Raw genomic sequence first — 138,082 nt, 5'->3', positions numbered from 1 at the left:
ATGCGGCCGGTGGTGGCTCCCAGCTTTGCCTCAGAGTGTTCCGCGCTCTTTCCCCTCCCTCAGCCGGGACAGGTGGTGCCGCCAGCAGACCCGCCTCGGGTTCACCGAAGGTCACCCACACGAGGCACAGGCAGGGCTGCAAATAGACACGCGCCCGCCCAGCCGGTCGGAAACACACCGGCGGTGGCTGCTGCTGCTGCTGCTTCCCGGCGCGCGCCAAATCTCTGGGGCGAAGGGAGGGGGCGGGGGAATGGAGCGCCCGGCACGTCACCCCCTCCCTCAGTTGCCGTTTCTTGGGGAAGGTGGAGGCAGGCGAACTACCTGAGGTGTGAGGAGCAGGCAGGACAGCGAGGAAAGCCCGCGCAGACTCCACATCTCGATAACTGGAGATATCCTGGAGCTAAGCTTACCTGGAAGCTGGCGCCTATCAGGCTGGGACAGTCCCTCTGGTGCGTTTGGCTGCGACAACCGACGGACTCCTCAGCTTTGCCCGTTAAATGCTGGCAGCTTTGTGACAATAAAAGCATGCAGATCTGTGACACTGAAAGAGAAACCCCTTGCCGACTTGATGCAAAGGACCCCTGGACAGTTAAGTCCAGTCAAAGGCGACTATGCGGTGTGGCGCTCATCTCGCTTTAGGCCAAGGGAGCCGGCGTTTGTCCACAGACAGCTTTCCGGGTCATGTGGCCAGCATGTGCTTCTGGCACAACGGAAAAGCATGACAGAAACCAGAGCGCATGGAAACACCGTTTACCTTCCCACCTTCTACTTGCGCTGGCATGCTTTCTTTTCTTTTTTCAATTTTCCAATTTTATAACAAGCATAAGCAACATAAAAGAAAAAACATTACAATATAAAAAACAAACATACAGACATTTATCCCACCTGTTATAATCATACTTATAATTCTAACCATTATTAAATGACTTCCTCAAATCACTCAACTTGTGTTTCCATGTAGCTCATTGTAGCAGTTTTCCAATACTAATTTCCAATAAAATTAACTTAATCAATTAACATCTTTCTTTCTTTGCACTGGCATGTTTTCAAACTGCTAGGTTGGCACTGGGACTGAGCAACGGCCTTCTGATCGGTAAGCCCAAGAGGCTCAGTGGTTTAGACCACAGTGCCACTCGCATCCTACCTGTCAACAATGTGATGCAGCAGCAAAAAAAGCTAATGTTACTCTAGGCTACATCAACAGAAGTTTAGTGTCCAGATTAAGGGAAGTCATAGCACCACTCTATTCTGCCTTGGTCAGACCCCACCTGGAATGCTGTGTCCAATTCTGGGCACCACAATTTAAGAAGGATGTTGACAAGCTGGGACATATGCAGAGGAAGGGCAACCAAGATGATCAAGGGTCTGGAAACCAGACCTTATGAGCAACAGTTGAAGGAGCTGGGTATGTTTAGCTTGGAAAAGTGGAGACTAAGAAGAGAGATGACAGCCATCTTCAAATATCTCAAGGGCCGTCACATGGAAGCTTGTTTTCTCCTGCTCCACAGGCTAGGACCCGAACCAGTGGCTTCAAGTTACAAGAAATGATTCTGACTGAACATTTGGAAGAACTTTCTGACAGCAAGAGCTGTTCAACAGTGGAACGGACTCCCTCAGGAGATTGCAAGCTCTGCTTCCATGGAGGTTTATAAGAGAGGTTGGATGGCATAAATGGTTTAGCTGACATTCCTGCATTGCAGGGGGTTGGAGTAGATGGCACTTGGGGTCCCTTCCAACACTATGATTCTATGAAGTGAGTGACAGCCCAGCAAAGCTTGTGCCACCGTTAATAACCGTGGCTATTCTTGCGGCAACGGAATAAGGCTAGCTCCTCTGTAGGCTGTGGAGAAGCTGCACTTTGCCAGATGTTGTTGGACTCTAGGTCCCATCAGCCCATCAGGGAGCGTGGTCAGTGGTCAGGGATGATGGGAGTTGTAGTCCAGCAACAGCTAGAAGGTCACATGTTCATAGGAATGTAGGAAGATACCTTGTAGAGCCAGAACATCGTCCATCCAACCCAGAATGGTAGCCAATGGCTGCCCAGGATTTCAGACAGGGACTCTTTCCCAGCCCTATACTTTGAGATGATGGAAATTGAACATGGGGTGCTTTGCATTGAAAATCATGGGCTTTACGACTGAGCTATGGATCTCACACTCAGCAGCATGCATGCACACACATATCTCAAGCTTAATATTTCAAAAGTCCTTGGAAAGGGCATGTCACTGACTCCCTTGAGAGCTTTGCACTTGTTTGCACTTATGATCATATTAGTGTTGATGTTTTGGATGCTGCCAACCCCGGGGTCCTGTGAATAAATAGAATTCTGCTTCCAATAATATCCATGACTAGGTCCCATAGTTTTGTGTCAGTGCAGAATTAGATACTAGGAGGCCAAGCTTCTCATGGCCTGGATAATTCAGGTTGGATTACTCTGATTAATTGGAAGCACTGGAATTGTGCTGTGGAATCAGGTCTTTTTCTATCATGGCACTCAGTTATTCAGGGCTTTTTATTTATTTTTTAGAAAAACTGATACGGAGTTGCCACTTATGGAAGAATATTAGGCTACCTAGTAAGCTTTGTACACAGACAGGCTATCATGTTGTTTCTGTGGCCAATTAACTCTTTGTGGCAAATAATATAATAAGAGCTGCTGAATGGGCTGTGAGACAAATAAGGAAACCCCAGGTTTTAACAGTGAATTTGCTGGGTGGTATTAAGGCAAGCTCTTATTCTAACACCCAGCTCCACATCTTTAAAATGGGTCCTGCCTTCAGAGTTGTTCTAAGAATTGTAACAAGATAATGTGTGATTTAGGGGACACAGGTGGCACTGTGGGTTAAACCACAGAGCCTAGGACTTGCCGATCAGAAGGTCGGCGGTTTGAATCCCCGCGACGGGATGAGCTCCCGTTGCTCAGTCCCTGCTCCTGCCAACCTAGCAGTTCGAAAGCACGTCAAAGTGCAAGTAGATAAATAGGTACCGCTCCGGCGGGAAGGTAAACAGCGTTTCCGTGCGCTGCTCTGGTTTGCCAAAAGCGGCTTAGTCATGCTGGCCACATGACCCGGAAGCTGTACGCCTGCTCCCTCGGCCAATAAAGTGAGATGAGGGCCGCAACCCCAGAGTCGGTCATGACTGGACCTAATGGTCAGGGGTCCCTTTACCTTTAATGTGTGATTTGAACACTCAAAAGTAGGAAACAACGAATTCCAATTAAAAAACAACTCATAATTAATGATTAAATGACTGTGTGTGACAGCACAACATTAATAAAGGCACATAAATAAATAACCTCTCCCTCTCCATTTGAAATAGTCACTTGCCTCGCCCTCCGTACCTGTTCTCATGACAGTTGTCTCATGACCATCAGCCCACAGCCCTTGTGAAGGCAAGCCTCCTAGGCATGTAGATTCTATGTGGATTCGAGGACTGTAGCAACATTGCACTGAATGAATAGAAAACCTCGCCCAAGAAGTGCGGGTGTGTTTGAAGTTCTGGCTATTGCCACAATGTATTTTCTTAGCCACAGAAATAACTAGGAATTCATCCTCCTTTCCCCCTTGGGGCACTAATGTGTTTTATTAATGGACTTTTTGGATGTTCCCCATTTGGAACACCAATGTGTGGTAAAAGGAGATCACAGATAATGTGACAATGTAGAGCCAAACTAGAGACAGCACAGACATCTCGACCACATTTAATAACCTTTTAGGCTCATACAGAACTACCTGCTTAATATTTTAAAATTATTTCAAAATGGAAAAGTTATTTCAAAATGGAAAAGCAAACGCCAAATTGCAGCACAACAATTGATTGGACTCTAAAATCAACATCAGACAATGTAGCATAAAAAAAGAATTGTTTTTATTTTCATTTGGTTTAAGAAACACGACTTCGGGTTTCTATATTATGATACACTACGTAAAGGATGCATTCAAAATCACGTTGGGGCACAACAGGGCATTTTTCAAATTTAACCATAATTTTCATAAATATTTAAAACCCACTTTGGAGATTTCTGAGACTGAAACTGCATTAGGGAAGCAGTTGTGTTTATCTTTCCCCCGTTTCATTTTAAACCAACAGCAGGCTCAGTAGGTTGCAATATTGAGTGGACAACTGTGGAAAGAAAGGAACTGCTTAATCCTTTCCTTTCTGCCTTTTTCCTGGTTCTGCCGTTTTCCTGATTGGCCTTACAATTGCCTTTCCCTCTGCAAAATGCAGGTACTGAGATATGTTCTACTATAGGCACAAAAGGCAGAGTGAGATGATTGACTTGGGCCACAGGTCCTGAGGAACAGTGGCAGCTTCACTGTGGCTGTGGTCATCTGAAGTATCCAACCATTCCTTTCTGTTGGAAGAATATGCCACACCAGCTTGCTCATAGCTCCCTAAACTAGCCTGATGTTCCAAGTAAGTGCAGCATGCGATCCTGTCACCAGTATTGGAGTACCAGTAAGATTCAGCTCTCCATGCAGTCAGCTTCTGTACATCTTGACCTCAGGCAGCAAAATGCCTTGAAGCAGCCATACATGCAACCAGTGTTACAAATAATTTGCTCCCCTTGGAAAGAGGCAAAGTATCAGCTGTAATGTAAACAATATTTACCATACTTAACACAAACCAGTTCAATCCTCTGCAAACATGTCAGTTTAAGGATTGTTGGCCACAATGTTTAATACACAGTAGTAAACTTCTTGCAGGCTTTTGTTACATGTACTACATATATTTGAGCTAGGCTGTAATCCAGTGCAGAATTAAACAAGAAAGAGAATTGCCCCCCAAGTGGCATGTACACTCAGCAGCTGCCCACAGATGGAACTGATGTGCCATTGTAGCAAGATGCATAGGCCATCTTACTTTGGTTAAACAATACTTACAAGGCAGCTAGGTGGTTACTGAATGTGGCACTGAAAAATCAAGGCTTGCTTGATTCCTAGCATGTCTACACAACACATTTAATCTAATTCAAAAGCACAGTTCGAAAGTGCAAGTAGATAAATAGGTACCACTCTGGCGGGAAGGTAAACGGTGTTTCCGTGCACTGCTCTGGTTCGCCAGAAGCAGCTTAGTCATGCTGGCCACATGACCCGGAAGCTGTACGCCGGCTCCCTCGGCCAATAAAGCGAGATGAGCACGCAACCCCAGAGTCAGTCACGACTGGACCTAATGGTCAGGGGTCCCTTTACCTTTACCTTTAAGGCCTGTTGAACTGCTACGGCTCCTTAGGAAGGAAGGAACCCTAAAAATGATACTTCTGTGGTGGTTCTTTGATATGCACCGAAAGGGCAAAGGGACCAGGAAGTATCAAGGTTCTGCAGTTGGGATTTGAAGCTGAGTCCCACAGGCTGCAGAGTGGGACCTTAACATGGGCGTAGCTAGGATTTGTATTAGAGGGGGCAGACTTTTGTTGAGGGGGGGCAGAACCTCAGATTTGTATTGGTTTTGATTGATTTAGGGGGGCAGCTTCCCCTCCCCGCTCCCCTTGGCTATGTCCATGGACCCTAACCATTGTAGCACACTGCCTCATTTGATTTCAAATCAAATGGTCTCTGTGAACAGCTTTTACTGAAGCAGGACAGATCTGTAACGGGGAACGTCACATTGTTGAATTTGTAGCAGCTGGAACAGATTCATTTTTCTGGGGAACATTGTATTTCCTGTGTTGAAACAATTCAATTGGTTAAACAAGAAATCTTGGACTGAGCATATCTCATTACACAATCTTATTTGTCTACGTCAAAGTCGTGGAGTCAATCTTGAGTAGGGTTCGCAGTACGATAGAATACATTGTTCATGGATATAACTGGAGGACAGAAGTGATCTTGGAGATTGCGCCACTCCATTCTGAGTCCTTTGTCTTTAGGAGCAAATGCACAGCTGATTATTCTGTGTGTTTGCTTCCTAGCAAGGGTGAGGCCTAAGCATATGCATTATTTATCCAATTGCCCTGAATTCTGCAAAAAAAAAAAAAAAAGTTCATAAAATGGACCAGAAAGCTGTGATTGCTTTCCAGAAATGACAACAGTCTTCAGTCCCTTAGTTCAATATTGCAAGTAGAATATTATTTTAAGTGGGGAAAGCAATATTGAAGGAAATCGTAGGACAATAGTTGTGTGTCGGGGAGAGAACAGTGTGATAAAATATGTAAAGACAACCTTACAACTTCAAATTACCATTTATTCCTCACATCCTTTTTTGAAGGATTGTTTTGGCGAAACCTTATCTTTCTGAGGAGGTACATCTATGTGAAAAACATGTCAAGGACATACTGTGATTGTGCAAAAGTAATGGCTATTTTTGAAACCTATTCAGCCCATGATTGGGTTGACCATAAAAGATACTTATTAAAAACATAAAATGATAAGCCTCTATAAATAAAAAAGCAAAACTGATTTATTGAAATATTTATTGATTTATTGAAATATTTATAGCCTGTGCTTTCATAAAAATACAGTAAGGCGGCATACAGCCGTAATTCTATACTTCTGCAGTTTCCCCACAGTCCAGTAGCCATTTATATGCTATGAAATGCATATTTTTCTATTTAACCCATTTATGTGAATAAGCAAGATCCCCAGAAGCTGGATGTCATAGGACTATGATGGGATGAGGCACAAATCTGTTTCCAAGTAGAAATAGCTTTGAATTTTGATGCCTACCACCAATTAAAGGATTTGCACTTTAATTGATCCAAAGTATGGCTAAGCTGCCCATTTGGAAGTGCATCAAGTTCTTTCAAGAGATATCTAGCATTATGTAATGTTACCACAAGCTTGATATGACTATTCATTTTATTGTCATGCATTTGGTAATAATAATAATAATAATATAAATGTTGGTGGTCTGGTCGAATGGGTATTCATTATTCTTCCCTTCCCTTCCTTATCATTGATCACAATACCTCTGCCTGATGAAATTTTGGTGAATCAGATATGTACCTTCCCACATTTATTTATTTTTAAATCCCTGCAAACCAGCCACGTTTGTGCTCAGAGAAGGGTGGATTTTCAGGTAGAGTCCTGGCAGTCAAGTCCACAAATGAAACACATGACATCTCATATTTTCTTCTGTGGGAACTTTGGAACTTCCTATTTTGTACTATAGATATAAACCAGGGACAAGGGACTCTTGCTGGAAGAATGATAAAGCTCCCTTTTAAGGCAATTGTGAGATCTATACTGTTGTTGTTGTTGTTTAGTTGTTTAGTCATGTCCGACTCTTCGTGACCCCATGAACCAGAGCACGCCAGGCACTCCTGTCTTCCACTGCCTCCCGCAGTTTGGTCAGACTCATGTTTGTAGCTTCGAGAACACTGCCCAATCATCTCGTCCTCTGTCGTCCCCTTCTCCTTGTGCCCTCCATCTTTCCCAACACCAGGGTCTTTTCCAGGGAGTCTTCTCTTCTCATGAGGTGGCCAAAGTATTGGAGTCTCAGCTTCACGATCTGTCCTTCCAGTGAGCACTCAGGGCTAATTTCCTTAAGAATGGATGCGTTTGATCTTCTTGCAGTCCATGGGACTCTCAAGAGTCTCCTCCAGCACCATAATTCAAAAGCATCAATTCTATACTGTATCATGAGTCAAAGGCAGCTAGGGCAAGGGGCAAACCACCTGGACTCCCATGCTTTGGGGAGGGGGCAAAAATATTGCACAAAATCTTGCCTTTATTTGGAAGTAAATACTTGTTTCTCTTTGTTCATGATTGTGTATTTTCAATGCAGTGTTCATATCATGTATTAAGTAAAATTCTCTACTCCAGTTGTAATGAAAATTGCTTCACAGGGAAATCAGTAAAGGTCTCACCTCTAAATTTACATGCTTTATCTTAATGAAACATACACTGCCCCATGCCCTGCAGTGTTATTCACTTCATTTCAGCCTTATTTTCCGAAATTGACTGATCTCTCAGTGATAAGGCAAAACACAGCCTGCTGAAAACAGATCACAAAATGCTCACGCAAAACAGCAAGCTTGAAATCACCCCAAGCAGGAAAGCCTTAGTGAAAGTTTCTGCCTCACATGCTCATTAATCCCAAGAGTTTGTAGTTTCGAAGTGACACACTGCCTATGCATTTAACTTTTCAGGTGAATCTCTTCAGCAATAGCTTTTAGAGAGCAAGGTGGTTTCAAAGACCAAAGCAGGCTTTGTGAGCACATTCAGCATAGCCCTCCGTAAGTAAGTATGCTCACTGCTGGCTTGCTGAGGCTGAATTCACTTTACCGTGCCCGGCTAGAAGGTGGCCTAAGCAGATATGGTCTGCACAGCTCATAATCTCTCCAAGCCGAGTGTGCCCTCCAGCAGACCTGCGGGCTGCTTGACAACTTTCCTCATGCTGCTTAGGCAATCCAAGACAAGCAGTAAAAACAGGTGGTTCATCATATTGCTGATGATGGCTGCAGGCTGCATGATCTCTTTCGTGCATCAGAGTTTAATGCAGGCCTAAGGCAGGAAAGCTCAGGTCTTCAAAAGCTCTGGGTCTTTCCACACTTGCCTTTTATAGTTCCTGTTTGATCTGACATTTGTAGGAGTGGATTTGGGGCGGATTGTGGGCACATTCAGTCATACGTTGCTGCTATTACAGAGCGAGAGAGGTTTTAATTCCCACACTAATGGTAGGTTGTGCCTGAATTGAAAAAAGTCCCGTGGTTATCGTCACACTCTCAACGTTCCTTCAGTCAGTAAATGTCAGAGTTAAGAGCATGTGTACGGGGAGAGTCATTTTTTAAAAAAAATAGTATTCCAGAACTCTCACGTTGTGGATTTATAGGAGGTTAGAACAGGTTAGCTGTAACTCTGTGTGTCTGAGCTACAGCTCATCCCAGAACACCCATTGCAATCAGGCATTTTCTTCTCAGACCCTGTCATGCAGGGATTAGTTGGGGGGGAGGGGGGAGAAAGAAAAAGGGGGAAGTTGCCTTTTGACCACAGAAATCCTCGCAGGATGTCATTGCTGAGATGATAAACTTATTGACTATAATGTACTGTATTTTTCACTCCATAAGACACACTTTTTTCCTCTTAAAATCTAAGGGGAAAATTCTGTGCATCTTATGGAGTGAATATGTGGTCCTTGGGGCTGGGGGGGAAACCCGGGCTTCCCTTGCCAGCCCCGACCTGCTCTTTGGGGCTGGCGGTGGCTTTCCCTAAAGAGCAGGTTGGGGAGCAGCGGAAAGGTTGCTCCCCAAGCTTGTGGGGCTGGCGGTGGGGAAAAACCACGCTTCCCCCACCGGCAGCCCTGGGGAGCAGCAGGAAGGCTGTGTGCAGCCTTTCTGCTGCTCCCCGACCTGCTCTTTGGGTCGAGCAGCTCTGGGGTAGCCCGTGAAGCCTCCGCAGGACAGCGGGGAGCCTTCATCCCGCGGGGAGGCTTCACGTGGCTATCCCTGGCTTTTGTGGGAGGTGGGAGAAGGGACAGAGCGAGACTCTCTCACTTCCCCCACCTCCCACAAAAGCCCCCAAGAGCCACATTTTTTTTCTTGAATTCCCCCCCCCCCCCAAAGTAGGTGCGCTATATGGTCAGGTGCACCTTTTGGAACGAAAAATACAGTAATTCAAGAATACTACATATTAATTTAAAGAATGACGCCACATGTTTAGGTAACTACTGACACCAACTTAACCTCTGGAATGTATCTCCTGAAATCTCCATGAAGCCTTATGGAGGTTTCATTTTGTCTGAATATCTTGCAGGTCAACAAGTCAGACGAAAGTGGCATGAAACAGAAATCTCCAAAACCACTCCCATCGACTCCCACTCCCTGCACACAGAAAGTGGGATGATACTTGGACTCATGCCGCTCCTCTGAAGCTACAGAGGATCCATTACAGAACTTGTCGGGTGCAAACTCAGCGCCTGTGTGACCAAGGGTGAGTCAGTTCCATCGCCAGGCCTGAACCCCAATTGGAATGGCTCTAAACTGTCCCACTAAGCTGTAAATTCCCACTAAACAGGGTTTTGCTATGCTTTCCCCACAGATCTGCATGCAAATATATAGTGTTTATAATTTCAACAAAATAGATGCAAAATAAACAGGTCGTTGCCTAAAACCTATCAAATTGGTTGGTCCTAAAGTACTGCCCACCTGTGGGTTTTGGAGTTCATTACAACCTGTTATCAACAGAGGTCACTGCTGCACTTTGAGACTATACTAAAAACATTCCATTACAAACAGGTGGAATGAGAATCATTGGAGAGAGAGAGAGAGAGAGAGAGAGAGAGAGAGAGTTGGGATTGTTTTGTTTGAAAGCTCAGGATTTGGGGGTATACAGGTGAGGGTGGTTACAGAGTACAAAAAGTGGCACATTATACCATCCCTGCCTTTAGCCTCCAGAGAGTGGAAACTGTGGGTGGAATCCATAGGAGTGGAATCTATAGGAAGGGATAGTGTAGGAGGAGAGAAAAAGTCCATCTTTTTATTTGGGTTGCTCCATGTATAGATATCCACCCGCAGTCTGTGTGATTTTTCCCAATGACACGTTCAATTTAATTTCAGTGATGCATGGTTCCTATTAGGAACTTTTAGCGCTCCTGCCTGCTATTTCTTCTGTGTATGCCAGGAGAAAGCATCTGAGAGCAAGGCAAACCCCTAGACGATCATCTGTCTTTCTGGCAAGGAATAAACATCACATTAGATTTTGCGAGAGGCAGACATATGAAACGCATCAGTCAGAGTGTTCTCTCATTTTGAAGCCAAGGATGAACGCGTGGATTACATTCATTACATTTTTAAAGAAGGAATGACTCAGGCTTGGATTTAAATATTTAAAAGTTGAGGGTGAACTATGAATTGGTACTGGTGTCGAGAAAATTGTCTTATTTGTGATGAATAGGAAGGAGATGAATTACACTTTATATTGATAAATAATAGAATAATCATACTGCAGGACAGTTATACATTTCAGCTCCCTGCCACAATTTAAGGTAGGGTCTTTACACACAAGACCAAATTGGTAGGTTTTTCTGATTGTTTTGTATAAGTTAGAGACAAGAGAGCAGGTGGGTGACCCATCACTATGATGCATGTGTTCACTCAACACAAGTCGGTTGTTAGCACCAGTCACAAAATTTACATTTTCATAAACCCCAAAGAACCATAACCTTGCTGTTCAGAGGCTAATAAATTGAATCATCGTTTAAAAAGAAATAGATGCTGGTACTCTTTAAAATAGCCTGATGTCCATCACCACCCCTGAAAGTGAATAGGCAGGCACTTCTAGAATACATGCCTAAATTTTCTCCATTGAAAATATGGCACTAAGGACAGGGCCTACTTAGTGGTGACACCACAACTATGGAACATGCTCCTGGGTCAGATCTCTCAGATTCCATTTCAGATGGTCTTTAAAGACATTGATGACAGGCATCAAATCAATAATTCGTTTTATGCTGCTTTTGACTGCTTTTGCACATTGCTACTGCTGTTATATATTTTTTTAAAAACATATTTTAAATATTTGTATTTCATAATTCTATTGTGTACTGTGCTTCTTTTTATTTCCCCTATATTAGAGTTTCTGCTGGGTGGTTGTTGTTTGCACAGCATATATGGTGATGCATGGTATCTCAGTTAATTACAGATAAGAGTAGATACCTTTCTTAAAATTCAAAGGAAATCCATTACCTCAAATATTGTTTACTTTGACTCATTTGATTACTTTGACTTACTAGCTCTCCAAATATGCAGCATGCAATATTATTTCAGCCAACTGATCATTTAAAAGTGCCACCTTCCTCTCTATATCTACAGTACAAATAATATGAGGACCCTGCTCTGCCACATTAGTAGGTTGGAAAGGGTTTTTTTTTTCTTACTCCAGGCTAACATTTCAATGTAAAATGTCCAAAAGCTGCAGTGCAGGTGACAATGTAGACTTCTGTTTAAATTCTGCAATGAAAAGTGAACCAGGGATATAATTTTACCCACTTGTTTTTGCATCAGAAGAAGAACATTTAGGTTTGTTTCCCTGTTTCTGGTTTTATTTCAAAAGTCCAGGGACCTTTTTATTTATTTATCCCAATACTTTAACATGAGTTAGAACAGGCTTCCTCAACCTCGGCCCTCCAGATGTTTTGAGACTACAATTCCCATCATCCCTGACTATTGGTTCTGCTAGCTAGGGATCATGGGAGTTGTAGGCCAAAAACATATGGAGGGCCAAGGTTGAGAAAGCCTTGGTTAGAACAAAGAGCGCCCAAGTGACAAAAATCAACAGATTTCGTTGTTGTTGTTGTTGTTGTTGTTGTTGTTGTTGTTGTTGTTTCATCCTAGGCTGTTTTTCGTTTTCTAAAAGAAAACTCTGGATATTTAAAACCTATATATCTTAGATCCATTTTTTGTTGGGATGAAATTACCAGAACAAAAAGATCGATCATTATTTCTAACAGTGGAACTCACCTAGCTGGACTGTAGTGGTATCAGAAAGCTTGAGGGAAACCCAAAGCTTGCAGAAGTACCAAAATATATACTTAGGAAACAAAAACCTAAGGGAGATGGTGGGAAAAACCTTCACAAACCAAAACAGCCAAAGAAGAACTGAATGGCCACAGAAGGCTGAGTTGGGTGGGAAACAGGAGGCATGGTATGTATTATCCTGAAAGCGTCCATGGCAGACTAGCTAGAACCCTGAACAGGACCACTCCACACTGCAACATTTTGTTGTAGTAGTACCCCCACTACTCAACACCTGATAGATATTAAAATATATATAAACTCCATAAAGCCAGTATATCTCTGAATTCTAAATACCGGAGTCATACAATAGAGAAATACCATTGCTTGTTTTGTGCCCTGATTTTGAATATCTATAGGTTTCTGGCTGACTGTTGTTGGAAGAAGAATGAAGGATTAAGAACGTAAGAAGAGACCTGCTGGTTAAGACCTCCTTGTCCAGCATCTTATTATCACAGTGGCCAGGACACAGGTGGTGCTGTGGTCTAAACCATTGAGCCTCTTGAGCTTGCCGGTTGGAAGGTTGGATGTTCGAATCCCCATGACGGGGTGAGCTCCCATTGCTCTGTCCCAGCTCCTGCCAACCTAGCAGTTTGAAAGCACACCAGTGCAAGTAGATAAATAGGTACAGCTGTGGCAGAAACGTAAATGGTGTTTCCATGCGCTCTGGCTTCCGTCACGGTGTTCCAAAGCGGTTTAGTCATGCTGGCCGGATGACCCGGAAAGCTGTCTGTGGACAAACACCGGCTCCCTTGGCCTGAAGCGAGATGAGCGCCGTACCCCATAGTCGCCTTTGACTGGACTTAACAGTCCAGGGGTCCTTTACCTTTACCTTTACCTTATCTATCACAGTGGCCAACTAAATGTTCATGAGAAGCTTGCAAACAGGATATATTAGATGGATCTTGCCCTGATCCAGGAAGGCAATTGTTACATTCCTTCTTTCTTTTTTAAATCAACCACATAACCTTTACCTTAATGCATAAGTTGTAAACAGATCTCAAAGGAGGCGAAGTCCTCATAAAAGCAGACCTGGAGGTGTGTATGCCTAACTCAGAATTAGTTTTCTATTCAAGTTCTTCCACTTTCACTGCCTCGAGAGTTCAAGTTTCAACCTTTTTTCTCTGCTTTACTTGAAAGGAAGTTTCAGGTACGTAACCAGTTTGCTCGGTTGGGAAAAGAAAGGATGATGTCAAATGGGTGGGTGGGTGTGAAAGTGCAGGCATCTCACTCCTGGTTTCACAAGAGAATTCGCTGGATTCAGCCTGGCCTGGTCCAGCACAAACCCTCAGCCTCAGAAACTCAAGTTAAAACCACAGTTCACCTGGAGACTCCCATGCTAGGCAACTGAGGCTGATTCCTAACCCTACAGTCAGCTTCCTAACTGACCTCAGCATGGTTACGAATGATCTGCTTCACAGTATTGAAGATATGAATGAGAACAAAATGGCAAAGCACTCTGCATATTTAAAATCATAAAATAATAATGGGAACAAAAAATCCAGATGAATTTAGGACACCCCTGCTGAAAGACGATATAAGTATTTAACTGTATGTCTAGCTTCTTCTGGGATGGCTCATGAAAGTTCATAATCATCATGTTCTCTGAATTCACATGCCTTATTCATACATAAAATACACAAATCCTTAATTCCCCAATGTTCTAAGGATTTTTAAAAAATATGTTAGTACATGGAAGTGCTAGCACTATAGTTCTTTGGGCAATGAACTGAGTAATCAAAAACAAACTTGGTCTGCAGACCACGTGGAGAATATTTTCTTTTTGATCAAGCAACTTACAAATGTTTACCTATTACTAAATAAGTAATAAATTAAATAATTAGATTTCTACACACCGTGTGCTGGGACTGAGCCACCAAAACATTTTAGATGCCGAGGGCATAAACCCAAAGTAAGCTCATGTAATAATAACAATGGCATCTGAACGCCCCCTGGCAAATTGTATCTAGAAAGTGTCACAAAGAGAATGGGATACATGCACACACACACACACACACACACACACACCCTAACAGACCTATTTGTTAATTGTGAGGTTTATACTTCACAAGTATCAGTACAAACAAAACAAAAAAGTCTGGGACACATTGTAAAACTCTACATATGATAACAATTCTGAAAAATAACTTTTACTTACTAAATTAATCCAAAGCAGCTTGGCCACTTGCAAAGCACTTAGCAATATTTAGTGAATCAGTTACAGTTGGTGCAAACTTATACAGGAACAAAAGAATTATATATTGCTACTGACCTTGACACACTGCTCCAAAATCATCTCTCCCCCCCCCCACCTGTTTCTATTTGAAAGAAACAAAGTGTTCTGTGTGAAGGATGGGCCACAATAAACAAGAGGCAGTGCTGACTCTTGAAACTTTACACGGGTGAAACTGACTGAAAAGTTTCATTTGCAATTAAGGATCAGGAAAAAATGTCTCAGCAGAAAGCAAGGTGTTAGGCCACCGGGTGCTCTCGATTTCCAGCGTTTCTAAGGCTGAGAGTCCAAATCTTCTGAATACAAAGCTGCTCAGTATACAGAATGTTTTGGAGCAGCGAGTATCAGCACCGGCTCCCCCTTCTCTTTCGTCACCGTTTCATTTAGAATGAGGTTAAGCCCCAACATTCTCTCCAAATGCCAGAATCCCTCCTCACTTTTGAGGTGGGATGTTGGAATATTTATCTGGTTGCTGGCGCCAATCTTGGAATCCATTTCTGAATTTGACCCAGTGGTTCTCAAAGGCTGTGTAGGGTATCTGCCTGAGGAAATCACCCTTGATTTTAAAACTTGCATACTGCTGCTGCTGTTGGCATAATGAACCAACCATAAGAAACCGCTCCACGTATCATGACTTCAATGATCCAATCGGATTAATTCCAGGCCTAGCCCAGGGGTCTGCAACCTTTAAGACAAAAAGAGCCACTTGGACCCGTTTCCGAAGAAAAAAAAACTGGGAGCCGCAAAACTCTTCATTATAAAAATAACTTTTTTGTCACTTTTTTATTATTTCTTTGTTTGACCCCTCAGAATTACTCCTCCTCATAGAAATAAACGTTAAATTAATAAGTTACCTTTTTGTGTGTGTGTGTTCTTCACTCCCCTTCAAAACAGTGACCAGCGTACATGCCCCCTTTCAATGCAGTGACCAGCGTACATGCCCCTTACAATGTAGCGGGCGGGCGGGAAGGTGACATCAGGATGGTGCGTGACTAACGCACACACTGCCCCCATGCGACGTCACAGCCAGTACAGCACCCGCCACAGTGGGGAGTGTCGGGGCGCACAATGCGCCTCCTCCCCTCACTAGTATCCACCCCGGAGCCGCGGCAAAGGTATAAAAGAGCCACATGCGGCTCCAGAGCCGCGTGTTGCAGACCCCTGGCCTAGCCTGAACAAGAAGTAATTTAACAGAACACCTGACTTGACCTGACTATGAATTATGCTTCATACTGTAGTCTGGCCAGAAAGTCTGGCTGGCATATGCCCCGAAATCAATCAAAATGTGTGGTTTGCCTCTGAGAGGCAGATCTGAAGTATGTGTACAACCACACTAAGCAGCAATGAATAGTTAATCCATTATTTGCATGATTCTAATATTTGATGCATGATTAACAATTACACTAACCGTTCTGCAAAGCAGGGGTAGGCAGATAGACTGCAAATTGACAGGTTCTACTTGAGGGTTTCTCCTTCTTTTTTTTGCAAAAAGCCCCAGTGAAAAATTGTGGCTTAAGGGCTACACAAATCATTAGGTACAACTGAAATAAGTTCAGCAAAAGTGGATAATTTCACAAGAGTGGCAGCACTGAACACGCAGGGCCCCAAACGTTGGCAAACACATACCCTCCAACATTCCTCAGATGAAAATACGGACATTTCTCACTCATTTCTTGACACACACACCCCCCATTTTTATTTGTTCCCACTCCCACAGAGCATTTCCTATCAGAAGAAGGGTGAGTGCCAACACCTCTACGGCAACAGGAGGCAGCACACACGCCCTCCACTTTCCTGAGAAAAACCCTGAATCTCAATGTTATTTTATTTTATTCTTTGGTCAAGTTACAAAAAGATAAACACGCCAATAAATACATTTTAGAAAGGAGCAAGAATAGATGCAGACCCACAGAGCTTAAAAAATAAAAATCAAGAATCCTTATGCTCCGCTCTTTCTTCCCACCCAGGACAGCTCTGCCCTCGGCCTACCTCTCAGAGCCTGAACATCACATGGGGCAGGGCCTTGGCGAGGCAGCCTCTCCTCCTCACCCACTCTCCAGCAGCCGCTACAAGCTGCCTGAGATAAAAGGCCAGCAGCAGTGGCCATGGAGAGACCATGCAGAGGCTACAGGGTGCTCCCTCACAGCTGCCACTGCTGCCATTGCTCAGGACAAGTATTGACTCATCCTCCTCCCCAAGCTCAGTGGTGGTGGCACCGGCGGAGGAAATAGGGACATTCCAGGATCAAATCAGAAGCGGGGATGGCTTTCGTAATTCCGGGACTGTTGTCTCTGGAAAACAGGGAGACTTGGAGGGTATGCAAACAGACCAATAAGTGGGCCTCCGTGATGGGAAAGAGATATACCAGAATCATCCATCTGCCTCATTGCAGGGCAGATTCGAGGGTAAACCATATGCAGAACGAGTCTGCCCCTGTGGCTTGATGGAGGTAGAAACTGTCTCTCATGCCTTGTTACGCTGCTGTTTCTACGAGGATATATGCTCAGTATTTATTACCCCTGCTATGCAAAAATCTCCAAACGAATTCGAACTTCAGTGTCTAAAATCCCTGGTAGAGGACAAGGCTCCTGAGATCACATTAAGGGTAGCCAAATTCTGTGTGATTGCCATAAAACTTAGGGAACAAGCTGTGCTATCATAATGATTAAGGACTCAAATGATAATTTTAGGTTATATGTTAGTGACTAAGTTTTAATTTATATATATATTTTTAACTGTTGCTATATCTGTATTGTCCCTGTTATACCTAATTGCAAATTCAAATGTATCCCTATTGTGTTTTATGACCTCCTTGATATTGTATGTGGGCTGGAACTGGTCTGCGACTGAAATAATAAATTCATTCATTCATATCAGAATCAGGTCGCAAAAGCTGAGGTGCCCCTCTATCCTTGTGACCTCCAAAGTAAGGCCTGTGCGTGCTGTATTCTTTACAGGGCAGCCAGTAGCATGCAATTGCTTGCATAAGCAAATCATTGTGCTTGAACCAACCTTGAGGTAGAATGAGACCATTTTTGCAGGTGCATGGGAGTGATGAATTGGCAGCCCACTCCAACCTGCCTGCCTCATTTTTCTGGCCATCCCCCTTGCCTTCTGGCCCTCCTGCTTCTTTGGGTACCACCCAGCTGTCAAGACACACCTCTTTCTTGCCCCCCTGCACCTCTTCCCTACCTTTCCCAGAGGAAAAGGCCCTGAGCATGTGACCAAGCCCATTTCATAGCACACCTAAAGCCAACTCCCAGTGATTATTTGCATTACTGAAACCCTTGCCAATACTTCAGTTAACACCGCCTATCCAGCTTTCTCTGTTCATTGTGGACATTTACAACGGCTAGGTTTTTCCACCTCCAAGAGTGGAAATGTAAATTAATTTTATAATGAGACTTCCGCATGAACAGCCAAAACTTCCTGCAGATTTCAGCGCTGGCAATGTATATCTTCAATCCGTTAAGCTGGAATTAGGATGAGTTCAGAGGGTGTGTTTTTTAATCAAATTCCAAAGCCAATCACACCATTGCCCAAACGGCACTTATGCTCCATGAAGAAGAAGAAGAATCACTCTTTTCTTCTAGTAAAGTGGCTTTTTCGCCCACAAAAATCACCTTTGGGTTCTGCTGTCCATTTGTTAGAAGACGCTGATGGTATCGATGCCCTGTTCCCTTCGTCCTCTGACTCAAGTTCCTGAATAATATCGGTTTCAAGCACTGCAGTAAGCTGAGGTTTCGACCCTAACAGTGGCCTTTGTATTCTGGCTCTTTCAACCCATTCATTTGTTCTTCTTCTCTGACCTTTAAAACCTGCTGGCTCGACTCTTGAATGCAGCTGCTTCATCTGAAGTGATTCCCGCTGTTGCCACTTTCTTCGCTGCGACCCTGGCCGAGGTTCTGAATTGAACCTGATGAACACAGACTCGGAGTCGCTGCTACACTCCCCTGGATTCAGAAACAAGTGAATAATATCAGCGGGGTTCAGCCCCTACATTTCCGCCTCCTTCTGCACCTCCTTCTCCTTCCAGACACAAAGAGATTGTTGATAAATGGACATAACACAGCGTAATATGGAAACTTGTTCTCTCTGAGGGCATTTGCTCAACGTGCTGTGCTTGCACCACAATCCTATACATGCTTAACTAGGACTCAGCTAGATTGGCAAAGAAAAAGCGATTTGTATACGTTGTATATGCGATATAACATTCTGCCACCAGAAGGCGCTGTGGTGTCCCGTTTTTCTCTACCTGTTTTCCCTGTTTATATTTACAATGCGTTTAACTGAAACACTTCTTTGATGTGTCTAGATCCAGCCCTAGAAGCAGTGCTGTTTTGTGGTGGTTCTCACCAGTACATAATCTCTTGTTCTTTTTTGCTGCTCCTGGCAGCAATTTTGTGCTGACACCCACAGCACTTCTATCATGATACAAGTACAGTGGTACCTCGGGTTACATACGCTTCAGGTTACATACGCTTCAGGTTACAGACTCCACTAACCCAGAGATAGTACCTCGGGTTAAGAACTTTGCTTCAGGATGAGAACAGAAATTGTGCTCCGACGGCGCAGCAGCAGCGGGAGGTCCCATTAACTAAAGTGGTGCTTCAGGTTAAGAACAATTTCAGGTTAAATATGGACCTCTGGAACAAATTAAGTACTTAACCCGAGGTACCACTGTACCTGCACCTCAATTTTTTTACTCCCCCTCAAAAGAGCACCGCCCAGGAGTACATTTCATTGAACCTAATGGGACTTAAGCCAACATGCAAAGGACTGAATTGTTAGAGATGTACATCTTCTGCGAATCTGGGTTGGTCAAGGTCAATATTTGGAGAATTAAGGCCATTTCATAGATTATGCAAAGGCAAGGCCTGGGTTTTAGACCTGCAAGGATTTAGCCCTCATGACTAGGGGAAAGCATATTCACTGTACAAAAATCAGAACTGTTTCTACACTACTTGATCTCTTCTTCACCTGATTTTTCTAATCCCATCCCCATTCCTATGAGCAGTGCTTTTTTTCTTAAAAAATGTTTAGGGGTACTCTCATTTTGACTCAACAAAATCACCATTTTATAGTTCAAATTGGAGAAAATAAATACAGTAAATGGGCAAAAGTACAAAGATTCACAAAATGTTCAGGGTATGTGTACCCTTGCATTCCCCCAGAAAAAAGCACTGCCTATGAGCATATACTTTATGAGAAATGTCAGCCCAACTTATCTGCCATGCTCCCCTTCCTGCCCTTGCCTTCACTTATCCTTCTCTCCTCCAAATTATCTCAAAGACACCCACCTCAGCATTTTTCTTTTAGTTCACCAGATCTTCAACCCCCTTTCCTGTGGCTACACAGCTCAGATGGCTCCACTGCCACCTATATTATTTTATATTGCAATTTCTGCTCACTATTTTTGGCACAGCTAAATGATGCAAGACCAGAAAATCCAAGTTAGGCAAGTCTCTAATTATCCTGTATTGAAAAACAGGATGGGTTTCGGGGCACCAGGGTTTAAAAGCCCCAAGACCAAAGAATTTTAGCTTCAGGGGCCTTTGATAAGCCTTAGGTTGCAGAGGGCAAGTCTTTCATCAGCATCATATGATCATAATGCAGTCCCATAAAGAAGCACAGACCCTTTGGCACACATTGGGTGCTCTAGGGCTTAAAAGCATTTGTGGCTACTTATACTTATACCTCTCTTTTTCCAAATCATGCTTTGAACTATTATAAAAAAATGAGTTCATTGGGGGAGCATATTAGATACAATCTTATAGATGGTGTCACAACCTACTCTAAAGTCGGTGACACCACCAGCACTGCAACCATACATACCGTATGTTACTAAAAAAAAAGTTGGTTCCTTAAGATGTGTCTGTGTGGGTTCTTGTCTGAAAAGGCTGAAGACTGTTTCAGACATAGCACAAGACCCAGGATGTGCATATAGCTTAAATAGTTTCTTAGATCCTACAGGAGCGTCTCTACCCCCATCGTTCAGCCCGGACACTGAGGTCCAGCTCTGAGGGCCTTCTGGCAGTTCCTTCACTGTGAGAAGTGAAGTTACAGGGAAGCAGGCAGAGGGTTTTCTCAGTAGTGGCACCTGCCCTGTGGAATGGCCTCCCATCAGATGTAAAGGAAATAAACAACAGTGTGACTTTTAGAAGACATCAGAAGGCAGCCCTGTTTAGGGAAGTTTATAATGACTGATTTTTAATATTTTGTTGGAAGCCACCCAGAATGACTGGGGAAACCCAGTCAGATGGGTGAGGTATAAATAAATTCATTATTATTATTATTATTATTATTATTATTATTATTATTATTATTATTACAAAATATTAATTGCAATACCCCACATACTCTCAACCACTAGCACACTTTTCTTTTGAGATGCATCGTTATTCTCGGGAATGAAAAGTCTTGTTTTTGCACAAGGCACATTAATGGATGATGATCCCAGGCCATAGTTATGAATTAGGGATCTGTAGCTGTGCACCACAAAATAAGCACTGAGCCACCACAAATGAAACATTCACACCACTGGGGGAATGTCCCCTAAGACATGCCTTAGCCTTGAGCCTGGCCCGCTGCTGTTTTGTTTTTGTTTGTTTGTTTTGCACTAGACACTGTCAAACGCACTGCCCAATGACAGTAATGGCCACAGTTGCCATAAATGAATAAGGAGTCTACAGTTGCTCACCCCAAAACAAGCACTGGACCACCCCAAATGACATCTACAACACCAGGGGAACACCTGCTACAAAATTGAGCCCAGCCCAGCCCAACTGCTTCCTTTTTGCACAAGGCGCTGTTGGTTTCTGCATTTTTCTCACCTCACCAGCAGCATTGCTATCTCCAATCTTGTTTGGTCAAAGGACTAAGTCAAAAAATAATCAGTCCTGTTTCCTATTCTTTGTGATATCTTTACAGTAATGTCATCGCAAAGGATGAGTGTGTCTCTCCAAGGGAAAACAAATATTCTGGTGGACACCATTTCATCCATCCTTTGTCCCAACTTCCACTTAGCGGGAATGTGTGTTTTATAGCTATTTGCCAATTCATAAATAGTGTGAATTGGCAGCAATTTGGCATTTTTCCTGTGTTATTTTGATCAAAGAAAATTACCTGTTAGATCATCATCATCTCTTCTGGTTGCTTGGGCGTTACCAAAGGGTAAAGATAAGTAGCGCATACTTCTGCTGGCAGCCTATGGACAAATAAGTGTGAGACAAGGTGATTCAAATGTGCAGTGTGTCGTGTGTTATACCTTCAACAGATTTGAATTCTGGTGACTCTGGAAAAAAAGTATGTCAGTGAGAATTGATGGTTACATTTGAAATGAGTGATTAATGTATTGCTCTATTGTAAATGAAAAAAATCTTCAAAAAGCAGCTTAAACAAACCTGAAACACCTAGAGCATCAGTTCAAAGCACACTTTACAAGGCAGCAGATAACAGAGGGAACTCATGCTAAACCTTGCAAGGTAGTTCTTTATGCTATCAAATTTATTTATGTCGTTTTTATCTATAGAAGTATTTATATACTGCCCACGCACATAAAATATCAAGGTGGTGCAAAACATAGAATCACATATTTTAGAATAATGCTTCCTGTGGGAAGTAGCTTTTCAGAGGTTGGAATATAGCTGTGGTGTTGATGAAATCAGGGCAAATAATTAGTGGGACCTCCGAGAAGAGAAGACAGGAATGAGAAGTAACTTGTCTGTAGAAGATGAAAGGATTGAGAAGTGGAAATTCTATAAATTGCATCTTCATGAAGAGAGGCTGGGGTACAGAAGAAGCTTCCTAAAGAATGGCAAATGATTGTACCTTGTTGCAGTTCACAACCAGTGAACACTGAATAACCTAAACATTTCCAAAAAGGCCTCTACAATATCTTACCTTGGTCATGCCAACTTTACAGGCAAGAATGGTTTTTCCTCTAAATAAATTCCAATTGACTACACAGATACAGCATTTATGTTTCAAAACTGGACTTTGTTTCAGAATCAGAGGCAGATTTCCCATAATATTTTCGATACTGCAAATTTGATGGTCCCAATATTGCCACTATTAAACTTGTGGGGGGTGGGGAGGTTTTAACTTTTCTGTCACTCCAATTCACCTTGTGCTGCTCAGTTAAATGAAGAAGAGCTGGGAGTGGTGAAATGGCTGGAGGGCAGAAAACCACTTTATCTGGAGGGCCCCCCTCCTTTTTCTGCTGCTTAGCTGATCAGTGAGAAGCCATACTGTGGGCCATATGAGAATAGGCTGTGGGAAGAAGCCCAGGGAGCAGAGATTACACTCTTATGAACAAAAAAGGGCTGTGTGTGTTTCTTAGAAACTATGCATAGTGTCCTGAGAACATGCCTACTGTATTGCCTGGAGTATGTACAGATTGCAGTCAAGATATGCACATTGCCCTAGGCCCTTTGGGGAATTATACATAATGGTCGGAGGATGTACAAGATAAAGTGGAGATACGCACATTCCCCAAGGCCTGTTTGGGATTATGCCTAATAACTGGAGGACGCATAAAATTCAATTGATACATGGACATTCCCCAAGGCCTGCTGGAGATTATGCATCTTGACCAAGAAATGAGCATAATTCCCTCTTTGTGGAAAGCTTATGTGCATGAGGCCAGGTGAATGTGCACAATGAGAAGGTCCCAGTGGCACAATGGATCAGTGCGTCTTGCTGTTAATCAGAAGGTTGGTAGTTTGAGCCAACCCAGGGCTTGTTTTAACAAACCAGCATCAGAATAAACCACAGTTTTCCTGGCTCAAACATAACAGGAAACTGCAGCTTTTATTTTAAAGTGAGAGTGGATGTTTCAATCCCTTACAGCATGCATTAGGAGGGAGGGAAGGAGGGGTCTACAAGCCTAAGGCTCACTCAGACTGATGCTCATTTTGTTTGTTATGCTTGAAAAATCTGGCCAGCATTACTGTGGGCAAAATAAGCACATATATATGTCACATGTAATTTATACCGCAGGTCTAGTCTACTAACCCCACTGTAAAACTGGGCTGAGTAAAGTACTCACATGCCAAAATATTTGGAACCTGTAATTAAAGCAGATACTTGCACCACAGGGCCTAGGGCTTGCCGATCAGAGGGTTGGTGGTTCGAATCCCCGTGATGGGGTGAGCTCCCGTTGCTCGGTTCCTGCTCCTGCCAACCTAGCAGTTCGAAAGCATGTCAAAGTGCAAGTAGATAAATAGGTACCACTCCGGCGGGAAGGTAAACGGCGTTTCCGTGCACTGCTCTGGTTTGCCAGAAGTGGCTTAGTCATGCTGGACACATGTACGCCGGCTCCCTCGGCCAATAAAGCAAGATGAGCGCTGCAACCCCAGAGTCGTCCGCGATTGGACCTAACAGTCAGGGGTCCCTATACTTTTTTACTTGCAAATAAAGGAAGCAAATTGGACCATCCTAAATCAGATACAGCAGATAGATTTTTGGCAATAACCAATGCCTCCAGCTTGGGGAAACAAATGTCAAGGAGGACTATCTACTGGGACCTGCTCACATCTCTATTTAAACAACAAAACTTGGCATCTACCTTTTTTACTGCTTTACTTTCCTGAGCAGCTGTGTTTCTAGCTTTCACACTCTTTTCTTATGGCTGTCTAACCCGCATGGAGACTGTGGCACACGGCCATTGCTGTTTGTTGTGTACACGCCTTTGTAAAACAATAGATACTCTTAGGGAGGAAGAGAGTGCCTGGGCTGCAGCTATTTGCAAACCTCAATTCCACACCAATACCACCTCTTGTGTAAGACGTACCTGCCCTCCCCAAGGAAGGCTGTATCCTTTCCTCACGGTTTGCTTCAGGCTCTGCTGGCGACGAATGAGGATTTCTTTGGCTTGTTCCTCATTTGCGTCTGCGGCAAGGCTGTATCTGTTGTATGACAGCGTCTGAAAACAAGCAAATCACAACTCGATATTCTTTCTGTGTGATTTTCTAGAGAGAGCAGGTGACTTTTGGGTTTTGACCCAAGTCAACGCACTTCGTCCTGCCCTCATTTCCACCAACATGGATCGAACAATGTACATTTTTTGAAGGAGCGTCTCCACCCCCGTCGTTCACCCCGGACGCTGAGGTCCAACACCGAGGGCCTTCTGGCGGTTCCCTCATTGTGAGAAGCAAAGCTACAGGGAACCAGGCAGAGGGCCTTCTCGGTAGTGGCGCCCAACCTGTGGAACGCCCTCCCATCAGAAGACATTCAGAAGACATCTTAAGGCAGCCCTGTTCAGGGAAGTTTTTAATGTGTGACATTTTAGTGTATTTTTGGTCTTTGTTGGAAGCCACCCAGAGTGACTGGGGAAACCCAGCCAGATGGGTGGGGTACAAATAATTTACTATTACTATTATTATTACAGTCTGTATGCCATGGGTAGGAACAATGTTTTAGCCTGAAGACCATTTTGCTTGTGGACAAATGTTTGGGGCCTACATGGCCGTGGTGGGTGAGGACAGAGAACAACAAGTGAACAGAATGACAAATGTGACTCTGACTTTTTTTTACAGTGCATTCCAGCTATGCAGAAGTGAGAGCTACATGCAATCTCTCCATACTCAAGGACACAAACCAGTCAAAAGTACTTGAGGGGGGAACAGAGGAGGGCCAGTGAAGGGTTGTGGTCTGGGGGAAGGCCATCATTGGAGAAGAGTCTTGCGGGCTGGGCAGAAAGGCCATAGTTTGGGTTCCATCCAACTCTATGATTCTATGATTCGGTCCCTAGGCCTGAGATTTCCCACTCCTGCCACAGGGGCTACAGTTATGTAACAACAGTATTAAGCAACGCTAGATTTAATAAAGCAACAATGGAATCTTGTGGTGCTATATTTACGGTGGCATATACTTTCGTGAATTATTGCCCACTAATCCGTGAAAGCTTATGACATTAAAATACAAAACTGTTTGTCTTCAAGGTGTCACAAGATTCCTTGCTGTTTTGCCGCAACAGACTACTGCAACTATCCCTCTGGAAATTGTTTTGCAAAGATAGTCTTTAGTCCATGGAAGCTTTTGCTATAATAAATTTGCTAGTCTACAGAGTGCCACAAGAGCCTTTGCTGGCTTGTGCTGCGACAGATTAAGACGATTACCCCCTTGTTTAGAAACAACCAGAGAGACACTTTTACTATTTGCGTTGTTAAAGCAAGGGATGTCTGCCCCCTGGTGCCAGTCTCGGGAGTCTCCTGCTATCTGGCAGCGTAGATGGCAATCAAAAGCGAATATTCGCAAAGGAAAAGATGGGGGTTTCTTTTCTTTTGTGTTTTGGGGAAACAGCCCAGTGAGAGCAGATATCGAGTTTGCAGGAAACACCATCACCTTAGCGAAACACAAACACACAAAACAAGTACATAGGAACCTAAGAAGATGGGTGCAGGATCAGGCCAAAGGCCCAAATAGCATTCCTGTTCTCATAGCGGCCAACCAGATGCCTATGGAAAGCCAAAAATTAAAACCTGAGTGCAACCGTTTCCCCTCCACTTGTGATTTCCAGCAACGTGGCTATCATAGATACTAAGCCACTGTATCTAACCTTCTGTGAATTTGTCTAATCCCCTTTTAAAGCCATCCACATTGGAGACCATCACTGCATCCTGAAGTAGAGAATTCCACTGTTTAACTATGTATTAACTGCGGGTTTGAATCTATATTTTCCATAATGTTGTCCCGTGGCTCAGCTGCAACCAGTAATGCTAACATTTCTGCTCTCGCTGACCGTTGCTAAGGCTTCAGAGACTGTGCAAACATGATCTTTTGTTCTATAGATATGAAGCACGCTACCAGAAAGGGAAACGGACCCTTTGCCTCACTTGATACAGATTGTGAGCCAGTATATTCTGTATGGAATCCACCTCGGCAGGCGAAAGTCTCTGCATCCTTCGATTTCTAAACCTCCTGCAGAGAAGGAAAGCAAACATTAGAATGACTAAGTCAAAGGGCCAACGGTTACTCCTGCATAGTGGTTGTATGTACACACTAATATTGGCATGTATTAGTTAAGCTCGGGCTGTTTTGCCAAGAAGGGATAGCAGCGGATCACTCATAAATCAAAGAAGCAAGCCATCTCTTTGTAGTGTGAATGTGTGCATGAATGAGTAAGCTTACATTCACGTTATTTTATTGCCGTTGGCGTTTCAATCCGCAAGTCCAAAAGGAAAGCAAATTAAAACAATTGTAAAAAAAAAGAAGTTAAGAAATCCACATAAAATCTCTAGTCTTTGACCTACATAGAAAGTGTCGCTTTGTTGAAAACTGACGGAAGTTGAGTAATGAAGGACTAAAGTTAGTTGAACTTATTCAATTGAAAAAAATCTTCAAAACTATAAAACAGAATACAGTGGTACCTTGGGTTACAAACACTTCAGGTTACAAACTCTGCTAACCCGGAAGTAGTACCTCGGGTTGCAAACTTTGCCCCAGGATGAGAATGGAAATCACGTGGCGTCAGCAGGAGGCCCCATTACGAAAGTGCGCCTCAGGTTAAGAATGGTTTCGGGTTAAGAACGGATCTCCAGAACGAATTAAGTTCGTAACCCGAGGTACCACTGTACTAGAATTCCAACTACCCCATAGCTGTGTGGCCCTGCCTGTTAGGAGCTGATCCAAATAAAAGCACCTTCCAGTTCTTTTAGGAATTCAGATTCAGATCCTAGGGTGTCTCCAGGAAAAGGGTGCTTCTCCCATTCTGGGAGCTACCAAGGATCTTATCACAAGGACATTTACAGTTTGTCTGTAAGCCACTGGGCGGTAGCTGAGGAGTAAAACATAAACTTTGCAAGCAGAAAGTCCCCGGTTTAACCCCTGACACCACTAGCTAAGTATAGAATCAAAGAACTGTAGACTTGGAAGGGACCCAACGGTCATCTAGTCCAACCCCCCGCAATGCAGGAATCTCAGCTAAAGCATCCATGACAGGTGGCCATCCCTGGCCTGAAACCCTGGTGATCTGCTGCCGGTCCAGGTAGGTCATGTTTAGCTTGATGGACCAGCAGGTCTGACTCAGTATTAAGCAACCTCCTGTATATTCCTTTCTTTAAAATCATGATGGGGGTAGTCTCTACAGATCTCTTCTCATGTCGCTTCAACTGTCTGGAAGCTGCAGTAACCGTCTGCATACTGGAGATCACATGTCATTGCAGCAACCATCTCTGCATGCCAACCCCATTTTTCTGTTTGTTTTTTTCTGGCTCATGCCATTGCTACATGCACACATTCCAACCAGCATTCCAAGGCTGGGGGCAAGGAAGGAAAGGAGGTTGTTGCTGCTGCTGCTGCTGCTGCTCTTGGAAATTGCTTCACCCTGAACCTAGTACAGTGGTACCTTGGTTCTCAAACGCCTTGGTACTCAAACAACTTGGAACCCAAACACTGCAAACCCGGAAGTAAGTGTTCCGGTTTGCAAACTTTTTTCAGAAGCCGAATGTTTGAATGCTACGCTTCTGATTTGAGTGCCACACTTCCGTTTTGAGTGTCTATTTTGTGCTTCTGTTTTTGCAGCTCTCTCTTTTTGTTTTGGTGACTGTGTGGAACCCAGTTCAGCAACTGATTGATTGATTGTGTGACTGCAGTACAGTGGAACCTCAGGTTGCGGACGTAATCCATGATGGAGGCACATCCGCAACCCGCAGCATTCGTAACCCGCAGCATTCGTAACCTGCAGCGCCGCGTCTGCACATGCGCGTGATGCAATTTGGTGCTTCTGCGCATGCACGAGCAGCGAAACCAGGAAGTAACCCTTTCTGGTACTTCGAAGTTTCCCACTGTCCGCAACCTGAAAACGCATAACCCAAAGCGTTTGTAACTCGAGGTACCACGGCACATTATTTATTGCTTTCATTTTATGGATCAATGGTCTCGTTAGATAGTAAAATTCATGTTAAATTGCTGTTTTAGGGGTTGTTTTTAAAAGTCTGGAACGGATTAATCCATTTTGTATTACTTTCTATGGGAAAGCGTGCCTTGGTTTTGGAACACTTTGGTTTTGGAACGGACTTCCAGAACGGATTAAGTTTGAGAACCAAGGTACCACTGTAATGGCTTATTCCTTAATGCTGGTTTAAGTTCCCTTGCCATTCCGACCACCCTATCCCATTTTTTCTCCAAAATGAGGTAACAACGCCTTTGAGTCATGTGGCCAGTGTCTTATGTGAGAGCAGTTGGATGAAAGCAAATCACTGCAAGTCTCAAAACACATTGCGATATTGACTTTATGTTAATATCTTTTGTCTCTTTCCTTTATAGCCCACCTTTCTCCCCCGTTGGCTTAGTTTGAGTCTTGTGCACTTTCAAGTCTTATGATACTTGCACAGATGTGCCAAGTTCACCAAGTCAACAAATCTTGGAAAACTCTCCAAATGTAACTGGAGCTGAATCACGACAGCTATCACTTGCAGAGACAGGTACCCAGTTCCTACAGATGCACCAACATGCAAAAACAGCTCTACTCTAGGGGACAGTTCACATATCATGACATCTCTGTACAGCAAGAGCAGTTCTAACTGTCCTTGAGCTCAAATTCCTTCATAATGTACACTGTAAAATCAGAGATCACAGATACATTCAGTGTTTTTGTGTTGTGATCACTGCTGCACAGCACAATAGCCTCTTCTTTTCTTTTTTGTGCTGGCACCCACATCACTATTATCAAGATATGAGTTTCGACGCTTCATTTTTACAACAACCACAAAGTACTGGATACACCCAATAGCAATTATTGTCACTGACACTTTTTCTAACTGCCACAATCTTGGGAAATGCTGTAGGATACGGTCAGGATTGTCTAGTTAACTATATCGCTGCAGATCTTCTTCCAGGCTTAGTCCAGAGTTAGGACTACTTGTGCATAGAAGAAATAATTGTGTGTAAATGGTTAGCTAATCTAGTTCTCTAGATGTTTCAATTATAATAACCTTAGTTTCAGGTGAACAATGAGCAACTCCACAAACATTATGAAAGCAATTGGTCATCCATCTAGAACTCAAATATAAAAATGGAAAACTCTTTTCATGAAGTTAGCTATTAACCAAACAACTTGATAATGGTAAGCATATCTGCTTCAGGGAGAAGCAGGAAACTTTCTGCTTAATAAACCCACTTCCTTTTACATTTGCGCTTCAGTGCTGTACAACTTATGATACAAATCTGTTTTTAGGTAAAGCAAAGGAGACCTGTTAACCACTCAATAAAATGTTTATTTTATTGAGAGCCTTTGCTTGTTTATTACATTTTGTATTTAAATAGTAAGGTTAGTGCAGGTATTATAGTTGCACGGAGAAAAATGGCTTCAGAGGTAACATCCTTGATTTCTTTAAAAGCAGACTGTAACTTTCTCCTAATGTTCTACTCTTACTGTGATTGTACTCCAGCATCTGGTAAGTCAGGCTTCATCCACCTGGTTCCTTCCAGGTGTTTTGGACTACAACTCCCATCAGCTCCAGTCGAAATGGGGCTCATGGGAATTGTAGTCCAAAACATCAGGTTTCATTATTTGTATTTATTCCTTAACACAGGATAGTAATATAAACAGGAAGCCACCATACATCAAGGGGTGACTGGACAAAATCAAATCTGGCTCCTACATAATCTCAGTTGCGTTTTATATGTATCACAGAATCACAAAGTAATGAGTTTGGATCCAAAGAAAATAAGTTGCCCTCAGGTCTCATTGAAATCAGCAGTGCTTAAGTTAGTCGTCTCAGGCTTTTCACATTAATTTTAGTGGGGCTTTAGTGTGACTAACTTACTCTCAATCCTTATTTTCAAGTACTTGTCCATATCCCACTGATCAGTGGCAGAGCTTCATGCTCCAGCCCCGGGGGGGGGGGTGGAGAGCAGGCAGGGGTGGGGCTGGTGCGCGTCCCAGGGGTGTGTTGCATTGCCTGCAGGGGCGTGGTGTGCATCCTGGGGGCGTGGTGTGGCGTGCCACCCACAGGGGCGTGGTACACTGCCTGCAGGGGCATGGTGCCAGGCATGGGGGGCAGCCGTGATGGCACCCCACCAGGATCGCGCTGCCGGGGGCGGTGTGCTCCCCCCACACTCCTCTTCCTCTGCCAGTGCCACTTATCTGAGCTGAAAGAAGATACTCACAAAGATGATGATTTGGAAGAAGGTGGCTTCACCTCTCCACGCTCTACCATCTCAATGACTTGTTTTATTTCCAGTTTCTTGTACAGGGAGACAATGCTGGATTTAGGTTGGTGCTTGTGTAACAAAATCTTCTTGAGGACTCTGTTGTCAAATTTCTTAAATCTGGTAAGAGCAACAACAACAACAACAGCAAAACATTATTTCGATCATCACTCAAGAATTAAATAATGGACAAGCCTAAGGCATCTTCTTGAGCTTCTTAAGGACCAGACATCAAACAGCAAAGAGGTGTAGTTCAACAAAGACACTGTGTTGAACTGATAAGACAAGGACAAGTTACAGTAATGGGGGAGAGAGGGTGAAAGCATTCATGGCTGCAAAGGGAAAGGGATTTGCTTTGTAGAGAGTGTTCTAATAAGGCATAAGAGGAATAGCTCTGCTTAAAGTCATAATGTGCCACAGCAAAATTCTAAATGATCTGTTCATTTGAGTCTGTTGTGTCCATCAGCATTTCAAAAGGTACCAATAAAAAGTTTATGTAAATAATGGACAATTTGGAGAAAGAACAACCCAATAGTGGTAAATACAGGCTGCCTTAGCTCCAATCAGCATTGCTTACCCTTTTCTTTTAGCAGGGAACAGAGAGACTGAGGTTGCAATGCTATGCACACTTAATCTGTTAGCGCCACTGCTACCATTTGCTATCTTGGCAAATACACCACTAAACCATAAGCAAATGGTCAAGATGTGATGTACTGAAGGTGCTCTGGAAAAAGCCTATAAATGATGGATGGGATTTGCAAGGGACACACTCACATACATTGTGCGCCTGTGCCACACACACTTTTCTTAACATTTCCGAATTCACCATGCTACCACTGATGTATGTGGTATTTTTATCCCCAGTCCCCATTTCCTCTTTTAAACAAAAAACGCTCAGATGAACACATGCAAGCCAGAAGCAGGGGACCCAGTTGTGCACTAGTTGTGTGAATAGGGATATACACAGCACCTCAGTACAGTGGTATCTCTGGTTCCAAATGAGGCCCATTCGCAACATGAAAAGAGCGCAACCCGCAGCGGTGCATCTGCACACGTTGCGATTCGCTGCTTCTGCGCATGCACACAATGTCATTTTGTGCTTCTGTGCATGCGCGAGCGGCGAAACCCAGAAGTAACGCTTTCCGGTACTTCCAGGTCGCTGCGGGACGTAACCTGAAAGAACGTAATATGAAGCAGACGTAATGTGAGGTATGACTGTAATAAATTCAATGAGAAGTAAGTAAAACACCTGGCTCTCAGACTTATAGTGCGAAGCCAAAGAGAACACAAAGAAGTGGAAGTCAACAACCGTAGAGTATTTTCAGTCTGGTCCATTTTACTATATTAGAGTAACACTTTCAGTTATTTTCTTTTACCTGACCGTGGCAGACACAATCTTACTTGTCTCTCAGTTGATAATGACTCCATTGTCCGCATATATCTTCAATTCCCGCCTTTAAATGGTCCATCAGCTGCAGACATACAGGAAGTTGGAGAAAGGTGTGAATAACGTTTTAAAGCCATTGCTGCTGTAACAATGTTCACATGCAAAGAAGATGACAACACAATTTTGAACAGTCATAATCTAGAATACAAAAAAACTGAGCTAGACCATTGCCTCATCTAAGCTCCGTACTGTCCACACTGACTGGAAGTGGCTCTCCTGGGTTTCAGTCAGGGAACATCTTGGCCCTTCCTTGAGAGGTCAAGGATTTAACCTAGGGCATTGTGCATTCAAAACAGGTGCTTACCACTGAGCTATGGCACAGAACTAACACAGCACCACCACCATTAAGAACTACCAGAAAGTTCTTCTGCCCAAAGGCAGGATTCTTCAAGCATCAAGTTATGCCATCCTGACAGAAGATGTCAGAAGACTGATTCTAATTGTCCCAGGTGGAGATAAAAATAATTCCACTTCCTATATCTGACCAATGTCATAGCTAGGTATATGTATTGGCATAGGAGTAGGGATGGGTGAATGTGTCAATTTCAGTTTCTCTCAGTTTCCTAGTTTTCCAGTCTTAACTCCAGCTCTCCACATTTCGACATCTGTTTACAAGTGTTTTCTTTAAGAAGTCATTGTGAAAATTCACCACCATTTGAGTGCTAATTTCTCCTACCATATGTATTTTGTTTGAGAATTTGATTACTATACACATTTTTACAAAGCAATTTGCCCAGCTATAAAGCATCTTTGCTTTTTTAATTTATTTTCACCACTACGTGCATTTTAGTGCATGTTGACCCTAAAATATTCATTCTTGTTCACATTGCTTGGCTGGAGAACTGCATTCCAAAATTGGGAGAAGTGGAAATTTCAGAAGGTGGCTATGTTTCGGTTCATAGCTGGTTTCAAAAACTGAAAAATAGGTAGATTTGCCTATTAATGTGAACTGAATAGAATTGAAGCCCCATCCCTAACATGGGGCTCAATGGAGCTTAATCCCATGCATAGGACTGCAGCTTTAACACAAACCACAGCCCTACTTGAAAATTGGGGTTGAACCCATGACCTTCTGCATGCTTCACACCTGAGCTATGACTCTTCCCCAGTTTATTAAGGTCCAACACATTTTAAGGTGGAAGGCTTATAACAGTAGCAGAGCACATGCTTAGACAGCATGCAGGCTCCCAGGTTTGAATCCTGAGGTGATAGTCAACTAAGTTTCAATCAGAGTAGACCCATTGGAATCAAGCAACACGACTAAGTAAGGTCAATTAAATTCAGCGGGTTTACTCTGAGTAATACCACCCCAGAATCTCCCATTTTAAAAGGATCAATTGGAAGGAGGCAATGTGAAATATCTCTGCCTAGGACTCTGGAAACATACTCCCAGACAGAATAGACCATGGACAAATAGTTCTCCGACATTCAATTAAAATTATAAATTTTAAGATAAATTTAAAACTTCATCTTACTCGTATGTGAATTTCCTCATTGACAGACTCTTTTTTATTGGTCTTCTTAACGTCCAGGTACTTGACAAGTGGTCTAATGGTGATTCCCTTCATTTGGAACAAAGAAAGCGAGTTAACTTTTGATACAATATTCATTTCCCCATGAAATTGTGAAGCATGCTTAATCCTCATTGAACTGAGACTGCCACATTGGACAGCACCTCTCTTCCCATCTGGACTATCATGTGAAGGAAGAGTGAAATCGTCTCTTCTCTCACCAGAGGCAGGGGGATGAGGAAGTGAGGGTCTCAACACCTCCTTAGAGACAGCCCTGTCAGCACTAATACCATGATATGGCAGATATCTTCTTACCTGGATGAAGACAGTAAAATATGTAACCACAATAGTAGATGTTATAAACATCTTCTTTCTAGGAAAGAGAGATGCAGAGAGCAAGAATGCCAGGGAGAAACTGCTGGCCCCTCGCAAGCCACTGTAGATGATAATGAGTTGATCTTTAAGAGTGAATCTGTGAGTCCGGAACTTGTTGATGATGCAGAACAAGAAAAGCACACCTAAGGAACGAAGAAAAAAATCAAAACTAACTAAGAGAAGTAACAGAATGGAAACTTCCACCAAACCAGGATGCAAACTTGTGCTTTCATACAGGCCACCCCCAAATCAAGTGTGTTCTACTGCATTGTAGCAGCTGAAATGTAGGAAGTCCATGTTCAAAACATCTCTATAATATTGTCAATAACAGCCTCCACCAATGTAGAGTGCTCCAGATGTTGATGGACTACAACTCCCACCAGCCCTTGCTAGCACAGCCCAGGGTCTTGAATGATGTAATCCAACAACATCTGGGAGCCACCACACTGGGGAAGACTGATACATAAACTTGCGCCCGATTAAATCCACACACATCGCATACTCTGAGAATTGTAGTCCTGTGAGATAGCTAGGGATCTTGAAGAACACTGGGCACCATGATTGGAGGTTGAGGATACATCAGTATTCAATGCATACACAACCAGCCCCTGCAATCTACATTACACAAAATGGGGCAATCCTTGTACAGGCATTTACATGTGTAGACTGGCATGTAGTTCTCCTCCTATATTAAGAGATTGGCCATTTCATTTATAAACAGTGGAAAATAAATCTCTAAAAGTATTAACAAGAGATCGTCACTTCAACAACCCTGATATTGAGATAATATAAAATTGTATTAAGCATGGAGAAGAAAGAAATGGGGGGGGGGGAGTTATGAAAAAGTAGTTACCAAAAATGGAAAAATATGACAGTCTTCCTGCACATTTTTAGAACAATGGGGAGATGTTGACGCACACTGTCCTCCTTGGGAAATGAGGCCATATGGTCTTCTATCCTGACCTCTATGTGTTTGTTTGGAGATCAGAAGAGAGGAGGGGTGTCTTGCTGTACAATTGCAAATCCTTCTGCTTCAGGGTTCCCTAGATATCCTTCCAACTGTATACTCACAGGCTCTGTTCCGAATTTCCAAATAAATGTGTGGAGGGGAGGAGCAGGGATGGCACATGCAATCTCACTCCTTCCATCCTTAACACGTTCAAATAAAAGATGAAAAGGCCTGTTATGATCAACAGATGATCACCATGATCACCATTTAATCTTGTGAGGGAGAAACACTGCTAGAATTTGACATGTTTTAATGCTAATTAAGGTTGGATATAAAGGTAGGATATAAACAAGCAAATATGATCCTACCCAGCCTCCCTGGAAGTGCTTTTAAAAAATGTCAAAATTGCTAATATTTTTTAAAATTTATCAGTAAGTGGCTTATATGCAAATGGTTGTCTGAATGACGATGAAAAGTAATTATACTTGTGGTATAATTTCCTTCAACAATATATCCAGGGTTGCTGTTCTATAGGTAATTCTTTCTCTCAGCAAAGTTCAGTTTTGTATGAAGTGACCTGACCCGTCAAACACAACACACCTGCGGAACAGTCTTTGCTAAACTGGTTATACCAGTCAGCTCTGAACTTCCTAGCCTTTCTCTGCACTGAACGATGCTTTCAGTGACGCAAGGCCTTTCATCCACCTGGTTTAGTTCGATTATTAAAGCATTTGTTTCTTACTTAGTGCCCGCCAAACCACACAGAAGACCAGCGTGAAGCAAACAAAAGCCCAGTTCCACTCGTGGTTCCGCCTGACCGTAGACACTCCCATGAACACAAAGATCAGGGTCTCGCTAACGCTGCTCAGCATTTTCATGAAGTATTTTATCGTCGTGTAGGAATTCTGGGAAACGTTGGCCTCCACGTATTTCTTCATGGTCACTGCGCATGCCGTTATCCTGTTGGCTCACAAAGGGAAGGAAGCATGAGCCGTTGGAAACAGCAAAGGAAAGAAGGAAGGAAGGAAGGAAGGAAGGAAGGAAGGAAGGAAGGAAGGAAAGAAAGAAAGAAAGAAAGAAAGAAAGAAAGAAAGAAAGAAAGAAAGAAAGACATCTTTCCCACTGAAGGGATGATTAATCCCACAATCACCTCGAGACGTCTTTTGTGGTCATTTGGCTCAGTATTGCTTATCCGTCATGGATGAGGAGCTCATTTCCTCCCAGATACAGGGGGACTTCGACTCTCATCAGCCCTGACCATTGGCCATGCTGGCTGAGGCTGGTGAGGGCAGGGATCCAGCAACATCTGGAGGGAACCCCCAGGCTCTACACTACCTGGAAGTGGCTTTTACAGCCCTGCTTCAGCTATTTACAGCTTATAGCACCTGAAAGGAAGGCATGGCACATCAAGATGGACAGACCTGTCAGTTCCAGTTCTCAAACATTTTCCTATTTCCGACCTTAAAGTCACTTCTCGAAACTTCTGCAACAATTTCTCACAAGAATTTGTCAGCATTTTAGTATGACACCCTCTTCCATCACTTTCTTCATGAAGTCCCAAGAAATATTGTCAAATGCTTTCTCTGCATCTATAAACATCAGCACTACTTTCTTCTCATTTCTCACTTCTAGGTATTCTATAATATTTAATACATTTCTAATGTTATTTTTAATTTGTCTACCAGGAAGGAATCCAGATTGATCATGATGGATAAAATCTTTTTTTTTAATTTCAATTTGTTTGCCAAAACAAATGATATAGACCTATAATTCTTCACCAATGATACATCTGCATCTTGTTTTGGTATCAAAGTTATGTAGGCCTCTTTCCATGTTTCTTGGACTTTACCTGTTTTTAAAACTTCATCCATCATTTCCCTCAAAGGGTTCACAAGCTGGTCACTCAGTTTTTTATAGTATTTGGCTGTTATTCCATCTGGCCCTGGAGACTTCCCTGCCTTTGCTTTTTTTATTGCTTCTATAATTTCTTGGGACAATATTTCTACATTTAAAATCCTCCTTTGTTCCTCTGTTATCTTTGGGAGATTGCTATGTTAAACATAGTGTTCTATTAGCATCTTCTTCTAGATATGGAATGATATACACTGAATTGAAAAAAAATGCTGAAAATAACATTTTTTAAAGAACCAGAAGCCTTCCTGTTAGGTATTTTAGGTCAAGATCTGCCGAAAGAGAAGAGGACATTATTTATGTATGCTACTACGGCGGCAAGAATTTTGGTAGCACAAAACTGGAAGACTGGAGAAATTCCAACAAAAGAACAATGGCAAGAGAAATTGATGAACTACGCAGAAATGGCAAAATTGTCAGATAGACTACGAGAAAAGGACAAGAGTGACTTTGAAAAAGAGTGGGAACCTTTTATATTCTATTTGCAGAAACAAAAAAAAGAACATTGACTTGATGGCAGGATTTAAATAAACATACACACTTTTTTATACATAGGACATTTAGAATAAAGAAGAAACGATATGGTGGATTGGTTGAAAAAGCAGTATATGATAAGGGGGTAACAAACCAGAAATGGGAGCTGGGGGAAGCCCGGGAGGAAAGGGGATGAAGATTTGTAACATGTATGTTATTGATATGAGATGTTTGTTAAAATACAAAAGGAAGTTAATAAAAATATATTTTTTTAAAAAAACAATAAAATGCAAATCAGGCATTTGCACATTAAAATGTGAACAAAATTGAAGAGTTTTCTGCAACCCTAATGGCAGGTTGGTTAAAAACCTGAACTATTCGTTGCAGGTCCATCTTTGAATGTGCAATTCTATCCTCTCTTTAGTGTTCCACGGCATTTCAAAAAATTGTTTACAGTAACTTGGGTTCATGGAGTGCCAAATTAAATCCACATTGGCAATAAAAATCAACCCATTTTGAAAATATGCCCCAGAAGTGTACTAGCCTTAACATCTACAGCACTTAGCAAACATATAAAGCAGTATGATGTGCTGAGCTCATTGCTCTTAAATACAAGCAAAAAATTATAGCAGAACTGCTGTTTATATTGCTTATTGCATACTTCCTTAAGCACCCCAGTTATTTGAACACGGTTTCTTATCACTTGAGTCAATTAAAGGTAATGTACCCCTGCCCGTACGGGCCAGTCTTGACAGACTCTAGGGTTGTGCACCCATCTCACTCAAGAGGCCAGGGGCCAGCGCTGTCCGGAGACACTCCCGGGTCACGTGGCCAGCGTGACATCGCTGCTCTGGCGAGCCAGAGCCACACACGGAAACGCCGTTTACCTTCCCGCCAGTAAGCGGTCCCTATTTATCTACTTGCACCCGGGAGTGCTTTCAAACTGCTAGGTTGGCAGGCGCTGGGATCGAGCAACGGGAGCGCAGCCCGCCGCGGGGATTCGAACCGCCGACCTTTCGATCGGCAAGCCCTAGGCGCTGAGGCTTTTACCCACAGCGCCACCCGCGTCCAATTAGCCAAGGGTATAAAAGATGGGAGATGGGAATCATTTTGAGCCAATGGTGGCTGGTGTGAAAATAAACAGAACTTGCTACCGTACTTACGCCAAGATGCCTGAGATGTACAGTGTTTCTGCAGCTAAGTATGACAGATAGCTGAACATGAAGACCAGGAGAGGTTCGATGGCAGAAATGTTCTGCGTGAAGCGAGTCATGAAGGCTGCCACAAACCCAAAGGCAACGCCGAAGAGCAGCCCGCCGAGACTCACGACAAAAAAGCGAGCAAATCCAGCCAGGATGTCCACAGGTTCGATCTCTTCATATTTATGCATGCGGGTAAAGTCAATGAGGATGTTGTATAAGACCTGAGTGGGGAAACAAAGCAAAACAAAACAGGTTCATATGGTTATTCAAAGATGAATATTACCACCATCACCTGTACACACCACACATTCAAACCCACTTAAAGCAAACTCCTCCTCACCCCCCAAGAATCCTGGAACTGTTGTTTACACCCACACGGAACCCCAATTCCCAGCACCTTAAACAAGCTACAGTTCCCAGGATTCTTGGGGTGTGTGTGCATTAAGTGCATGGTGTGGACAGGCCTAGGCAGCCTCATTCACAGTGACTTTGGGACAAACCACACAGGCACTGGCCATCACACAATGTGGCCAGGCAAACTCATACCCTCAAGGACTGCCTCTTTGCATATGAACCTACCCAGGCCCTGAGATCATCTTCTGAGGCCCTCCTTCATGTGCCCCCTCCTTGAGAGGTTCAGAGGGTGACAACACAAGAACGGGCCTTCTCTGCAGTGGCCCCCATCTATGGAATGCTCTCCCCAAGGAAGTTCCCCTGGCACCTTCATTATACAGTGGTACCTCGGGTTACATACACTTCAAGTTACATATGCTTCAGGTTACAGACTCCGCTAACCCAGAAATAGTGCTTCAGGTTAAGAACTTTGCTTCAGGATGAGAACAGAAATCGTGTTGCGGTGGCGCAGCGGCAGCAGGAGGCCCCATTAGCTAAAGCGGTGCTTCAGGTTAAGAACAGTTTCAAGTTAAGAACGGACCTCCAGAACGAATTAAGTACTTAACCCGAGGTACCACTGTACACCTTTAGGCACCAGGCAAAAACATTCCTTTTTAACCAGGCCTTTGGTTGACCTGATGGACCTCCTATACCTTTTTAAAATGTGGCTCTTTGGGGGGGGGGTTATTGGGTTATTGTTCTTATTTTGATTTTATGTGTTGTGATCTTTTCTGTGAAACGCCCTGAGACCTCTGGGTATAGGGCGGTATATAAATTAAATAAATGAATGAATGAATAAAATACCCTCCAAGTGTCCCGATTTTCCAGGGACAGTCCCGGAATTATGAAAGCTATCTCAGCTTCTGATTTGATCCCCGAATGTCCCTATTTCCCCTGCCAGTGCCACCACCACCAACCTCAGGGCGGAGGGTGAGCCGACACTTGTCCTGAGAGGCTGCAGCTTAGGCCAGGAGGAAGCATCTTGTTGTCTCTCCAGGACCGCCACTGCCAGCCTCCTCCCTTGGGCAGCTTGTAGCAGCTGCTAGAGAGTGGGTGAAGAGCTCGGCCCCCATGATTTGGCACCCTGTCAGGGAACTGCCATCGGCGCAGAGGCGAGAGATAGAGGGGGAATTGTGTTACAGGGAGCCTCTGAAAATCTTGCCAAGCAGTTCCTCTTCTGCCGAAGAGGAAAGCCTCCAGTGAAGAAGAGGTGCAAGGAGCAGAGGATGCTAGAAAGATCCTTAACACTGCGCTTGAGCAAGCCGGAGAGGAGGGAGGCACGCCCTTGCTGTCGCCCATCATGCGCAGTAGTTTGAGGTGCAGGGAGGGGCAGAAAAGGCTGGGGTGACGAAACTTTTATGTTGGGGGAGGTACAAGAACAGACCACTCCCGGATTCTGCTAGCAATTGAGCCAAACATGAACTTATGACACTCTTCACTTGTACCAAAATAAAATCTGTAAAAAACAGGTCGGAGTCCTGCCTGGTTACTCTCGAGCAACCACAACAGCATCTGACACACCCCTTCTTCCCTGACCGCCTTAGAGGAACAGCAGGATAAAATCATTAAAATAAAATTACGTAGCCCCCCGCCCCCAAAATTTCCCATTTCTACAAGTGTTGCAATGTACTTACCACAGTGATCCCATCGTTCAGCAAAGACTCTCCGAAGATCATCATGTAAAGCTGCTCGTTTACAGACATCTCCTCAAACACGGCCAAGACAGCCGTAGGATCCACAGCCGAGATTATGCTGCCAAACAGCAGACTGTCAAGTAGGTTGACATCCTCGAGGCCGAAGGCTGCGATCCGGCAGATCCCATAAAGCGAGACTCCAATGCCGAAGGCGTTGATGAGAGACCCCATGGAAGACCACCAGAGAATGGACCCAAAGTTTTCGAAAAAGGGACGAGTCGGCATAAAATAGCCTCCCTCCAGGATAATGGGCGGGAGCAGATACAGGAAGTAAATGCTTGTGGTCATGACTGGGGGGGATTTATGATCAGTGGCAAAAATAATCCCACCAACCAAGACGCCCATGGCAATGTGCAGGCAGCTTTCTGGCATAAAGTGCGGCAGTTTATGGTAGAGATGGAATCCTTGAATAAGAATAAAACAACAACAACAGGGAAATAATTACAGCAGTGTTGTTGTTTTTTAAAAAATCATTTTTTATAAAAAAATTATTAATTTTCCAAATACCAAAAAATTCAGAAAATAGAAGAGTAAAAAAATAAAAATACAGAAATATCAAAAAAAATCACAGATCAAACCAAACATTTCCCCCTTTCCCACCCACCACCTTGACTTACACTTATAACAAATTTTAAACTAAAATATGACTTCCTTCCATCAGTGCTTAAATAAAATAAAAAATATTTACAAAACAAAGCACAACAATAAAGATAAGAGTGTGAAAAAGAAATCCTACAGTGCTAGCTGTCCCTCATCTCATATATTGGCTAAGTGCAAAGCCTTCACCACTTCTGAGCAACCAAAATGTGTTACAATGCTGAGAGTTGTTTCAACGGAGTCAAGTCAAATTTAAGCACTCGCTGAACTCGCTCATTGGTATCTGTGGAATTTAGAAGTGCTTTTTTTATTTGTTCAAAATATTTCTAAAGCCTGCTTCGTTGAAACTGATCCCAGGCTGGGGTATAAGCACAACAGATTCATCCACTTAAAACAACAAATGTATCAGTTCCTACCACCATCACACATCACCAGGAATAAACACACTGTGGGTGTCAGTGACAAAAACCATCTCACTGAGGATGCTACCGAATCTCTGTTTATGGTAGCAACAGTGCTCCTCATGCATGAAGCCTTTCCACAGCATCCACACAAGGTTGTTCACATCAAAATGCAAGCCTGCATCCTGCTCCCACTTAACTCATGCTTTCTGAAGAGAAATCCAATGAGTTTAAATCAAAAAAACCTGTTGCCATCAACTCATTTGTTCCATCTAAATGTTGCATTTGCAATGATAAGCTCCTGTCTGGAAGCACCTCAGTTGTTGGCTTGATGACGAATTTCATGTGTGATTATGATGGTAATTTTATTGGTGGATTGCTTTTCTATTTGTAGAAAATATAGTAAAGGAGCTCCCCAGAGGCTTATATTGTGAGTTGGATGCTCTGCATTAACACACCTTTTTTTTTTTTGCAGTGCCCACATGACAAGTTTAAAAACAAAAGCAAAACCTGTTGCCAGAGACTCATTTGCTATAAACGAATCACCACTTACAAAATTAATCTCCCATCTGGAATTCCCAATGGAATTTTCACTCACCTATTTTTGCAAGGGAAGCCAAGAGTATCCAAAGGGTGACCTCATAGGGTATTTGGACGTATTCATAATCCACAGTGAAAACATGCAACCTCTCGTCTCGCCCCGATTCTGTAGCATCAAATGGGTCATGCAACGAGCTCGTATTCCTGTGAGGCAATTTCAAATACAACGTGGCAACAGAACTCTCCGGGGCTGAGAGAAATACCAGCCAGCTCAGGCACACAAATCTCTGAATCCCCATGGCGAGGAGCAAGCCTCTGTCTCCTGTTTGGAAAACTGTGTGGCAACTATATTGCACATTTATTAAATGCCCATTTTAGTCCTGGGTGCTTCAGTCGGCTCCAGCAATATGCCTATGTCGTGTCTGGATGCTTTAGTAGTCCAGAATTAACAATCTTCTTCAGAGGTTGATTGGAAAGTAAGGTTCACCTGTAAAGCCCAGGACTTTTCAAACTTCTGCAACCCGCTGCTGGCAACTGTAGTCTCTCACTCCATTTGCGAGGAAAGTCAGCTGAGAAGGTGTGATGGACTCACTCAGACCCTGGGAACCAGAAGACACAAGACTGCTCCACAGGTTGCCCTCCTCCTCCTCCTCTACTTACCTGAGCTGAAACATTTATGACCTTGTAGAAAACGGGTTCTCATATGTAACTGTGTCAACTACTATGCTAGAGACATCTAGTGGTTACTAGCCAGAACTGAAGCCAGCCTTTGATACCAGGTGCCCAACCCTGTAACACTTAGCAAGGTGAGATTATGACTGTCTGTGATGAGCAGGTTACCTGTAGCAACTAGCCAGGTACTGAAATCAATATTGCAGTGTCTCTACTGACGCACAGTTATCTGCTGTCATATTAGCTTTACTGCACACTGATGAGTCTCAAACCCAGAGCTTAGGTTATTGTATTTTAGTGTTTTGTTGGAAGCCACCCAGAGTAGCTGGGGAAACCCAGCCAGATGGGCGGGGTGTAAATAAATTATTATTATTATTATTATTATTATTATTATTATTATTATTATTATCTGAGGTTTAACCATGCAGCGACACAGTGGAAACAACAATCATGTGCACTGGCGTAGGAAGGGGGGGTGCAGTGGGTGTGCGCCGACCCAGGTGTCATCCCTGAGGGGGGTGACATGGCCGCCCAGCCCCCCTGGGATGCTTGCTCTGCCCCCGCAGGTGGCTAGCCCCGCCTCGCAGGTAGTATGACTCATGCAACACGTTGGCGACTAATATGCACACAATCTTTATCAATCTTCTGAGAAAAATTACAAAACCTTGTGCAAAGCCACAGAAACCTGTGAACTATCCAGCCTAAAATGAACTTTTAATGTCTGGTTTCAATAGATTTTTCAAATGCTTAACTCAGTATTTTGTTTTCTTTATCTTTTTAGGCAAGTTCATGAAGATAGCAACAAAAGGTAAGTTCAGTGTTGTTCACAATACCGAGAGATGCTAGTGGAGTTGTAGATGGATGTTAATGAAGTTGTAGACAGGGTGCTGGTGTTTTGCACCTGTTTCGCCCTGGCAGTCCAAGTCATCAAGAGGTCGCTGTTCACCCCCAATGGGGCCCTTTAACTGGGCCTTGCAGGTAGCACACTCCCAAAGTACAGTGGTACCTCGGGTTAAGTACCTAATTCGTTCTGCAGGTCCGTTCTTAACCTGAAACTGTTCTTAACCTGAAGCACCACTTTAGCTAATGGGGCCTCCTGCTGCCGCTGCGCTGCCAGAGCACGATTTCTGTTCTCATATTGAAGCAAAGTTCTTAACCCGAGATACTATTTCTGGGTTAGTGGAGTCTGTAACCGGAAGCGTATGTAACCTGAAGCGTATGTAACCCGAGGTACCACTGTAGTTCTCCGGGCTTCTTCAGTGGTCTAATCTCAAAGCCTTGATATGTATATTGATATTCACTAATAATAATTCAAACCAAATCTTATTAGAAAGAACTTAATGCCCTTCTAGATATTCAATCAAATAAAAAATACATATCCATTATACGTGAAATCAGAATTACTACAAAAATTTATGCGCACACACACACACACACACACACACACATATATATATATATATATATATATATATATATATATATATATATATATATTAGCCCCACCCCTGGGTGCACAGCATGTGTGCCACTCCGGGTGCCAGAGCAGTTAGAAATAACTCTAAAGATCCAGTGTCATGGTTAACATGTGGAACTGGGACCTGGGAGATTGATGTTCAAGTCCTGACTGAACTATGAATCCCACTAGCTGCCTTTAGACCAGTCACTATATCTCTCTGATTGACCTACTTCACAAGGTTTTTTTAAAAAATAAAATAAAAAATAAAACTGCAGGTGAGGGATAGCTGTGTTGTGCTTCCTGGAAGAAAGGTGGGATAATAATGAAATAAATCTGGACACAATTGACATATTTGAATTCAGAGTGCATATATTTGAATGTGCAGAGTGAATTCCTCTCATGTGCATTCATCAGTTCAACGGTCGTTTCGGAAAAGGACTAAGCAAAGTTTCTGTTACACTGTGTACCCCAGTTAGTGCCAGATTTCCTCAATATACGTACAACACCATGTGCTCAACGCTTCGCTATGTGACCATGCATACCAGGGTCAATGAAATTTCCTGCAAGAAAGCAACATTCACAACCTTATGTGAAAACACCCTGTAAATTTACATGGTCAACTTAATTTCAGGAAACCTTACAGCATATCCCATTTTCCAACTGCTCCTATTACATTTCCTTGCTTATAATCTTTTCTGTACTTCAGGACTGTTCATAAAATGTGCCACCACTTATCGAGAGAAGAGAAGGGGAAGCAAAAATTGTGAGAGACAGCATTGGTTAAAACAAAGATGTGTAACTTGCAGGACTAGGTATCGGACTTCCCAAACCCCATCCATATTTCTGTTTCATTTGTGACTTCTAGGCTTGGGGTGGAGAGGTTTTTTGGCTGGAAAAACTTGCTGCTTCCTGCTGAATCGGAGCAAAGCCAATTTATTTTATTTTTTTTTTTTTTTTGCAGTAAACAGAGGGTTTTCCTGGGGAAAGATGCGGGAGAAAAGAAAGACCTATTGGATGAACGCCTAGCAGTCACAGACCAAATGGAAGAAATTGTGGGACAAAGGAAAGTGTAGATGAGTCCTAGGGAAAGGAGGGCATCTTAAAAGGTCTTTACTCAAAATTCTAGTCCTTTCCATGATAACCAAATGCCAAGAATGCCAGGGCAAATGTGGTGTCAGATTTGCCAACAATGTAAAGGTGTCCACAATAAGGGGTTAAAGGTAAAGGGACCCCAGACCGTTAGATCCAGTCGTGGACAACTCTGGGGTTGCGGCACTCATCTCACTTTATTGGCCGAGGGAGCCAGCATACAGCTTCCGGGTCATGTGGCCAGCATGACTAAGCTGCTTCTGGCGAACCAGAGCAGCACACAGGAACGCTGTTTACCTTCCCGCCGGAGTGGTACCTATTTATCTACTTGCACTTTGATGTGCTTTCGAACTGCTAGGTTGGCAGGAGCAGGGACTGAGTAACAGGAGCTCACCCCGTTGCGGGGATTCGAACCACCAACCTTCTGATCGGCAAGTCCTAGGCTCTGTGGTTTAACCCACAGCGCCACCCGTGTCCCATATAATAAGAGGTTACACTGATCATATTTTGCCTCTGTCTAAGCATGCATATAACTGGAATGTTAGATTATACAAACTGCTCTCTTGAAACTGCTGAAGTCACATTTCTGCCATTGAGACTTACCAATGAATACACTTATTAGGGAGTAAAGTTGAACACAGCCTGTAACTTGGGAACCACAATCTCATTCCAGTTATCAGAGATGGTACGAAAACACTTATTTGTCCAAAGTTTATTCCAGCAGGTGGGCATTACCCCCGATGTATGTAATAATTATCAATAAATAGTCATGTTGTGAAAGCATGGCACAGCTCAACTGCACTCAGCACCTTTTACTATTACAAAATACTGACATCTATAAGGATATTTCCATGAGTGAAAGATAACCACACTTTAACATATGATGTTTGACCATTGGGCCATGAAGTCTGTTTAAACCACCAATGGCTCTCTGTGGTTTCAGCTCAAGGTTTCTCTCAGCTCCAAAGCCCAACATCCTTTTAAGGCTAGGGAAGGTTTTGTATTTGATACATGTTCTCTAAAACTGAGCTACAGCCCCTCTCCTGACAAGTCTTCAGTTTAGGGAAGTTCTTTCCCAAATCTTCCTCCATTTTTTGGTCCAGTTTGTCCTCCCTGCAGTGGCGTTTTTCTTATCTGTGCCCAATAGCTGAAGGTGGGGAAACCAACACCACTTGTCCTCAGCTTCGTTGGGATGTTTCGCTGGCATGTGACGCAGCAGTTTTCTCCAGAATTGCTTATTCACAGTGGGAGAGGCAGATGTTTTCCAGGTAACTCTGGGCAAAACCCTGAGAGCTATCTTCACATTGTGAGGTAATGACTGAGGCTCCTGGAAAGACTTGAACTGAATTAGGATGAGTTTTATTGCCTTGTCTTCCAGGACAGTGTTGACGGCTGTTTCGAGCTCAAAGAGGGCTGGACCATTGACATAGCTTGGACTTAACACCACAATTGCCCGTCTGCTCTTCTTGACAGCGTTTACAATGTCATCTGTGTATGCTGGGAAAAGAAAATATATATATATTATTACCAACTTATCATACAAAACATGCTGCCTCCCTGCAGATATTCTTATACCCTGGCACAGAGTGGTGAATGCAAGGATGATGAAAAACATCTGTGGTGAAGAATGGCAGAAACTGGAATGTGCTTATATGGCTCCTGGCTTGAATATGCTTTAAACCTGATGGACAAGGGAATGTTGAAGAGTCCTCTTCCTCATTCCAGTCCTACTTCTGACTGACATTCTAGCCACATATACCACACTCCAATCCATCACAAAGACTGTTTCTAAGGGCTGTGTAAGGGGCAGAGTAAGGGTTTATTTTTCAAACCCACCATGAACCAGCTGTAGTCTTTGAGCCTTGAGAAAGAGATAAAGGAACAGCCCTTCCAAGCTGAAAACCTGCCATTCATCTCTGTGAGTTAGATGTATTAGTTATCTTATTTCGTAAAAAAAATACCTCCTTATTGTTGTTGTTGTGTGTGTGTTTTAAAAAAACTCAGAGCTAATTACAAAAATTTAAAAAAATGTAAATCTCACTGAGTTTAATGAAGCTCACTTCCAGGTAAATAAAAGTAGAGGACTATAACCTAAGGCACAAATTTGGTGGCTGTTTCCTTGTCCTATTTTCTCATTGAAAATCACCCTCCCCCAAGCGGTACAGGAGCACTGGTGGATTTTAGGGCAGCGCAAGTGGTTCTGCCGCACTGGGCGCCAAGCCTAGGGGGCACTGCAGGGTGCCACAACTATGATCTAGCGAAGCGAGCAGAACAGAAAGTGAGAGGTGAAGGAATGCCAATTTTGCTGTATATGCAAATCTACACATGGACATTAGGGGCAGATAAAGTTTCCTAACACGAATACATGTGTTTGAAGAGTTGGTTTTATTATTATGCAATTATGTGAGATGTTACCTCCTCCTGGAAGGATGTCCCGTTCAGTAAGACATAGCTTATATTCATATTTGTTTTCTAAAACTTGAGGGAGAATCTCCAAGGCAAACGTTTCCTCATCGAGTAGCGTGTGATCTGCTTCAGGGAAATCTGGTTTTGCACAGGACACAAATGCATCAAATTCTTTGCCATCTAAAAAATTTTAAAGGACAAAGTTAAATGAAGCAGTGAACAAGCAAACATCCTTTAAAGAAAGATGAGAGGTGAGAAAAGACAGGAGGCAACAACATTTTTCTGAAATAGTGGGGCATGGCTATGGAAGACGAGTCTGCTGAATCCCCCTTATTTTTCCTCTTAAAGGAGACCAGCTGTAGAGATGGTAAAAAGTACTACTGAAAGCACAATGGAAAATACGAAAAAGTAAAAGGCAAATTAAAATCCCCCCTCGTTTCTTAGCAGTAAGCAGACACATCTCACTTTCAAATCTCACTTTCAGCCATAACCTCTCTGAGTCAAACCACCATCTCTGGTATTCTGGGTGAACTGTACCCTAGATGCAAATACGCCTTGCCCAAACAGCTTGTTATTCCATATTGAACAGAGCAGGGACTCCGCTACATTCGTCAAGACAAAGCGCTTTATTTGCGTTATAACACTCTGACACCAGATGGCATCGTGGAGTGCCATCTTTAGCCAACAGGATTTCCCTGTATGAAGTTTACAACACGTTTAACTGAATCAATTTTCTTGATGTGTCTAGACATTTTTCATTAGCAGTACAGGACTCCAAAGTGTAACAGTGAAGCTGATGTTATTAAACAGGATAAAGAACAGAGTAAAGCACCCGCTACCCCTGCTAGGCATAGTGTAAAGAGTCACACCGAGGGTAAAAAAAAAAATCACCCACTCCTCTCTTCATATGTATGCAATGAGACATGGCTGTCCATCTGCCGCACAAAAGTACAAACATTGACACTGCTGTTCTCAAAATTATGCGCTCACCCCTCACCTGGCTTGTGAAAGACCCCTGGGCAAAGTGCGCCTTTTGGCTCGCGCAAGAGTGCAGGGCCAAAAGACGGGACATTTCGAGATCCAATCAGAAGCCAGGATAGCTTCTGTGATTCCAGGATGTCCCAGTAAAATCAGGGGTACAGCATCTTCATCTTTCAGAAATGATTTCTTAAAAACGCCAAACAATAGTTGGTTCTTAATTTGACCAGCAGAGGCCACTACAAGACAAGAGAGTGTTAACTGTTGGTTTCTTACACTACGAAGGTACCTTTGCTGGGGTTCAAGAAACTGAGGTAAGTTTCACCTGTTAACAAATTTCTCACATGAAAGTCACTTCCTTGTAGACAACTGAGTGAACCCCCTGTGCAGACGTGTGTGTGTGTGTGTGTACATATGGTGCACACATTCTGGGAAACTGTGGTCAACCACAATATTTCAGAACATGTACATACCACACATGTAGTATCTTCATAGGTCATGACCTATTATATGGAATCTATGCTGTGCCCAAAACGGAAACGATTTCTATTTTAATAATGTGCCTTGCAACCTTAAGTAGAACATTTTGTTTCCTGAAACCCCTTTGAACCCACCCCTTTTGTACATAATCTGGGCCATTAGCAAGCGACCTTTCTAGTCTTCCAGAGAGTGTTTTAGATACTTTAAAGTATCTTCAATATCTTTCATAAATACAAGCTGCCTGTGCAAGAATTTTGGAGAAGTACTGTAAGTGAGCGAGGTAGTCATATGGTCCAACCCCCAATTAGGAATTGGTGAGAAAAATCAATTCAGTTAAGATAGATGAACTTATCAAGTTTGCACTTACCCAAAACAACATGAGGACTGAAACACAGCCTCCCTCTGAAATTCACACTTATTTGAATTTACTGATGCAGTTCTCCAACCAGAAAATACATATATTATGAGAAAGTATGCATTAAAATTAATACATCAGTGAAAATAGTATAGGTTAGGAGAAATTGCTAGCAGCAATGCATAAGTCAAAACTGCATGCAAAAATGTGTTTATTAGGAGAAATTGCAACCAAAATGCTAAATAATTTCCATGAGAATTGAAAAAAAAAAAATCGACAAATTGATGTCAAGATGTGGGGAACTGGATTTAAGATTGGGAAAGTGAGAAACTGAGAGAACTTAAACTGACAGATCCTTCTATCCATATTCCCTGTGAGGTATTTACAATGCAGGATGAAACTACAGCGTTCCTGACCACCCAGCTTCTGCTTAAATACCTACAGCAAAGGACAGCTCATCACTGTCTAATGCAATTGGAAGTTTCTCCTAACATTTAACCACAATCGGCTTCTTTTCAGCACCCACCCCTTCGTTCTGGTCCCACCTTTGGAGCAATGACAACAAATTTGTTCCATCTTCTGCAGGACAGCCTTCTCCACACACAGTATCTGAAGATGGCTATATCTCCTCTTAATCCTAGCTTCTCCGGACTAAACATAACCATGAAGGCAGAGCAAAATACAGTGGTACCTTGAAAGTCGAACGGAATCCGTTCCGGAAGACCGTTTGACTTCCAAAATGTTCGGATACCAAGGTGCAGCCTGTGATTGGCTGCAGGAAGGTCTTGCAGCCAATCAGAAGCCGCGGAAGCCATGTCAGACATTTGGGTTCCAAAACCGGAAGACTCACTTCCAGTTTTTGATCGTCTGGGAGCCAAAACGTTAGATTCCCAAGGCGTTTGAAAACCAAGGTACAACTGTATTCAAAATAAAACAGATTCCCAGCTGTTCTTTCTTCTTCAGAATTTCAGGGTTTTTTGTTTTACAAATCTTCTAGCTTCTTGACCTCATTTTATTTCATGAGGTTTTTTTTTTTCCACCTGCCTTGTCCTTGAGCTTAATTGTCTCTTCAGTCAGCTTTCTTTATGCTAGGCTAAACAGGCCTTTCTATACTAACAAGATCTTGCTCATCATTCTGGTATGTCTCCACCCACACCACACAAAATTAGGAGTCTGCCTTGAGCAGTATTCCTTGAGAGGTCATGCTGCCTGATTCATATTGAAACACAACTTTTCCCGAGGACTTTCCCCTTCTTTCCTCCCTGCCACTTCCAAATGATGAATCATGAGGTGACGGCAAAGGTATTATTATCAAGAGTCCCCAATTGTGTGACCTTAACATGTAGTATTTTTCAAATCCCCCCAGAGCATGCACTTCATAATTTATAATTGCCCAAACCTTCAACTGTGCACATAATGTCATTTATAATTATATATTCAGGAAATGTCATAAATAAATGCAGGGTGATTTCTAAGAAAATAAGCACAAAATCAGAAGCCAAAAGCTAAATCCATGGTAAAATCCAACTAATTGTGTCCCACCCACTCAACACTCTGCTGTACACATCCTCTCAAACCTTGCATTAGTGCACAGCTAATCAAACTTATCTAGTAATTTTGCATGACCTCTCAGGGTCTTACAATTAGGCAGAGTGAGGTCATTACCTCAGGCAGTTGATTTAGGGCATCATAGAAGAGCAGAAAATTAATAGTATTTAATTTATTGTTATTTTTACCGACCTGGGGGGGGGGGTCGGAGAAAGGCATTTGTGGAATTTTTTACCTCACCTGCCAGAATAAGTGACCTGGCCTTGGGTGCTGTGTACAAAAATGTAGCTTTTCTCAATCCGTAATTGTTTACCCCCAACATTCTGCTTTTAGTCTATTGATTCTAGATCCTGCTGTCCACAAAGTCTTGGCTTTATCCAGCTGAGTTCACCTTTTACCCAATGCTTTTAATGCCTCATCCCTCCCCAAATCTGCATTCATTTATTTATTTTTAAAACTCACAACATATGAGGTTTTATGTTAAAGGTAAGAAGGTAAAGGACCCCTGGACGGTTGAGTCCAGTCAAAGGCGACTGTGGGGTCACGGCACTCATCTGGCTTTCAGCCTGAGGTAGCAGGTGTTGTTCCACAGACAGCTTTCCGGGTGGCCAGCAGGACTAAACCACTTCTGGCACAACGGAACACCATTATGGAAACCAGAGAGCATGGAAACGCTGTTTACCTTCCTGGCCCAGTGGTACCTATTTATCTACTTGCACTCACTGGCATGCTTTCGAACTGCTAGGTTGGCAGAAGCTGGGACAGAGCAATAGGACCTCACCACCATTGTGGGGATTCAAACCGCCGACCTTCTGACTGGCAAGCCCAGGAGGCTCAGTGTTTTAGACCACAGCGCCACCAGTGTGCACCTTGTTTCCCAAAGCCGAGAACCAATGTTGGTTGCTTAGAGTGAGAGAAGTGAGGAATCAGGGAGCTCAGAGCAGTGCAGACAGCAGCAGAGCTCATCCAGCAGTCCTGTCACTACAGTGGTAAAGGTAAAGGTAAAGGGACCCCTGACCATTAGGTCCATTTGTGACCAACTCTGGGGTTGCGGCACTCATCTTTATTGGCCGAGGGAGCCGGCGTACAGCTTCCAGGTCATGTGGCCAGCATGACTAAGCCGCTTCTGGCGAACCAGAGCAGCACACGGAAACGCCATTTACCTTCCCGCTGGAGCGGTACCTATTTATCTACTTGCACTTTTTGACGTGCTTTCGAACTGCTAGATTGGCAGGAGCAGGGACTGAGCAATGGGAGCTCACCCCGTCGCGGGGATTCGAACCGCCAACCTTCTGATCGGCAAGTCCTAGGCTCTGTGGTTTAATCCACAGTCCCATACTTAATTCGTTCTGGAGGTCTGTTCTTAACCTGAAGCACCACTTTAGCTAATGGGGCCTCCTGCTGCCGCCATGCCGCCGGAGCATGATTTCTGTTCTCATCCTGAAGCAAAGTTCTTAACCCAAGGTACTATTTCTGGGTTAGCTGAGTCTGTAGCCTGAAGCGTCTGTAACATGAAGCATCTGTAACCCGAGGTACCACTGTATTCCCATAACACTTCCATCTCCCTGCTGCCTCAACCCTCTACCTTTTGGCTCTGGGAAGCCAGGTGAGCAGCACACCACAAAGTGCTACTGGCGATCTTGTCCTGGTCACTAACCTCTCCATCTTACCTACCTCACAGGGTTGCTGTGAGGAAATAAGGGAACCTCGTACGCCACCGTGCATTTTCTGGAGCAAACACGGGATACATGTGTCATAAATAAACAGAGAACAGACCGTTCGCTGAAAAGATAATTGCCAAGGTAAGAAAAGTAGAACACAAGCTCTTACCGCTGGCAGTTTCACCTTTGGCCACATAATTCCGATATAACAGCACTATTTCAATCCGGTGCCGGTAAATCACCACACTTCCCAAAAAGATTAGAAATACAGTTGTCATGGAACAGCACAAAGTGAGCAAGAAGAGAAGAGCTAAAAGGAAACAAAAATAAGAGAAGCATTTGTTTATTTTTGGTGGGGTTTGTTTTGTTCTCTTCTTAAATTTTGTTTGTAAGAAGATAAGGAGATGCTAGAGTAGGGCATGTGAAGACCGAGCTGCCAAATGTCTTTCCCAGGTGAAAAAAAAAATTAAAATGATACCATCATTTTCAGGTTTAGAATCTCAGAGCTTCTAATCTTGTTCCCCCTCCCTGCTGTCACAATTTAAAGAACCTCTCTGGCGATCAGAAAATGGAAAGGCAATTTTAATCAAGGAGCAGACCAGCGATATTATCCCAAATGTAACTTCTAAAATAAATAAAAATAAAAGAGCAATGCATGCTAGGTGCTTTGCCAGTTTACCTCTTTCTGTTCTCTTCTTAAATCTGAACACCCCCGTAGTGTTCCCAATGGAGTTTTGAGCCAGGCAGACAAATTGGCTGTTTAAATCCTCTTCAGTTAAATTGGTCAGGTTGAAAGCAAGATCAAAGCAGCTGCCTTCTAGTTCCTTTGGATTGACCCTAAATAGAATAATGCTTTCGTCAGCCACTTGTAGCATTCATTCTCACACAGTTACAGTAGTCCCTGGTGCCACCAACCCCATATTTGTGCAGGTGATGGCTCTGGTTTCTATAAAGGCGATGATGACCCAAATTGCAAAAATCAGGGCAGTTGCATATTTACCAGCCTCATAGAAACACAGGATTACAACGTCTCCCCTGGAGTCTGGCTGACGAACCCATGTAGGAGCCACAGCCCTTGGACACACTCTTTAGAAAATATTCATTTGTTGCTTCCGTTTATTTACTCTTCCTATCTATAGTCCACTCAACAATAAGATAATCACAGCAACAATAGTGCCACCAAATACAAAAATGCAAGATAAAAAATAAAATCTAAAACCAGCAATGGAAAATAGGCCAGGACAGCAAATCTAAAAAGTACTTTGAAACATTGAAAATTATTCAGATTTATTTTTTTTAAAGCTCTTCATTTGGTACAAAAAAGAACCATAACTTCGGCTCCAGGAAAGCCTCTCTGGAGAGAGTGTTCCATAACCAGGGTGCCAACACTGAAAAGGCCACCTCTTCAGTAGCCACTCTATGGACCTCATTTGGTGAGGACACCCAGAGAAGGATCGATGGTGTTCCCCTTCAAGGAGTGGAACGGTCTCCCTCAGGAAGTTGTGGGCTTTCATTCCTTGAAAGTTTTTAAGCAGAGGTTAGACGGCCATCTGTCATGGATGCTGAAATATACTCGGAGCCCTGTAGTGATTTTATGCTCTATATTGCAGCTTGTAAAACAGTGATTTAATTGCCTCCCCCCAAACCTAAGGCTTTTATATGTATTATTTACACAATGAGTCCTGTCTGATTGGCTGATTCTGCTTCCCTCCTGGAGCCTGATTGGTCTTTTCCTGCAGGCCAATCAGTTGCTGCATTCTAGGATCCTACCAGCCTAATAGGCTGATTAACTTCCTCCTGGAACCTGATTGGTCTTCTCCTGCAAGCCAATCAGTTGCTGCATTCTAGGATCCTACTTGCCTATTGTTCTAGGATCTAAGCTTAGTACGTAAGAGATGAGTTAGCTGAGATTCCTGCACTGCAGAGGGTTGGACTGGATGACCCTTCGGGTCCCAATTCTATAATTCTATGATTCTATGATACTTTAAGCAATTATGGCTTACCCCCAAAGTATCCTGGGAACTGTAGAACTGTAATTTGTTAAGGACAATGGGAATTGTTAGGAGACAATCCTCTCACACAGCTACCATTCCTAGAGTGCTTTGACAACAACCCCTCTTCCCAGGGAATTCATTCCCTTAAACATTCTGCTGCCTTAAACATTACTGCTGATCTCCAGCCAAAGGTTGGACTGCATCATGTTTCCCATTCAGTTTACTGTATCCTCTTCCCTGTATCCTTTTCCCAAAAAGAGGACTTAAAGATTCACAGTTATGGAACTGCTACCAAGACCAAGGTTGGAGTCACATGGAAACAGAGAAATGCCATCTGTGTACGGCAGGAGAGGAAAACATGGAAGAGCCTTCACTAATCCTCTTCCAGTTACATTAGTATTTTGATCATGTGCTACAACAGATTTCCCCAACCTATCATTCTCTATCGTTGGCCATGCTGGCATAGGCTGAAGGGAACTGTAGTATGAAACTAAACAAGAATACTCTTTTGGCTCTCCTGTTCTTTTGCTAGCTGCTTACATTCTACAAATACATGTATTCAAGTTGGAGACTGTTCATACCATTTTTGCTTTAGCAGTTGCTTCCTTTCACCGGTTTCTCTGTACCACTGCATCAAAGAGGAAGCATTTAGTTCAAAACCAAACTGTGCTCGGCATTTGAGCTCAAGCGGTTGCCCTGAGGAAAAACCACACGTAAAAATCAGTATGTATGTACATTTTTTAGATCTGAAGTGGAAGCATGGGGATGTGGGCTATTGGTTTGTGTTGTCGTTGTCGACTGTGCATTTTGTGTTTTCTCTTGTATTTTCATGTTGTGAACCGCCCTGAGATCTACGGATGAAGGGCGATATTGTTGGCTGTTGTAAGCCGTCTGTCCAGCGAGACAATGGAGTAGGCCTCTGGGGTGAAGTTAAACCACTGCGCTGGCAGCACCAAAATGACCTTCCCTGGGCACAAGCCTAAACAGTGTGTATGGCAATCCTGGGCTGCTCAAATGACAAGACCCCCCTCTCTGCCTTGCTGATGTGGTCCAAAGGAAAGCAGAGCGATATGTTTGGCACCAGCTTGGCAGCAGGAGTTGCTGGAAGGAGGCATACAAGACACCATCCAACCGTCTTAGGGACTCTACTCTGGATTTGTGTAGGGTTTATACCTTAGCCTTTTCTCCTCCCAAAGATATTCTGCAAGGCAGCGGGGGTTTAAGATTAGAGTTTTCCATCTTCTAGATGGGCTACCTTCTCAGTTTGACAAGCCCCATTTGCCCCTCTATAGTGCATACAGAAACCGCCTTTTTGACCATTGGGCCCACTATTGGTTTCATCCACACAATCCACCAGAGCTTGTCGTTGCATGCAGGAGAAGTCCCGTAACTCACCAGAAGGTGTGTCTGCCACTTATCAGGAGGGAGAAGGGAGAGGCTGGAGAAACATTGCCATGGAGACTATCTGGTGTTCCCATTGGTGTGCCAATGTGCCTGTTATTGCATCCCACCCCCCAGTAAGTAGGAACAACACATCTGCTGAGAAGCTAGCATTGCAGCTCTGCCTCACCAGGAGAGCCGCTTCAACTTCATCATTTTTCACCATTTGGAAATGGAGCCCAGAGGCTTTATCTCACTCCTTACCCACCCACACAAAGCATCAGCTTTCTGAGGTAACTGCCATACCCAGCAAGTGTCCCAGAAAAACTGGGGCATTCTGTTTTTCCTCACAAGAGGGCGGTCAACCATTTTGGGTGCTGGGATCTCACATGGTTCTGTGCCACAATTCCCCCCCCCTCCCCCCAAAAAGTGTGTTTTGGGATATTGTTGCCTGGAAAAGGTGCTTTTTCAGGGGGGAACATGGCATGAAATTGCACACAATCACGGCACCCAAAATGGCCACCATCCTCGCATGAGGGAAAATGGGAAAATGGCATCATGGATTTTGCCTTCAATGTGCTGGAGGGATGGATGCCTCACTTTGTCCAATTGCTATGCCAGGCCTGATGCTATGCTTAGGATGAGCCCATAAGCAGGATATGAGCTCAATAGTGGTCATATATAATAATATTTGATATAATAATCATCAGGAGTTTGTTTTCATCCAGAACTCACCAAAACTCAGTTCCGGCACCTCTCAGGTGGGCGCCATTGACATTCTAAGACAACAAGAGAGGTGTTCATTGTGGGTTCCAGCACCTCTTTTTCTAGAAAAATAGCACTGATAATAGCACTGGATTATTGCCAACATTACAAAACAAATTAAGAACGTAGTCAGTTTACCAAGTTCTACTTCAAGGATTCTCACACCACGGGGATCCAGAACCTCTGGGCGATTGATAGTATCTTGTGCTACGACATTTAAAAAGGTGTCTATTAGGGAATTTCCAATGAACCTTTTGCATGTAGAATTAATAACCAGATTAAATATGTTGTGAGAAAATCAATGACTTAATCGCAGACAATACTTTTTTGTTGGTGGAGAAAGAGAAGGGCATCAAATAGCCATAAATGGATATACTGTGCAATTAGGCATGTCATGTTATTTCCATGGAGACTGAAAGAAGCTTTCTATGGCTCCTGGAAGCAACTTAAAATCACATACATAGGTCACAGGGTGATTCATTAGCATACACATCGTATTTTAAAAGCTCTATATATCCTAAGTTACACAAACAGCAAAGGCAGTTGTGTTAGCTTTTAAGGGGTGGGGATCTAAAACCTTTGTTAGGACTTGCAAACTATTTTGTGCCCTTTTAGTTGGCCAAATTAAAGGTATTGCATGAATAAGGATTTAGAATTTTTTTATGATGCAGTATATCGTAGAATAGATACAAAGCACGTTGTTACTTCCAAGTAAAGTTATTTAATGTAATCTTGAATTTACAGTAGTCTGACAGGTTCAGTCAACCTACACAATATTTATAGATATTTTTTTCTTTAAAGATATAAATGGAAAAGACTAAATGGGAATTGTTGGAGACAATGTAATATAATGCAAGTGCCAGAATATAAAGCATTACATCAGAACCATTTATTAAGCTGGATGTAAAGTGACTTACCAATGATAGTTACGTTTACTATTGTTCTCATGGTCCACTGGGTATTGTTGTCAGTCAGTGTATAATCACATACATAAGTACCATTATCTGCATCGTAGACATGATACAATACTATACTATCATCCTCAAATCTCAGAGATGGTCTTTTATCCTTTTGAAGTCTTATTCTTAATCCATTCTAAGGGGCGAGAGAAGCAAACAAACATTGCAATGCTCTGTAAAACAGGGATTGGCAGCTGACATAGGCTGAATCTATTGAGTTGATCTATACTTCTCCTTCCCCCAAATTACCAACCCCTTCCCTTTATCTTCCACAACTTTAAAAATGGCTAGGAGAATCAATGTGAGGGAAAGAGGCACCCCTCTTCCTCTTGTTGGTATAGCTCCAGTCCCTTTCTCCCCCATCTCAGGGGAGGATGGCTCAGGAAAATGAAAGAGCCGTGGCTAAATGAGTTTGGGGATGGAGAGCAGGAGTGCAGAACCTGCAGCCCTCCAGATGTTCCTGGACTGCAACTCATATCAGCTCTGGACCACTGGCTGTGTCTGATGGAAGTTGGAATTCAACAACGCCTGGAAAGCTAGATGTTCCCCATCCCGGATGCAGGGAGATTTTTCTTTTCCTGTTTCAGTGTTGCTCCCTCCCTTCACAAACCCATCTCCCTCCCTCTCCCACCATTTCTGAACCAGTCTAAACATCTGTCACAGGGGTGATGTTGCAAGAGTAACTTTACATTTCCTCCCCATGTCCAGTAATCTTCCACTTTGGATCTCCAGAAGCTGTTGAATTTAAGCTCCCATTACCCCTAGCAGCCTAGCCAATTGTCAAGGATGATGGGAACCACGACATGGTTGAACAACACAGCCCTAGTCCTATCATAAGGGCTACCATGCATTTTGCAAGTGTAAAACAACCCAGATGGAAAGGAAACTTGTTGGAAAGCCATTAAATCTACCCATCATTTCTCTGCTCCAAATCCCTTCCCATATTCTCTTCCGTGCCACAGGTGTTAAGTTGTGGGTGAACATATCAGACGACACAGCGATTCTTCAAAAAAGCTCTTGTTTATTCACAGGCCAGGACAGAACTGAACTGAAGGGTTCAGTCAGCCTGCTTATATAGAGCTCCAGTACAACGTAACTGTAACAATTTTCTAAAACTATCCAATCACTGAACGTCACTTTCGATCCCTTATTTGCATAACTATCTACAATATGCCCTGCTGGTCCAGGGTGAGAACTTCAGTACATAACAACAGGGTTTTAAATAGAGCATTTTGAGGGGTTGTGCATGGGTTCAAAAGTAACATAGAATGGGAACCATGAGGACACGGTAACCACCTCAAATATTGACTTGAAATACCCATACAGATCTATAGTTCCAAATTTTATTTGTAGCCTGTGAGTCAAAGGTCTTTTAAAAGAACATTAACTTTGGAGCAAGATCTATAATACAAACAATTACAAAATGGAAATAAAGAGGCTTTTAAAAATATTTACGAAAATGACTGGTGAATTTTGATATCCACACTTCACCAAACACCCTTGGGCATGTCTTTCCAAGTTTATTGTAACTGTGCTCTCAACATGCCATCATTTATCAAGATACCAGTCCAGGCAACAGAGTGATTCATTCATCAAATAACTGTATGTGGAAATAGTTTCAACCCATTACACTACCAGAGAGCAAGTTTCCCTCACCCACACGCACCACAAGTATATTTGTTGCATGTAAGTGTGACTCAGATTGATAAAACAAAGTGCTCTAAAGATAGTGGCACCCGTACCTTGTACCAGTTCACCTCTGACAGCTGAAAATCACTGTAACAGCTTTTTCCTGGACAAGGAATAACTCCTTTTCTGAGAACAAGTAGATTCAAGTAATTCACGCTACTATCTGAACAATTGGCCATCTTCCTTGTTTGAACATCTATGAAAATATTGGCACACTTGCTTTTCCTGTGTGACATGAAAAGAAAACACATGTAAAATCATACAGAGAAAGCTAGACTGTGAAAAGTGATATATACTGGACTAGATATATTGATACTGATATATCAATTTATTGATATATATTGGACTAGATATATTTGATCAGGCTTCCCCAGTCTGATGCCTTCCATATGGTTTGGACTTCAATTCCCATCAGCCATAGTCAGCATAGCCATGCTGGCTGGGACTGATGGGAGCAGTAGTTATTTATTTACATGCCACTAAACCTCTACAAAGCTTACCAAAAATATACATCAAAATGGCTGATAACATCCAACGTTAAAAAACAAGTTAGCCTAACAATTTTCAAAATAAAATCAGCAGTTTAAAAACACACATGAAAAGAATAAAAGTACATGTTAGAATATATAATAAATTTACATGTCTGGGTAGGCTTGCTCAAACAAAAAATCCTTCTTGGCAGGTGCTGAAAATGATTGCCTAACATCAAAGGGCAGTGAGTTCCAGAGGGTCGATTTATTTCAAGGGTAGAAGGAGCATTATATAAGAGTGCCAGGCTGGGGAAAGGCTGCTTTAGTCACAATGTGGCAATGCATTCTAAGATCCATAAGTGATTCCTGTCTCTTCTCCATGCTGCTGCTTCCAGCAACCCCCCCAAAATGCTAGCTCCTGAGAATAAGGGAAGCCTTGGGGATGGTGCAGAGAAGAGCAAATGGAGGTGAAGTCGGCAGGAATCACAAAACCTCCTTTTTAAGTGAGTGGAATTGCCTTTCCAATTGGGACAGGACATGTTTGGATCCTAGCCTATCAATTTAGCACTAACTATCATTTCAAAGAGGGATGCGGGTGGCGCTGTGGGTTAAACCACAGAGCCTAGGACTTGCCGATCAGAAGGTTGGCGGTTTGAATCCCCGCGATGGGGTGAGCTCCCGTTGCTTGGTCCCTGCTCCTGCCAACCTAGCAGTTCGAAAGCATGCCAAAGTGCAAGTAGATAAATAGGTACCGCTCTGGCGGGAAGGTAAACGGTGTTTCCGTGCACTGCTCTGGTTTGCCAGAAGCGGCTTAGTCATGCTGGCCACATGACCCGGAAGCTGTCTGCAGACAAATGCCGGCTCCCTCGGCCTATAGAGTGAGATGAGCGCCGGAACCCCAGAGTCAGCCACGACTGGACCTAATGGTCAGGGGTCCCTTTACCTTTACCTTTATCACTTCAAATATACTATTAACGTAGTTTGTCACGATCAGATAATAAGGTACTAAGGTAATATGTAACATTTAGGTAAAAAAAAGTCTGAATGATGAATATTTGTAAAATGTTGTTAAAATAACAGTGGGGTTTTTTAAAATAGAAATTGTCCAGAGAATGTAGCAAGATAAAAACAACAAAGTCAAGTGCTATTTGATTTGGAATGTGTTTAAGCAGACAGAGTTCATATTTTATGTATAGTACTTAATAGAATAACAGCCTGAGAGGCCCTGAAAGCACAAAGATGAAATATAAGCCTTTTAAAATGAATGATCTGGCTTTATTAAGCACAGTTAATTCTCTCGCTCTCTCTTTTTCCAAACATGAAGCTGATGCTTACATTTCTCTCCCTTTAACAAATGAGACTTAAAAGTATTTAACTGGGTGGACCACACTGAATGTAATTAAGAAATAAATAGTAATCATGATGAAGAATATAGGCTCTGTGTAGATTTCTCGAAATACTAGTGCACTCATCCACAAAAGGTCTGACTGAGATGTGTCATGGCAACCGACCTATTCTTGCAGACATATGTTCCAGAATGTTGAACTGTTATTGGATTAAACCAAAGGGCATTTCCCTGTAGTTTGGGGTTGATGGTTTCTTTTCTGAGAAGCACTGGGTCTCTCTTATCTCTTGATTGCCAGATCCACTGAAGCTGGCTTTCATGAAGACGAGAAAAGTTAAAAATTGAGGCAGGGTTCTCTGGTGGTACGTCACACGACACAACAAATGCCTGGCCGCTAATGGCCCGGTACTTCACATCAGGTTTGCGAAGACATTCTGAAAAGATAAAGAGATCTGTGCAATCAGGTAAAAGTTCCATTCTTGAGTCAGTTCCAGACAACCTGTTCCACAAGCATTTGACTGTGGGGAGATTAAATGATGTTGCAGCAAGTATTTGCCTTCATTTTCCCATCACTTATCACAAAAAAGAGAAAATATTCTGGGTTTGTTTCATAACAGCTCCAAATCAGCTTTAACTGTGCAGCCTAAATTGGACAAGAAGTGATTGAATCCCACCAGAAAATAGGGAGGGGTGTAAGCTCCCTGAGATTTTTATTCTTCTCGCCCCTTTAGAAAACTTTGCAGAAATTTATCTGAATATTCTCCACTGGTACCTGGGCAATGTGAAGGAAGCAAAATTGTGGAGGCAACCAACAGACTTCCTGCTCCTGCAGAAAGGGACTTTAGGGGGGGGGGAATATGGAAGCTGTGCTACTGCCGTTGCTAATTGTGGAATTCTATAGTTTAGTCAACGTCAAAGAAAATACATTGAGCTGTCATTTACTTGAAGGCCTCCCCATGCAGAAATCGGGTGCAATATAAAAAACCTGCCACTACGAAGGTGACAGTTTTCAAACTTTTCAATGCAGGCATAAAACATGCAATGGCCTGTGAGCATTGCAGGGGGTTGGACTAGACCAGGCTTCCTCAAACTCAGCCCTCCAGCTGTGTTAGGACTACAACTCCCATCATCCCTATCTAGCAGGACCAGTGGTCAGGGATGATGGGAATTGTAGTCTCAAAACATCTGGAGGGCCGAGGTTGAGGAAGCCTGGACAAGCAACCCTTGGGGACCCTCCCAGCTCTATGATTCTATGAAAATGTGGGCTGAGAGGACTGTACCACCTTTGAAAATGAGCATTTAAAGCATGTTAAGGAAGAGTATAACACGACGTCTTACCTCTAAAACCTCTGACTTCTGCTTTTTCCATTAATGTCAGAAAAAGATAACAGAGTATTAGCATTATTTTCTACCACTGTGTTTCTTCGTTTGGCAATGAACCTTCATGGCAGAGATGGCCTGATGTATTTCCCTGGGATTATTTTCTACAGCTGTAAAAACATAACAAAAGAAAACAAAACAATAAGTTAGTTTCTCTTTGAAACTAACTCATTCCAGATGGCTGCTAGGTGGAAAGATAGTCCAGGCAAAAAGGAGTATTTCATAGCCAATGGGAAAGGGGTTTGTGGTGGGGAAAGTCAGGGGGTAGGAACCCTGTTGTCTATCCGATATTATTGGATTTCAACTCCCATCAGATCTTTCTAGGGGTGATGGAGTTGCAGAGCAGAAACATTTGGAGGGCCATAGTTTCTGCGCCTCTTCTGTAAAGAAAGTATTATACCTGCTACAGCTTAGTTCTGTAACCTCCCCATCATATCAGCTTGGACCTGCTCAGCTAAGCAGAATCTCTGGCTCTTAGCCTTGGCTCCTGCACATGATTCCTCCTTGCCAGGAGCTGCTTTCCCTTTTGCAAAACCCCTAGAGAATTTTGTTTTAGAAGGGAAGGGAAGGAGCCACACCTCCCAGCAATTCACCAATTCTGCCCACCTTGAAAAATATCCAGAATGTCCCAAAGTATGCCAAAGAAGTTGAAAAATATCTTCATGTATGCGACAACGGCGGCAAGAGTCTTAATAGCACAAGCATGGAAGAATGAGGAAATCCCGACTAAAGAATTATGGCAAGAGAAATTGATGGACTATGCAGAACTGGCAAAACTGACACATAAATTACAGGACAAGGATAACTGTGACTTTAAAGATGAATGGGAACCTTTTACAAATTATCTAAAGATCCAACAAAGTGAATTGGACTCCTTGGCAGGCTTTGAATAAACACTCACAAACTTTTTATTGATAATAACCAGTTAGACAAATTAAGGATTTATACAATTTTGTAACATGCAGAGAATATCATTTATAGAGAAACCAGAGATAGGAACTGAGGGAAGTCAGGGTGGGGTGGGGTGGGGAGGGGAGGGGGGTTTTTTATGGGAGGGGGGAAAGGGGGGATATAGGATGATATTTTTTAAGATAATATGCTCTGTCTAAATTCCTAATAAAAAACAATTCTAAAAAAACAAAAAAACAGAATGTCCCAAAGTAGGGCTGCTATTTTGGCTGAGGCCCAGCAGTCACTGAACACACACACACACACACACACACACACACACACACACCGTAGCTGCACATTACAGGAGAAGGTGGCTGTTCAGCAGTCTGCCTTTCAAGGAAGCATCAGCCATCACCCAGAAGCTTCCAAGGAATCTCAGGGTTCTCCAGAGTAAACCTTGAAGAACATTGTTGTAGAACCACCTATAGAGATTAAGTGCCGGAGCTCAGGGACAGAGCAGCTGTTCTGCAGGTCCCAACAAAACAGCTGGCAAGGAAGTGTATTGCCACACACCTGACCTCCCCTTGGCTGCATCACACTGTGCTTTCTGGCAGAGATGGGAGGAAAGGTGTGGTGGTTGGAAGGTCAGTGCAAGGCAAGAGCAGCAGTGGCTCTCGCTTCACCCCTCTCCCTCCTGGTAAGCACAGCACTGCAGCTGATAGGAGGCTAGGTGCATGTTCCCAAGTTTGATCCCTGCCATCTCCCAGTTAGGACTGTGAAAAGCATTTTGTCAAAAAACCCAGAGACAGCTTTATGTAAAAGTAGGGGCTTATGCAAAGCATTCAGTCCAGGCAATTGTATTTGTATTTATTTAAAAACCAAATAAAATTTGTGTTTTTTAAAAAAATAAGAATACTGAGCTAGGTGAACCAATGTTCCCATAACAAGTACAAGTTTGGTGTGGTTATTAAGAGCACCCTCTATAAACCTGGAAGTTCCGGGTTCTGAGTTTGGTTTAGCCATTGGTTTTTCTGGGTTCTGCTATCAATTGGCATTCACCATCTATAATATGGGGAAAACCACAGATACTGTGTTGCCTATGGGATTGCTGAGAAAGACAATGTTTATTACTTTGGCGGGTTGCTACAAAATACTAAGGTAAATAATTGCTCTTTCTACATCGCAAGGAAATGTTTCACTGGCGAACCCAGTGGCATCTTTATCTGTCATTTAAGATTATATATCTAAATCTAATAAATAGACTGAGTAGCTTATTTACTTGTTTTTGTCCTGTATTTTATTCTGTGCACCTCCCTGAGAACTTATGTTGAAGGGCGGTATATAAATCTAATAAATAAAATGAAATAATAAATAATTGTCTTCTGAAATAGGATGGTATTGTAGCTTTCATTCAAAATACTAAAAATGGTATTGCAGAAATCTTAGGCTGCAACCCTATGTACACTTCCTGCCCCCTTGCAGGCAAGTAAGTCCCTCTGAACTTCAGACAGACATGCGTCAAATCGCTCTATTAGGGTATTATGGTGAAATGAACATATGTGACTGGTGTATTGGAATACAAAGCCAGTATTACAGTTTCAGAATATTTATTGCAAGACAGCGTTAGAGTAGAATTTTTAAAGGGGGAGGTAAATTTGATTATAATTTAAATTCTCCACTAAACAACTCAGGGAGGGGACTGTTCAGATAGCATTTACATCACCCATTTACAGAGAGCCTTACTTTTACTTCACATTTTGTAATAAAGGATGCTAGCACATAAATCAGCTATTATAAAGAGGCTTTTAACACTACTTGATATTCCCTCTGCAAAACCCCATAGATTTCTTTCAATTCACTTACGGAAAGCGGGGGATCACGATTATCCCTGAAATATAAATCTCAGTGGCAAAACGGGAAAGAGAAATAGACATTCAGAAAATAAACCTCTTCAGCTTAAGTAAATAGAAAGGTTTGCTGAAAAGTAATCAGAGATTAATAATATTAAAAGTTTTGCATTCTGAAAAGAGACTGTTATCTGAGAAGGCTATCTTACCTCTGCATCTACGCAGCTGTGTTAAGAGCTGTGGTTAGCTCTCAAATGGATATAGCGTGTGAGTTTCCTTTCAATCAGAATTTCCTTTGCCTCGTCACCTCTTCTTTCTTTCTTTTTTTTCATCAAGTACACATTTCCAGCAACTTTTCTTGTAAAAAGGGCAGGGGAAAACAGCGTAAGAAACATGGTTACAACACATTGCTACTGTTTGAAAAGTGTTCAGGCTTGCAACAACATTGCTTCCCCTTACACTTCCTAAATTTGCAATTGGTAATGAAGGCTGTAGACCAATATACGCTTCCTTTGCCGTGTTTTCTCTCTCCTGCCCCACTTTCCCCCTCCCTTCAGTTCATCCTCCCAGGTCACCAACTTGCATCTAGTTCTGGGCCTCTGAAATGACACACAATGTGAGTCTGTCATTTCTGACAATTGGGAAAGGCACTAAGTGAATCCTCTCTTGCCCTTTCACACTTGAGCAATAGATCCTGGCAAGTCTGCCCTGGAATGAAAAGCATATTACCCAGTTACTTTTATTTCAATGTACATTCGTACCTTGGAAGTCAAACGGAATCCGTTCCGGAAGTCCATTCGACTTCCAAAACGTTCGGAAACCAAAGCACGGCTTCCGATTGGCTGCAGGAAGCTTCTGCAGCCAATTGGAAGCCACAGAAGCCCTGTCGAACGTTCGGGTTCCAAAGAAAGTTCACAAACCAAACAGTCACTTCCGGGTTTCGGGAGCCAAACGTCCGAGTACCAAGGCGTTCAGGATCCAAGGTACAACTGTGTAAGGGTGGGAAAAGATGAAGGTATGGAGCATTCCTCTCCCTCTTGCCTTTTCATACTTGTACAATAAATTATCAAATTACAGACAGGCTTCTGGCCTCTGAGGGAGCCTCAATATTGATAAAAATAGTCTGTGGGCATGATCTCAACAGTGCCATCATTCTCACTTTGCAAGTGAAAGAGGGAGCCTGAAAAACTGAAGATCCACAGCCTACATTTGAACCACATGGTCCGTCCCCCCCAGCCTCAAGAATCATGGGAACAGGATGTTCTTAAAGGAACTGGGCACTGTAGCTCTTTGGGTAGAAACTACACTTCTCCTCTAGATACCTACCCAATATACTCTCTGGATGCGCAGCTCAATTGCCATCAAGTCAATGAAATTGGTGGTTACAACAGACAGGGTCTTCTCAGTGGTGGCACCCTGGTAATAGAACAGCTTTCCCACAGAGGCTAATCTGGCACCTTCTTTACAGCACCAGCTGAAGAACTTTTTATTTACACAGGCCTTTTAAATTTGTATTTTAAGCCAAACTAAAAAGTATTTATTCTGTCCTCCCTAGGGAAAGTTTTATGTTGTTATTTTTACTGTGCTGTTTTAAGAATTCTGTTCTGTATTTTTAGATATTTCATGATTGTTTTGTAAGCCGTACATAAAAATGCATTGAGGGCAGGTCATATGGATTAATAATGAAAATTAGGGATGGGGGAGACATCTGATTCAGTTTGCATTTAAAGGCAAACTGAAATTCACACTTGTCTGACTTCCGGAGGCGGCGCAAAACCGTGATGGCGGACCTCTTCGAGCTCTGAAGAGGGGCACCGCAGAAAAGGGTTGCTCGCGACGGCGCAGCGGCAACCCATCAAGATAAACCACGGGCAGAGTGAGTCCGTGGCCGTGGGACCCGGCGGGCACCTGGAGCGACCCCGAAATCACAAAAGGAACCCCGTAAGGGGCTCCGGAGTGAAGGAGGAGGAGCGGTGCTGTGGGTTCATCGCTCTTTCTGCGGAGGCGAAGCCGCGCGGCTGTCACGGATGAGCGCTGACCTTTCTTCCAAGAAACATCGGGCTGAAACATCAAACCCGTGAGTAAGGACCTAAGACTTTACAAACTAAATCGGAAAATTTGGCTAAAAACGGGAGACGAGAAAGAGGAAGTCCGTCTTCCGACACTGCTTTCAAGATCAAAGCAGACGGTCTAAAGAGCGGAAAGCGCTGTGAACAGGGAAGCTTTGAAGCTTTAAATCGGGACTTTCGTGCACATTTGAATTTTATTTTTAAAGAATAAATACAGCATAAAATTGACCTGGAGCGGACACCCCAAGGGCAAGGGAAGACTCTTACCCCAAATTCCCGGGTGGCCGGGTAAAGTTGTTTAAACTGCGGAACTGTTGCAAGCTTCCAGATACTTTTGTAACTTTTGAGCTCATCTAGCTGAAGTGGATACAATTGCAGGCACCTTGCTGGAACTTTGTTATATGTTGAAAAGGGCTCTGCAGGACTTTTTTTTTTTAGCGTGCTGGAACTAATTTGCTTTTAAAATTGTTTTTAAAGTTGGAACAAAGAGACTTTAATTGTGGAAAGTTACCTTCTTCTTACTAAAACTTTGGTGGCACTCCCCCTAGAGGACATTGGGAATACAGAGGCCTGGGAAAGTTTTTTTTTGTTTACCTTCTCTCAATAGACTGTTTTTAATTCTGGACTTGCCTTTCCCATGGGATTACAACACTTGACCTTGAACGTTGACTGATGAGTGGCACAGGAAAGACAAGAGCAGCCAAAGCTAAGGAAGCTAAGGAGAAAGAGAAAGCAAAAAAGCAAGCACAGCTTTTGCAAACAACTTTAACTCAGGGACGTAGATTATCAGTTCCAGCTGTGCTTGAGATACAAAAAGTAGAAACCGAAAAGCCTGAAAAATCTGAAGAGGAAGATATGGCAGCAGGAGGAGCTGAGGCAGTACTGAAACAAGTTTTGGAACAACTGTCAGCAATAAATCAAAAAATTGATAACCAATCAACAAAAATTGACCAAGCAACATCCTCGATTCAGAAATTGACAGATCAGGTTTCCCAACATACTCAAGCAATTGAAAAATTGCAAGGAGCAACAGAAGAGAATCGTAAACTGGCAGGGGAAGCCGTTCAAATTGCAACATCAGCTAAAAAAGAAGTCGAGGAAGTTAAAGCGGAAGTCAAGCCTCTTCATAAACAGATAGGGGACCAACAAACCTATCTCTCGTTGGTGGAATTGAAAAATCGCGAGACCAACCTTAGACTAAGGGCAGTCCCAGAAATTGAACAAGAAGATTTGAAAGGACTTTTGACAACAGAGTTTACAAAGTTCTGGGACTTAAAAGAAGAAATTGATTTTAAAATTGTATCGGCTTTTCGGTTGGGAAGATTAGTAAGAAAAGATAGATCCAGAGACTGCTTAATAGCTTTGAGATCAAGGGAGGAGAGAGACAAAATACTAGGCCTACACTTCAAAAACTCAATTGTGATACAAGAGAAAAGGGTGGAAATTTATCGAGATATTCCTAAACAGTTACTGGACTTGAGAGCCACCTACTCAGATTTGGCTAAGTTACTGAGACTCAACACAATTCCTTATAGGTGGGAGTTCCCACAAGGGCTATCATTCACTTACAAACAGAAGAAGGTTAAAATAAGATCACCAGAGGACTTACAAAAGTTCCAGCACGACCACGGAGAAGACCTCCAAAAAGAAGCAGCAGCTAATTGGCCTATACCCAACCCAGGTGGAGCAATACCTGCACCTTCGGAACCAGAGGAGAAAGAAGATACACCGCTCTAGGTGTAGCAGAATAGTTCAGGATGTCTCTGCGGCTACTCAGTTGGAATATAAATGGCGGAAATTCCCCGGAGAAAAGAAGGAGGTTATTTCACATATTGAAGAAAGAACAATTGGACATTATTTGCCTACAAGAAACCCATGTGACCAGGCTCCACAGGAAGGTTTTGGTAAATAAAAGATTAGGCCAAGAATTTATTTCGTCTGACAAAGTAAAGAAAAGAGGAGTGGTGATCTATGCTAAGGAGAGCCTGATACCCAAATTTCTATTTAAGGATGAACAAGGAAGAATTTTGGCAATTGAAATTCAAACCCAAGGAGAAAAAATATTGATATTAGGAATTTATGCCCCAAATGACGGGAAATCAGAATTTTTCAAGAAGCTGCATGAGACGTTGCTGGACTATCTGGACTATGCTAACATCATAATGATGGGAGATATGAATGGAGTGGTGTCTACACATATGGATAAGTCTTATAACCAAAACTTAACATCTGATGGCAGACTGCCCAAAACTTTTTTCGAACTGACTGACAATCTGGATTTGATCGACATATGGAGGACAAAGAACCCCCTAGGTAAAGAAGGAACTTTTTTCTCTGAGGCCCACCTGTCTTGGTCAAGGATCGACCAAATCTGGACCTCCAGGGGGCTGGCACCCAAGACTAAAAAGGTGGAAATCTGCCCAAAAACATGCTCCGACCACAACGCCTTGAAAATAGAACTTAGATTAACTCAACCCGGTTCCTTCAGATGGAGAATGAATGACACACTACTAAGAGATCAAGAGATTGTGAAAAAGGCCCAAAAAACATTAAAGGACTATTTTGAGATAAATCTGAATACTACAGTTGAAAAAAGAACGATCTGGGACGCAAGTAAAGCTGTTATGAGAGGGTTTCTGATACAACAGAATTCAATCAAGAAAAAACTCTGGAACGGAAAGAAGGACAAAATATTGGAGAAAATACACCAAGGAGAAAAAAAACTGAGAACCAAACCAAAGTCCAAGGAGGTGCTGAGAGAAATTAAATTCCACCAAGCAGAATACTCAAAACTGATCAATCAGGAGATTGAATGGAAAATAAAACAGATGAAGCAAAGATCTTTTGAATCAGCAAATAAATGTGGAAAGCTGCTAGCTTGGCAGCTGAAAAAAAGACAAAAGCTAAACACGATAACAAATCTAGAGATTGATGGAAGGACCGTACAGAAACCAGAAGAAATTAGGAGGTGCTTCCACAGATACTTCAAAGAACTGTATGCACAGGGGCCCCAGAAAGAATCAGAGATAGATCAATTTTTAAAGATAAATGGACTATCAAAAATAACTCAAGATAAAAGATCAATCTTGAACTCTATAATAACCACACAGGAAATTGAAGGTGCCATTCAGAATATGCAACTAGGCAAATCTCCAGGCCCAGATGGACTTACCTCCAAATATTACAAGGTTCTGAAGGACTATTTGATACAACCTTTGTTGGAGGTATGTAACCAGATTATGGATGGGAAGAGGGCACCAGAAACGTGGAAAGAAGCCTTCATCACATTGATACCTAAGTCAGAATCTGAAAAGACTCAGCTTAAAAACTACCGTCCCATCTCACTCCTAAATGTGGATTACAAAATATTTGCAGACATTTTGGCAAATAGACTTAAAAAAGTCTTAAATGAAGTAATTCATAAAGACCAAGCTGGCTTTCTCCCTGGTAGACATTTATATGAGAACACTAGAAACATCATTGACATTTTAGAACTTTTGCAGACTAACAGGAACACAAGGGCGGTGTTAATCTTTATTGATGCGGAGAAAGCATTTGACAATATATCTTGGATGTTTATGAAGAAGAACTTGGAGGGGATGGGAGTGGGACGGGGGTTTGAGAATGGATTATATGCAATCTATTCAGAACAAAAAGCTAAATTAATAGTGAACAATGTGGTGACGGAGGAATTTAAAATTGAAAAAGGGACACGACAAGGGTGCCCTCTATCCCCTCTGTTATTTATTTCAGTCCTGGAGGTGCTATTGAATATGATCAGAGAGGACCGGTTGGTACAAGGGATAGAGGTCGGAGTGAAACAATATAAACTGAAAGCTTTTGCAGATGACCTAGTTTTGACACTGCAGGAGCCAGAATCCAGTACAAAAAGAGTTCTCGAACTTATATCTGAATTTGGTCGGGTGGCGGGATTTAGGTTGAATAAACAAAAAACTAAGGTTCTGACCAAAAATTTAACAATTACAGAAACAGAGGGGTTTCAGAGAGAAACAGAACTGAATGTGGTTAAAAAAGTGAAATACCTTGGGATCTATTTGTCCTCCAAGAATTTGAATTTATTTAAGGATAATTATGAGAAATGTTGGTTGGAAGTTAAAAAGGATTTAGAAATTTGGTCAAGATTGAAACTTTCCTTGTTGGGAAGAATTGCAGCTATAAAAATGAATGTGTTGCCGAAAATGTTATTTTTGTTTCAAACCTTACAGATCGTGGACAGAGCGGATTGCTTTGGAAAATGGCAGAAGGATATATCTAGATTTATCTGGCAGGGCAAAAAGCCCCGAATAAAGTTTAAAATATTAACAGATTCGAAAGAAAGAGGGGGGTTTGCCCTGCCGGACTTGAGGTTGTATTATGAAGCTGCAGCCTTCTGCTGGTTGAAAGATTGGTTTTTGTTGGAAAACACCGATGTCCTAGATCTGGAAGGTTTTAATAATGCTTTTGGATGGCACGCATACCTATGGTACGACAAGGTTAAAGCACATAAATTGTTTAAAAGCCACATTGTCAGAAAAGCAATTTTTGCAGTCTGGATGAAATATAAAGACTTACTAGAGAGTAAAACTCCGAGGTGGCTATCACCAGTGGAGGCCAAGGCCCGAAAAAGACCCAATATGGAGGCCTATTGGCCGAAATATTGGGAATTGACTGAAAAAATTGGAGACAATTGGAAGTTGCAGAGCCAGGACAAACTAAAAAATAAGGTGCGAGACTGGCTACATTATGCTCAAATTCAAGAGGTTTTCAAAATGGACAAAAAAGTTGGTTTCCAGGTGGAAAAGTCGAAACTAGAGACAGAATTGTTAGAACCAAAGACAAAGCTGTTATCTAGAATGTATAACTTGCTGCTTATGTGGAATTTACAGGATGAGACAGTTAAATCTGCTATGATTAAATGGGCACAGGATGTTGGACACAACATTATGTTTGAAGACTGGGAAAGGTTATGGAACACCGGAATGAAATTTACGGCCAGTACGGCCTTGAAGGAAAACATTATGAAAATGATATACCGGTGGTACATGACCCCAGTCAAGTTAGCTAAGATACATCACCTGTCTGACAATAAATGTTGGAAGTGTAAGGAAGCAGAGGGGACTTTCTTTCACCTCTGGTGGACATGCCCAAAGGTTAAGGCTTTCTGGGAAATGATTTACAATGAGTTGAAAAAGGTATTTAGGTATACCTTTCCCAAGAAACCAGAGGCCTTCCTGTTGGGCATGGTAGACCAGAAAGTGTTAAAGAAGGACAGAACTTTGTTTATGTATGCTAGTACAGCAGCAAGAATACTCATCGCAAAGAACTGGAAGACACAAGATTTACCCACGCTGGAGGAATGGCAGACGCAGTTGATGGACTATATGGAGATAGCTGAACTGACCGGCAGAATCCGAGATTTGGATGTAGAAACAATTGAGGTGGACTGGAAAAAGTTTAAAGACTACTTGCAAAAGTATTACAAACTGTATGAATCTTAAGACGGTGCATGATTTGAAAATGATACGCTTTAGCAATTATGATTAAGTAAATAGTAAACTAAGTGATAAAAGAGAAAAGGAGATAATATGAAATTGAACATGTTACGTTTATTTTAAAGGTATAAAAATTCTGACATAATACATTGAATATAGATACATAACATGTAAAAGTTACAATAAGGTATGACATAAGGTAACAAATTGCTGACATTGTTAATATAAAGAACGCAGAATCGGAAGGGGTGGGGAAGTCCAATTTGGGATTTTTGTTAAAAAAAAAAAAAAATGGTTTCTTGTAAACTCCTTGTTTGTAATGTATAAAATTTGGAAAGAAACGTAATAAAAAATATTATAAAAAAAAAAAATGAAATTCACACTTGTCCAAATTTTGAAACCCGGTTCCTTCAGCCAAGCAATGTCTACAAAAATCTATATACTGGAGTGAAAATGCTACATATTGGTGAAAATAGCACACAAATATTCATTATTTTAGGGGAAACCGCTTTGCAAGAATATTGCATATTAGGCAAAATTGCTTACAAACATGTTTCACAGCAGAAATGTGGATAAACATGCTGATGAATTTTCACAAGGATTTCTTTTTATTAAAAAATGCAAACGGCTGTGGAAATGTGGAGAATTTAGGAATGGAAGAAAGGGAAACAGAATCCAAAATGACAGATTAGCTCAGGCTTCCTCAAACAAGGCCCTCCAGATGTTTTGAGACTACAATTCCCATCATCCCTGACCACTGGTCCTGCTAGCTAGGGATCATGGGAGTTGTAGGCCAAAAACATCTGGAGGGCCAAGGCTGAGGAAGCCTGGATTAGCTCATCCATTATAAACAACACCTATAGGCAGCTGCCACTTCCAGAATATAAAAAATGCACTACAAACAAAAACATTTTAGCCCCTTCAATATTATTTTGCATTCTTTTATTATTATTTATTAGGTTTGTATACCTCCCTATACCTACAGGTCTCAGGGCAGTTCCCAAGATAAAAATCACAAGATAAAACCAGAAAACACATAATCAAAACAAAAACAAAAACAACCCAATAACACCCCCACCCAAATGTGGTATATGGTTGATGCCAGTCTGGCACCGGAATATACAGATGGTTTACATCCATGGTTTATCTGTCATTGTAGTATCTAGTGAATATGAAAAGGATGAACTTCTGTCCAGTTGAAGCAACTCAACAGTTTAAACTACCAGATGACATGTAGTCACGATAAGCATTCCTCACCCTATGGAGGCTGTGGTTAATGAGTCAGAAGGCTACTTCCTGCACCAATCATAAACCCACAAGGCCCAGCATTTATATGATTGTGATCAGGTAATATGTTATGTGCTTGCCCCCTGTAGACTGCTGTTGAAGCTGGAAATGGGTGCAATGTAAATACAACAATCTCTCATCAATAGGAAAGTTGAACTATTTGCTATAGAGAGTAGGGAAACTAATCGACTTGTTTCATACCAAACAATGGATTATAATCCCATCCTTGAACCTTGCCCCAGCTATTCAGACTTCCGTTCCATGCACCAGCTTTCAATTTCTTTTCTCCAATGGCAGGGTTGCCATGTATCCTCTTTTTCCAGGACAGGTCCTCTTTCTCAGAGGTATGTAACATTAGAGATGTCATAGCAACCCATAGTTAAAAGTAGAAGTCAGAAAATGTGTCCTCTTTTTTTGCTCTTCAAAATATGGTGACCCTACCAATGGAGCTTGCACATTCACTTGTTGTGCACCAGAGTCCTGCAACTTTTCTGTTTTGGCATTTCAACCTTGCATCTTGTTCAACTTCTTTGCTCTTGTGCTTTTTTCAGGAGTGCTGTAGTACGTATATGTACAGAGAGCGAAAAATGGGCAGGCGAAAAAAGCTTGCGGCTTGAAATGGCAAAATGGAATACCTCCTAGTGAGTAAACCCAGTCAGCAGACACCTTGCTACTTGAAAATCAGACTGGAGAGTTGGTACAGTACTAGATAATTGTAGAAAGTTTAGCCATTCTCTGCATACTTGATACAGCACCAGGGTATTATTGCAACCAAATATAATACTATTGACATTTTATTTTCATTATTCAATAAATCTGAAGACAGACAGCTAATCCACTGTTATTTATTGTAGCTCCTTATCAGATTCAGCAACGTCTGGTTTTAAAAGTGAGATAACAAACCAAGGCAACATATATTAGATTTCTACAAATATCTTGTTCCGACCCAGCGTGTCTTTCGAAAGTAAAAATAGCACCACAGTTGGAGTGTGTGCACACAGATACAGACATTTATTTTTTGGAAATATCTATAGACTGCAGTTTCATTAAAAAATACAGCAAGGCAATATACAGCACATAAAATTACTATAAGATTTTTTTTAAAAAATCATTATAAACGCCATTGAAAAAAAATCAATAAATACAGTTTGGTAAAAATAATTTCACATTGCAAAGGCTTGTCTGAATATTACAATTTCAGGAGATGTATAAAAGAAGGCAGGAGCGTTTCCTGCTGATCCTCTCTTCGCAAGGAGTTCCACAGGACAGGGTCTGCAACACTGAAGGCAGCAAACCTATGAATGGCATCTGTCCATATAAGGAGACAAAACAATCTCTATTGAGTCCTATGTTGAGTTGGCTTCCAGAGAGTGCTGCATCTACTTAAAGATCACACGGTATATTTTCTGACACATTTTGTTTTGGGGATATGAGACACAAAACTTCCCAAATATAGGCACTCTAATCGCAAACAGTCAGCAGCCTGTAGCAACATCTTAGTAGCCTTACTAACATGAAACTTGAGTGAAGCCCTTCAGGGGTGGCTGAATTGGTCATGCTCTGTCCTGGAATGTACATCTCACAAAATAGACGGTTCCTTCATTGAGGAGGGCTTAGCAGGCATCGCATAGCGGAGCTTCTTCCAAAACCTGGAATTCAAAGCGAGTGACTTCTCTTCTTTCCATTTCACCACGTGGCTTGGTGAAAGAAGTTTCAAAGACTTGGGCAAGAAATCAAAGTCACGTATCGGCATATATTCTATTAGTATCACTTTAATGTTCTTCTCAACCAAGGCCTTGTGAAGCCCGGTTTCAAGTTCAAACATGACTTTGTCGGAGATGTAGTTCTTACTCAGTATAATGATTAATCTTCTACTTCTGTCAATATATGACTGGACATCATCGACAGCAGCTGCAGGCAGAAAAGGGAGCAGTTATAATGGAAACATCTGAAATAGCATTGGTCTATTAATACATTACATGAATTACAAACATGAGAGGCCTGTGGAAATGTGCTAATGCTGTCTCTTCTGCCACAAAGCAGCATGGAAAAGTTTGAAGTGAATTATTTCTAATTTTAGAATACAGATTATGTATATATTGTGTGTGTGTGTGTGTGTGTGTGTGTGTGTGTGTGTGCGTGTAACAATATAACTATATAACTATGGGTCGTATCACATTTTACAGCTGGAGAACACTGAGGCACAATAATAAGTGACTAGCCCACAATTAGTCAGCGAGTTCATGACAAAGAATTCTTAAGCAAAAATTCCAGTAAACAGCAATAGTGAGTGATTCTGGGCATGTGCAGAATGCCTTTCACTCACAACCAAGCAATTTCATCCTCCTCCCCCCCATCTCACACTTAGAATTAAGAATTTAAAGTCAGAAGTCCATTTTCAACTAAGAAGTCTATTTTCAGCATCAGGACAGAGTCCTGGAGTCAAAGAAGAAAAAGGCAGGTTGCAAATACTTTAAAGGACACCAGTTGTTTTCTCTTGCCCTTGAAGAACTCTGCACAACTCTAATGTGATGTTCTGAGGTCTCTGAGAAACTGTGAGGAAATGACTTCTACGAAGGCAGGAAGGCATGTGGGCATGTAAACGGCAGAACCTCATACCTGGTCTGCAATATTATCAGAAGCAACTCATTCTTCCTTTAAATCAATACCACTTGTTAACCAAACAATAAAACCGTCACCCACCAAGGTCACAGATTCTTGTTTGGCACAGAGCAATAAACCACCAGCACTGCTCTCCAGCAAAACAAACATCTGTGTCAGCTTTAAGGGTAACAAGGCCAAGGACTCGCCCCTTCTCTGGTAGGCTTCCCTCCCCCTTCCGTTACAGAAGGACAAGATATTACATTCCCCCCCCCCCCCGATAACAAACATTTCAGCTAGCAAGGCACTGCCCCCCACCTCCAAGAGGAGGCCACCCATTGGCCAATATGAATTGAAGCAGCGGGCGGGAGCTTGAGCCGGCTGCCCAGGCGGCCAAGGCCAGCCACCCAGTAAAAGGGCTAAGTGTCCATTTTTCCTCAATCTGAAAAGCGCCTTAGAATAATGCAGCAGAAAGAAAAGGCATTTGTCTCCTCCAAAATTTTAATATATCTGTCAGATCTAATGTAGCAGGGGACTCCTGTCTGTCAAAATTGATAATACTGGGTGGTCCAGCTCAGTATATGGCAGTTTCATATGTCCAACGTTCTCTCTGGACCTCAAGGACGATGGGGGAAGTAATGTGAATCAAAGCCCAATAGCAGATAGTTGAAAACATACAAGCTGATAAGGCTATTTCTTCCAGCAAGAAATAGTTCGGGTCCAGACTTCTAAAATGATTGGTTCCCTTGGCAAAACATGAGTAAAGGGGACAATATTAAGTCATCCCACACCCGTGCAAATGATATTGTTTTTATTCCTTTGTAGACGCAATCTGTTTATTTCCAAACAACTCAGCATGCACAAAGATGAGTTTGGCTGCTTAGTCATGCAGCCCATAAGGTAGAAAAAATATACATTAACTTGACCTTGGTTTGAATTGTGAAAATACTGAAGTCAGTTGGATCCAAGTCAGAGTTCATTACAAATCTGAAAATTATGAGCAACTAGATTTGACTTATAAATAGATTAACAGATTTCTTCTAACATAGCTCCTAACTGCTCAAGTACACCTTGCATGGCTAAATTCTGCTACAAAACATCCCTCATTTTAGTATGCATTTTAATTTTTCAAAAAAGAATCAGGGTTAACACCCATGAAAAGGGGTTATTGGTGCTGTCCTTTAAAGCCCTAAATGGCTTTGGCCCTGTATACCTGAAGGAGCATCTCCACCCCCATTGTTCAGCCTGGACACTGAGGTCCAGCACCGAGGGCCTTCTGATGGTTCCCTCATTGCAAGAAGCGAAGTTACAGGGAACCAGTGGCACCCGCTCTGTGGAATGCCCTCCCATCAGATGTCAAGGAAATAAACAATTATCTGAGTTAGAAGACATCTGAAGGCAGCCCTGTATCGGGAAGTTTTTTATGTTTGTTGTTTGCTGTGTTTGCTGTTTTAATTTGTTGGAAGCTGCCCAGAGTGGCTGGAGCAACGCAGTCAGTTGGGCGGCATGTAAATATATTATTATTATTATTATTATTGACAATTTTTGCATATTGTCAAAAACTACTCAGTAAGACAGTTACAACACATCCACCTACCTCCTCCAGGAGAGATATCCCGTTCAAAGATACACAGTTTGTATCCAAAATGTTTTTCTAATATTGTGGGCAATATGTTCAGTGCAAATTTTCTCTCTTCATCACATATGGGTACACAGTCTTTCAGGTAAGACACAAATGCATCATATATTTTTCCATCTGTAAAAAATTAATTCACCCGTGAAGTATTTATGTGTTCTGCCTGTTTTTAAAAAGACATTCCTTGTGCAATTACTGGAACTAATTGTGCACCTCCTGCATTTCTTGAAGGTAGCCACTTATCCTTCATTCCATGCAGCCTAATAAACTGAAAGGTCCTTCCTGTCGCAACCAGGGAATGCTGAAACAGAAAAGCTTAAAAAGCAAATCCAACCCTGTCTGCCTCCCCAACCAAGACCTACAAAATTCATTTTTGCTCAGGCAAAACAGCTCTCCACCCACCCCACCCTAAACCAAACCTTACTATGTTTTACCTCCAATCGTTTCATCCTTCCCTGTGACATCTCTGTACAATAAAACAAGGTCAACTTTGAATATCACAGACAGAATGACCGCAAGAACAGAAACAAGGGAAAGCAAGATCACTGCGATAATTCCAGGGGTAAAGACCTGCAAGGGTAAGTCTCGATTCGTTTCTGGAAAACAAAAGGAGGCAAACACGAGTGAGAAAGAGCCCTCCAAATAAGTAATCTTCTCAAGAAAAACTGCAATAAGTCTATCTCAAGGGTAGCCAACATACCCCTCCCGCCACAATGTTGCTTCACTACAGTTCCCATAATCCCCCTGGCTGAGGCTGATGGGAACTGGAGTTCAACAACATCTACAGGGCACCACATTGGGGGCCCCTGGTCTATACTGATGCCAGAACACTCTTCTATTAAGTGTTTGCCCAGTATGTTTTTAGGCAGAAAAAGGGATAACGCATGTTGTCGTGCTTCTTGCTTCTGCCCCAAGGTGTAAGCAGGATCCTATGATCTAAGCCCTGTTTAGGCAAGTTTTTTATGTTTGATCTTTTTCATGTTTTTAATGTTCTGTTGGGAGCCGGGGAAACCCAGCCAGATGGGCAGGGTATAAATAGTATATTATTATTATTATTATTATTATTATTATTATTATTATTATTATTATTATTATTATTAGATGATGATGATTATCCTCAATTTGTGAGCTCATGCTTCATTTGCTCTCAAACTCTAACAAACTGAGCCCCATGAAATCCATTTGTTCTTGTTCATTTACAGTCAACATCCAAGAGGCGACCAAAGCGCCCCCCCCCAAAAAAAAGCCATGTTTGTTGAGATAATGTGATTGTGAGGAGGAGCGTTTGAAAGAGAAAACTGGTGGGTGCTTAACACTTTCCCCCCTCCCCACCAATTCTTCCTGACAAGCTGTCTCCACAGCAAGACTGCAGGAGTCAAAATGTCCGGCTGGGGGGAAAGCATGTCTCTTACAATCTCAGACCAAGATCGGCAAGAAAAAGTAGCAGCCCTGTATGTCTTTGCCACTACAAATGTTGACCTGTGCTGAGACATCCGGCACTAGTCTTTTTCCTGGATCACACCAACACCAGGATGCTAGATCCAATTAGGGAACTATCACCAACTTTGTCAGCTAAGAGAGAAAGCCGCGGGCAGAAACATAGAATCATAGAATTGAACAGCTGGAAGGGACCACAAAGGTCATCCAGTCCAACCCACTGCAAGGCAGCGATTTTTGGCCCAGCATGGAGCTTGAACCCACGACCCTGATATTAAGGGTCTCATGCTCTACTGACTGAGCTACCCTTGCCGTTGCTATTTCCCACTTCCTTTCAAATAAGGTAAACTAATTCTAAAAGAAGGGAACACTCAATTGAGACAGAAATACTAAGTACTGTAGTATTGCACAAATTGTTGTCCTGTCAACAATTTGAGCCCCCCCCCCCCCATCCAGAGGACTACTTCTTAGGCTTCCACACAAAAGCTCTGATTTTCCTTGCATAAGTGCTTTGCACTTCCGTTGTATCTGGTCCACAGATGGGCCCTAGTTAATATTCTTTTTGGGTGCCAGGCATTAGATTAAAACCATACAGTACCTTTCTGCAGTGTAACTATTTGCCTTCCAGTGTAACCAGCTGCCACAAAATTGCAGGTGTATGAAAAATTGATGTCCGCCTCTTTAACGCTCTTGATCCACAACTGCTTCAAAGAATAGTTTTTCCCTTCTTCTTGACTGTTAGAAGAAAAGAAAAGAATGCGAGATATCTTTCATCGGTCAGCTTGATTCTTGTAATCTAATTTCAGGATACAAATCTTCAATGGCAGATCACTGAAGAAAGTCTTAGAATCATAGAATCATAGTCCAACCCCCTGGAATGCAGGAATCTCAGATCAAGAATCCATAACAGAAGAAGTGCCCTTTGTGACTGAAGAACACAAGGAATGCAGTGTGCTACAGTAATTATATGAGAAATAAGCCACCCTCTCCAAATAAATAAATCTTCTCATTGCAGCTTCATTGGGTACTTCCAAACTAGAGGCTGTGCCCAATATTAGTAATGATCAGAGTAGACAGGTTGAAACAAATGGACCTGATTAACTTGGGTCCATTAATTTCAAAGGGCCCACTCTCAATATGATTAATGTTGGCTACAACCCTAGATATTTAGTGTGGCATTTCCATGTTTCCTTCAGTCACTGTTTATGGGGGAAGTTCTGTCATTAACAGGGATGATCCTATCATAGTTCACACAATCTTTGCAAGGCACTACTTTATAAACCCGTTTTATGATCTTTCATTTAGCATGAACATGTATTTATGGATATATATTTTTAAAAAACAACCTATATACCACCTGTTTTGGACTGCTTACGCACTATACATTTAAAGCGAGAATCTGGGAATTGTTAATGGTACTGGGAATTGCAGCTCTGTAAGGGAGTAAAGTACAGTTTCCAGGATTCTTTGCAGGGTGAATATTTGATTTATATGTGCTTTAAATGTACGGCGTGTATGCCGTCGTATTGCCATTTCCAGGCAAAATGGAAATACAGAATATTACATACAAAGTCCAAAGTAAAACAAAAACACTTAAAACCCACAATTGTTAACATCACAAGCTGGAAAATGCCAAGCTGAAGTGAGAGAGGTCTAGTGAAGTAACACCATGCAGGGATAGCCAATACGGCATCCTCAAGTTGTGGTTTGACTACAACTCCCATCATTCCTTATCATTGGCCATGCTGGCCCAGGACTGATGGAGTTGTAGTCCAATAACATCGGACGGGAAACATGAGACACCACTGCCACAATGCTATAATATTGATTTTTAAAAAATCCTTTTCAGTATTGTTGCTGTTCATTTTTTTTAATCTTTTTGTAAACCACTTTGAGGTTTTTTTGTTTGTTTTCATAATCAAGCAGTGTACAAATTTATTGAAAGAAGAATAAGAAGAAAAAGGAAAAAGAAGAAGTGTACCTTATCCAATCCAAAGACAGAGGGGAATCTATAACATGCCAAACCAGTTCACAGATAATGCAGACAATATGAACATTAAAGAAAGGTGGAAGAGACAGTGAGAGGAATGCAATAAACATAAATAGGCAGATAATTGCAGAGAAGAGCGCAAAATTGAAAGCGATAATTTTGTTGTGTTATGCACCTTCCCAATCCTCTAGACACTTGGTTGAATCCAGGCTCAGGCTAAAGGTAAAGGTAAAGGGACCCCTGACCATTAGGTCCAGTCATGACCGACTCTGGGGTTGTGGCGTTCGTCTCACTTTGCTGGCCGAGGGAGCCGGCGTACAGCTTCTGGGTCATGTGGCCAGCATGAGTAAGCCGCTTCTGGCGAACCAGAGCAGCGCATGGAAACGCTGTTTACCTTCCTGCCAGAGCAGTACCTATTTATCTACTTGCACTTTGACGTGCTTTCTAACTGCTAGGTTGGCAGGAGCAGGGACCGAGCAACGGGAGCTCACCGCGTTGTGGGAATTCAAACTGCCGACCTTCTGATCGGCAAGTCCTAGGCTCTGTGGTTTAACCCACAGCGCCACCTGCGTCCCATAGGCTCAGGCTAGCTACACACTAACCCATTTGTAGCACCAAAAATGTAGTTTTTCGTCAATCTGGAACAATCCATGTAAACGTCCTGCTTTCAATCTAAACTGATTCTAGATCCTGCCATGGACAAGGCTGGCTATTAAACACCAGTTTGTGTCTGTCATACAAAGAAGCCCTATGGTTATATTTTATTTTAGCTGGTTAGGTAAGAATGCAAGGCAGAGAGCACAGGAAATCACAACATGCCCAAATGCCAAGGATTGCACTATATAAACATTGATACACAGTTTTTTTCTACCAACATTACTTACTAATGGTATTCCATTTCACATGGCAAGTCGTTGTCCTCACAGCGACGTATCATGTCATCTTGGTGTGACCAATAAAGCAGAAAGTCTCCAACTACATTGTTAGAGTAACCTAAAAAAGCTGTGCAGTTGAGGATTTCCTTTTTACCTAAGCAGAACATGTTTCAAAATTAATAATTTAGGGGGCCTTTAATAAATACACCCAATTGTTATTAAAGCGGAAATGATTGCCTAATTTGTTTTTATTTATTTGTGAAATTTCTGGCCCACCTTCCACTATGTAGGCCCAGGGCAGGAATACAAACATTCCTAAAACTATACAACTAAAACCCCACAGGGTGGTATCTAGCTAAGTCATACTCAGAGCAGTGTTTCCTCGATGACAGTGGTTTAAGTTCAACCACATTGTGCTCACAGCAGACCCATTGAAATTAGTGGACTTAAGTTTGTCATGTCCACTGAATTCAATGGGTCTACTCTGAATATAACTAACAACCCACACCTTAAAAGTAAAGAGTCCTCCGGCTGCATCAAAACAGACAATAAACAATACCAGCCGAATGGCTCCATTAAAATCCTCACCCTTTCCCAAAGGCCTGGGAGCAGTTGCTTTGCTTCCAACTCCCATTATTTTGTAGTCCTATATTAAGGTTTTAAGGGTGTTTGCTAAAGTTTTTTTCAAGATTTCAGAAGGATACTGCCTCATGAGGAAGCTGGTGTGGGTTGCCATCTACCACAGAGATGGAAGTGATATGCATTGTTCGGTTAAATATGTAGTTAAAAGTCTCCCATAAGCTTTTTGTGCAGATAACAGCTATGAATTCTTGCACTCTACAGGGCCAACCAAAGTGATGAATGAATTGTAAATAAATAATAATGGTTTGTTTATGTTATGGCAGTTTTGTGTTTCAAATCAACATAAGTCACTTTAAATTTATTTTGTAAAAAAATTCTACCTGTAATACATGCATGCATGCATAATATGCAATAGGCAGTCCACAAGGTTCATGAAATACATCTATTCTGTCGCCACAGTGTATCTCAGGATGTAATGTCTTACCCATCTACACATTTTGGGACAAATGTGGCAATGCCTGCTGTCTTCACTTGCACGCCACACAACCGTCCCATACAACCACACACACTTACACAACTAGCCTTAGAAAACGTTCTCTCATTTTAGAGAAAGGAAGAGGTACCTATTTCCGTTAGGATGGTATAACTTTCGGATCCAATTAGCCCAGGCTTTGTGATTTCCTCAAGACCTTGGGGGTGCAAAGCAGCACGTTACTTAAGCCACCCTTTCCCCTAACAGTTCAGTCTAATGTTGACATATTTGAAATTGGGTGAAATAATGTTGTTGTTATAATTGTTGTTATATGATTTGAAAGTAATATTATTATTATTATTATCATCATCATCATTATTCACATAAATCCAGGGTTGGTAAAAAGTGCCTGATAGGAACCTGTCAGCTTACAGAGTGTTGATGCAACAAAGCAAATCCCCTGTGTTGCAGAACAGACAAAACTAGACCAACCAGAAGCAAAACGCAGCTAATAAAGAATGAGCAATAATCAATAATAATGTAGTGTTTCATAATAACAAATAGTTCATACGTGATGTTTCAAAGTACAGTAGTACCTCGGGTTACAAACACCTCGGGTTACAAACACTTCGGGTTACAAATTCCGCTAAGCCGGAAGTAGTACCTCGGGTTAAGAAATTTACCTCAGGATGAGAACAGAAATCGCGCAGCGGCGCGACAGGCCCCATTAGCTAAAGTGGTACCTCAGGTTAAGAACGGTTTCAGGTTAAGAACGGACCTCCAGAACGAATTAAGTTTGTAACCAGAGGTACCACTGTATGTTAAATCAAAATAGTAAGCATAACCAGTCACTATAACAGAACATCGTGATTAAAGTCAGATGCTTTTAAACAAGCGCATAGCGATTAAGGCCAGATGCCTTTAAACAGTCAATCAATGCCCTGCAAAAAAAGTAGGTGCTCCAGCAGAAAACAGAAAAACAGTTTTTCCAGATACACGTACTGTTTTGAAGATGAATCTTCATCAGCGATTAAAATGTCTACCTACAGGTACATCAAATAACAAAGGATCAGCAGACACTGATATGTGATCCTTTGTTATTTGATGTACCTATGGGACCTTAAACGCTATGCGCTTGTTTAAAGGTATCTGACCTTAATTGTGATGTTCTGTTATAGTGAGTGGTTACGCTTACTATTTTGATTTAATGTACTTTGAAACATCATGTACGTACTATTTTTTATTGTGAAACAGTACATTATAATTGATTATTGCTCATTTTTTATTAGCCGTGTGTTGCTACAGAGTGTTGATGGCAGCTGAGCCTACAGAGAGGAGGCAGAGGGTCTCCAGAAACCAAACGTTAGGCAGACTGTAGGCCCCTGCCATGTATTATCCACACAAAATGGCCTCCACTATAGCTGCAAGCCCCAGCTCCCTTGCTGTTTTTACACATGGGAGACCCATTCATGTGGATAACACCTGAAGGTGCTTGTGTAAGGCCTGCATCCACATATCACGTCTTTAAAAAAAACACCCTAAAAATCAAATACTGAGTAAACAGCAGCATTGCTAAGCACTTAAAAGATTCAGAGCACAGCCACGTGCCACAAATGGGCATAAAATTGACACCTGCTAATATGTATAGGGGCTCCTGGGTAAGTTGAGATTTAAAGGGTTTAGGTAAAGGTAAAGGTACCCCTGCCCGTACGGGCCAGTCTTGCCAGACTCTAGGGTTGTGCGCCCATCTCACTCACTTCCGGGTCACGTGGCCAGCGTGACAAGCTGCATCTGGCGAGCCAGCGCAGCACACAGAACGCCGTTTACCTTCCCGCTATAAAGCGGTACCTATTTATCTACTTGCACTTTGACGTGCTTTTGAACTGCTAGGTTGGCAGGTGCTGGGACCGAACAATGGGAGCGCATCCCGCCGTGGGGATTCGAACCGCCGACCATGCGATCGGCAAGTCCTAGGCGCTGAGGTTTTAATGCAAAGCAAACTATTGTCCTATTTTTCGCTCCGCCTCTCACCTTCTTCCACTGTTAGTCCTATTGTTTTGGTAGCATTGTATCTCTTTCCTGCATGAAGAAATGTCTTCACGCATGTGAAGTTTCCAGAATCTCCCGCTGTTAGCTCATCGATAGACCACTCCTCCTTTATTTGAGGGAGCTTCTTGCAGTCCTGTTTAAAGTGGAGATGTTCCAAAAGATGTATTAGAAGCAACATAAAATTTCAAAATACAGTACATGAACAAGTACGCAAACAATGTGGTGAGCCATTCCCTCCCCTTCCATTCTGCCTTCATTATCTTGCTCTAAAGAAGCCATGGGTAGGCAAACTAAGGCCCGGGGGCCAAATCTGGCCAAATCGCCTTCTCAATCCGGCCCGCAGACGGTCCAGGAATCAGCATGTTTTTACGTGAGTAGAATGTCTCCTTTTATTTAAAATGCATCTCTGGGTTATTTGTGGGGCATAGGAATTTGTTCATTTCCCCCCCCCCAATATACTCCGGCCCCCCACAAGGTCTGAGGGACAGTGGACTGGCCCCCTGCAGAAAAAGTTTGCTGACCCCTGAGTCTAAACTGTTTGTCATGATAAATATACAACCTTGTAGTTAGTTGTGTGCAGTGCTTTTTTTCTGGAAAAGGAAGGGGAAACTCACCACCAAGTTTGTTTGTTTGTTTGTTGCAGATCCAGTAACAGTGCCACCCCTACCCCCACCCCACCCCAATTCCCAGGCAGTGACTAAATGTAAGATGTGATTAATAAACTGGATAAGAAATGGCCACAACTTTATTGATTACAGATATAGGTGGATTTTGGAGCGCATATCCGTTCCAGCCCTCCAGCCCCGCCCCTGACAAAAATTAATTATTATTTAATTTTTTAAAAGGTAAAGGAACTCAATTTCCAGAGAAAGCTGTGTTAATAAATACCTTGTACCATGTTATCATGGCAACATTTGCCCTGTGGTATGTATCATTGCATTTCAGGTGATAGGTTCTTCCAAGAATTCCATGTATAGCAGATGACACGTGGTTGGCATTGAAGCAACTTGTTCTACTTCTTTGGAGGACAATCAAAGACCATTTCTTTGGATTGTGTTTTCCATTGCTGAGAGGAAGGAAGAAGTGTGTGTGTGTGTTAAGGTGGCTTTCTATATTTTCTTACATTTATATCCTGCTTTCCTTCCATGAGTGAACCCATCAAGGCCAGCCCGAGGCATATTTTGACACCTGAGGCAAACCACAAAATGGCGGCCCTCCCCGGCTAGTGGAAAAGGGGTGAGTGAAGATCTACATCAGGAACAAGGGTGTGAGGAGACCAGCAGCACCTCCTATTTGCCAAGAACCTGCTGTAGAGGTGGCAGTTGGGGAGGTCACCAAGGAGGCGGCAGATCCGGGCTCCAAGGACCATGCCACAGGCAGCGCAAGTGAGAAATGTATTCCTTGAAGGCTGGGTCAGCTGCCCCTGCAGATCCTGCTCCCTAGGTCGTCCCATCATGCCTCATGGGGTGGGTGAGCCAGCCCTAGAACCGATGACACATTAAAAGCCATTTTCGCAGACCAGTTCTCTCACAAGGACAAAACCATATTTGCATATGTAGTGGTACATTTGTAAATGGTTTTTGGGGCAGAGTTCCTGAATAAATCAGGCATTTAGGCCATTGAAAGTAGGAAACCAAAAGCAATGAACCAAAACAAACAAAATAATTCATAAATTAGGTGTTGGGGTGGGTGGGAAATTTGTTATTTTATAATAAGAAGAAGAATAGTAGTAGTAGTAATAATTTTGAGTTATTAGGTTGTTAACAGTCCTGCAATTTCAGATGAAGGGTGGTATAAAAATGCAATGATTGTGATAGCTCATCATTATCACAATACAGTGGTACCTCGGAAGTCAAACGGTATCCGTTCCAGAAATCCGTTCAAAATGTTCGGAAACTAAGGCACAACTTCCAATTGGCTTCCGGAAGCTCCTGCAGCCAATTGGAAGCTGTGTAAACCACGTTGGACATTCAGGTTCCAAAGAACATTTGCAAACTGGAACACTCACTGGAACACTCAAGGCACAGAATCACATACTCGAGTGAGGTCTCTGTGACCTAATTTGCGACAGCCACAAGAGCCAAGGTGTCAGTAAAGGGGGCAGGAAGAAAACAACAAGCAGCAGCCCAACCCAAGATCTTTGGATAACAGTTACCTAACTTGACTTTCGCTCCTGGGTCATTTTTAGATTTAAAAAAGCCATCTGAAAACTGAATTGATAGATGCCACTGAGAAAATTACGTGGGACTCCAGACGGCCAAATAAAGCATTTTCTATAAGGCAAGGGTAGCCAAAGATGCCTCCCGTTTGAGCCCTTCAGTTGCTCAAAACAACCCAGGTCTCTGGCTCCTTAAACTCAGACCTAGGACTCAGCTATACAGCTGCAAACAAAATGTTTTAAGTGTGTTTTAAGTGCAATATGCAATGTGACACCAGATGGTGATGGTGAGCCTTATGGAAAATTCAGTGTATTTTTAAGAATGCTTTATTACAAAAAGCATTTTCAGAGCAGTTTTTTAAGTGTGTAGAGATTCCACCTTAGTCTTTCTGCAACTCACCTGGACTCCCTTCATTATTGACTCTGCATTTGGATTATGTTTGGACCTGGACTGATTCCCTAGACCGATTCAACCTCAGTATGTTCTGGTCACTGCTGCACCATCATCCCAGCTCTCATTGGCCAAGAATTTTGGAAAGGAAACTTATGCCTCTCTGGACTGGCACCCAAGCCCTTGAGAGCAACCCTAGACAATAGCATCTATTTGCTTTCAAGTCCTATCATTCACACAGGAGAGTGTTCTGTGTTGTTGCTAGGCAGCAACATTATCAGTGTGTGTATGTGGTACAAAATCAATATTGTTTGCTCTGCACATTCAGGACCAACGGGAGATAGCTGGACTTTCCACAGTATGGATTTGGGTGAGGGACCATCAGTCACAAAAACTCAGAGCAATAAAGAATAAGATCCAAAATTCATGCCACAATAAACTTGATGGGTCGCCATGCCATGTAAATTTGGGTTTGTGGGTTGCCATCACAAAAAGGTTGGGAACTAACTGGAGATGATTTTGGCATTAAGCGGTATATAAATGAATAAATAAAATACAGTGGTACCTCGGGTTAAGTACTTAATTCGTTCCGGAGGTCCGTTCTTAACCTGAAACTGTTCTTAACCTGAAGCACCACTTTAGCTAATGGGGCCTCCTGCTGCTGCCACGCCGCCGGAGCACGATTTCTGTTCTCATCCTGAAGCAAAGTTCTTAACCTGAACACTATTTCTGGGTTAGCGGAGTCTGTAACCTGAAGCGTATGTAACCGGAGGTACCACTGTAACTAGTTGCAGAATGGCATCCAAATGGACGCTTCTTGCATTGAGAGTAGCACTAAACCAGAAATCCCCATCTAGCTTCGTTTGGAAGCAGCCATGGGCCTCTTTGGCCCCTGCTGGAGCTAACTGTGCTGCATTAGTTCTGGTACTGGATCCAACCATTCCAGGCACTTCTTACCGCTAAAGTCCTCGTGTGGTTTGTGAGTGCCAGAAGCCAGCTCTTCTATTGGAAACCATGCAGCTGCTGTCGCACGTGGATCGCCAAAGAGGTGCTACATAAGCAATCTGCAACACTATCAGTCCTGTATTTTGCAGCACATGTCTCTGCCACGCTCACCTTAAGGGTCAAACGGGGTCATCCCCTGGATGATCCAGGAAACATATTGCTTCAAGGAGTTGCCCAATCCAGAATGCATAACAGGAAAAGGCCCGCTTTCGGAAGAGGGGAAGCTGCTAGTGCTTTACTAACTGAGAAGGAAGTGAAGGATCTCACTGTGAGGGCTTTCCTGACATTGTTGCCTTTCACTGACGTTCACAGTGTAGCAAGTCTCACTCCTGCTTTGAAACCACACCAAGATACAGCTAGTAGCAATGTTGCTGAACTGTCAGCACCAGTTTAAAAAAAACTGTTCCATTCCGGCTAAAGGGTGGGAAGGCAGTGTGCTTGGGCAACAGCCGAGGACCCCTAAAGCCTTGCCCTGTTGCAGGGCTGGGAAGGGCAAGGGGATAAAAGCATTGATGCCTGCCTTTCTACATAATCAGCCTTTCCTTAGGAACTGGGTGGGGAGGGTGGGAGAGGGAATAGTAGAACCGTAGATCTGGAAGGGACCACAAGGGTCATTGCAAGATTTGGAGGGGAGGAGGTGCCGGTACAGAGTACCACCAAAAAAAAGCACTGAGAAGGTTCAAACTCTGGTGTTTCCAGGTAGAGCAGGGAGAAAACCCAGCTAGAGGAAAGGCAGCTTCCTATGCAAATATGGACTGCTGTACATCTTCTTTGTGGGACGTGGGTGGCGCTGTGGGTTAAACCACAGAGCCTAGGACTTGCCGATCAGAAAGTCAGCAGTTCGAATCCCCGCAACGGGGTGAGCTCCCGTTGCTCAGTCCCTGCTCCTGCCAACCTAGCACTTCGAAAGCATGTCAAAGTGCAAGTAGATAAATAGGTACCGCTCTGGCGGGAAGGTAAACGGCGTTTCCACGCAATGCTCTGGTTCGCCAGAAGCGGCTTAGTCATGCTGGCCACATGACCCGGAAGCTGTACGCCGGCTCCCTCGGCCAATAAAGCGAGATGAGCGCTGCAACCCCAGAGTCGGCCATGACTGGACCTAATGGTCAGGCGTCCCTTTACCTTTTTACATCTTCTTTACGTGAAAGGAAGACCTGGCAAAACAGGCCAAGGCCTCCAAACATCTCTGTATATACTCCTCTTGGTACATATTCCACCTACCTGGAGTTACACATATAGTTTCCAGTGTCATTCAGCACAGCTGGCCAAAATTCCAAGTAAGTCCCGCTCAACTCAGTTCTGTTGTCTCCTTGAATCAATGTCCAATCTCCTCCTCTTTCCTTATACCAGTGCACGGCGTAGCCTCTATCTTGTTCCACCCCGGGACAGCAAATTGAAAAATATTCTCCTTCCGGAATGTTAATGATCGAGCGTATAGGGCAAAGCTGACCTGCAGGGTGTACACAAAGAAACAAATAAATGTGGCCTTTCTTAGAAAACAGGGGGGCAAAAGAGCACATCTCATTCTTGGAGCTATGCTAACGCTAGCCCTGATGTGACCTAGCTTCATGAAACACAAGACAGTCGTTCCACCTCTTTGGCCTGACTATTGAGACAGGAAACGGAGTATGCTGGCACTATTCAAACAAAACAAGAAGGCAATGGCAATGCAGCTCTGTCCATGCCCCTGTTTTTTTTTGTAGAGGATCCACAATATCTTGCATGTTTGTGCAACGGAGCATGAAGCTTCTAAGGAAGGGGGGGAAATGCACTAGTGTGCGGAAGATATGGTTAGCAGGGAGAGGTGAAGCTGTGTAGGTGCTTGACCAGTATTTGGAGGTTGCAATGGGCTGGATGAGGACCAATAAACAGAAACTAAATTCCAACAGGACAGAGGTGCTGTGAATCAGTGGCACCCACATCCAGGAATTACGGTAGAAGGTGACCTGTTCTAGATGCACTTCCCCTCAAAGAATAGCTTCATAGTGTGCAGGTAGGGACGCAGGTGGCACTGTGATCTAAACCACAGAAGAAGAAGAAGAAGAAGAAGAAGAAGAAGAAGAAGAAGAAGAAGAAGAAGAAGAAGAAGAGTAGTAGTAGTAGTAGTAGTAGTAGTAGTAGTAGTAGTTTGGATTTGATATCCCGCTTTATCACTACCCGAAGGAGTCTCAAAGCAGCTAACATTCTCCTTTCCCTTCCTCCCCAACAACAAACACTCTGTGAGGTGAGTGAGGCTGAGAGACTTCAAAGAAGTGTGACTGGCCCAAGGTCACCCAGCAGCTGCATGTGGAGGAGCGGAGACGCAAACCCGGTTCCCCAGATTATAAATCTACCAATCTTAACCACTACACCACACTGGCTCTCTTGAGCTTGCCAATCAGAAGGTCAGCGGTTCAAATCCCCGTGACGATGTGAGCTCCTGTTGCTCTGTTCCATCTCCTGCCAACCTAGCAGTTCGAAAGCATGCCAGTGCAAGTAGATAAATAGGTACTGCTGCGGTGGGAAGGTAAACAGCATTTCTGTGAGCTCTGGTTTCCATCACGGTGTTCTGTTGTGCCAGAAGCGGTTTAGTCATGCTACCCACACGACCAGGAAAGCTGTCTGTGGACAAACACCGGCTCCCTCGGCCTGAAAGTGAGATTGGTGCCATAACCCCAGAGTCGCCTTTGACTGGGCTACCTTTTACCTAAATTCCACCTTGTCCCTGGAGGTCTATGCAGTCTCTCTTGCCAGATAAGGCTGGTTCATCAATTACAAAGGACCACTAGGGACCGATCCACTGCTCCCTGGGCTTCCTTCCTGCATGAAGGATCAGGCCCTCGACAGCTGGGCCTGCTGATAAATAGTAGCTGGGAGATGAGTCAGATAAGGAACAGCTGGGGAAAGAGACAGCTCTTGAGTGAGGCCTTAGAGTGTTTTCTAACTTAGGAGCATGGGAAGATAGTCGTGGCTATTTATATGCAAGAAGAGAGAGACAGCAGGCATGGACAGCAGATCTGCTGATGTACACAAATTACAGGGGTAGCCTGGTTACTGTGATCCACACTCAGATAACCTCCGGTTTAGCTACTGCAATGCAATGCACTCTACGAGGGGCTGCCCTTGAAGAGGGTTCAGAATTTGCAGCTAGCGCAAAATGTAGCCACCAGAGTCACGTTGGGTCTGATGTTTCAAGACTTCATGGCACCAATCCTCAAAGATCTGTGCTAGCTGCCAGTTAACTACCAAACCCAGTTCAAGGTTTTGGCCCTGACATGTAACTCCCTAAACTGCTAATACCACTGCTAATAAACTCCCAAATACCAGAGGGACCCACTTCTCCATATATCAACCTGTCCATGGCTTGAGACCTGCTTGGGAGGGCCAGCTGGTAGGCCCAGGCCCAGGCGGTCTCTAACACACCAGAGGGACTTCTTGGTAACAACCTCACAGTTGTGGAATGCACTGCCCCAAGAGGGTTGGGTTTGTGCCAAAACTCTTTAGGCATCTTCTCATCGGTGTTTCCCAAAGTTGGGTCTCCAGCTGTTTTTGGACTACAACTCCCATCATCCCTAGCTAGCAAGACCAGTGGTCAGGGATGTTGGGAATTGTAGTCTGAAAACAGCTGGAGACCCAACTTTCGGAAACACTGTTCTAATCATTGCCTTTTTCATAGGGCATCTTTATGTAGAAGTAGATAGCTTATGGAAATTGGTTTTACTTTACTGCATCATTTATTTATTTATTGGTTTATATATTGTTGAACGCTGTCCAGAAGATCCTCGGACGAAGGGTGGGATATAAGGTTTTTTTAAAAATAAAGTTTGAACTACGCAGGGTGGTTGGAGGGACAAGCACACACAACTCAGTATCAAAGGTTAGTCATACCCAGAGAAACCCAGAGACTTTAAGTTATTTACCAAATCCACTTATATCAAGGATTCTGCTCTAAGTATCACACCCCACACTGTAATTCCTGAGAAATAAAAATGTGTGCTTTCAGTGAAAATGACATTTACCAATAGTAGAACCAATACACTGAAGGACAGTGAGATTACTGAGTAACCACTTTGCATTTACAGTTGGTTTTTTAATTAACGTCTGGAAATGTTTCTGGGGAGCTTTGTATGAGGATCCAGAAACAGTGACTTATCTTCTATACTTGGAAAAATTGAGTTATACTTACCTAGGCTGGCACAGATAAGAATCATCAGCAGGAGAACAGACAGATTTCCAACATACATTTCAAAATTAATTTGAGTTGCACCTTCTTTTCTGGGAAAAAAAGAAAAGTAAAAGCTAGAGGCTTTGATTTTAAAAGCAGAGTCTGGATTTGCAGGCTGTCTGATTCGTCATTAGAGGTTATTATCTAAGGATATGAGTAATATGAGAAACAACTAAAACTGAAGGGTTAAAAAAGGGGGAAAGTTATTACTACATAAAAAAAGGAAATATTTGCATATTTGGGTATGACTCATTTCGTATTGTTCATGGCTTAATGATTTTGCTGAATACTGTGAATTACTATCACATTCTAGATATGCCTTCTAGATTTAGAGATTAAGCACACTGACCTGGAAGCCAGCTGGGTCCTAAAGCTGCAATACTAAGTATCGTCTATCTACACTGAGGGTCTTTAACAATGGCCGCTCATTATTCTCCCGCTTTAAGCTAAATAATTTTCCATGCTGCACAAGCTACATCCTCCCATCTTCTGTCATATCAGTGGTTAGAGTGTTGGACTAGGGACCTGGGAGACCAGGGTTCAAAACCCCACTCAGCCGCGAAGCTCAATGGGTAACTTTGGACTAGTCACTGTCTCTGAGCCTAATCTACCTCACATGATTGCTTTGAGGATGAAATGGAGAGGTGGAGAATTGCACTCCGAGCTCCTTGATGGCAAGGTGGTGGGAAAATAAAAGAAGGAACTGTGCAGACATGTGCCTGGATCCCATGGACACAACAGCAACAGTCTAGAAGTACCGTTAGCCCCTCTACCTGCTAACTTGGGCTGCTTTCAGATGGTGTCTGCTGTTTTGTGAGTGAGCGTTGAGGAGAGAGCAGCAAAATCAGCAAAATCCCAGTTGACACAACGTCATATCATTTCCCCGCAAAAAAAAAGAAAGAAAGAAAAGAAACACTCAGGAAATTGCAGGAGCCTTGTAACCTACCTGGAAACTCTGTGCAAAAGCAAAATCAGGAGAAATGCTCAAATTAGCAAGTTGCCTGGAAGCAACAGCAATGCAAATCTTTCCTGTGTAAGCAGAAGAAAAGTCCTACTGAGCGCAATGGGTAAGCATGTTTAGGATTGGGGCCGCAGATTTCAATGGGTCTTAATCCCCACCTTCCCCCCCCCAAAAAACCCCAAACTGTACAGTATTGCGCAGCATTTTGATTGCAAAGCGCACGACCCGTCAGCTACTACCACTTGCGCGACCATCTAACCGAGATTGCAAGAGGGGGGGAATCGTCCCTGCGAGAACTACGTGCGCCTTACCTTGCGGGAACCAAGCGGACTGGAGAATGGGGAGTGAACGAGGGAGACGCGGCCAGCTCCTTCCTACCGAAAACTTAGCGCGTCGCTTGGAAGGCAGACATAGCAACAAAAAACAAAACCCCAGCAGCAAAGGGAGAAACGCTTGATTCTCCTCCAAACCGTTGATTTGCGTGTCTAGGCGATGCAAGCCGGCAGGGGGCTCCGTGATCAAGGCGGAAGAGGGAAAAGAAAGGATCGGGTCCTAAATCTTTGTGGGGGGGGGGGTTCTTCTTCTTTTTAAAAAAGAAAGAGGCGGCAGTGTTGAGGTTTAGGCTTGCTTGGAAGTCCCGCCCTGTGACCCAGATGCGCGCGTGTGTGCGCAGCAACCGCAGCTGGTTACACGCTAAGGAAAGTATTCGGGTTGCCCTGCGAAGCGAGGAAATTCCCAGGACGACAGGTTCAACTGCTGCTGCTGCAATGCAAAGAGAAGCGCGCGGCACCTTGGTCTCCTATGCTGGGGGGGGGGGGGCGGAGCCAATGCATTGCCTTCAGTTTCTAGTTAATGCAGGTGTTGCTTTAAACCACACGACGACGCTGTTCTATTGCAAGCTAGCCAGCAGTTGCTTGTAAGTCTCTTTGAAGAAGTTAACTCCCCCGCCAACTTTAATAAAATAAAACAAAATATTTGGGGGGGATAGTAAACCCTGCCTCACATAATCAATCACATGATGCGGCACACACAAACTATTTGAACGGCAATATCCTTCAATTTTGGGAGTGACCCCTTCAAATATTTTATTAAAGGTAAAGGGACCCCTGACCATTAGGTCCAATCGTGGCTGCGGCGCTCATCTCGCTTTATTGGCCGAGGAAGCCAGCGTACAGCTTCTGGGTCATGTGGCCAGCATGACTAAGCTGCTTCTGGCAAACCAGAGCAGCGCACGAAAATGCTGTTTACCTTCCCACCGGAGCGGTACCTATTTATCTACTTGCACTTTGATGTGATTTCGAACTGCTAGGTTGGCAGGAGCAGGGACTGAGCAACGGGAGCTCACCCTGTCACGGGGATTCGAACTGCCGACCTTCTGATTGGCAAGTCCTAGGCTCTGTGGTTTATCCCACAGCGCCACCCGTGGGGGAAGGCAAGCGGACCTCAGCTCCTAGGAGTTGGCTCCTATGCCCCCCTCCAGTAGGATTTAGGGGAGCACGGCTAGTTTGATCGCACAGAGTGTCACAGGGGAGCCACAACTATTATTTAGAATGGAGCGTGCATGCCCGCATTAGTGCCCTAACTGTTCCCCTACCGAAAATGTCACCGCACGCCACTGACCTCTGCCCCACAACGCTGTCTAAGGGGGCTGGTGGGAGTTGGAGACCAACAACTTCTAGAAAGCTCCAGGTAGAGAAAGCCTGGGTTAGAGACGAACGTTTTGAAAGATCCAGGACAATGTGCAGTAATTTGAAAAAGAGGGGACGGAAAATTCCTTCAGAAGTAGAACCATCCCCAACCTCTCTCACCAACAAAGAAATGCAAAAAGCAAATAGTAAAGAGAACCCACACAAGTGACGCTGACACAAAACCCCACACATACACTCAGTAGAAGAATAGAAGCATTGCCACCCGACGCCACTCCTCTCACTGCTCCCCCCCTCCACCTCTTTCCCCCTTTTCTTCCTAACCTGACATGGTATGTAACACTAATGCCTCCCAACAAATGAAACGGATCTGTAGAAAACGCCAGTTGAAAAAAGGGACAATGCACGTGTTTTTGTCGATTAAGAGATCTTTCATTTAAAATACATTTTGAAAAGAAGAAGTAAAGCGTGCAGATCATTTTGCTGTCTCGAAATTTAAGTGCTAGCCTGATAGCCACAAGCAACAGGGAACTGCAGGCCGCAAGCCAGACTGCTCCATCCTTCCCTTTACACCTAGCAAAGAAATGCAACAGGCTGCTGTAAGAGGCCCACAGCGAGCTAGCAAACATTCATGCAAGCTAGTCGCTTTTGCGGGCTTATTTACAGCAAACCGTATGCAGGATTTGCTGTGGTTGTCTTCTTTAAATGACGCCTCCATGGCATTTGGTATTCCACTTGCTTCCAAAAGGCAGTGTTGGGTGAGGATGGAGAGGCCATGTATTTTGCTCTCCATTTTATAGTTCCTTGCTGGTGAATGAGGTGCCTGAGAGACTCCTGCAGCCGTTCGTAGTCCCCAATTTCCTCCATTTCCAGCAGAATCACTTTCACGTTATTTTGGATGAGGACGTTGTAGAATGCGATCTGATGCTCGTATGCAAAATGTTCACTCTTGGCCAGCCATTCTGTTAGAAGGATGATCAGTCTTCTGCTCTTTTGTATTCTACTTTCAATTGCACTAATAGCATCTGCCAATGTATAAAGTATGTAGTTAAGAAATAGCACAAGACCTTTCCAACTCTATGGTGCATGTTTCAGAAGGCTATTAAAAATCTAAGGCTCAGAATATACCCACTATACCAACACTGGCCACTGCATCTAAAGTAAAGAGCAGCAGCGGTGCAGTCTGTCAGTGGTTTTTCAAGTGGTTTCTTGTGACTCTTAGAATCAGAGAGTTTGGAAGAGAAAGCTAGAGCATCCTCATCAGATGGCTAGCTAGGCCTCTGCTTGAAGACCTCCAGAGCCTACCATGCCAGAATTGGACTATTTCTGGCGCAGCTTGAATTGAGCCTTGTCTACTAAGGAAGAGCCCCCCCACAAGCAGGGCTTGCTTTCAGTGCTAAATATAAATTCAGTGCCAATTGCAAGCCCTGCTTGCAGAGGAACAATTGGAACATATTCTAATGCTCCTTTGATGCCAAAGATCACCAGTGTTGAAGCAATGATTCTTCAACATCAACTTCGTTGGACTGGTCATGTTGTGTGGGTGCCTGATTATCGACTTCTGAAGCAACTACTCTATTCCAAACTTAAAATCCGAAAGCGTAATGCTGGTGGCCAACGAAAGAGATTTAAAGACTCTCTCAAGGCAAATCTTTAAAAAAGTAGTATAAACACCAACAACTGGGAAAAACTGGCCTGCGAGCACTCCAGTTGGAGAACAGCCTTTACCAAAGGTGTCATGGGCTTTGAAGACACTCAAACTCAGGACGAAAAGGAGAACTGCGTTTGGCAAAGCCTCTTAATGATCAACTCCTGCCCGGAAATTAATGTTCCCACTGCGGAAGGATGTGTGGATCCAGAATTGGCCTCCACAGTCACTTACAGACTCACTGTTATAACTGTGTTTATGGAAGACAATCTTACCTGGCTACAAGTGATCGCCAAAGAAGAAGAAAGAAGAGTTCAACGGCTGTGGCTGGGGGCTGAGGAAGGAGGAATGCCAAACAAACAGGCCTTATTTGACCTGTGAGCTGGAGGTTCCCCAGACCGGTTCTAGATTATATTTTATTTCAGCTCCCATCATATCTGACCATGCATCAACAACACCTGTGTAGGGCCACAGGTTCCATATCCATGATCTACCATACTGGAGCTCTGTGTTGACTAGCCTTTATTCTCAGGCTAGTAGTGGTATGTAGCTGAGATCATGGCAGTACAATTTGTAATTCACAGCTTCTTCATTGCACAACAGCTTACCTTCTCCAGGCAACACGTCTCTCCCATAAATGCACAATCTATACCCGCATTGTTTTTCTAAAACCTCCGGTAGAATCTGATGAACAAAAGAGCCCATAAAATTATTTTCATAAGTGTCATTTGTGGGATAGATAACATATGCATCATGTACTTTCCCATCTGCGAAATAAAACAAGAAATAGGTGCAAAGCTGAAGTATGAATTTTAGAAAGCTGTTATTTTTCAAGTTAGAAATGCAGAATTCATTTGGTTGTACAGGTTAAACAGCCGGATTACAGATTATTAGCACGCCTGTTTGTAAATCATGTACCATATATGCAGCATGCTTAGCACAATTTTTAGAATTTACAAGCATGAAAAGAACACGGATAGACTTGAAATTAACCAGCCCATTGAATGTGAATAAAGTTGCATGCACCATAGCATTAATTGTGCATATTTGTTATACTACAGTGGTACCTCGTGTTACAGATGCTTCAGGTTACATACTCCACTAACCCAGAAATAGTTCCTAGGGTTATTACTTCAGGATGAGAACAGAAATCGTGCAGTGGCGGCAGCAGGAGGCCCCATTAGCTAAAGTGGTACCTCAGGTTAAGAACAGTTTCAGGTTAAGAACGGACCTCCAGGCATAGCTATCAACTTTTCCCTTTTCTTGCGAGGAGTCCTATTCGGAATAAGGGAATTTCCCTTTAAAAAAGGGAAACGTTGACAGCTATGCCTCCAGAACGAATTAAGTTCTTAACCCGAGGTACCACTGTATTTAGGATTATTATATCAAATTAGTAAAGCTAAAGAGGGGAAACGAATTCCAAGAACTTGAAAGCACAGTTCTTAGTAGGGGCAGATCTACTAGGAGACTAATGAAGCTTAAGCCTCAGGGCCCCTAATCCCAGAGGGGCCCCAGAAGCAAATTCAGTCCACATTGCTTAAAATTGTTAGGTCTAGTAGACCCAATTTGAGTTGCACAACTCGAATTGATTCATTTTTTGTTGTATATGTTTCAACAATCCCAGAGATTGAGAGTGAGTTGCACAGATGTTGTAAATGTGGAATTCTGGGTGGTGCACATGATTCTCCCCCCCCCCTTTGATCCTCACAAGAAACCTACGAGGCATGTTCTGCTGAGAGACAGTGACTGGCCCCAGGTGAGTTTCATGGCTGAGTGGGAATTGGAACTCTGGTCTTCCAGGTCATAGTCCATTGCACCACACACTTCCAAATTCAAGGGAAGCAACTGCCAAGTGATAAAATCAACATGTCGTGTGCCTTCTGAAGCAACTTGATCCAATTTAAGCCACTCCTGGTACTGCCATCAAAACAGAGTTAGTCCATCCTTTCCCACCCATTATAGCTATTCATTGCTCTGCTCCCTGAAAGCAAATTTGCATTCCTCTTGTATAATAATAACAATGTTTTTTTTAAATTTAAAACGTCAATCCTGAAAAGCTTCCCTAAACAGAGTTGCCTTCAAATGTCTTCTAAAAGTCAGATAGTTGTTTATTTCCTTGACATCTGAAGGGAGGGTGTTCCACAGGGTGCGTGCCACTACCGAGAAGGCCCTTGTAGTGTGACATCCACTCAGATCCATACAACCTTTTATCAAGTGGTAATTCACCATGGTGAACGTCCAACTACATGAGGAGCCAGTCATCTGTAGATCATGGATAAATTCTTGGCACTGGGACATAACAGTGCCATGCAACTGCTCATTACTGCTTTCACAAACTGCGCATTCATACTCACCATCCCTAGATTTATTGCAGTTAAATATCCTTCGGACGCATAAGACAATGTCAACATGAAAAACATGGTAAACCATCACCAAGATCATTGTAAGACCTGCTAAAATAGCAAACACCACAATCACGTAGGTGTTGCTATGACCTGATGAAAAGAAAATATAGAAGATTACCAAAAATATAAATCTATCCTGGGCTCTATTTTCAATCACACAAAGCAGCAGTGAAAGTAGAGATGCTAGAATAATAAGTCTGGAGTAGACTAACCAGGATGTCTTGTGTCATGAGAAGGGCTGGAGCTCAGAGCCAGCTCACATGCTTTGCTGGGAAAGCCCTTCTCTAAAACTTGGAGAGGTGTTGCTCTGCAGTGCAGACAATACTAGAAGGTCTAATGGGCTGACTTCCTGTGTAAAGGAACTTCCTGTGATGACCTCACTTCAATTAAACCCCAGGCCACCACTTCCCAGAATGAGTCCTCCCTCTGTTCCATTATTGCTAGTCTCAGTTCCTGTCACTGCGTATTGACCCTCAAAGCAGCCAAGGTGTCTTGATTTGTGTACGGAGTAACTGTTAGACATTATCAAATGGGGTCTGAGTTCTGTGGCAACTTCCTGGAAGACATTTGGCAATGTAGTTCTGGACTCTTTAACCGAAGCACTGCAGGTCTGGGCTTGTGTAATACATAACTATTAAAACTGGAGAGTATCCACTGGTCAAGATGGCGTTCTAAGTGTTTCTTATCAGTTAAAACAGCTGCTCCTCCAGTGCTTGTTCTCCAATTAAAATATATGACTTTTAAGCCCACATAGAAGAAAAACAGATAAAACAGATATGCTCCTTGCCTGTACATAGCAATTAACATTAAATGTTGAGCCAACTGACTTTAAAATCTTAAAACTGTTCAGGAAAAAAACAAATTAAAACTACAACAGACTATGCATATCCAGGACCAGCGGCCTTACTCATCACCATCTTCACTTAAAACTCCAGCCTATGGTGAAGATTTACCTCTTTGCCCTGAATTGTGACACTTGAGATACATATTTTCAGGTCACTTTGTTATTGTGACCATAATTTGTGTGAGACTGTTACAAAACGTGTTCTTAAATTGCTGTAACCCTGGGACCTTATGTTGAAAGGCAGGTAGGAAATCATATTTATAAAAACAACAAATAATCAGTGGATCCAAAAGCACAATTGTGGCAGGGAGACATCTTTGCCTGGTGCCTCAGAGCTGACACTGGCAGAGAAGGAGCAGGTTCAACCTCCTTAGGAAGGAAGTCCCACTGCCCAAAAGATGGTGGACAACTCAAAACAGAGCTTCTGAGAAAGATCTTCTAAGTACAGGCTGAGTAGGGTCATACTGGATTGTTGAATGGTTGTTTCATACGGTGATTGCTCCAGAAAACACACCATGCTAGTGCTTCTGTGTCCTGACTGATGGTTCTCTATTGTCTCTGAAGTGAAATTCAAGGATTTTATAATAAATCTCTGAATGGATCGAACCCTTCAAGTCTCAAAGGCCATTTCAGGACAAGGACAATCATTTAATTTTTGTGGTGACTGGGATTCTTACCATCTCTACAGCCAATAAAGGAACTCCTACTAATCTAGCCTATGCAAGAAGCCTAAAGGGTAGAGAGAAAAGATTGGCACCCTTAAATTGGCTGTACAGTGGTATCTCGGTTTTCGAACATAATCCGTTCCGGAAGTCCGTTCCAATACCGAAATGTTTGGAAAGCGGAAGCCTCAAAACGCAAGCCTCAATACAGAAAACTCAAAATGGAAGCCGCGTTTCCTGTTCAACTTCAGAGGCACGTTCGAAAACCAAGGCACTTAACTTCCAGGTTTTCGGCGTTCGAGTTCCGAAACATTTGACTACAGAGGCATTCAGAAACCAAAGTACCATGTGGCAAGGAGAACTTGGAGAGCATGATTTTGATCAGACAAACAGCAAGGAGGGAATGGGTGCCCCTTAGACTGCAACTCCCACCATTCCAGATTACTGGCCATGCTGACGTCCCACTCAATTAGCATTAAAGGATTTGAAGATATTGCAAAAGTGGTGGCTTACCCTGGCAAACTTATCATACATTTATAGGAATGTTTCAGCAACTTGTTGGAGGGGGTGTAGTGATAGGGGTAACACTATAAACATATGTGGAGGGGATGATGGGAATTGTAGTTTCAAAACATCTGGAGGGCCAAATTTGCGGAAGCCTGTGACCTAGCCTGTCCTCGCCAGTTGGGTGAGCTTAACTGCGGCAATGGCCTCCGCCTCCTGGCACTCTTTCTGGCTTCCCCACGGAAGCCGCCATGAGAAGGAAGAGGAGGCAGGGTGTGTGGTCCACAGCTGCCACCCTTCCTGCTGCCTTTGACCACCAGCTCGTCTGCACAGTGTCTACACAGTGTCTCACACACACCCCACCCAGAGCTGGCCAGGGGGCTTGCTCGCCACTGATGCTGCTCATTGCTGGTGGGGCTGCAGAGATGGCAGAAGGCAAAGGAGGGGAGCGACTCTTCCTTATATATTTAAAACACACCCTTCACAAACTAGAGTTCCCAGGCCAGAGATGGCAGCATATTCTGATTCGCTTCAGGTGTCAACATTTCCTGAGTTGCCCTGGTGACTTGCCACACATATACCCCTGTACCCTGGCAAACAAGTAACGTAGGCCTTGTTCCAGCCACTTAGAGGCACTTGAGGAAGGCCAAGAGCAGGCATGGTGGGAGAGTTCCGAGGGAAAGATAGCAACAATGTCCTTCTTACGCTTTGAGATTTGACAGTTGCTGAACAAAGAGGATTAAAATTCTTCTCACCTTCACCTGCCCCTTTGGGCACGAGTGTCACTTCTGTTGTTTCGTACTCCAGATCATTGGCCAGGACACATCTAAAGGTTAAGCTGAGGTCTTCTTCCCTCACTTCTGTGATTCTTAATTCAGCCTCTGCAAACTGTCCTTCGCCAGGTACCATATACCTAGTAGAAAGAATGTCATTAGAACCAGATTAGCTTTGGCAACCTAGAAGTGGAATTTGCTTCACTTGGTGCTCACAATGGGACAGTATCTTTTCAAAGCTAAACAAGAACTGTTGTTGTTGTCATTGTCATCATTCCAGGTTTTAAAAACTGATTCCAACATATTTTTTTTGGATTGCAACTGATTTTTTTGTGATATTAAGCTGTTATCGTTTAAAATGCATTTTTGTAAACTACTCTAGAAATTCTGGCAGCATCATAAAAATTAGCTAATTAAATTATTTCTCCCCTCCCCCACCTCCTAACAATGGACATCTTTTTACTTACGATTTATTGGATGTAACAAAGCGCTTGGAATCGTTTGCTTCATCGAATTCCCAAAAGCTTATGGCTATGCCTTGCTTTCCATGGCCTAGCCATGCCTTACATAAAAGTCGCGCAGGAGAACCTAGAAGGATGAATCCATACATCATCAGCATAAAATTAGACCCCCAGGTCATCCGATGAAACCGAATGGGTGGAGATTTAGGACAGACAAACAAAAATAAACAGCTGAAGAAATAGTATCATTACCAATCTCTACTTCTATAACGTCACCATCCTTTGGATATAAAACTTTAGGAGATGTCAGTAAAAAGGAATCTGTGGAATTTGAGGGCAAGAGACAGAGATAGAAAACATTAGATTAATGTTTAAGCTGTGATTTCACAATTTAGAATTATAGCTTATATCCATAATATTTTCCAAGTTATTTTAAATACGGCATCACTTAGATTACTTCAGTGTGATATCAGAAGAGTAATCCCTTTTGCTTATTGAAAAAAGCAAAGCAAACCAAAAACAACTCAACCCCACAAATATAAATTAGGATTATTGCTGAGTTCAACTCTAGTAGAATTCAGGCTGAACTTTGGACCAGAACATTCAGAGATTACAAGGAAGACTTTCCAAAGCCATTTTGGGACAAAATTGTAGCAAGGTAAAGAGTAAAGGACCCCTGGATGGTTAAGTCCCGTTGAATTCAACTATGGGGTGCGGTGCTCATCTCCGCTTTCAGGCCGAGGGGCCGGCATTTGTCCACAGACAGCTTTCCGGGTTATGTGGCCAGCATGACTGAACTGTTTCTGAAGCAATGGAACACAGTGACGGAAGCCAGAGTGCATGGAAATGTCGTTTACCTTCCTGCTGCAGCGGTAACTATTTATCTACTCCTGCTGGTTTGCTTTCAAACTGGTAGGTTGGCAGGAACTGGAACAGAGCAACGGGAGCTCACCCCGTCGCACAGATTCAAAATGCCGACCTTACGACTGGCAAGCCCAAGAGGCTCAGTGGGCTCAGGTGGCACTGTGGTCTAAACAAAATTGTAGCAGCTGGAAGCAGTGGCGTAGCATGGGGGGTGCAGGGGGGGGCGGCCGCACCGGGCACAACACCTGGGGGTTAGGGTTAGGGTGCGCAAATCCACGGGTTAGGGGGCGCAAATCCACGGGTTAGGGGGCGCAAATTACATGCCTTGCCCCAGGTGCTGACAACCCACGCTACGCCACTGGCTGGAAGGAAGAGTTAAACCTTCCTTCTCAAGCATTTCAGTCCCAGTCAGAAAACCCCTCTGCTTCTGGCTGCTTCTATGGCACTCCCATTTATGAGAGCGCTGACCACACAAATTAATCAATTTACACGGTAAACACAGTTACAACCTGGGGTTGTTGTTATTCAGTGGGAACTTGCCAGAACTCAGTTCTGGCACCTGTCAGGTGGGCACCATTGCTATTATAAGAGAACAAGGGAGGCATTCATGGTGAGTTCTGGCACCTTCCCCCCACCCCTAGAAAAATAGCACTGGTTACAACTTTTAGAATAATCACGTCAGACAGAAATATAGAACAGCATAGAGATTCCCCGCTATGTCTCACACAGAACGAGAACAGACCAAATGCTGGAAGGCTGGCATCCAACATCTCTTGTCCCAATACCAATTACAAGATCTTCAGGTAACCATGAAGATGGAGAAGAGGCACTTAAGAGACTGTCTCTTTAGGTCCGATGCAGAAAGAGATCTAACCATGATTGCTTCTACCAAGAGCTCACCATGGTTCCCACTTATCAAAATGGAGCATGCCCGAGCAAGATACCTGACAAAGCTCCCACTTGCCATACTAAAAATTGGTTTTACAGAACTACAATTCCAATCGATGCCCTCGGCGGTGTTGGATGGATGGTACGGCAAAGTGCATTACGAAGAGAGACTCTGTCTGTGTGGACAACCCAGCACTGAGGACCTGTGCCGTTATTTATAGATAAATAGGTACCGCTTTATAGCGGGAAGGTAAACGGCGTTTCTGTGTGCTGCGCTGGTGCTGGCTCACCAGAGCAGCTTCGTCATGCTGGCCACGTGACCCGGAAGTGTCTCCGGACAGCGCTGGCCCCTGGCCTCTTAAGTGAGATGAGCACGCAACCCTAGAGTCGGACACGACTGGCCCGTACGGGGTACCTTTACTTTACCTTACCAGAACAGTTATTATAGAGGCTTTAGCGAGCCTGAGCAAACGCATCCGCTGCAAAGTTTAAAAATAAGGGGAATGTTACTCTGCTGAATTGTGGAACTTGTTAACACAAGTTGGATAAGGATATAATCAGACAATATATCCTCTCCTGCATCCCTGAACATTCCCACATTTGTTACTTATAAAGTAGCACTCTGTGCACTGGCAGCTAAGAAGATCAGGAGGAAGGAACTAGATAAAATAGCAGTCAACTGCAAAGGGGATTCAGATATTTAATTTGGCACATCTTACCTGAGAATCTTCTGCTATTCTATTCTATTTAATGCAACAAATAATTTGATGGTTTTATTGTATGTGTGGTGCCCGATGATTTTTATGGTTATTGTTGTTGTGTGTGTTTTTTTGTTTTCCTTCTGAATGATGCCTTGGCCTATGGCTAGTGCAATAAATAGTTTAATTGAATTGAATAGAACAGCATAATACTGTAAAGACTGGCTCATCATTTAATACCACTTCAACACCAGTTTGTGCTTATAGGACCACACTACCTTTTTAGGAACAAAAGCACCCTTGGTATGCACAAACACACTACGAAATGTTTGTTTGTTTGTTTGTTTGTTTATCGAAGAAGAAGAAGAAGAAGAGGAGGAGGAGGAGGGGGAGGAGGGGGAGGAGTTTGGACTTGATACCCCACCTTTCACTCCCCTTAAGGAGTCTCAAAGCGGCTAACAATCTCCTTTTCCTTCCTCCCCCACAACAAACACTCTGTGAGGTGAATGAGGCTGAGAGACTTCAGAGAAGTGTGACTAGCCCAAGGTCACCCAGCAGCTGCATGTGGAGGAGCGGGGAAGCGAACCTGGTTCACCAGATTACAAGTCCACTGCTCTTAACCACTACACCACTGCTGGCTCAAACTGGTTAATGTCCACTATCATCTTACCTGTAATAATTAAAGGCGTTGTTGCAGTTACTGGAAATGCTCTTCCACCATGGTGGTATGTAAACTGGCAAGTATAGTATCCACTGTCACTTTTAATTGCATCGGAAATGTAAAGGACATTTTTAACCACTTTGTACCTTGCTCCACAAAGACGTTTACAGTCCTAAAAAACAGAACACATATTCATTTTTCACCACTGTTTAATGACTTAATAACTATTATTATTACTAAAGGTAAAGGTAAAGGGACCCCTGACCATTAGGTCCAGTCACAGACGACTCTGGGGTTGCGGTGCTCATTTCGCTTTACTGGCCAAGGGAGCTGACATTTGTCTGCAGACAGCTTCCAGGTCATGTGGCCAACACTTCTCAATGGCACCATTGCCATTCTAAGAGAATGTGGGGAGTGTTCATGGTGAGTTCAGAGGAGCCAAAGTTTCCAGAAGTTCATAATGCCTCTGCAAGTAAACTATCTGCATACTTGGGGCTGTGGGAAATTATAATCTTAAGGACATCTTAGACCTTGACTGCTATAGCAGAGGAACCCAACCAAATAGTGCACAAATAAGTAACAGCAAACAATAAAACGATATTTTAACATTGTGTGCTGCTATGTATGTGATATCATATTGTCAACAGCTGTGTAGTTCCTTATTGGGAAGAAAGTCGGGATATGTATGAGGAAATAAATAATGATCTACCCATGAACAAGACTACTGCCATTTCCAGGGCAGTGAAGGATGACAGAACTAGTGTGTGACCTCAGTGGTGGATGTTGGGGTCTCAAATTTAGCAGCCCTACACCTCTTGTGCTCCACTGCAAATCACAGTTGCATTGTCCCGGGCACCCCTGAGACTCTGAACCCATCGCACTTCCCTAAATCCACCACACAGCTCACTCAATAATATGCCGGAGAGTCTCATGGTCGTGAATTATACCTGTCAAGCCTGGCTGGGCATGAATGCTGAAGTCCTCCACAATTTCAATGCCAAGTCCTAAATTTCACCTGCACAGTCAGAAAGGGAGTGTGCGAGCCTAACGTCAGATTAATACATTCAAAAGTGGTTGTGTTCAACACTTACTTCCTGGCAGAGGAGATGGCATCTCAGCAGGTAATTGAGACTTTCCCTTCTCATTCTCTAGAGGAGGCTGATGCTACACAGAGAACCTTCACGTCCAACACTGTCTCTCTAGAACCATACAGCCAGATATCGATGATACATACCTTCAACCACTTTGTATCAGATGCGTTTTCATAGTCGTTATAGCAAGGGCAGAATATTTTAACGGAACCAGGTCTTCCAGTTGTTTCCAAATAAAGAGCATCTTCATAATAACAAGTGCCTTCTGTATTTGGATTTATTATGACACTCATCATTTTAGGAGCATACCTGTGAACACAAAGCAACTCCCATATATTTTCTTAAGATATATTTTCTTAGGCTACTTTAAATGAATTCAGATCTCCAGGGCCTGATGAGCTGCATTCAAGGATACTAAAGGAGATTGCAGGTGTAATTTCAGAGCCTTTGTCTATTATCTTTGAGAATTCTTGGAGAACAGGTGAGGACTGGAGGTGGGGGGATGTTGCCCCCATCTTCAAAAGGTAACTACCAACCGGTGAGCTTGACATAGATGCCAGGGAAGGTCCTTGAACAGATAATTCAATAGCCGGTCTGTGAGCATTTAGAAAAGGATGCTGTGCTTACTCAGAAATAAGTCATGCCAGACCAATCTGATTTCTTTTTTTATGGAATTACAAACTTGTTGGATCAGGGAAATGCTGTGGACATAACGTATCTTGATTTCAGTAAGGCTTTTGGCAAAGTCCCCCATAATATTCTCATGAGGAAGCTGGTAAAATGTCGGTTGAATGTGGGTAACTGTTAGGTGGATTTGTAGCTGGTTGACTGACCGAGCCCAAAGAGGACTCATTAATGGTTCTTGTCATCCTGGAAAAAAGTGAGCAGTGGGGTGGGCCCATTCTGGGCCTGTTGTTCAACGTCTTTATAAATGACTTGGATGAAGGAATTGAGGGGATGCTTGTCAAATTTGCAGATGACACCAAACTGGGAGGGGTAGCTAATGTCACAGAAGACAGAATCAGAATTCAAAATGACCTTAAGAGGTTGGACAACTGGGTGCAAGCTACCAAATGAATTTCATTAGGGACAAGTGTGAGGTTCTGCACTTAGGCAGGAAGAACCAGATGCACAAACATAGGATGGGGGACACCTGGCTTACTAGCGGTATATGTTAAAAGGATCTAGAGGTCTTGGTAGACCACAAGCTTAACATGAGTCAACAGTGTGATGCAGCAGCAAAAAAAAAAAGCTAACACTATTCTAGACTGCATCAACAGAAGTACAGTGTCCAGATTAAGGGAAGTAATAGTACTACTCTGTTCTGCCTTGGTCAGACCACACCTGGAATACTGTGTCGAATTCTGAGCACCATAATTTAAAAAGGATGTTGACAAGCTAGAACATGTGCAGAGGAAGGGCAACCAAGATGATCAAGGGTCTGGAAACTAAACGTGACGAGGAGCGCTTGAAGGAGCTGGGTATGTTTAGCCTAGAAAAGAGGAGACTGAAGGGAGAGATATGCTAGCCATCTTCTTATATCTTAAGGGCTGTTACATGGAAGAGGGAGCATGATTGTTTTCTCCTGCTCTGGAGGGTAGGACTCGAAGCAATGGCTTCAAGTTACAGTGGTACCTCAGTTTACAGACGCTTCAGGTTACAGATGCTTCAGGTTACAAACTCTGCTAACCCAGAAATAGTACCTCGGGTTAAGAACTTTGCTTCAGGATGAGAACAAAAATCGCGCAGTGGTGGCACAGTGGCAGCGGGAGGCCCCATTGGCTGGTTAAGAACAGTTTCAGGTTAAGAACAAACCTCCAGAATGAATTAAGTTCTTAACCAGAGGTACCACTGTACAAAAAAGGAGATTCTGACTAAATATTCTGAAAAACTTTCTGTTCAGCAGTGGAACAGACTCCCATGAGAACTGGTGGGAGTCCTTGGAGGTTTTTCAGCAGAGGTTGGGTGGCCATCTGTCATGGATGCTTTAGCTGAGTTTCCTGCATTGCAGGGGGTTGGCCTAGACGACCCTTGGGGTCCTTTCAATTTTATGATTCTATGACACACACTCATGCAAAGCTTTTGCTCGTTTTTTACTTACTCAGGATGGAAGCATGTGTAAATTCCATTGTCCTCAACGGATGCTGGCAGAAACCAAAGCTCATTCCCAGAAGCATGTATTCGGGCCCTTTTGTCTGTAGAGATGGTTGTATCCCCACGCCGCCAGACCACAGTGCCATGCACAGGGCACTTTACAACAAAAGCCTCACCTTCTATTGTAAGCCCTGCAAACATACATATAGATTCAAAATTCCTTTGCAAAATATGAAGTGATGGGGGCTTGGACAAAAACAATCTGCAGGAGAGATTTCCTAGCTTGTTTAATGCTGTTGGTAATGTCATACTAAAACCAGTAACTGTGTCTTGGAAACAAATGCAAAACAACAACAACAACAACAACAACAACATTCATCTACATGTGCCCTGTTCTGGATTAGGAATTGCACTTTTGACATGGACATGATCCAGCTCATGAATCTTCCCACCATCCCAGTACAAAATGCATCCCTATTAAAAGATATATCAAAGCAGTTTAATGGAGCCCAAATAAACACAGTGACACGGGTAATAGTCCGTCTGCACTGGCTGAGTGGTCATATAACCTGGTTTTCATTGATCAAATTGCAGTGCTCATGGAAACTGGATTGGGGTGTTTATGTATATTTTAAGGAAATTTTTCAATGGTAATGGTGTCACGTCAGCGCTGGAAGAGGGAAAAACTTAAACATGTAGCAGAGTTCAGCAGAGTTCCCAAAAAATAGACCAGAGGCAATTGCACTTTACTGATACTGAAATCAGGCATGGCGAAACTTGGCCCTCCAGCTGTTTTGGGACTACAATTCCCATCATCCCTGACACTGGTCCTGTTAGCTAGGGATGGTGGGAGTTGTAGCCCCAAAACAGCTGGAGGGCCAAGTTTGGCCATGCCTGGATACATAATGGTCACAAATCCAATACAATCTGGATTGGCACAGTCCATTAAAAAATCCAGTTGCAGCACTTAAAATAAAACTTAGAAATTTAGAATAAGACTAAACCTTAGCACTAAGCTTACAGAACAGGACATCAGAACAAAGAAAGATGAAGCAAGAATGAGAGCCCAGGCTCCCCATTGCCTTACTATAATAGTCAGCATGACCTTGACAGAAACATAACAGAACCAGTTTAAGCCAGCTGTACACAGCTTCCCAGAGAAATAACCCAACCACCTTATTCCTGTTTCTCTCACATAGAAATAAACCTTTCCAGAACACTCTTCAACTAACCAGAATAGGAAAGATCTCTACACATCAGATTAATACTTTATGCACTAAGAAATGAAAACTGACAAATGGGTGTCTAAGATCCTTCTAGTTTAGATGCACAACTGTGAATGAACCAGTCATATTCAAGGTATTTCTGTGAGTAAAATCAGCGCAGTGTAAGACTTACAGTATTGCGGTTTCCCAGCAATGGCAGAGAAAGCCATGAGCAAGATGAAATACAAGAGAGTCATTGTGTTGCTAAATTGGGGGGGGGGAGGGAAACACATTAGAAAAAAAAAAAGAAAGCCCTGTTATTTGACTCTTCAAAATTATCAGCATGCTGAAAGAGAAAGATCTACATTTTTTCAATTGGAAAGACATTGTTTTGCAAAATTCCACCTGAACAACTTGTGCCTTGTTGTATTGAATACTTGCACAGCATTTCAGTTTCAGCTCAGAGACTAATATTCAACACCGCAAGTAAAAATGCCAGCTCCATAACTAATGAAAAATAATCATCCTCCACATTTCTTTCACAGTAGCACTTTTATCTTCTTTGTGGAAATCCCCTCCCACCTTCCGTTTTATGAAATAAGTTAAAATATCTGATTGTGAACTGCTTAGTAGCTGATAGACCAAATGTTCCAATATTCAGAATCGTGATTCAAATATTAATATAGGATCTGGCTATAAGAAAATAATATCCAGAGCTGAGACTGTCCTGCTGGAATATCTAGAACTCAGTACACTGGCTGCATACACACCCCACATTTAAGGCACATTCCCCCCCTCCCTCAAGAAAGCTGGGAACAGTTGCCTACCCTTCAGTTGCCTACCCCAGGACTCTTTAAGTGGGGGATGCACTTTAAATGTATAGTATGCGTATACAACCACTTACTATTGCAATGCTACTGTCCATGGTGCCACAACAGAAATGGAAGTTGTGTTGAAGCAAATCACCTTCATTAATTCATTCATTTTATTTTTATGCTGCTTTTACACACACACATGCTCCAAGCAGCTTACAAACCAAGAAACATTACAAAACAATTTCATAACAAAGCAAAGCAAAATAACAAGATTATGTAATGATCTTATCCGAGCATTTCCGAGCACAAGGATTATCTCAACGTATTTATTTATGAATTTATCAGTCACTCTTTATGACAAAGTATAACAAGGCAGAATACAACATATCCTAATTAATTATTATAATATTATTATTATTGCAAGTGACCCACCAACTGAAGAGTGTGCAATGGAGAAACTTGGCAGGTTCCCTGTTCCTCTTCCTTTCACTGAGATGCTTAGCTGATCCAAAGCACTCAAGGGTTTCATTATATCTATAGCTGAGGCTCCTCCTCCTGTGTGGTTTGTGAACTTACCAGCTATCAGTGTCATATGAAACGCTGTGCAGATAAGGATTTTGTTGAGTAAGCAAAGCAGCCACCTCCTCAAATTGCAAAATTATTTCCTGAACTGATATTGTTTACAAAAGTTCTGTGCTTTCCCATCTCTCTGCCAAGCAGTGGCAAGAGCCTAGGGGGGTTCCAGGCACTCACCCAGGGTCTGTGCTTCTTTGGAGAATTGAGACATGGCAGAGACAGTCATAGATTTAAGAAATACGGTTTAATCACCTATTTACACCTTCAGTCTGCAAGGAGGGAATCCAGATCTTACAGCATGGTCATTTCAAGAGAGGATTGTCCCCCACAGCAGTGTAGCCATGGAGTCCAAGGCATCTCTCTCAGCCAGCCTTCCCAAGATGGACCCCAGACTATGTTTCTCCTTCTCCTTCCCAGAATGCGGTCTTGACTATGCTACCACTCAGTGGATTTGTAACTGGCTGACTGACCGAACCCAAAGGGTGCTCATCAATGGTTCCTCTTCATCCTGGAGAAGAGTGACTAGTGGGGTGCCACAGGGTTCTGTCTTGGGCCCGGTCTTATTCAACATCTTTATCAACGACTTGGATGATGGACTCAAGGGCATCCTGATCAAATTTGCAGATGACACCAAACTAGGAGGGGTGGCTAACACCCCAGAGGACAGGATCACACTTCAAAACGACCTTGACAGATTAGAGAACTGGGCCAAAACAAACAAGATGAATTTTAACAGGGAGAAATGTAAAGTATTGCACTTGGGCAAAAAAAATGAGAGGCACAAATACAAGATGGGTGACACCTGGCTTGAGAGCACTACATGTGAAAAGGATCTAGGAGTCTTGGTTGACCACAAACTTGACATGAGCCAACAGTGTGACGCGGCAGCTAAAAAAGCCAATGCAATTCTGGGCTGCATCAATAGGAGTATAGCATCTAGATCAAGGGAAGTAATAGTGCCACTGTATTCTGCTCTGGTCAGACCTCACCTGGAGTACTGTGTCGAGTTCTGGGCACCACAGTTCAAGAAGGACACTGACAAACTGGAACGTGTCCAGAGGAGGGCAACCAAAATGGTCAAAGGCCTGGAAACGATGCCTTATGAGGAACGGCTAAGGGAGCTGGGCATGTTTAGCCTGGAGAAGAGGAGGTTAAGGGGTGATACGATAGCCATGTTCAAATATATAAAAGGATGTCACATAGTGGAGGGAGAAAGGTTGTTTTCTGCTGCTCCAGAGAAGCAGACACGGAGCAATGGATCCAAACTACAAGAAAGAAGATTCCACCTAAACATTAGGAAGAACTTCCTGACAGTAAGAGCTGTTCGACAGTGGAATTTGCTGCCTAGGAGTGTGGTGGAGTCTCCTTCTTTGGAGGTCTTTAAGCAGAGGCTTGACAACCATATGTCAGGAGTGCTCTGATGGTGTTTCCTGCTTGGCAGGGGGTTGGACTCGATGGCCCTTGTGGTCTCTTCCAACTCTTTGATTCTATGATTCTATGAATCCCTTGCTACCAGGCGTCCCAGGTGCTTCCCCAGGGTTTGTGTTTCCTTCAGAATGAGGGACAGTGGAGGCTGTGGTGTCTTTATGAGACATGGTTTATTTACACATATATGCAACCTGAGCCTACAATGGTGGGGGAGGGGGCCACATCAAAGCATTAACATCTCAAGAGGGTTTTGCTTCCCCCATAGCCACAGCCTTGGATGTCAGCAGAAATCAGGTATGTCTCTCCTTCAGAGGCTTCAGCCTGTTTCTTACTTCAGCTTCTAATTTACACACATACAACTCAGCCTTTACTGTATTTTCTAAGGGGAGGGGGCCACCCATTAGTTGTCTGGCACAGATCCGCTTCCTTGATGGCCTGCTACCTCACCAGCAAGCTTTCTTTCTTTCTTTCTTTCTTTCTTTCTTTCTTTCTTTCTTTCTTTCTTTCTTTCTCTCCTTCTCTCTCTCTCTCTCTCTCCTCTTTATTTCTATTGTCCCTTTCTTTTCTTCCTCTGCTTTTCTCCTTTGCCTTGTATCTTTTGTAGCTTCAATTTTATATGGAAAAATCTTAATTAAAAAATCTAATTATTTTTTTTAAAAAAAGGTTTTAACGCTTGCTGGATCCAGGAATTATCAGGGTCTTGGTATACGGCCTATTCCCCACCAAAGTAATAACAATATGTCATGGAGAAATCCTGTTTTTAGAATAAGAGGGAAACGTGCAAAGTTAAATACTGCTTTGTAGTTATAATTTAGGACTTGAATCAGGATATTTTTGAAATGTGTATGAATGTAATAATTCACTGTGTGCTTTCAAAGAATGGGGAAAGAACACCTATTAATAGCCATGACATCTGCTACAAAACAAGACATTATGCAAGATAAGCAGCTTCAAAGGAAATATCATTGTAAGCAGAGCCTTCTCAGGAAGCTGCTGAACTTCTTAGAACTATCAACTGTTCTTTCTTCTGTTATTGGCAATTTCAGTTGTTAAGCAGCATTTGGTAGCCAAACATTTGGTCAGTGCCATATATATATATATATATATATATATATATATATATATATATATACACACACACACACGTTTGGAGGTATTCTTATTTTGAGTCAAGAAAATCACTATTTTATGGTTCAAATCAGGAAAAAGAAATACAGTAAATCAGGGATGTCCAACAGGTCAATTGCGATCTACTGGTAGATCCCCCTGAGGTTTTGGTAGATCTCTGGCTCCCTTTCCTTAGCGTTGCTAAAACTGACTCCTGCCCCGGCCTCCATTGTTGTTTGATCTCTGGAAGGGAAGATGGAGGTTTCTCTGTGCTGAACCCCCCCCCAAAAAAAAAAATGGGGTTTCCCTTCCCCATAAAAGCTCAACAACTTTGAGCTGGACCCCCCAAAAACGGGAGTAGATTACTACCAGTTTTTAATTCTGAAAGCAGATTGCAGTCTCTTGAGAGTTGGCCCCTGCAGTAAATGGACAAAAGTACAAAGATTGACAAAATGTTTAGGGGTCTGCATACCCCTGCGTCCTCCCCCAAAAAAGAACTGCATTTGGTCATAGAGTATTCTGTGAGTGTGTGCACGATGGAAAGCTTCTGCAGAACACCAGCAGAGAACTGAATGATAGGAGTAATTTCAACCAAATCTGTATCCCAAATCTTTTTAACACCAATATTATTTCACAGCTCATTCCAAATCCTTCATGAAATGGGCAATCATTAGTTGCACTGACACTAAAACACAACTTCCCAACACTTTTCAAATTCAAATTGCTATTCAAGAACATGTCTAATAAATCTAAATAACAATCCAGCTCTAAAGTTGATTGCTTATATTCTCAATTTCATGAATGACTTGTTTCTAGAAATACTGAAACTGCAGAAAAGAAAGGAAGGAAAAGAAATATCTAAAATGGAACCTGATCGTGGTTTTGTGCATTGCAGCAAGTGAAGAGCGCAAGGAATTCTTCTTGGGTACTAATAAAAGCTCTGCTGTTGGTACCTCAAATAACTCTTCTGGGTACTTCTAGGTCCCTAAGCATCAAAGAAAGAGGTCTATTTTGGTTAAAACAAGACTGGCACAATGTGTTAGGTACTCCTGGTAAGAGATCCCTACAGCTGATATAATACAAAGTAATTTATTAAATACATTAACAAGGATGTTTAAATGCCATTTCAAACTGCAAATGGAAACCTCAAGTACAAATTGTGCAGCTACTTTGACATTTGCTACTTTCCTTCTTCCACGGCCTCCCAGAACATGTGGGCTCTTCACAGAGCGTAAGTGGAACCCCGTATCATATAAATATCAAAGTGTGCTATTTTAAAGCAAAATGGCATAACTCTTTGGTCTGGGAGTCACATTGCCAGATGGTTATCAAACAGAAGGAATCCAGCGACGTCCAAACTTTTTTCAAAGAGGGCCAGATTTGATGAAGTGAAGGACCGTGAGGGCCGACCAAAGTTGTTAACCTTTTTTTAGGATTTAAGTTGTTGAGGGTTTATTGGGATTTTGCCCCAGGAAATAAACTGCCACAGGGGCCGCATTAAACCGACCAGTGGGCTGGATTAAGCCCCCGAAACGGACTTTGGACATGCCTGCAACACATCGTGGTTTTCAATGCTGTGCCATGTAGATTCATTTGAGGAAAATACAGCAGCAGCAGTAGAAACAGAATACCACTTTTATTAAAGGTAAAGGTAAAGGGACCCCTGACCATTAGGTCCAGTCGTGACCAACTCTGGGGTTGCGGCGCTCATCTCGCTTTATTGGCCAAGGGAGCTGGCGTACAGCTTCCGGGTCATGTGGCCAGCATGACTAAGCCGCTTCTGGCAAACCAGAGCAGCGCACGGAAACGCTGTTTACCTTCCCACTGGAGCGGTACCTATTTATCTACTTGCACTTTGACGTGCTTTCAAACTGCTAGGTTGGCGGGATCTGGGACCGAGCAATGGGAGCTCACCCTGTCGCGGGGATTCGAACCACCGACCTTCCGATCAGCAAGTCCTGGGCTCTGTGGTTTAACCCACAGCGCCACCCGCGTCCCTACCACCTTTATTAGGATCAGCTAAAAGCCATAAACCAGTGAGCTAGCTTCCTGTCCCAGGCTGGATGTTAAGACCCTCCCATTCCTTTGCCTGATGATTGGATTTCCTAGTTAATTTGATGCTGTGACAATCTTCTGTGGCATCAAAGACTGCTGCTCCTAAAAGAAAACAGAGGGCTCCTCCAGATTGCTGTTTTTTTGTGTGTGTATTCTGAAACATCTTCTTAACATTAGTGCATTAGTTGTAGATTTATTCTGCTTGCAATTTGCTTTGCAATGCTTCCGCAATGGTACTGCATTATTGCTGTCTATAGCACACAATAAAACTAATAATAATAATAATAATTTATTATTTATACCCCGCCCATCTGGCTGGGTTTCCCCAGCCACTCTGGGTGGCTTCCAACTGAATATTAAAATACAATAACCTATTAAACATTAAAAGCTTCCCTAAACAGTGCTGCCTTCAGATGTCTTCTAAAAGTCTGGTAGTTATTTTTCTCTTTGACATCTCGTGGGAGGGCATTCCAAAGGGTGGGTGCCACTACTGAGAAGGCCCTCCCTGGTTACCTGTAACTTGGCTTCTCACAGTGAGGGAACCGCCAGAAGGCCCTCGGCACTGGACCTCAGTGTCCAGGCAGAACGATGGGGGTCGATACACTCCTTCAGGTATACAATAAAACTAGAACATTTATGGGATAAAAAGGTGGGATTTCAGCAGTAAGTTACAGGATATACACTGCTTGGAAATGAACCCAAACTTTTGCAGGGGCAAACAGTACTGAAAGCGGGATTGTGTGTGACTGCTCCAAAAGCATCAGGAGCACAGATCATCATGAATGTGCAATTTTTTAAAAAATGACCGCTGAACAGGCATTATGTGACACCCCTCCTCACAAAAATTGTGCAAACAAATCAGGATGAATGCTTAATGAACAGGTGACCTGGAAGCCACCAGACTGAAACCCAAACAGCATGATTATTTAAAAATTGTGCAACAGCCTTTGTCATAATGACTATTGTGGGTTTAGTTAAGTAATGCTGCTTTGCTATATTCCTGTTCAAGTCCAAACCACGTCATCTTTCCTGAACATTTTTGTCAATAAAAAAATGTATATCATTGTCCATTCCCCAATTTATCATGGTTGGAGTTATTTCACAAGTAGGTTTCTTACAGTTTGATACTGATGGTTCTGTGAACCAGACTGAGACCTCCAAGTATAGCGTGTTATATAAATTCAATAAATAATAATAATATATTTCACATTTTACTTTTTAGTATTCTTTTGCCCCTTCTAAATCAATAAAAGAACTCGAAGTTAAAAACTTCTCTACCTCTGAAACATTACATGTTTATCCGTAAAAAAATGTATTTCCTGAGAATCATTACTATTCATAACAAGAATCGCAGAAGGAAAATATTGCAAAGGAACAAACAGTCTTATGGTACTTTAAGCCAGAGAGTTGTATCCAACTACACAGAGTAAACCCATTTACATTAATGGACCTCAGTCATGTTTATTACTTTTGATGGGTCTACTCTATGTTGGATTCACGGATAATTATTTTATTACGACATAAGCATTCATGGACTAGAGTCCTGTTCACTCAATGTATGAAGCATTGATATAAGTAAGGATAGGCAAACTTGTTCATTTCAATTTTCCCAGTTTTCCAATCTTAGGTCCACATTTCCACATCAGTTTGTGAATTTTTCTTCATTAAAATCCATCAGCATTTTAATGCAAATTACTCCTGTTATACACATGCTCATATGTGATTTGCCTAAGACACATTTTTGCAAAGCAACATCCTCTAAAATGATGCATTTCTGTATGTTATTTTCCTGTATATGCACATTTTTGTGGACACTTAACCCAAGTATATGCATTTTTATACAAATTAATTTTCTGGAAAACTACATTGCAAAGTTCAGAGAAGTGTGAATTTTGAAGGATGGCCGTTTCCATGGTGTTTGCGAATTAAATCAAAATTGGGGCAGGTGTGTGTATGTATTTGCAGGGGATGAATAAGCACTGGGGGGCAAGGGAAATAAAATATAAAAAACACAGTCTGACTATTACATCAAAACTTAAACGAAAGTCCAATATAAACACAGTGACAATTCACAAAGTAACCCAACTACTCCCTGAATATTGCAAAGGTTGAGTTCAGATGAAATGGTGCATATAAGAGGCTGCAAATGATTTCAGCCACATCTAAGTCAGTCGTCAAGTGCTACCATAATACAGTAAGAGTAAACAATGAAAAAACTGCAAGGTTGAATTTCAGCAGAACAAAGAAACAATTGGCCAAATGTAGCTAGGGCCTACGTGTTCACAGAAAGAGACTTCCATTAGGGTTGCCATACATCCAGAATTTCCCGGACGTGGCTGGAATTCAGTTGTAGGAAAAAGTGTCCATGTGGAAATCGCTGAATGGTGTCCAGATTTTCACTTTTTGGAGTATGGCAGCCCTGCTTCCATGGATCTGTCTCTAGCCAGGTGGTGTATCAGACACAAAGACCTATGCTCCAGATGTGATTCCCTTCTGTGAGCCAACCTTTTGCACAAAGCTAAAATCCTATTGATAGGCTGATTGGCAGGAGGAGGAAGGTGGTGGTCTAGATTCACTAAACAGCTGGTTGTCAACATTTCAGCTTTCTTTAAAACAGGATACACGGGTGTAGCTGATCCACATGCATTCAGCTGGAATGTAGCCACTGTGTGTAGTTTTCCTCCCACAACAAGAGAAACAAACGAAAAACCCAGCTCATCGTACATTAGTAGAAATAAGTCGTTTCAAGTTTATCATTTTTTGTTTGAAACAGCATGTGAATTTGGTACATTAAGAAATGCTAGTGGAAGTGATGTTGTCAAAAGAGTCCGTTTACCATGTACAAATGGTGGCTGTAATAGCATCATCCATCAAAGTAGCCTTTTGAAACAGCTGCACCAGGAGTTGTTAAAAGGATACGAGGGTTTCTGTTGTATTGAGAGATGTTGGCACCAAAGGTAGTTCTGGAGAAATCTGGTGTCCCAGTGGCATTCGGTATCTGACCTTTTTCCAGAACTTGGTATTTGCAGAATAAGAATGCTTCTTCGTAAGGTCACCTTTCCATCTAATGGCTCCCTGCTTTTGCTTTATGTATCTAATGGATTCTGGCAAGCTGCTGTAATCCTCTATTTTACCCATTTCAATCAGAATGACTTTCATTCCAGCACTTTCACTCATAAGGGCATTGTACAAAGCTATTTGCTCCTCAGGAACCCCTTGTGATATACTGTAGGTTTGAAATCCTGGTACTAAAATAATGATTAGCCTTCTGCTTTGCTTAATGGTTTCATCAATAACGTTGACTACAGCTGTAAATTAAATAAATAAATAAGATAAATACCACATCAAATATGGGCTTCTGCAAGTAAATCACCTACTTTTTTGTGATATTCATGGATTCTTAACAATGCAGGAATTTTTCTTAGGAGGAAAAATCCCAGATATCCGACCATATACACATAACATATTGATGCCTTGGGATTTGAAATACGTATTCAACTCTGTGTGTGTATCCAACTTTGGCTCAAAAGCAAGCAAGCAGGATGGAAAGGTTCGTGCTCCATATTAAACAGAACTGCAAGATGACTATCAGTTATTGCAAGTTATTAACACCTCATTAGTTTATGGATGAAACTGAGACAACCTCTTTCATTTAAAAAACAATAAGGATGAATGAATGCTTTTTTCTTTTCTTTTTTTACCTTTTCCTGGTAAGTCATCCCGGCCAAGGATAAATAGATTATACCCACACTTTTTCTCCAAAACCTCAGGAAGCACTTTCAGAGCAAAACCATCTTGGGTATCTGTTTTTGGATACAGTACGTAGGCATCATAGATCTTGCCATCTGAAACTGAACACCACATGTAAACCTCTAATATTTTACTCTTTGATACTTGCATTTCCAGTTTTACTTGGTAAACCCCCTCCAAGAAAAGCTAATGTTTGAATAGCAGCTGGTTAAGGAACAACATTGGGCAGACGCCATGATTTGATTCTATGTGGACTGTGTGTCGATATGGCAGCCGCCTGCACTGGAAGACTCCTAGACTGACTAGGCAACACCAGTTTGTGAAGAGATTATGCGAATTTACAGAGGGGAATCTTGGATTACAGATTTGGAGCATAAAGAAGAAGAAGAAAGACATAAAATCCACACAGAAATGTTTTGACTTAACTCATTTGCAGAATGAACTCAGAAATTGTTGAAAATAATGAAGGATTAACATCAGAATGAATTATGGGAATTATTGTAACGGTTATGAAGTAGAACTATGAGGTGATTAGGATTCCCTCCAATCTCAAAGCATGAGAAGACAACCAAAAATTTATAATATTGGGACTGTTTGATTATTGGATAATTTGTATAATTTGGAATGTATAATATGATTGGATTGGATTGTGAAAATGGAAATTTAATAAATAATATTAAAAAAAAAGAAAAGAAAGAAACTGAACACTGCAGACCAAGGCAATTGGCAGAGCTAAATAATAACATAAGGTGCTAGGTATACTGTGTTATTTTTATGCTGCCTATTATCAGCAATTAGATCAGCATATATCTCACGTTTTTAAGTGACATTCAATGGGCAATCCTGCTTTGGGACAAGATACAGGGGCAGCTTGGGCTGCGAGCTTTATTTCGGTTCCTTCCCCTACCACTCTAGTCATTTTTTAACCTAGGAGTTTGCATGAGAGGAGTTGGCATGGGGGCTACTTTCAAAGCCAACATGGTCAGCTGCTGGAAGTGGATGAGTCAGAGATGAGCCACATTACTAGCCCTGCCCACCTGGGTTTCTACAGCAACAGTATGGAAGGTTCAAGGGAATGGCACCTCCGATAACAAAATAATCGGCACTGAATCTCAACCATTAGCCACTGTCTTGCAACCAATCCATCTGTAGATATCACATGACTACAGCCGCCCATTGCTTTGCTATGGCATGCTTCCTGCACCCCCTTCTTTGCTTTTATTTTTGTGGCCGCAGATACAGGCACTGCATTCCTTCCCTTTCGTAGTACTTCGCAGTAAATAATACACCATTACCTTTTTTATGAAGAAAAGGGTGGCATGACTTCCGATACCAAAGTACAAGCTCAATCTTGAACAATGCGCAGATTAGCACAGGAACAAAAATGAGCAATACCAGTGCAATCAGTCCCAAGATATTTTTGGCTGAAATGGAAAAGAAAATGAAAATGAAAAAAGTGGAGCCACTCAGATGTACCAGGATCAGACAAGCAAAGCATATATGAATATTTCAAAGTAGGGTAAGCAACTGGGATTCCACTAGGGCAGGAATTGGAAATGTTGGGCCCTCCAGATATTAAAATCATAGAACTGTAGAGCTGGAAGGGACCAGAAGGGTCATCTAGTCCACGTAGATGCATTGCAGAATAGATGGACCACAACTCCCATTATCCTAGAGCAGGGGTCAGCAAACTTTTTCAGCAGGAGGCCGGTTTACTCTCCCTCAGACCTTGTGGGGGGCCGGACTATATTTTGAGAAAAAAATATGAACGAATTCCTATGCCGCACAAATAACCCAGAGATGCATTTTAAATAAAAGCACACGTTCTACTCATGTAAAACACGCTGATTCCAGGACCATCCACGGGCCAGATTTAGAAGGCGATTGGGCAGGATCCAGCCCCCAGGCCTTAGTTTGCCTACCCATGTCCTAGAGCAGCGGTTCTCAACCTGTGGGTCCCCAGATGTCGTTGGACTACAACTCCCATCACCCCTAGCTAGCAAGGCCAGAGCTCAGGGATGATGAGAGTTGTAGCCCAACAACATCTGGGGACCCACAGGTTGAGAACCACTGATCTAGAGCATTGTGGGTTGATGGGAATCCAATAACAGCAGCGGTGCCAACTTGAATAAAATATTGTGGGGGCCCAGGTAAGCCTTGCCCTGCATAATCGATCACATGATGCAGCGCACCCACACCATTTGAATAGGAATACCCATTAACTTTCTGGGGGCTTGGCCCCCTCAAATATTTTATTGTGAGGGCTGAAGCCCCCATGGCCCCTAGCAGTTGGCTCCTATGGTCTTGAGGGTGAGCTAGAGCAAATACGCTCCTTCCTCATGGTATGTTGCTTGACCTTCCAGCTGCAAAAGAGGCATGGAGAGATGAGCATATGGGATACCAACACCAGAACCTGCAGGCTTTGGGAGAAAGAGGCTCTAGCACCAGCCCACCTTTATTTATTTAAAAATGCAGTTTCAGCATTTGAAAAATTTGCCTCAGTTCCCTACCAAAGCAAAGTCTGGAGACTGTTAGCATGAAATATGAAGTGTGAGAATATTCTAAATTTGTGAGCAGAATCCAAAGAAAGTTAGACATCAACCATGGCTGCAAATTCTCAGTGTACTAGAAAGAAATCTCCCTGCTATCAAAAGGGCATATTTCCAAGCATATGCAGAGGTTCATCCTGGCTCATCTTGATCGCTACTAGGTAAAGTAAAGGACTGGTTAAGTCCAGTCAAAGGTGACTATTGGGTTGTGGCGCTCATCTCACTTTCAGGCCGAGGGAGCCAGCATTTGTCCACAGACAGCTTTCCAGGTCATGTGGCCAGCATGACTAAACTGCTTCTGGCACAATGGAACACTGTGACAGAAACCAGAGAGCATGGAAACGCCATTTACCTTCATAACAAAGTAACCAGAGGTTTTCTCCTGGTGCAGAAGCACTTCTCTTTCCTCTCCTCTCCTCATGTGCGCACCCCTCCACACACACACACACAAATCTTCTCCAGAGGGTCCTCAACCCTCCAGAGGCAATTTGGAAGGTTTGTTTATTAATTTGCATTCTTCACGATTATTCATTTTTTTACTAATAAAAATACCAGATGACATACGTACGTGGGCGTTGTATTAAGAAGTATGCAGCAACTTCGCCCGCCTGGCAAACAAACCGCTGGTCATAATCTTCATTTTTCACCTCATTGATGGTCAGAGGGACAACATAAGCCCATGCTCCTTCAACAGGGAAGTCTTTTCTGTTCAAAAAGTAGTAGAAGTACACATTGAAAATGTGTTCTAAAGGGGCATTGTGGGGGTTTCAGCAAAGGATTTCCAGGTGCAAAAACTGCAGCCCAGATTTAAACTAGCTGTTTGGTGGACAAGGTCACATCATTCACTCTTGGACCGATTCAATCTACCCTGTCATGCAGCTGTGCAGATTTTATACATGGCCATTTTCTAAACGAGATCCTGTGTGGAATCTGCTGTGGACAAAGCTGAAGGACAGAAGTGTCCCATGCCATTTGTCATGAGTACACAACGAGAGGAAACAAATCATGCTGGATTTATTTACATTAAAAATGGATATACTTACTCGAATCCTTCTTCAATTCTACCTTTAAACAGGAAGTTTACTGGAGTATTATTGACTTTCCAGGTGATGCTATTTAAAGAGTTTCTGTAACTTGACACATTGCACATCGTAGATATTTTGGAGCCTGCAAAATTCATTATCAGAAAATGGCCGTAAGACACTTTCAGTAAATTGTAGTTGTACAATCATGTGACTATCATCACATCTTCTGGTATATAATCTCTCATTGTTTGTTTCAGTGATGTCTACGCTGGCTTGGTCGTGTACACAGAATGAAAGATGGCAGGATCCCCTCAAAGATCTGCTTTACGGGAAAGCTGGATTCAGGCACCAGGCCTGTTGACAGGCCAACCTTGCATTATAAAGATGTCTGCAAATGTGACATGAAGGCTGGCAACATTAACCCCAATGTTTGGGTATCCCTTGCAGATGACTGCAGGGCATGAAGATAGACAGTGAGGTCATGTATCCACAGCAGTGCCCAGAAGAGACCTCTGGGAGGAGAACAGAGAGAAGAAATGTCATGGTACATCTGAACAGTGAAACCAGACGCTTTCATCTGCCCCATCTGCAACAAAACATGTCTTGCCCATATAGGTCTCTACAGCTACAGCAGGCACTATAACTCTCCAACACTTTGACTTTACCCTGATGGCAAACTCTTCCATCTCCTCTTGAGACAGATGGATACCAACGACAACAAGAGTAAACCATGCACAAAATACAATTATCGGAGCTCTGCAGATTTCGAAAATTCTGCAGCAAAAGCAGGGGGACACTGAACAGCCAAATAAGGAACTACTTAGAAATTGCAATGCTAGCGATAACTACTGATAACAGTGCCTTCGACTCATGGAAATAATGAAATGATTGGGTTCGTGTTCATTTTGTGTTGTTGTAGGCGTTTTTGTTCGGCCAGTTCTCTTTAAAATATGAAAATACTAAATGACTTACCAAGTTCAGCTTCAATAGTATTATTTCTGGGGTACAGAATCTCAGTTCTTTTCTTTGGTTCATTCGCTAGCAACAGAAGAAGACAGAAATATTTTTATAAGATCAGATAGAGAACAACAACTCTTTTGGGGGGATGGGATTTCCATAATAGTTCAGATAATAGATATGGTCAACATATAATAATAGATATTGTCTTGACTCTTGACGATGGGAGAAAGCGTCCAGGCCTCAGTATGGCCCAGAGGTCTTTACAACAGAATATGTTCCCTAGGCTCCAGGGCAAAATCTCAGGGAGATGGCAGAGAGCTCTCTCCACCCCAACTGGGTGGAGTTTATTCTTTAATTTCCACTCCTTCCTTAGGAGCCCAGAAACTGGAAGCCAAAGTCTGCTAGAGAAGAAAGTAAGGAGAAAGTCAGAGGAGAAGCCAAATGCCCTAACTTGATACTCTCCTGAACTATCACCAGGACTGGTCTGAGACATTTTGCTGCCAGAAGCAGAACAGCAAATGCCTTGCCTACAAACAGTGTGACAGACACCCACACTAAATATGGGCTCTGGGTAACACAACCAATTTTATGAGTGTGCTAAAAGACACAACTCTCCTGTTTTTAACACAGGAGAGGTCTGGAATTGACTGTTTGTGGCAGCATTTGTGAGTCAGAAGCAAGGTATTGTGCTTCTTTGAAGACTGCCCCTTGTCCACTCCCAGAGGTTCAAAGTATGAGGCAGTAGCGTACGGTGAATTTTTTTGTAGGGGAACAGTGAGGGCCAGAGGCACCAGCTTGCAAGTGTGATGGGGGTGGGGGGAATCACACGCATGAGCACAGCATAGCACCTTCCTTCCTAAACTGGGGAGAAGCTTCCAAGCCTTTGGGAAGGAGGTGCCAGGGGAACATTTAGGGGACTAGCCTAGTCCCCGCTAGACCATTGACCACATGCCCCTGGTATGAGGATGCACTTCTGAAACAAAACAAAACTATTTATTTAACAGCATTTAATGGGGATTCCAAATGTGATGGTTACATAAACAAGACACAGAACTTGGTTCAAAGCACACACTCTTTGCAAAGAGCTTTAAACCACACTCTTTTTAAAAGCAAGTCTCAATATAGACTTTTCCCACCTAGACAAACCAACAACACTCACTCAACCCTTTGTAGGGTTTCACCTTCCCCCTCAGGCAATCAAACTGGGTTGCCCTGCCTGGTTAAAACTTGTTCCTGACAGAGCAGGTAGCTACGTACCATAATTCTGATCAAAAGAAAGGCTTTGCAAAAGAGGATTCAAAATTCAATATTATAATAATTCAAAAAAATAAGAAATTGCTATCTAAAACATATAATCTTTAACTGGACTGGGAATTGATGGATGAAGAAGTGAAAGAAACGGTGATTAAATGGGCCCAAGATGTCGGACTATTTATCTAGAGCAATGGGAGAAACTCTCGTGAGAAGATATTCCATTTACCGCCTTATATACAATCAAATAAAATTTTATCAAGATGTTCCATAGGTGGTACTTAACACCAGTTAAGTTGGCAAAGATATATAAATTGAAATCCAACCTTTGTTGGAGATGTGGCAAAGAAATAGGAACAATACATATGTGGTGGAGGTGTGAGGAAATCTCTAAGGAATGTAATCTCTAAGGGATGTACTGGAGACCTCATACAATAAAACTAAACATGGATTAAAGTTTTAAAATTAAAACTGCATACAACCCCATTACGTAGGGAATATTTGTACAAAATACAGTCTTTACCAAGGAACTAAAAGATAAAGATTTACCTTTAACAATCACAAAAATGCTCCTTGAAACATTATATTGATTCCCCAAATAAGTGTACGTTATTTTACATTCATATTTTCCCTTATCATCTTCTCTCACGTTGTTTATTACAAGATACGATTGCAAGACAAAAACTCGTTCATCCTGCTGCACTGCCTTGCATTCCTAAAAGCAAACAAAGGTTCAATTTAAATGCACACAGAATGTGAAAAGTACACACTATTTGCTCATGCTTAGTTTGGCTTCTCCTGAACAAATCTCTGTATAGAGTCTTATGCTAAACAAATTCACTGTAGAGGAAGGCAAAACTAAGAGAAATTATAATGTTCCTCTGTTTTATATAATGTACCCAATAACTATTCAGTCAAACATTCAGCATGAAGAGCAGTATTGTACACTGACCTTTTTAAAAAGCACCATAGCGACTTTTTCTTATGAAATAACCTGGTTGTATTATGTTAATATATGTTACATTATTTGTTTTGAGTAAAGAGGCAAAGTGGCAAGCGTGTGTCTGCCTGCCCTGTATACTTTTTGCTGTAATGAGCTCTGGAGAAGTTGCAACGTACTAAATTTATGTGCCATCCCATTTATGTCTAGTTTGAGACTGAGCTGCCTAAGAGAATATGTAGTTCCAAACCCACGCTTCTTGAGAAAACTGGAATGAAGGGAGTTGCCTGCCTTGGGCTCACTTCCAGTTTCATAACCCAGATGGGAAAATAAATGATTTTAATTGTAGCCTGGGAGATTTTGCTGGAGAAAATAAGTGGGCAATGGAAGAGGTGAGTGCTCCCACCCCACCTGACGATGCTTCCCATCAATAATAATAATAATAATAATTTATTATTTATACCCCGCCCATCTGGCTGGGCTTCCCCAGCCACTCTGGGCGGCTTCCAACAAAATATTAAAATACCGTAATACATCAAACATTAAAAGCTTCCCTAAAGAGGGCTGCCTTCAGATGTCTTCTAAAAGTCTTTTAGTTGTTGTCTTTGACATCTGGTGGGAGAGCGTTCCACAGGGCGGGCGCCACTACCAAGAAGGCCCTCTGCCTGGTTCCCTGTAACTTGGCTTCTCGCAGTGAGGGAACCACCAGAAGCCCCTCAGCGCTGGACCTCAGTGTCTGGGTAGAACGATGGGGGTGGAGACACTCCTTCAGATATACTCCCCCCCCCACTGCCCTGGCTCTTCAGTTGTGAGAGAAATGTGGCATTGAGAAGTTACTAACATTAACGTTAAGTATTCATTGGAAGAAAAGAAGTGATGGGGAAGTACCACAGAAGAGGGGGACCTATAAGGGTCTGTACCTTATACCAACGAACAGAGAAAAAATCCAGCTCTCGTGTCAAGTCCTCCGTGTTAGAACACACAATCTTTGCAGCTGATCCTTTTGGTACCGTTTGATTGTAGCTGGACTTCTCATTAAAACAGAGAGTGGCACTGTCGTTGACAACCAGTATTCTAATCCTATTTCTGTAGCATATTGTCGAATTCTGGTAACTAAACATGAAAGTGTCAGAGTTAAAATTACTTCAGTTTTATGCTTTTGCAGCGTAAGCGTACCCACAGCCATTCCAAGTGTTACCCCCCACCCTCACAATTATTATCTTACGCTCTTTCCTTTTCGCTAATCCCAAAGGAGCTCCTAGCAATAAGATAAGGAAGGCGGCTGTTTGGATACCTTTTGTTATAGTGACGACACAATAGCAAGCACAATTTTGTTACCAAATAGACCCCTCTCTACTTTATTGAGGCTGCAATCTTTTACTCCAGAGTAAGTCCCATTGAACTCATAGGGGTGTACTTCAGCCTAGACTAGGGGCATGGGTGTAGCCAGAGGGGCATGGAGGCAGCTCCCCCACCCCTAAATCAAATAAATAAATAATACTTCACTAAAAGTAGAAATAATCAGAATATTTGAAACTGAAAAGCATGCTGCGGTCACTTGGATTATACTGTGAAAGGTTTTCAGCAAATCCAAGAAAAGTTGTTTTAGTCTAGATTTTTTTAAAAAAATAAGATAAAAATTGTGTGTTCTTTGTAATTTTGCAAAATATACTCATTAACTACATGAAAGGTACTCCCTGACATAAATTTTTTATTTAACTTAGTTTTCAAATGACTGAAGATTTTGACAGCTTTTTCTGAAAACTTGTCAGAAGAAAGTCCCGTATTTTTCGCTCTATAAGACGCACCAGGCCACAAGACGCACCTAGTTTTTGGAGGAGGAAAACAAGAAAAAAAAATATTCTGAATCTCAGAAGCCAGAACAGCAAGAGGGATCGCTGCGCAGTGAAAGCAGCAATCCCTCTTGCTGTTCTGGCTTCTGGGATAGCTGCGCAGCACTGCATTCGCTCCTTAAGACACACACACATTTCCCCTTACTTTTTAGGAGGGAAAAAGTGAGTCTTATAGAGCAAAAAATATGGTAATTTTAAAACAACTGTTGTTGAAATGTTTCATTCTGAAGCTGCTAGACAGTGCCAGATAGAGGATGGGGTTGCCCCCATCACAACATAAATCCTGGCTTCCCCCATGACTAGGGGTGGGGATGGTCAGGCCTGAGGGGCAATTGCAGTCCTCCAGGCTTCTCTGTCTGGCCCCCAGGACTCTTTCCAGACCCTTCACTGGGCCTGATTCATACTCTCCTTGAGTATTCTTTGCCTGGGTGGAATGTGTACTTGAACTGTAAGAAGGCCTTTCTTGACTGTATGGGGGATAAAGAGAAATGCATGACTGTGTGTAAAAACTATCCTACGGTAAAAAGTTAAAATTTACATTCAGTGATCCGCCCACTTCTTGGTCCCACCCATGTGGCTCTTGAAAAGTTATGCAAGAGGGAATGTGGCCCTCAGGCAGAAAAAAAGGATTTCTCACCCTTGGAGAAGACACATATAGGATTGTACTTCTTGGACCAAATATGTAAACAAATGGAAATGGGGAAATAGATGGTCATAAACGAATACCCACTAAAATTACAGGACCTAAACCTGACGCTTCCATACCTAAGGGTGCAACATCTGAAATCTCCCAATTTGCAAAGGAATCCTTTCTAATAGATCTCTGCCAAAATAGTTCAATCTGGTTGCCCAATGGAAGAGGACAGTCATTCCAATCTTACGTCAGTTTGAAGGTTTTCCAAAACAAAACCTTTTAGTCGTTTACCAGTGTTTTTTAACGATGTTTTGAAAACGTTCGGATTGTCCTGGACTTAGGCAATATTGCTGGAATGCAAGCACAAACACTGAAATAAACTGGAATGTGCACATTCTACAGTCAAATAACTGTGAATGCCTGAAGAAATGCTTTCATCCAGAGAGTGTAGTTTTACTGAACTTCATCGAGTTGAGGATTAGGTGATGGGAGGATAAACGAAAGATTACCAGTCATTTTAGGACAAAGATAGATGGCATACCATTTTGGCTGAATGGCTTTGTGCAATGGAAAAGGGGGAGCAGGAAAATACTGCTGGAAAATACTAAGAAATGGGATGCTCTAACTGGTATGAGTCAAACACATTCAGAGCTATTATACAATCATGTGTCAGTCAATTAGAATTATGAGAACTTTGAATGAAATCTGACAATATTCCCCAAAAGGCAGTCATCCCTCAGCAAAAATAACAAAAAGTCTCAAGTCACCATAAAGACTAGCAAGTGTATAGAGTGGTACCTAGGGTTAAGAACTTAATTCATTCTGGAGGTCCGTTCTTAACCAGAAACTGTTCTTAACCTGAGGTAACACTTTAGCTAATGGCGCCTCCCCCTGCCACTGCACAATTTCTGTTCTCATCCTGAAGCAAAGTTCTTAACCCGAGGTACTATTTCTGGGTTAGCGAAGTCTGTAACCTGAAGCGTCTGTAACCCAAGGTACCACCGTATAAGCTTTTGTATACTTTCCACTTAAGATAGTGCTGCATGGAACAGATCAAATGGACTACAGCCCATGAAAGCTTAGACCACAACGAATTTGTGGGTCTTTAAGGTGCCACAAGAGTCTTTACTGTTAAGATTCTTCAGTGAGAACTTCCAATGAAGGTGTAGCTGGCAAAGGGCAGCCAAACTTTTGAAGGCAAAAACAGGTATTACCATTTTGTCTATAAACATGAACATTGGGGGCAGCATTCAAGGTATGCTATACAAGCATCCTAAAGTTAAACCCTGACATGTCATACTTTGAAAGCCACTCTAGTGGAGCACTTGCAAAAGTTCAAGCTTCTAATGCCCATTTAAAGGTAAAGGGACCCCTGACCATTAGGTCCAGTCGTGACCGACTCTGGGGTTGCGGCGCTCATCTCGCTTTATTGGTCAAGGGAGCCGGCGTACAGCTTCCAGGTCATGTGGCTAGCATGACTAAGCCACTTCTGGCAAACCAGAGCAACACACGGAAATGCCGTTTACCTTCCTGCCAGAGCGGTACCTATTTATCTACTTGCACTTTGACGTGCTTTCGAACTGCTAGGTTGGCAGGAGCAGGGACTGAGCAATGGGAGCTCACCCCATCGCGGGGATTCAAACCGCTGACCTTCTGATTGATCGGCAAGTCCTAGGCTCTGTGATTTAACCCACAGCGCCACCCGCGTCCCAATGCCCATTTAGAGCACCTGTAAAAAGTTTAGTGGTGCTCATGGAACACCAACCTCAGCCACCTCCCCCTTTCCTTGCCCCCAAGGACCCAGGGACTCCCCTCAGTGATGGGGAAGGCAGTAGAAGTAACTGCAGGCACTGCCACTCCCCAGGGGGACATCTACTCTTGTCAGGGAGGGAGATGAAAGTATGGCCCAGCATCTCTTGTGGAAATTGATGCAAATAGCCTCAAGGGCCTTCTTCCCAGTGGAAATTAATGGAAACAGCATTGTGTTACCCCTGGGCATATTGGAACATGAACTCCCAAATCCTACCTGGTGGAAATGGATTTTTCTAATATGAGTGGAGGGCCAGCTTCCACCTTCTGCCTTCCCTATGGCTGCAGGTAAGTTGCTGGGCCTGGGAGTAGCAGGAGAAGGTGCTTGAAGTTGAAGTCAAACAGGCTTTGCTTGCACCAAGCTGTGAACACAGACTTGCTCCACTTGCAAGGAATTGAATTGGGGTTCTTGTGTATGCGATTTTTGTTTTCATTTTGCTTTTGAGAGGGATGTTCAATCTAGATGACCCTTGGGGTCCCTACCCATTCTACGATTCTATGATCTGCAACCTCTCTGCAAAGCACAGCCTCAAGCAGCAATTAAACAATATCTGCTTATCTCAGATTTGTTGCACTGGGAAATACAACGGTACCTTGGTTCTCAAACGCTTTGGTACTCAAACAACTTGGAACCCAAACACTGCAAACCTGGAAGTAAGTGTTCCAGTTTGCGAACATTTTTCGGAAGCTGAACATGCTCCGTTTTCAGTGTCCCACTTCTGTTTTGAGTGTTACGCTGAGGTCTGTCTGTTTTTGCTATTTATTTTGCATTTTTGTTTTTGCAACTTTTTGTTTTGTTTTTGTGACTGTGTGGAACCCAGTTCAGCTACTGATTGATTGTGTGACTGCAGTACATTGTTTATTGCAGTCACACAATAAGTCACACACGTGGGAAATTCCCTTATTCCAGCGCCGTTTCCCACTGCTTCCCGCTGCTATCCTGTATGGTTAGATATCCTGTAGACTGTCCCCAAGACAGGTGAGGCTGCTGATCCCTTATTTTCGAGGCTGCTGATCCCTTATTTTCAAATCTGAAAGTTGACAGCTATGCTCATTAGATAGTAAAATTCATGTTAAATTGCTGTTTTAGGGGTTGTTTTTAAAAGTTTGGAACGGATTAATCCATTTTGCATTACTTTCTATGGGAAAGCGTGCTTTGCTTTTGGAACGCTTTGGTTTTGGAACCATCTTCCGGAACGGATTAAGTTTGAGAACCAAGGTACCACTGCAGTCAGATTTCCAATGTTACAGCCTGAATTACCACCCTCCGCCATTTACACACATGCACCACAGTTAATGCCAAGTCCTGACCGTATAACACATTCATATAATCCAGAATCTTCATATCTTGCAGGAATAAACCACAGCTTTGTTCCACGTTGATGAATTCTGGAGGATGGGTCTTTCGTTATAGGTGTTTCATTTCCACTTGTATACCAGCTGAAATTATAGGGTGTGTTTTCAAGATCTGGTGTTGGGTAAAAAAAACAATGGCGTCCTAGAGGTTCTCCTTCAGCAACGTATGGGTTAGCAATTTTAATATCCTGGACAATGCATTTCTCTGCAAGGAGGAGAGGAAATATTATTATTTTTAGTTTCGAGTGAGATTTTTTAATTGACTGTTAAAGGAGAAATCAACTTCGGCTAGCCGATAGGAGCCAACTACATCTACCCACAATGCTGCAAGTTAGGTAATCTTAGCTTATAGTGTCAGACTAGGACCCGGGAGACCAGGGTTCAAATCCCCACTAAGCCATGAAGCTCACTGGGTGACCTTGGGCCAGTGATTGCCTCTCAGCCTGACCTACCTCACAGGGTTGTTGTGAGGAATTAAATGAGATGGGGGGACAGCCATGTATACCACCTTGTGCTCCTTGGTAAAAACAAGGTGGACTACAGAGGTAATAAATAAATACATAATGTAAGAAATAAATAATAAGTTTAAACTTACCCTTGAATAATCGTGAACATACAAAGCAAATATTGGCAGCACAGCAGTGAAAAGGCAGAGTTTTAATCCTAGAGTATTTGGGGCATCTAACAAAGATTGCTGGTTTTCAGTATTGCATCGTGTCCCCCCCACAAAAGTTCTCCACAAAATCAATTTCTGTATCACCCACCTGATTTGAGTACATAGAAGAATGATAGCATAACAGTGCAGGAAATCCCTAATGTGGTCTTCATGTTTTACTACACAAAAGGAGAGAGAGAGGAAGATTCATTAATGCCATTTTAACTTGATACATAACCCCAAAACACTTTCATTATTATTTTTACTGGTAACTGGTACCTGCAGCTGCAAGAATGCGTTTTTTCCCTAGTTTTTTGTTCTCCCGCCTTCAAAAAAGGAAAAGTTTCTTAGCACTTCATGCAACAGAAACCAAAAGGAAAAGCTTTTCATCTTTCCATCTATGAAGAGAAAATCATTCTCCTACAACATGGAGAATGGGGAAGCCTTTGTGGTGCTAACCATCCACAGTAAGGTGCAGCTACCTTAATAACTATTGTGCTCTAGTAACACAAATAGCTCGCTACGGAGAGCCATATCCCTTTGAAAGCGCACAACATGTTAGTTCATGCACCAGCAAGCAAATGTTAAGTTTTCATGCACATACACAAAACTCATTCTGTTCCCACAGCTGGTCCAAGCCATCTATCTGCCTCGGTCAAACAAGATGGTTTCCTCAACCCCTCATTCCACAAACAAAATCCTAATAAGGCCGCCAAGGAAAACGCTTCCTCCACTTCACCTGAGGGCAACAGGCTACCTTAGCATGGCCTTTACATCTCTCTCTGCTACTCCATGCGCCCAGCACCTGCCCCTCCCCTGAGGTGGCTGCCTCACTCGGCCATTGTAGGTCCAACCCTGACTGCTACACCATTGCCTGGCCACATCTAGGCCTTGCTAGATATAGAGATGCCACCTGTTCCCTGGCTGGATATGTTTATGAGGAGATGAGTCTCAGCCCAAGGCGATTGTCAGAATCACCACACAGTTGGATCAGAAAAACGTGGTTGGAATTTGTGAGAGAGTCATTGACTTCCACACGTGCGTTTGCAGCCAATCCCAGCTCAACAACACACATCCCAGTATTAATATACACAGTTGCAAACATGCATTATATTTTGAGATAGAGGTTAAGCAGGTACATTTAAAAAATGAAGCATATGAAGTAACCTCAAATGTAAGGAATAAGATCGCCGCAAATTCATTATTCAGTGACCAAAAGACACGGACAATTAAGGCAAAAGGTACAGCTACAACACATAAACAACAACAACACACCTAAAAAGTGAGAAATCAAAGCAATTTCCCACTTCCCTGGCCCACATAGTTAAGTAACTGTGACTCTAGCCTGTAATATAAGGCTGTAAAATCACAGAAGGATATTGTAATGATTCCATAGTTCATTAGCCACTGCTTGTAAGGTCAGGGCTGGGCCAAGACATTTGTTGCCTCGGGCAGTAGACAAGATGGCGTCCCCCTCTCCATTCCAAATGCAGAAGTTGACTGGACTGGCAGCTGAATCTTATATTTGCAAAGGCACTAGGACCGCATCCTTCACTGCACCTGAGGTTAGCAAGCTTGTTTAGGGCGCCGCATGACACCCAGAGCTCTGTCCACACCTTTCCCTTCAGCATTTGATACCTGAGGCAGCTGCCACACTCTGCCTCACGGTATGTTTGGCACCAAGCAATACCCACAGAAGATTTAGTAGACTGTTATTGCTTACATAGTTATTATTAATTGCTTTCATCCAGTTTTGCTTGAACTGCTCTTCTACATGGACATTAGAATCTAACAGTTATAATCACTAAAAGGAAAAATTTGACTCTTGCTGAGAGCTATCGATGCAGAATTAACCACAGGTATAAAATTTTTGCCCTGGCTGTCATCAATATTAAATTAAAGATAATTAACTACCTGAGATCATTTAGGATCCTCTTTTGTCACCTGCCATTTTAGATCAAACATTATCATATTTATTTGTTGCTGGTTTCAATCTCAATTTTTGCATTATATTATTTTACTTTACTTCTATTCGTTATTGTGGGGAAGACCATGAAGGATTTTCACATTCCAGTTTTGAACTTTGGCCAATGGCAAGATACTACAGAAAAATCCTGAAAAGCTTCTCTGAAGGAATGGAGAGCCTCTCCTGAGCAATATTTATATTTGACCAATGGCAGCTAGAAAAGAAGTTATTCTAATAATACAGTCATCTAACAGTGAGATTGTGAAAAAAGTGCATTTTCAACTAAGCTGTGAAAATCCAAGATGCTCAAGTCTCCCACTTTACTTTTTTTAAAAAAAGATGGTTGTTTCTAACAGTCTGAAATATTATTTCTAGCCTCCATTCCTAGCTTCTGCTAAAATTATCAGTGCTTTAAAAGTATTTTCTTACTATCTCATAGGATCTTTAGGTCCAGGGTATCTCAGGAATCACCTGAACTCTCATATCCCAGCACAATCACTGAAATCATCTTCAGGAGCATTGCTGGTCCATCCCTGAGTTTGTGAGTCACATTTGACAACAACGAGAAACTGAGTCTTTAGTGTCATCGGTCCAGACACTCTGCCAATAGAGATTCAGTGCGTATCTTCTGTGCCAACTTTTAAAACGCCTGATGAAAACTTTTTTATTCCACCAGCGCCTATGCAAGCAATCTCCTACAATGGTAAACCATTGTAAACTCATCTGCTTTTAATCGTTTTTTAATGCTTTCATTGTATGGCTTTTATCTTTTTTAATGTTGTAAACCGCTTTGATACGGTTCATGGTTTAGCACTATACAAATATTTTTAATAAATAAATGTACATTCCTTTAAAAAGAAAACAATACTGTAGTATACAATGGCAGATCATACCAGCACATTAAGTTGCTCATTTCTAAATACTAAAGAATTTTCTCATTAACCTTTCTCAAATATTGGACAGTTATTGTTAGCCTTTATAAAGTTAATTCCACAAACCTGGGACAGAAGAGAATCAACCACCTTTCAGGTCCAAAAACTCTGTAGTGTCTCATGATGAAGCACCAAACATCTTCTTTCCAGAAAATTCCACCCCAAAGTTGCCTTGCCCCTTGTTATTGTAATCCTTCGTGGAAGAATAGAGTGTGGGTCTATTCTGGCAACAGTTCAATATAAAAAGGCTGGAAAGTCTACAGTACTCCTTAAATGGAAATACAAAAGACGCATTAATATCTCAAAACACCCTTATGTCCGATGAGAGCTCAAAACAGCCATACCACATCTCTCTTTTTGAAGCTCTGTTGAAGAGAAAAACCTGTTGCTGCATTCTGATCTTCTCCTCTATAAAATCAGCTTTGGGCATTATGGAAGTGTGCACATTTGCTGATGGTGAAGACCATGAAATTTAGCACCCTGTGGAGCAGTTCCATTGTACGGAATGCCTGGTGTATACCGAACTTGCCAGCGTACACTTCTCGCTGCGTAAGGAAAGCTACAGAAGCAAGTCTAATCCGTATCCTACCAGATAGAAGTGGAAACCCACAAGCAGATGTGTGGCAAGAGCTTCACTCCTTTCCTTAAACGGGTTTTACCCGTTTACAGAGTTGTAGGCAAGGAAGTTGTTAGGGCAGAGCAAACAATTATGCACCAACTTCAAAACAGCACAAATCAAAACTCTGAAAGGGGTGGCTTCCTTCCCAACATTTGCAATGGTGTGGGTGAGCTGAGCTCTCTCCAGAGACAAGTTGGAAAAGATAATCTCATCTGAAACAAACATGGAATTTCATGCAGGAAATTCTCCTGGCCCCTGATTGAGTAAGAGCCATCTGTATGACAAACCAAACAAGTTGAGAGGGAAAATGTGCTTAAAATGTATGGCATGTATGCAGTCCAGACTCTAATATTACCCAACTGCATCTCTGTTTCAAATCACGGTTGCTTCAGAAAGGAGGAGGATATTTTTAATCACCTCACTTTGAATTGTGGGAGTGGGGAGGGGG

At 42.7% G+C, this 138,082-nt stretch overlaps 5 protein-coding genes across 6 annotated transcripts; all 5 read right to left on the bottom strand.

Moving 5' to 3' along the window:
• Positions 1–18,147: 18,147 nt before the first annotated feature.
• SLC9A4 (solute carrier family 9 member A4) lies at positions 18,148–42,697 on the bottom strand. Its single transcript, XM_053384233.1, has 12 exons — positions 42,392–42,697; positions 40,736–41,199; positions 38,670–38,929; positions 35,864–36,081; positions 34,113–34,315; positions 33,762–33,848; positions 32,241–32,311; positions 30,798–30,959; positions 26,510–26,606; positions 24,478–24,609; positions 21,810–21,891; positions 18,148–18,637 (listed from the first exon to the last, which is right to left on the bottom strand). Exons 1-12 carry the CDS (start codon positions 42,630–42,632, stop codon positions 18,261–18,263), a joined length of 2,394 nt encoding a protein of 797 aa, XP_053240208.1. The 5' UTR covers positions 42,633–42,697; the 3' UTR covers positions 18,148–18,260.
• A 3,490-nt stretch (positions 42,698–46,187) lies between these two features.
• Positions 46,188–59,947, bottom strand: IL18RAP (interleukin 18 receptor accessory protein). The gene is made up of 8 exons (XM_053385280.1): positions 59,822–59,947; positions 58,038–58,215; positions 57,259–57,327; positions 55,557–55,671; positions 53,661–53,818; positions 53,151–53,291; positions 47,969–48,139; positions 46,188–47,050 (listed from the first exon to the last, which is right to left on the bottom strand). Exons 1-8 carry the CDS (start codon positions 59,945–59,947, stop codon positions 46,608–46,610), a joined length of 1,401 nt encoding a protein of 466 aa, XP_053241255.1. The 3' UTR covers positions 46,188–46,607.
• A 16,105-nt stretch (positions 59,948–76,052) lies between these two features.
• IL18R1 (interleukin 18 receptor 1) lies at positions 76,053–95,374 on the bottom strand. Of its 2 annotated transcripts, none has more exons than XM_053384231.1 (11): positions 95,222–95,374; positions 93,911–93,999; positions 90,967–91,195; positions 87,080–87,257; positions 86,174–86,324; positions 84,294–84,359; positions 83,098–83,242; positions 80,822–80,958; positions 79,221–79,382; positions 78,748–78,906; positions 76,053–76,460 (listed from the first exon to the last, which is right to left on the bottom strand). In XM_053384231.1, exons 2-11 carry the CDS (start codon positions 93,966–93,968, stop codon positions 76,129–76,131), a joined length of 1,617 nt encoding a protein of 538 aa, XP_053240206.1. In that variant the 5' UTR covers positions 93,969–93,999; positions 95,222–95,374; the 3' UTR covers positions 76,053–76,128. The 2 variants fall into 2 exon arrangements, with proteins under 2 accessions (XP_053240206.1, XP_053240207.1); XM_053384232.1 differs by lacking the exon at positions 95,222–95,374 and adding an exon at positions 94,723–94,791.
• A 1,617-nt stretch (positions 95,375–96,991) lies between these two features.
• On the bottom strand, positions 96,992–110,350 carry IL1RL1 (interleukin 1 receptor like 1). Its single transcript, XM_053384229.1, has 9 exons — positions 110,157–110,350; positions 108,199–108,364; positions 106,974–107,136; positions 104,106–104,174; positions 103,860–103,980; positions 103,375–103,532; positions 100,559–100,699; positions 98,813–98,971; positions 96,992–97,581 (listed from the first exon to the last, which is right to left on the bottom strand). Exons 1-9 carry the CDS (start codon positions 110,348–110,350, stop codon positions 97,217–97,219), a joined length of 1,536 nt encoding a protein of 511 aa, XP_053240204.1. The 3' UTR covers positions 96,992–97,216.
• Positions 110,351–118,347: 7,997 nt separating this feature from the next.
• LOC128411796 (interleukin-1 receptor-like 2) lies at positions 118,348–137,611 on the bottom strand. Its single transcript, XM_053384228.1, has 11 exons — positions 137,082–137,611; positions 134,227–134,296; positions 133,418–133,667; positions 128,731–128,923; positions 127,420–127,585; positions 125,632–125,697; positions 124,678–124,801; positions 124,203–124,339; positions 122,381–122,509; positions 121,037–121,186; positions 118,348–120,643 (listed from the first exon to the last, which is right to left on the bottom strand). The coding sequence occupies exons 2-11, from the start codon at positions 134,288–134,290 to the stop codon at positions 120,243–120,245; spliced, it is 1,680 nt and encodes a 559-aa protein (XP_053240203.1). The 5' UTR covers positions 134,291–134,296; positions 137,082–137,611; the 3' UTR covers positions 118,348–120,242.
• Between the last annotated feature and the right edge of the window lie 471 nt (positions 137,612–138,082).

This window comes from Podarcis raffonei, chromosome 4 (assembly GCF_027172205.1).
Source record: "Podarcis raffonei isolate rPodRaf1 chromosome 4, rPodRaf1.pri, whole genome shotgun sequence".
NCBI classification, from domain to species: Eukaryota; Metazoa; Chordata; class Lepidosauria; order Squamata; family Lacertidae; genus Podarcis; species Podarcis raffonei.
This window is presented reverse-complemented; position numbering and strand designations above follow the sequence as displayed.

What these genes read in the sequence shown, in the direction of transcription:
- SLC9A4 (XM_053384233.1), bottom strand. Translation starts at nt 42,632, where the DNA reads ATGGGGATTCAGAGATTTGTGTGCCTGAGCTGGCTGGTATTTCTCTCA. An exon ending in TACATCTCAGGCATCTTGGC is followed by an intron (nt 36,082 to 38,669) that starts GTAAGTACGGTA and finishes GTGAGCCAACAG; the next exon opens with GATAACGGCATGCGCAGTGA. An exon ending in TCTTCCAAATCATCATCTTT is followed by an intron (nt 26,607 to 30,797) that starts GTGAGTATCTTC and finishes CCTTCTCTGCAG; the next exon opens with GAGGTTTAGAAATCGAAGGA.
- IL18RAP (XM_053385280.1), bottom strand. Translation starts at nt 59,947, where the DNA reads ATGGCCAATTGTTCAGATAGTAGCGTGAATTACTTGAATCTACTTGTT. An exon ending in CAAAGGTGAAACTGCCAGCG is followed by an intron (nt 48,140 to 53,150) that starts GTAAGAGCTTGT and finishes AAAATTTTTTAG; the next exon opens with ATGGCAAAGAATTTGATGCA. An exon ending in GGACATCCTTCCAGGAGGAG is followed by an intron (nt 47,051 to 47,968) that starts GTAACATCTCAC and finishes TTCTTTTCCCAG; the next exon opens with CATACACAGATGACATTGTA.
- IL18R1 (XM_053384231.1), bottom strand. Translation starts at nt 93,968, where the DNA reads ATGTATGTTGGAAATCTGTCTGTTCTCCTGCTGATGATTCTTATCTGT. An exon ending in TCTTATCTGTGCCAGCCTAG is followed by an intron (nt 91,196 to 93,910) that starts GTAAGTATAACT and finishes TACACCCTGCAG; the next exon opens with GTCAGCTTTGCCCTATACGC. An exon ending in AATAGTTACACTGCAGAAAG is followed by an intron (nt 79,383 to 80,821) that starts GTACTGTATGGT and finishes TTTGTTTTCCAG; the next exon opens with AAACGAATCGAGACTTACCC.
- IL1RL1 (XM_053384229.1), bottom strand. Translation starts at nt 110,350, where the DNA reads ATGTTTGCAGGGCTTACAATAGAAGGTGAGGCTTTTGTTGTAAAGTGC. An exon ending in TTTGTTACATCCAATAAATC is followed by an intron (nt 103,533 to 103,859) that starts GTAAGTAAAAAG and finishes TCTTTCTACTAG; the next exon opens with GTATATGGTACCTGGCGAAG. An exon ending in AGACGTGTTGCCTGGAGAAG is followed by an intron (nt 97,582 to 98,812) that starts GTAAGCTGTTGT and finishes ATACATTGGCAG; the next exon opens with ATGCTATTAGTGCAATTGAA.
- LOC128411796 (XM_053384228.1), bottom strand. Translation starts at nt 134,290, where the DNA reads ATGAAGACCACATTAGGGATTTCCTGCACTGTTATGCTATCATTCTTC. An exon ending in CTTCTATGTACTCAAATCAG is followed by an intron (nt 133,668 to 134,226) that starts GTGGGTGATACA and finishes TCCTCCTTGCAG; the next exon opens with AGAAATGCATTGTCCAGGAT. An exon ending in CCCTTTTCTTCATAAAAAAG is followed by an intron (nt 121,187 to 122,380) that starts GTAATGGTGTAT and finishes TGTGGTGTTCAG; the next exon opens with TTTCAGATGGCAAGATCTAT.